Here is a 132689-nt window from a genome sequence, read left to right as displayed (position 1 = left end):
ATGATGATGATGATGATGATGATGATGATGATGATGATGATGATGATGATGATGATAGGGGTTCTGGGGGTTGGGGAAGGACACAGGACCCCAAGAATTGTACTACTCCCCAGAGGGGAGTTCCTTAAGCCACATGATCCCCCCCTCCAAGCTAGATGGACCTATTTGGCTGACACAGCATAACTCTGCTTCCTGTTGATACTTGAAAGAAAATTCTGAAAAACAAATTCTAGGATGCATATATATATATATATATATATATATATAGAAAACTTATTGAAACAAAACTGGATCTCCCTAACATTGTTCAAAACTGAACCACAGTTATGGGTAAATAAATATATGAATGCTTTTCTATTTTGCAGTCAGTTAAAACTATTTTGGGTCACAGAATTGCGTTTCTGGCATAAAACTTATTTTCATATGAATTATTAAAATGTCCTTGATTATAGTATTCAGTAACATTGCCTTAAATTCTGTACACTTTTTGAGAATAAAAACTGCTTGGCACTTAATCCTATTACATAAACGTAAAAACATGTTTGTTGGTGTTCGTTCTTGCACCTGTAATGGCCATAGTATAAGGTAGTGAAATACTTTGTGCAACAAGGTTTCATATTATTATGAGAAGCTAGCTCAAAGACAGGGTATTTTAATACAGAGCACAATCTCACAAATGTATTTATTTACCTGAAACAATCAAATATATCCATGAAAATAAAGGAGAAAACAACCACAATGCCAAGTAAAAATCAAACAGAGCGAAGAATTGTGTAGCTGTTTTCAAAAGGCCAGACACTAAAGACCAACCTCTCAAAGCTAGTGTTTCTATTTCTGTTTCTATATTATGGCTTTAGCTTTTATCCCCAGTTACAGAAACTGTAATTAACAGTTAATTCCAGACATATGGGCTAGTCCAAATGCCATGAGCTAGGAATACAATATAATTGTGTTTTTTAAAAAAACAAATTTAATTTAGACTGCATTTAAAAAAAACAAAATTAAAATGAGATTTTCTGCTGGTTTAATATTAAACAGTGTTCCCTTTGCAGGCAAAAATGGTTGTATAATTTCAAATAATGGCTGGAAGTTAGCCTTGTCTGCACTCAACACAACCATCCATTTGATTTCTTATGTGTATCACACTGTTAACTAGTACTATTTAGTTAGTAGAATACTAATTGCTGCTAATAATCCAGTTTGGCCCCACTTTAATGGGCATGGATCAATGCTATGGAATTGTGCCAATTCCATAGCATTCATATCACGGATTTGAGAGAAAGCTATAATTCTGAGGAAGTCTGCTAAAGGTATTTTGATTTTAGAATAAAGAATTGTATAAAGTTATATTTATCACAGAGTATTGTTTGTATTGATTTCCTTTTTACTTTTTGGGGATTTCCTAAAGCCACTTCATTAATTCCAGTGTTTTTCTGCTTGAAATGGCAGTTGTGTATGATTCTGCTCATTAATAACGTTTGCCCTCTTGTTGCCTCTCCTCACCTCTCTGACCCCATTGCTCAGCCATGTTTCCCAGTCTTCATCAGTGAAATGTTAGAGGGTATGCCCTTATCATCAGGCTAAATGTCCTCAAAGCACCAGATACTGTCTGATCGGAAGCTAAGCAGGGTCACCACTGGTCAGTGTTTGGATGGGTGACTACCAAGAATTTTCAAGTGCCCTGGGGTATATTTTGGAATTGGCATAACCACCTCTGAGTATTTCTTGCCTAAGGAAACCCTGTGAAATTTATGGGCTTGCCATAAGTGGACAGTTGGTTTGAAGACATATATATACACACACACACACACACACACCCTTATCCCTATTCTAAACCACTTCTTGCAGAGACATAATGTGACATAATATCACATTCTGTTTCAGCTTTTCCTGAATAACTTGACAGGACAAATTAAGCTTCTTTCTCCAAAGAGTTTCTTCTTTTAATTAAAAGAAGGTTCAGGAAGCTGTGGTTGAAAAGGGAATTGAGATCTAGCTTAACCCCTCATTTTCTGCCATTTCCTCCTGAGAATTGATCTCCAAAAATTTCAAGGAAATATTTAACACTGCTAAAATATTTAACATTTTAGCATTTCTAAACACATGTGAAACAGCTGTTTCAGCAAACCACTGTTACAATTCAGTATCTAACACAACAGTGCTGAGAGACACTGTGCAGCAACCATGGAACCAGACATCTCCATAGATAGCTTGATGATCTGACAATGCAAAATGAAAACAAGCAGCATTCAGCACAATGCTCCTGTAAAATGGAGTCATCATCTTGCAATAACTTGAGAAGTAAATTAATTACTGAATGACTATTCAAATATTACCTGAAGCAGCCACTTTTGTAATTAATAGATGAACGTAACTGAATAACTGCATGTATGGGACATCACTCTCAAGACTGGAAAGTAGAATACTAATAAAATAGCTGTAAATAGTTAGCTCTTCAGATAATGCCAACTGTTGAGGTTTTATTTTTCCCTCAACTTCCTGGGTGTTCAGCAAACAGGATCTCTAAAATTAATAACTACAGTGAAATAATCTTCTACACACACAGTATAAGCTCAACTGTTGAGCCATGATGATAGCACTATTGTACCATTCAGACAAATAATTTCACTAGAAATGTCCTAGAAAAGACACCATGTGATGGCTTTTTAAAGAATATGCATGAAAAAATGGGACTAAGTATCCACTTGTCTTCCAGTTTTGCCACACAGTCTGGTTGACTGTATCCACACTGCAGAAATAATCTCGTTTGACAGCCATGGCTCAATGTATGGGATTCTGGGAATTGTAGTTTGTTGCAGCACCAAAGGTTGCAGCACCAAACTACAATTCCCAGAATTCCATAGCATTGAGCCATGGCCACTAAAGTGGGATCAAAGTGAGTTATTTCTCCAGTGTGGATACAGCCATTGTTAGTCGCTGATTACTTTAAAGCCAAAGATCCAGTACAACATTTTGTAAGAAAATTAAAAAACTGTACTTCCTCTGCCCTAAAATTACCTCAGGATTCAGTACAACTGTTGTTCAGGCAATACTGTACAGGGTTCATACAGGCAAAGGCATTGCAAATTATTGCTTGCCACAACACTGCTACGCTATTTTCTTTCCTTTTACAGAAACCACAATTGTGAGAAAAATAGTACCTTCAGGAGCAGGAGGGGGGAGAAGATTTTTGTCAAGGTTGTATCATGAGGACTACTTACTTTGCAATATGTGCTGTTCAGAAGCCTCAATTGCTATTTTAAAATGAGAGCAGATATCTTAAATGCAGGCATCCAGTGATTTCCCCCGTTCTTCTTCCATGGTTGTTTTGTCCCAGTGTTTTCCATCCTGCTTCCTTCCATTTGAATAAATGTTTCTGCCCTAGCTATGTAGAAATTAGATTACCCACCAATGAAAACTGGTCTCTGTAAGAAGTAATAAAGCTATGCTTGCATCATGGCCTTTTTGTTGCAGCTACTCATACTCAAGTTTGATTTGGTTTGTCCCTGGCTGTCTTTCAGTCCTCTTTGCATGTTCTTATCCATATGTATTTTCTCTCCCTGAGACCTCGGATAATTTTATAAAAATTTTAATATGTCCTCCTCAGTAAGTCACTGATAAAAAAGGTGGGGCTAAAATCCTTCAGAGACAAGCACAAGGTGACTGTCATATGGCTCAGGTACTTTTAAAGATGAAAGGGATCCATCTGTACTTAGACAAAAGAGCAGGTATGCAGCAGATATTAATTAACGCTCTAAGGACAAAAATGATGGATCATTACAGAGTAGGTGTTTTAAGAACATGAGGACTAGCCATCTGTATGTGAGAACAGACACTGACCTTTTGGATGACATCAGTGATTTATCCAGACCAGCATTCCACAAACAGAACATAAGAGAAAAAGCACACCCTATTCTTCATCACTTGGTACTGAGAGGTGTAATGCCTCTGATACTGTAGTTTTCATGACTATAAGCATGGACAGCCTTATCTTTCATGCATTTATTTGTTTAAAGCAATTGGAAGTCATTGATGCAGCGTGTGGTAGCAAATTTCAGTTTGCCTATGAAGTATGTGAAGAAGGATTTTTGTCTGTCATTCCTGAATCTCTTATAATAACTTTTATTTATATTTATTTATAATGCCCCTTTTGCCACTCTTCTTACCATTCAGGTTCTTGGAATGACCATGGCGATGGGGTTAGTATGTTGTCTCCCTTTCCAATTGTTCCACACCATGCACAACACTGTAAATCTTTATCACAACATACATTGCCATTTTTTCCTGAGCTAAAAACCCTTGAACATTGCAATCTTTCCTCACAGAGCACTTGCACCCAGTCCATGGTCATTTGGGCTGGCTTTTTCTTTACCTTCTCCAACTCTTAAATCTGTAACTTCTGGTCACATGATACATCTAGAGTTATTATCACCCATCTTTTGTGGATTGCCAAGTATTTGCAGAAGGGTGGTAATAATAAACCCACTAAACTGCTGGAAGCCACAGATGGCAACCTGCCTCTCCATGCAGTTACAGCTGTCCCATGGCAAGTTTTAGATGGGTTATTAAAACATTACCAATAATCTGTGAACACTTTAATTTCTAGTGCCAGGATGGACATCTGAAGAAATATCCTGTTCTGTTGCTGCTTGCTGGCATGTGTGGTTGAAAAAAGGAATCTATAATGTCTCTTGCTACAGGAGTCCGTATCTACTTTTGAGTTTTGAGCATCATCGTTGCCTTCCTGCGTCAAAAGAGTTATTTGCTCCCTGAGTCAACAGAGCTATGTGCTAGGTTTTTATTACCACGGCAGTGAAAGATTACATACCCAGAGCAGCTGTTGGGAGAGCAATATGATCACTGTGAATTGTTTGCAAGTGCTTACGGTGTGCATTGTCTGTTGTACAGCCATACAAAAAGGCCCAGTATTTGCTTCAGAGATCAAGTGTTATATCTCCTTTCCTCTCGCTCAGACAATCTCATACACATAGTCAGTCCATCATATCTATGTCTTCTTTGTCCATGGATTCAACCATCCATGGCTGAAAATATGCAAAAAAACATAAATCCTAAAAAGCAAGGCTTGATTTTGCCATTTTATATAAGGGACACCATTTTACTATGCGTTTGTATTTAATGGGACTCGAGCATCCATGGATTTTAGTATCCTGGAACCAAATCCCAAGGGCTCATTGCACATACAGAAGCTTCTAAATAAAATTATCCTTTAGAATAGGATCAAACACAGGAGTATATGTGTCCTAAAAAACTTATGACAATTCCATTAAAGCTTAGTCAATTACATTTATTTTATTGTTAAAAGTATTTCCTGAGGTTTGGGGGCAGAAAAACTTAGCAAAAATCTTAAAGTTAGACACTTAGAAACAATGGTCAGGCCTCACCTGGAATACTGTGTCCTTTTGAGCAACACAATTCAAAAAGGATGCTGACAGGCTGAAGCGTGTCCAGAGGAGGACAGCCAAAAATGGTGAAAGGTCTGGAAAAATGGATGCAAGCTACAGAAGAAGAGCTTCCATCTAAACCAGGGGTTGGCAACCTCCGGCCCGTGGGCCGGATCCAGCCCCCGGAGGCCTTCCTTGCGGACCCCGGGGGTGGTTGTTGATGTTGCCACTGGCGCCAGGCAAAAAAATGACAGCACCCAGACCGGCAAAAAGCCACGCTGGGCGCCGCCATTTTTCGCCCAAAACGGCGCCGAAGTCTTGCGCGACCTTCTTTGAGGTCGCGAGAGACTTCGCCGCATTTTTTTGCCCAAAATGGCAGCGCCCAGAGCGAAGTCTCGCACAACCTCAAAGAAGGTTGCTGAGACTTCGGCCTCCAGGAGGCCCAATGCGGCCGTCGGAGCCCTATTCGAGGGCCCCGGCGGCCGCATCGGGCCTCTGGAGGCCCGATGCCGTCGCTGGCACCCTCCAACAGGGCTCCAGCGGCGGCAGCAGGCCTCTGGAAGGCCCAATGCCGCGTTGCAGCCCTATTTGAGGGCTGGCGGCGGGCACGGGTCCTGGAGGCCCGATGCCATCGGTGGCGCCCTCCAACAGGGGTCCAGCGGCGGCCACGAGCTCCAGGAGGCCCGGTGCCGTCGCTGGGGTCCTCCCAGAGGCTTTTTTGCCGCTCGACAGGCCTGTGGCCCGTCCGGGGCCTGCAAAATAGGAGGCCTGGCCCCCGGAGGGTGAAAGCTCCACCCCCGGCACGTGGCCCCGCCCCGGAGGGTGGAAGCTCCACCCCCGGCACGCGGCCCCTCCCCGGAGGGTGGAAGCTCCACCCCGGCATGCGGCCCCGCACCCGGAGGGTGGAAGCTCCACCCCCGGCTTCGGCCCCCCAGTCGCCTGAGGGACAGCAACCCGGCCCCCACCCAAAAAGGTTGCCTACCCCTGATCTAAACACTAGGAGGAACATCCTGATGTAAGGCTGTTTGACAGTGGAACATACTCCCTCAGAGACTGCTGGAGTCTCCTTCTTTGGAGGTCTTTAAACAGAGGCTGGATGGCTATCTGTCGGGGGTCTTTCATTGAGTATTCCTGCATGGCAATAGATTGGACTGGATGGCCCTTGTGGTCTCTTTCAACTCTATGATTCTAATGTTTTAGTGTTTCTTTCACCAATTATGTGTTTTGGTGTGAACAGTGAAAAAGGGGTGAGGAATGTTTTTGGCAAGTTGAAATTTCAGCAGTTTCTATCTCATCACTCTGTAGGTGATGACAGATTATGTTTCAGACTTACTAACATCTCAGGTACATCTTGGGAACATTAATGAGTTTGAAGGATGTGCCACTTGTTCATCTGGATGGCTTGGTACTTTCTTCGCACGCTGCTCATCAGAATACTCACAACTCGCCCCAAACTCTTCTAATAGGTGAACAGCAGTTTGTAGTATCATCCAGTTGTGCTTTTACGTGGCATGTTTGCCAAATACACCCATCCACCCATGCTTTCTGGGTTTGTATTCACATATGGACATATCTCTGTGCATCTTAGGAGTTCAGTTGCTCCACATGCCAGCACTAAGCGGGTCGTCATGCAAATGGATTTGAAATGTTCAAGGATACGAGTTTAAATGCTGGTCTATCCACACTGGTTATTCACACTACCAACAATCATTAAAAAACAACAAAACTTCAGAATGAAAGGCTATTGATTATCCCAGGCCAAGTGGTTGTTTTGGTGCCTCTGGGATGCTTGTGAACATGAGATTCAACCCAGATTCATCCTGGATTATTTTCACCATCTGAATAACCCCTGAGGCTGCATCTGCATAAATAACTGCTGTTTGATACCACTTTAACTGCCATAGCTCAATGCTATGGAATCTCTGTAGAATTTTTAGTTTGTGAGAATCGAGCCTTTTCTGTTAGAGGCACTGGGCCACAAACTCAAATCCTAGGATTCCACAGCACGGCCATGGCAGTTAAAGCAGTGCCAAACTGCATTATTCTACAATGATGCCGCTGAGGGCTTTGGGATTGATATAGACTAGGCTTGGAGTAAATACTGTCTGATCTTGGAAGTCCTGGTTAGTATTGGATGGGACACTGCAACAAATACCAGGTTCGTAGGCTATATTTCAGAGGAAGGAACTGTCAAAAGCTTCCCCACTGCTATTCCCTTCTCTTTTTGTGTCACTGTCTTTTTAGATTGTAAGTTTGGGGCAGGAACTGTCAAATTAACCACCTGTAAACTGCTCTGGAGCCTTTGTGAATGAAAGCGGGGCATAAATACAAAAAAATAAATAAATAAATAAACCACCACATCTGAATATTTCTTGCTTAAGCAATCCTATGAAATTCATGGGGATGCCATAAGATGACAGGCAACTTGAGGCACATATTCACATACATGGTTGGGAAGGAAAGAAGTTTGGGTTGGATGCTTGGTAAGGCCCTGGTTTAGTCTGAGACAACAGCTGTGGTGTTTCAAACGTTATTATAAATAATCTGCTGTTTTATGTTTAACTTTGTAAATAATTTTTGCTTTTGTTTTTTAATACCTTTAGCCTCACTTCATTCTGAGAGCTGGGTTTCAGACAAGTGCCTGTCTTAGCTTCATTAGAGATGGAAGGCAGTATACTAAACCTACACCTGGGTTTGCATCTACACTGTAGATATAATGCAATTTGACATCACTTTAACTGCCATGGCTCCATCCTATTGAATCCTAGGATTTGTAGTTTGGTGAGGCACCAGCGCTCTTTGGCAAAGAGGCTAAAGACCTTGTAAAACTGACATCCCAGGATTCTATGGGAGAGCCACCGCACTTAAAGTGGTGTCAAACTGCATTATTTCTACAGTGTAGATGCGCCCTTGGAAACGACCCCATCTTAGTGAGAAACCCCATTCCGGCAGATCACAAGAGGCGTTTTTTATCCACATACCTCTCTAGTTTTATGGCCTCTTCCCCCTCACACCTTGGCCCCAAGCTAGGTCTGGTTAGTTGTGCCTGGTCACAGTTTTGTGGCAATCAAATGGGTACAGTTCCATCAAAATTCCAGAGATGTAATGTTAATCAAGGGGAAAAACTGGAGAGAAATCTCTTTCACAGGGGACAAACTGAAACCGTAGAGCTGAGATCCCCAGGAGCCATCCAATCCAACCCTTTTCTTGCCATGCAGGAACTCACAATCAAAGCACCCTGACCGATGACCATCCAGCTTCTGTTTAAAGACCCCCAGACTTTGAGCTGGGGAAGTGCCCAGGCACTAGAAAGAATGCAGTTTGGGCCTCACTTTACCTCTTGTAGGAATCCTGGGGATCTGTAATTTTACAAGGTCTGTAGCCTTCTCTGAGGGCCCAGCATTGTGTAATGGCTTGAGGGCTGGGCTAGGAGACTGGGAGACCAGGCTTCAAATGCCCTTTTGCTCGGCCATGGAAACCCACTGGGTGACCTTGGGCAAGTCACACTCTCTCAGCCTCAGAGGATGGCAATGGCAAAGCCCCCCTCGAAGAAACTTGCCAAGAAAACCCTGTGTAGGGTCGCCATAAGCCAGAAATGACTTGAAGGCACACAGCAACAACAACAACCTGGTTCCTTTCTAACAAAAACGTAAATCCCCGGATTCTGTAGGATGGAAGCAGGCAGGGCGTTGGAGGTTTCAACCTGCATTATTTCTACAGTATAGTGCCTCCTCCAAACTCCAGGAATCCATAGGATGGGGCTACAGCCTTAATGAGTTGTCAAGCTGCCTATTTCTCACAGTGTAGGTGCAACAACTCTCTTCTCTATGGGATGTTCCCCCCTCTCTACTGTATGTGTGTGTGTGTGTGTTGTATGTGTGTGTATTATGTGTGTAGTATTTTGTTTGATGTGTCATGTATGTATGTTCTCTTCCTTGCCTCTTGGGGTCTTCCCTCCTTTTTCAAAGGGAGTTATATCCAGGGGTAGCCATGCTCAAAACACTTGGATAAACCTTACAGATCACATGCTATATCTTTGAATTCTACCACTATGGAAAGCACCAAATTTAAACCGAATGGAGTGGAAATCAATCACCCTCTTCAAGAACTTGCCCAGGTAAAGACATCTCTTTCTCAACAAATGCAAGCAACAGGTTGACATCCTCACATACCAAGGGCACATATCTGTCTGTCCCTGGCTTCCACTCCACAAAGCATCTGAGGAAGTAGCTGCTGGACGGAAGCTCATGCTGCCAAATTCTTTCTTTCAGTCAGTCTCAGAGGTGCTACAAGATCTCTCTACATACACGGTTTATATCTTTGAATTCTATCCCTTAGGATAAATGTCATGCCTGCTTCTTAGTGATACTCCAAATGGAGGACTTTTGGAATTCCTCCACAGACAGAAGGTTGAAATGGAGGACATGTCCTGGAAAAGTTCACCTCTGGGGACTTTTCCTTTAGCAATACAGGGTTAGAGCCAATGTGGCACAGTGGTTTGAGTGTTGGGACTTGGACACTGGAGACCAGGGTTCGAATTCCGGCTCGGTCATGGAAACCCCCTTGGGCAAGTCACACTCTCTCAGCCTCTGGAATGGCAAACCTCCTAGTGAACACATATTTCAAAAGAAAACCCCCTAGGGTTGCCACAAGTTGGGAAGGACATGAAGGCATGTAAATATCCCATATTGAACCACCTATCTTAATAGTAGCATTTCACTTGTTGCATTTTCCTTCCTCTTCTTAAATACGCGCCTGTCATGAGGAAAGAGAGGAGGGTTAAAGGAAAGTAGAGAGAGGTTAAAAATGTTGTTTTAATGTTTTTGATTTATATTGTGAGCGCCTTGGGTCCCTTTTTGAGGAAAGGTGAGATAAAAATAAAATAAGATAAATATTAAGAGGCTGAGGTTGAAAGAAAATGAAGACAGATGAAAGGAAAGGACAGAAGACAATAGGGGAAAGGGTTAGAGAAAGTTTAAAGTTTATTAGGTTAAAAAAGGGAATCTTAGGAAGAAAAAATATTCATGGTAATTGGAGACTGAAGGCTTGAAGAGATCAGGGTCCAAAACACACTGCAGAATAATCCAGATTGAGACCGCTTAACTCGCCCTGGTCCAGGATAGGGAATCCTGGAATTGTAGTTTATGGTGGCCCCAGAGCTCTCTGACAGAATAGGCTAGTACCTCACAAAACCACTCTCCCAGAGGTCCCTATCACTGAGCCAGGGCAATGAAATCGGTCCCAATCCGGATTAATTCTGCGAGTGTTTTGGACCTAAAATAGGGCACGGAGTCCACACCACCACTGCAGGAATCACCCAGATTGAGACAGATGTTAACTGCCCCTGGCTCAGTGCAAGGGAGGGACAGCAGGCTAGGAAGGAAGGAAGGAAAGAAAGAAAGAAAAGAAAAAAGACGGGAAAGTTTGTAGTTCCCTGTGGCCCCCGAGTTCTCGACACAGCGCCCCTTCCGAGGGGTCCCTAGGCTGGAGGAGGCCGGGGCGTGGAGAGCGGCCTGGAGGTGGCTGGTTCCTGCGGGGTGCCTTGGAGCAGGCTCCCCTTCTTCTTTCTTCCCTGGGGAGGAAGGGCGCACTCTCTGGGAGGAGCCGGGAAAACTTTGGCAGCAGCCGCCTCCTGCTGCTCTCCCTCCTCCAGCGTTGCCTTGGGGCTCCGCTCGGGGGCAGGAAGGCAGCCAGCAGCCCCCGGCCCCTCCGTCTTCGCCAGCAGCAGCAGGAGGAGGAGGAGGAGGAGGCAGGCAGGGGCTTGGCCAGAGACCCCCGCCGCCAATGAGGGGGAAGGAGTGGAGGAGGAGGAGGAGGCTCCAGCAGCCCAGGGAAGAAGGAGCGCCAGAGGCGTCGCCGCTTTCGGAAGAGGAGGACACAGAAGGCGCGGCCTCCTCCGGGAACCTCACCTCCCTTCAGACAGGTAAGGCTCCTGGGGGAGAGGAGAGAGAGAGAGAGGGAAGAGAGGGAAGGAGGAAGGAAAGGAAGAGCGGAAAGAAAGAAAGAAGGAAGGGAGGAAAGGAAGAAAGAAAAGAAGGGAGAAAGGAAAGAATGGAAGAAAGAAAGAAGGAAGGAAGGAAGGCCCCTCCCCCGCCCTCTGCCTGCCCTTCTCCTCCTCTATGTCCAGGTGAGCAGAGGTCCTCCCCGCCAAGGAGGACCCCAAGACTCCTGCTAGCGATGCCCAAGAGTGCTTCTGCTCCAACTGGAGGCCCTCCTGGGATTCCTCCTGGACAGAAGGAGGAGGGATGGAGGGGCAGCTCCTGGACAAAGAGAACCACCTCGGGCGATGCTCCAAATGGAGGACCTTTGGGGGTTCCTCCTGGATTGAAGGAGGTGGAAATGGAGGGACAGCTCCTGGAAAGGGAGTCACCCTCATTTAAAACCACCAATGTGTGTATCTAAATGCATGCTTCTGAGTGATGCTCCAAAGGGAGGACCTTTTGGGATCGCCCTGGACAGGAGGAGGTGGAAATGGAGGACCTGTGTCCCCGGGATTGGTCTGCCTTCCTTCTGGCAGCGCCGCGATCCTTGGGATTCCTTCCCAGCAGCTGGAAGGCGCCTCCACTCTTTGTTCTCCCTCTCTGCCTCTTCAGAAAGAGAGAGATATAGGGCACCGTCCTCTTGCGGGGAAAGAGGTTGGCATAGATGCCTCCTTCGGGGGAAGGCTGCTATCTTTCCTTCCCAGAGGACCCCTGGGCGCCTGGCTCTGGGTGCAGCTGCTACACCTTCTTTTGTCTGGGGCTGAAGTCCTCCTGGCTGCTGGGGGGATGGGAAGGGGAGAGAGAGGTGCCGGAAAGGTTGGGGTTCTCCTAGGGGTGGTTTCCGTCTGTTTTTAAAAGAAATCTGGCTATTTATATGGAGGGTTTACACTCACGCAGGCTGCATGCACAGAGCGGTTGCTTTGCTGGGTGTTTGTCTGGAAGGGACACACACACAGAGAGAGATGGAAACTATCAAAGGGGGAACCTCCTTTTCTCTCCCATCATAGGATTCTGGTCTTAAATCGCCTTTAGAACTGCAGCCGGGATTGTCAGTTAATCAGCCAGATGGCGAGAATAAGAACAGTGTCACACTCAAATGACCTGCGAAGGAAGAGCTCAGCGGCCCATAGTTAAGGTTTCCAAATGTCTGGGCACTTTCTGCAAAATCTGGTCCGTCTGTTGCTCTGCAGAAGTGAGTCCAAAGTGTGGAGGCTTTCCATAGTCAAGCATTGTATGTCAGTTATGGAGTTGCACCTCTATTGTGTTCCTATAGAAGAATCATTAGTTTTTATCTAGGGAGGTTAGATGTAAACGTTGTCATTTTGTGCCTTCAAATTACTTCAGACTTATGGCGACCCAAAGGTGAAGCTATCAGGAGAAGGCTTGGTAAGATTTGTAGAGAGGGTTTTCCTTTACTTTCTTCTGAGGCTAAGAGAGTGTGACTTGCCCAAGTGGGTTTCCACAGACAAACAGGGATCTTAACCCTGGTCTCTCAAACCATTACAACACACTGGCTTTCTGTACATAAACGATCCGTGATGAAATGGAGCCACAAGTGGTACTAAAAACGAAAGCCTCCAGATGGTAAAATCCTCACGCAAATAAAGTTCGTGGAAGTTCTGCAAGTTGTCAGAAGGGAGACCGGATTTGATCCACGTTCTTCAGTGTGTCTCTTTCTGTGCTATCTGCTGTTCTTTGCAATCCCACAACCAAATATAGCAGTGAACTTGTGCGTTCTAGTCCTATACGCCCACTGACTTCGCAGTTAATGGCCACACTCCATGTGCAGGATCATACCCTGGGAACTATTTGATGCAATTTATCCTGCTTACTAAAACTGTTTATCAAGAGAAGTGACATGTTTTGCAATTTACTTCAGTAATATAATGTTGCATGATATGATGTACGTAAAACATACCCGAGTCCAATTGTCTACAAAAGGTAAAGGAGGAATTTTCATCAAAAAATATCTGTTTTTAAATGTTGCCTTATTCATCGCTACTCAAGTATACTCAGGGGGAGTATATTCTTATTAAACGGAAGCATGAATAGTTGAATCATTTTGCAGTGGTGCCTCTTCTTATTTCTAAAATGGAGCACTTTTACATCCACACTGCACTGCTGATAACATTTCTTTTTTTCAGCAAAATACTTGTTAAAATGCAATTAAGAGGCAATTTGGATAATTTAATGCCTGGGTAATAATTAACTTTTTGTCCTGAACAGAAAGCTGTGTTCACATGGAGAGAATCTCAAATACAGCTCTAGTGATTTGGTGAAGGAATCGTATGTATTTTGTATTGTGTTGGCATAGAAACATATTTTACTTGTTGCTCCTTTGTTGGTATCAGTGTGATTCAGAGGGAACTGTATTGCAAGGAGAGAAGGGAAAAGAATCCTGCCATGAGGACTCACTCTTCTCACTTGTGGAGAGACCAAATAAGGAACCCACTCATCCACACCTTGGTGTTATAAAGAGTGTACAAACAAGAGTGCAATTTCAGGTCTCAAGAGTGCATGAATGTGGAGAGCTCTTCACACCAGTAAACCAGTTGCTACCAATAGTTCTCCTGTGTGAGCCTATACTTTCGTGTACACACTTGCCTGTCTCAGCTTTCCTCAGTCTGGTGCCCTTCCAAATGTACTGGATGACACATTGGACACACTGGTTAGTGACTATGGAGTGCAACACATCTGGTGGGCACCAGGTTAGCCCAGACAAGTCTGGAGATTTGAATTAGGGGACACTTATACTTTGCCTCATTCACTGCTGATAAAATACACTCTTATGTTGGTCATTCCCTCTTGCTCCCTTATCCAAGCTAATGGAGAACTAAACCCCTCATCAAGTTTATAGGATGCTTTTCAATATTTCCTGATGTGGATGGGAATTTCTGTTGGAAAATCCTTGTACTCTATAATTTGGAAAAGGCACTCTTTGAATTCTGTCTCCCAGAAAGCTCCAGCCAGCATGGCCAGTGCCCATGGTGGCTGGAGGATTCCAGATGATCTAGTCCAGAAACAGCTCTACACAGCTCTCCGTAAGTGAATCATGTCTCCACAGTGGGGCAGGTCAGTATATGGAAAAAGATCCCACTTACACATTATAAGAGAAGGCAATTATACCACTATTAAGGACATAGGACATGAAGAAAAACTGCAAATTTCTCATCCACCCCAAGAAAAGTCTTGACAGACTGTTTGTTCTGACATGTGAGATCAAAAAAAGCAAGTATTTCCTTTCCTGTTTAAGGAGAGTTCCTCCCCCAGTGCCTGAACTCTATATCAGAAATGCACAGAAACCTGCTTTATACTGAGTCACATCTCTGGTCCATTCAGGTAATTGCTGTCGACACTATAGGTTTTGTGGGGGGGGGGGGAGGAGCTTTCTGGGCTATGTGGCCATGTTCTAGAACATGGCCACACAGCCCGAAAAACCCACAACCCCCCCCCCCCCGAAAAACTATGGATCCAGCTGTCTACACTGACTGGAAGTGTCTTCCCAAGATTTCAGAGGGGGCGGGATCTTTCCCATCTTCCCTGGGGATACTGAGGACTTTGAATCATAGAATCATAGCATTGGAAGAGACCACAAGGGCCATCCAGTCCAACCTCCTGGAATGTACATCCATGCACATGCAAACATACTCAGTGTAGAAAACAATGTAAAATTAATCTTAGAAATCTGTCTTTATGCAAGTGGCAGTCTTTCACATCACTGACTGTGATTTAGTGATGACTGTAGTATTGGCTAGAAAATCCAGTTGTTTAGATTGGAAGGGATCACCAAACAGATTGCCATGATCCTGGCACACCCAATGTCCAACCAAAAATTATCCTTGAGGAAGCACTTTAAAGATATTGCTCTAAGACTACAGTCTAAAGCTTTTCCACTGAGAAAAGGGAGCTGTTTCAGGATTCAAAGGACACCAGACTGGCTAGGGGAAACGGGACATGAAATAATATTCTAAATATACACTAATCTCAAAAGCAAAAGAGGGGAAGGAAGAGATAAAAATCATATTATTTTGAAGTGATGAGTCCAGTGCTCAGAAGAAAAGTGTTCCTGAGACTTGTAGCCTTAATTCTTTGTCCTTAAGCATGCTGTAGGCTATATGTCTTTCAGAGGAAAGAACTGGCAAAACCACCTCTGAGTATTCCTTGCCTAAGAAACCCTATGAAATTCATGAGGTTGTGCTGGTCTATGGGTGTAATAAAGATCCATTCATTCTGAGGTTGCCATACGTTGACAGCCGCTTGAAGGCACATGTTGTGTGCATGATCACTGGTACATTTCCAAAGCAACATCCCTTGCAGTAGGTACTGGTAGAAAATCAGTAATATTTCTCGGGGAGGCAAAGACTATATGTGTTTCATCTTTAGCAGTAGGGCAAGTCATAATTGTGGGGCAGATGGTTCCTCAAGAACCCTTCACTGTGAACCTTCATGAACTTGAATTGTAGTTGGTGTAAACAACAGTCCTTTCTGGACATCATTTCATAATTTAATTATTTAATTATGCAATAATTTGTAGATTAATTTTAACAAAGATATACCACATGATAAGAAAGTGTGAAAATTTTTCAATATGTTTCATGTGGCCCAGAACTTTTCAATTAAACTTTGTGGCTGCCTTAAAGGGATTAATTAAAAATGATCAGAGTGGTAAAATAACAATCATCCTATAAACTAATTAAATTTGGCACAAGTTAATGAGTTTCTAGAAAGAACTACAGCCTATTTGCACTGTAGGTGAAGGACTTTCATGGAAGAAGATTACTTTCCTTTAGAAAATGTGTACTGTAATTTAAAGCCACCGCTCTGCTATTGAACATATAGTTGGATCTCTTATCTGAGATCTTTAATTTACACAGTTGCATGGAAGTTTTGTAGCCACAGAGAGCTAGTGCGGTGCAGTGGTTTGACCAGTGGGCTAGGATCCAGATTCGAATCCCCGCAAGACCATGGAAACCCACTTGTGACCATGGGAAAATCACTCTCTCAGCCTCAGAAGAAGGCAAAGGCAAACTTTCTCTGAACAATCTGGCCAAGAAAACCCTTTGCAAGGGGTTGCCATAAATCAAAAATGATGTGGAGGCACAAGTCCAGACTTGATCTGGAAACCATTCCCTACGAAAAATGGTTTAGGAAGCCAGGGATATTTGTCTTGATAAAGAGGAGACTGAGTGGTGATACAATAGCCATGTTTAAATATGTGAAGCAATGTCCCGTAAAGAAGGGGCAAGCTTGTTTTCTGCTGCTCCAGAGACTAGAAGACAAGCCACTGGATTCAAATTACAGGAAAAAGTAGTCCACCTAAAAATGATAAACAGCTTTGTAATGGCAAAAGCAATTCAACAGTGAAACAGACTTTTGGGAGAGTGCTGGACTCTTTCTTTGGAGGTCTTTTAGCAGAGATTGAATGGCCATCTTTCAGGAGTACTTTAGTTGTGTATTACATATTTAGTTATGCATACTGTATTGTGTATTTTAGTTATGACCCTTGTGGTTCCTTCCAACTCTGTATTTCTATGATTCTAATGCCCACTGTGATTAGTGGAGCAATCTCAGCCACATATGTATGTCAGAAGAGACTTATATAGAACCCTATTGTAAGTAATAGTTCTGTCCTGCCATGTTGGCATATTAGCACTGAATTTTTCTTCCAGAAATCATTTTATGCTGCAGATGTTATTGTTACGTAATAAACATGTTAATTTGTTTCATTGTGTTATTGTGTTGTTGTTGTTTCTTATCAGCATTTCTGACTTATGGCAACCCTAAGGAGAAACTATCATGGGAGTTTTCTGGGTAATATATGTTCAGAGGGGGTTTGCATTTGCCTTCCCCTGAGGTTGAGAGAATGTGACTTGCTCAAGGTCCCCCAAGCAGGGATTTGAACCAAGGTCTCCAGGGCCACAGTCCAGCACTCAAGCCAATACATGATGGCTCTCACTGAATTGTGTGTGTGTGTGCACGCGCGTGCGCGTATATAGTGAATTCAGTGTAAGGTATGACTTCCAGTGTTTTTTCCTGGCTTTCCTCATTTGCTTTTGCCACCTCTTAACATGTCAGTGAGAAAAGTTCCACTTGTTTAATTTCTGCATTTCATATGGCTTTTTAAAAGCATAACATAGGATAAAAAAAGAAATAGAAATCCTGCTGAAATTTATACCTGTTGGTAGGCGGGATATAAATGGAAAAATAAATGTTTAGTGGCCTTGTTCCATCCTGAGCTCTTAAATAATCTGACAAGTCTAGGGCTAAACCATTAGAACTATTTTTTTTCTCATTTTAAGCTAAGTGGATACATCTGAAAGCAGCAACTAGAAACTATATTCACACTTTCACATCCATACTGCCAGTAACTTGTACTTCACATAAGTTGATAATAAAGTGGTCCCTCCACATTTTCTGGGGTTAGGGGTGAAGAACCCCTGTGAATGTAGAAAAACCATGAATAAAAACAGAACACTATTCTTTGAATGGGGACACTCTCTAGGAATCTAAAGGTCTTTCAGTGCAACTTTATGGGCAACATCTGTCAGACGTTGATCACGAAATCATGCTGGAGGACCTACAAATCCTTCAAAAAGTGTTTTCTCTAGGAAACTCTAGGTTCTCTGGCACAACTCTGGTCAACTTCTGGCAGAGTTGGACTGGGGGACCTAGAAATTCCTAGAGAGGACATATAAAATGAAAACCATAAGTAAACCAACAAAAGTCAAAACTTCAGATGTGGAAGGACAACAGTAAACACTTGGTGAGGAAGAAAGGAAAACTGCCTTTAAAATTTAAAGCAACAATGAAGCAGGCATGGTACTTATGCATAGTTCCATAGCACACTTAAATCTTGTAGCTAATTATTAAAGTTTGAAAGGTTCCCCTCCTTAAAAATTCATATTTATAAGCAGAATTGGTGCTCACAGGCTGTAGGTGTTTAAAGGAATCTACTTGCTAGACTAGCACTGATATAGGTGTGACAAATGCTTCATGAAATGTGAACCCACTATTACTTGGTGACAAATTCCATTAAAATCATCAAAACATAATTTTAAAATGGAACTAAGGTGTTAGATGTGAGCCCTATGTCTTCGTTTTCTGTTAGCCGTAAAATCTGTTTCTTTGTTCAGTCAGTTTTATAGTTGCTTTCTGCATGTTTTCTCTAGTGTTCAGTATCTATAACCTTATTAGGATATTATCTCTGCAAAATACGTATGAGACATTTGCCCATACATACCTAAAATCAACTTAAAACTGTGAAAGCTTGGCTTGTCCTTAAGCTAGTCAACGTCAGTGTTTACTCCTTTCTTAGTGAGTCACTTCAGGCTGCGGAATTCTCTTCCACAGGAGGTTTGGCAGCCCCTACTTTCTTCTTCAGACAGTCTTTTGGCTCTTAACACATGTGAGAGAATGATTTTTTTTAATGTAATGTAATGTTCATCTTTTAACTTATATTTTAAATGCATTTCAAATTGTTTTAACTTTGTGCCTTTAATCACATAATCATAGAGTTGGAAGAGGCCGCATAAGCCATAGATGCCAACCCTCATATCCTGTGCTACAGTCAGCAAGTGACCAGAGAGTTCATATCCTGTGCTACAGTCAGCAAGTGACCAGAGAGTCAAGTGGTTGTACGGCAAAGAGCTGTAGGGTAGTCCATCAAGCCCAAGCCATTTGCAGGTTATCTAGCAAAAGGAAGAGAAGAACAAGAGCAAGCCAGTCCAGAAGACATTGCATCAAGCCACAGCATCATCAGTTGCAACATCAAGTGTACAGGAGTGCTGAGAGTGCTACCAGCCACCAAGAAAAGATTGATGCAATCAACAAAGGCCGAAAACAGACTGGCCACAAAAAGCAGCTTCTGGCTGTTTTGGGGACGTGGTGTTCAGATGACACATGCCCCCAAAGCAGTCAGAAGGCACTCCAAGACCATGAAAGGCGGCCTGAAGCCACCAGAAAAAGGAGCAGATTTAATTTTGTCCTGGCGGTGGCTGGTTTGGGATTGGGAGGTGGCCCACTTTGAGAGCAGGCCATATGGTCTGCGTAGTCCTGGGCCAATCGTGTCTGGAGCAGCCAGAGGATGCTTTTTGCTGCCCGTCTGCTTGGACCAAAGACACCAGGGAGGTGGCTGGGAGATTTATAGGCAGCTGTCTCTGGACATTAGGTGCTTAATTAGTCAGTGATTCCTATTTAACAAAGACTGGGACTTACAAAGCCTTTCCTTATCTCTTCTGTAATCTTCAAAGGAAGGAGGTGCATCTTTGACATCTGCCACATCCTGCTGGGGAGTGGACCCCCCCAGCTGTTTCAGCCCCCAATTCCTCAGACTGAGGGACCTGCCATTAGCTGAAACCATAAATGTCTGTCACTTTGACACCTCTGTGTCTGATTCTTCAGATTCTAGAGGGTAAATTATGATACCCCAGCTCAAAACAGTAACACCAGGTAGACTTGAGCATGCCCAGCAGGTCGCTGTCTAGCCTCTTTTTGAAGATGTCCAGAGAGAGAGAGACCCACCACTCATCTAGGTAATTGGTTCCATTGTCCAACTGCTCTTGCTGACATGAAATTTTAATAAAAATATACCCTCCCATACCTTAAAACCATTAGACCAGGTCCTATCCTCTGAGGCAGCAGAAAACAAATCTGCACCTTCTTCTCTGTGACAGCCCTTTAGATATTTAAAGAGTGTCATCCCTTAGTCTTCTCTACACCAAGCTGAACATGCCCACCTCCCTCAACTTTTTCTCATATGTTTGTTCTCTATAGTTCTTATCATACCTGTTGCCATTCTTTGAAGCTTCTATAATTTGTAAATATCCTCTTTAAAATGAAGCATCCAAAACTAACAGCAGTACTCCAGTTGAGTCCTGACTAGCATAGCATATAATAGGACTGCTAATTTCCTTGGCTTGGAAACTATGCTTCTGTTAATGCAGTCTAAAATGTTTGCCTTGGAGCATGGCTCATGTTCAGTTTATGATTAACAGTAATCCTAAAATGTTTTTCACATATACTACTGCTAAGCCAAATATCCCTCACCCTCTACCTGTGCATTTGGTTTTTGTGGCCTAACTGTAGAATTTTGCATTTGTCTCATGCTATTAGTACTGAGTATGCAATATAATTATTTATTTAATTTTAAAAAACCTTTGTATAATAAGATTTTAGCTGTACTTTGTTTTAATTTGTTGCAAGCTGCCTTGGGTCCTGTGTTTGAAGGAAGTTGGTATATTATTATAGATAGATAGATAGATAGATAGATAGATAGATAGATAGATAGATAGATGTTTGTACAGACCAGAAGAGTATGGGTAGAAAGTATTTCCTAACATAAATAATTAGAAATATGAGTAAATCTTTGTTTTTAAGTGCTCCACACGCACTTCTTCTCTAGAGTCGTTGGGAAATGAGGGAAACTGTTGGGTGATTTAAGTTTCCTAAGGCTTCAGCCTTTGTTAAGGAAACAAAAATATTTAAATATCAAAAACGTGAAAGCAAAGCCTGTTAGGGTCTAACTTTAACAGAGTAGCAGAACACGAGTAGCTTGTAGTTCAAACAAAAGTTTACTAATGGTTTTAATCTATATATACATGAAGGCTATATTCTAATCTAGCTAGTGAATAGTTCAGGTAAAAAGAAATCTTTGGCCCAGTACAGACGGGACTATTTGGGTGCCCTCGACATGTGCTAGGGGTTGGCCGAGGGTGCTCTGCCCACACGTGCCTCAACCCTAGCACATGATGAGGGTGTAACAATGGTGGTGCCCTGTACAGGTGGGTGCCGCCATTGTTATGTGCAGGATGCCTAGCGTCCACACGTCATTGTGCCATTATGACGTTGCGAGTGCACCATTGGCACACTGCAGCATCATAATCGCACTGCAAGAAGAACCCGCTTTTTGTGGGTTCTTTTTGTTCCGTGGGGAAGTCCCACGGTCTGCAGGCTGCGGATTCCCCGTGGAGCAAAACTAAGTGCTGGCAGATGGCCCTTTTGGGGTAGTCTGTACTGGGCCTTTATCTCACCAGCTTTCCAAAGAAAGTTGAGAGAGGAAGAAAATGGGAAAATGCAGTGCAGGAGAAAATCGTCAAGAAAATGTACGTTATCGAGTGTTAGCTCTTTTCTAAAAGGGGGAGTGACCTAAATCACATGGTTAGTTTAAATGAGAGGGGGGATTTATATGCAGGAAATCCCTATCTATCTAAAGAGGGGGAAAGAGAATACAAAAATCTTCCAACAAAACCCAGGATTTTGTTTCATATTACTTTTTTTGGCTTTTTGTTAGAAATCCTATTTATAATCACAATTTATACTGAAATATAAATCAAGCAAATTTGGTAAAAAGTTGACCTTAAAAACCAGGTTCAGTTTATGTATGTAGAGCGATGTTGGTTTTCTAACTGTTGAGGCTGCCTCATCCAGCTTGGGAGAGAAGGATGGAGGAAAGGCCCTAGAGTGCTCCAAGTTGGGAAGAATTCACTGGATTGGTTTTCAATGATTTTTGTTGTTAACTGCCCTTGAGTTGATTTCCATCCATGGTGACCCTGTGGCTGAGACATCTTCAAGACTTCTTGTCCTCCACTGCTCTGCTTAGTTCCTGCAAACTCATACCTGTGACCTCCCTAACAGAGTCCATCTATCTGCATGAAAACTTCCTCTTTTTCTGCTTCCTTCTACCTTTCCTAGCATTGTTGTTTTTTTCCAATGAGTTGTGCCTTCTTGTGATGTGTCCGAAGTACGACAGCCTGAGTTTTCAATGATCAACTCCCTCACTACACCCCCCAGTGACCTGATATGGTGTGACTATTCTGGATGGTTTTTCAGGGACCATCAGAGTGATTGCACCAGATCGGGGACCCAGGGGTGGGTTTGAGGGAGCTTTTGATGCTTGCAAATTACAAACAAGTTTCAGATGGTGCTAAGGCCTTCATTTAAACTAGTTTAATACTGCAATAAATCCAAGCACAGGCCTACAATCCATTACATTAATAATACAGGTTGTGTCTCCCTTATCTGAAATGCTTGGTACCAAAAGTGTTTTGGATTTTGGATTTTTTCAGATTCTGGAATACTTGCACATATATAATGACATATCTTGGAGATGGGACCAATTTCTAAACATGAAATTCATTTATGTTTCATATATAATTTGTAAACATACCCTGAAGGTAATTTTGTACATAATATTTTAAATAATTTTGTACATGAAACAGCTTGTGTACACTATACTGGAAGCAAATTTGCCACTCTCTTAGCAACCCATGTGGACAATTTTGCTTTTTGGAATATTTTTCGGATTTCAGAATTCCAAATAAGTGGTACTATGCCTGTATAGTACTTTAAAATAGAACAATTAGTTCTTGCTCTCTGCAAAATGGGCTTTGAAAAGAAAATGAGGGCTTCTTGCATGGCATTATTCAAACTAAAAGTTATTGAACATACAAAGATATCCAATGATTCTTTAGATGTGAGAGAATTTGGCTTCAATTAAAAAATTGTAAGAGACTGGAGAAAAAAAGAGATGCACTGCAAAAATCTGGATGTCAAGGAAAGTGCTGCATTGCAAACCTGTATGTTTTGATGAAATTACAAGAGAATCTGAATGGTCAGGTCACAGAATGCAGACAAAATGACAACATTGTGACTTGATCTAGCATTTGGATAAGGGTGCTTCAGCTGGCAAAATAACTAAAACATTCAGTGAACGAAGGCACTGCACAGTTCAAAGCATCAACTGCTTGCTGTATGCTGTTCCTGAACCTCTATGAATTGTCCCTTCACCAGCCAACAAAGATCTCACATAAGCTGCCTAATTGAATGAAAAGGTCATTCTGTACTATACATTTCTTATAAAGCAGAGAGAAAAGAATAACATTGATATTGCTAATGTTGGTAATATGGATGGAATCTCAATGACTTTTGATATGCCTGTTGATCAAACTGCAAGCACTGATGAAAAGACCGATTTCACAGTCATTCTATCTTGTCTGGCACATGGCACAAAGTTGAGCCCAGCAACAATATTTAAAAGAAAAACAATGTCAAAGAATTAAATAACTCCAGCAGGCATAACTGTTCATGTTCACCCTAATGGCTGGCTGGATGTGCAGTGTGTGGGGTAGGTGACCAGGCATGAGGCTAAGATCACAATTGTTCCTATTGGTGTGGGATATGTTCAATGCACATACCATTCAAGATGTCAAGGACCAAGCAAAGAAAATGGAGTGATTTATCATGAGCAGCAATTCCAGGTGGCATAACACTGAGGTTGCAGCTCTTGGATGTTTGTCTCAACAAGGCATTCAAGGACTGACTGTGCAATATATGGCAACAATGGATGTGTTCTGGTCAAACAGAGTTAACAAAAGCAGGTAACCTGATGAAACCAGATATTGATTTGGTAATGAAATGAGTAAAGGATTCTTGGGATTCAACACCAGAAATAGTGAAGAAGTCATTCCTGAAATGTGGCATTAACAATGCTATAGATGGCACAAAAGACAATCCCATCTATGAAGACAAACATGGATCGACCTTAGATAATGATTTAATGGATTGTGGATGGTACAGATGATGTTTATGCCAATGATGTCACCTAAGAACAGTTCCAATGTTTATTCAGTTATTCCAGCAAAGAGAAATCAGGCTTTTTTGGGGTTAAAATCAGGCAAAGTTACTATACTAAAGTTTAAGGCTGTAATCATTGCTAATCTAGCTGCCATTTTCTTTGTTTTGCCTTTCCATCCTTTTTGACATGTTTGTGTTTTCTTAGTTCCACTCATGCCTGGTCAACTCCCACACACATCACACAGCTATTATTGACCATAGTTCCCTCCTCATCCATCCAGCTTTTAGGGTGGGCACAGCTACAGTATGCCTGCCAGATTTTTGTAGGTTCTTTGGCATTGTTTTCCTTTGATTCATTTTTTACATCCTTTGTTACATGCTCCTAGGTTTTATCCTCAACTTATCCATGGGTCATATCAGAAGCCATAATTCTTGGCTCCAAAACCTGCCCTCAGTTTATACATGAGGTCATTTTATATATGAGTATATACTGTATGGTAACTATAGTCTGGATTGGTTTACTGGTTTGTTTAACAAACTATACCCTATTTTCAGCCACAATTACTGGCACATAAATACATGATAAGGATCTGCTAAGACAGAACTGAATCCTGCCTCTCTGAAGAATCCCCTTCTTTGATTATGTAGAGAGGGGACACAGGATAATGGATTTCACTCCTCATCACTTTGTACTGGCTCATTTTGCTCATTCCTATAATATAAGACAAGGTTTAATGTTTCATGGGAAAGCAACCTAAGATTAATTAGAGAGTTCTTGGTTTAATCATAGTTCACATGAAAGTTTTCAATGCAGAAGTAATTAAATGAGACATTAACCTGGCCATGATGTAAAAAAAGCACTCAGTTTGAAAGAGCAAAGTGTGGGACCATCAACCTATAGCCAATTGCTAGTGTCAACTGGAGTAGACCCATTGAATCAATTAGCAAATGGTAAATTACCCTGGTAAATCCCATTGATTCAGTGGATCTATTCTTGATGAGACTAGCAACTTGACATAAACCATACTCTGTTTTCACAACATACTATTAACCTGTCATATTAATATATTTCCTCCTTCAATGCACATACACACATAACACAACCACATTCTTTAATGTTTTGTTCTTATTGGCCCAAAGCAGGTGGGCCAAAAGGTACAGTTTCTGGCCACTTTGGGGGCACGGTGTGCAGATAACACATGCCCTCAGATCGAGTGGAAGCTACTCTGAGGCCACTTAAGGTGACCTGAAGCTGCTGGCAAAAGGATTGGAAAAAATTGCTACTGCTGGCAGCTCATTTGGGACCTTGGCGGCAGCCTGCATTCAGAGTGGGCCATCCAGTTGCTGCAGTCCCCAATCAATTGGAGAAGATTGGGGCTGGAGTGGCCAGAGGCCACTGCAATCTGCCAGTCTTCTTCAACCCATTGTTTTATTTACCTGTGTATATATTTTCTCATTTGCTAGCTTATGTGCTTCACCTCTGCAATGTTGACCATAGTATTCATTTGAAAATATAATGGGATTCTGAAGGGCCATAGCATATTTCTTGATCATACAGTAGGTCCTCCTTATCTGCAAAATTGCCACCCATAGATTTGAGAATCCGCAGATGGCAAGCTTGTATTGCAGCCAATGGTGGCACGGATGCAGCTGTGCCACCATTGGAGACAAAGGTCCCTTGCCTCCTCCACCTTCCCTCCCTCCACCTTCCTCCTTCCTCCCCTCCCTCCCTCCTTTTTTACCTGCTTCCCTCCTTCCTCTCCACCCCGGATGATAACTGAGCAAGATTTACAGGCTGGTCCACCATCACATAGGTCCATCATCACATCAGCAGTCATTTTGTGTTTCAGCATTTTAAGTTGGTATGGCTATTAAAAGTAATTTGTGTAGGGTTTATGCATACAGCTGATTTTAAAATTAACATTAGTATCAATTTACTTTGAAACTGAACTTGGACACTGGACAATCTTTCAAATAGAAGACACTCCTCTGTAAAGTAAGGTCGTGGCGGTCTCTTCCAACTCTATGATTCTGTGATTCTATGATTCAGCATGTGGAGAGGTTGTGGGGGGGGGGGATACCAAAGTTTACAGAAGTACAAAAAAACAAACAAAAAAAAAACCCAAACACTTTAGGTGAAAAAGAAATCCTAAGTTGATGACACCCTCAAAAGCTGCTCAGTGAGAACTGAGAATGCTCAGTGTCCACAGAATGGTAACTGCTGTGTTGGGTGGAGGTGGTAAATGACATGGCAGGGAATGGGATAGAATACTGAAAATCCATATTCTGTGTTGTGTTCATTCAGAAATGGCATATAATGCATGCTCACATATTCATACAAGGAACACTTATCTGATTTAGAAATCCCTTCAGCTTTGAATATTGCTGCACTATAGCTGGAGCATATGTCTGATGCAAATGCTCCATCAGGTTAGTTTTACGATGAGATAGAATGACTCACTGGCATGGGGTGGGGAGATGGCAAAGGTTTGGAAAATACAGCTTGTGTACTTTCCATTCCTAAAATAACCTGCTTTCTTCAAAGACAGTAGAGCTCAATTACCACTCTGCCAGTGTTGATGTTTCTGTGGTCAGTTCAATTAGCTTCCTTACATGGATGAAAGATGGCATATCTCCTTTGCCTGAGGCAGAAAAAATGTCTTGATATAGTTCAAGATGTAGTTGCCACATAGAAATCAATCTTAGCCTTATCCTTACCATATAGATTAAGATGTATGTCCTATAGAATTTTACAGAGTCTTACTTTATGTAAATAGTTTAAGACTGTATAGCTTAAATCAATGGTGTGAATTTATCTGCAACAGGCATGAGGAACCAATGGTGTGGAACAATGAGATCTGCAGTCAAACAACGTCTGGAAGGCCACATATTTCCCATCCTTGATCTACAAGGATTGCTTTATGTGGGTGTGTGTGCATACATGTGCATGCATACATACATACATACTGTAGGTACATACAGACACATTTTCCAAAGAATAGCTGACTTTTCTCTGTAGGTTCTTAAAAGAAAAGTGAGGGAAAGAGGCGGAGTAAATGTCTTATTCTCCTATTTACTAGCATACAAGAAATGCTGTACTGTGCTTATTGGGTCTTATGCTGAAGAAGGGTTTCCCTTTCTCACCCACTCAGCACTTCACTTTATAAAAGCAGCAATTATTACTTGGCAACTCTGTGAATGCAATGACTGTCGCTCTTTAGGGAGAAGTTGAACTTTTCCTGCCTTTGATCTTATTTGAAAGAAATGAAGGAAGCACATAGAAATTGTTCATTGTGTTGAGTAATGAGTGGAGGGGAGGAAATTCTTGTTAGTTTTCTAGAACCGGAATCCTGCAGGAGATTTCTTTAGAGAGGTAAACCTTTCTTGTCCCAGAATTAGGGACATAGACAAGGTGGTTTTTTACACTGTGATGACCAACTGATAACCACACATGCACCCAACCAAATATAACACAAAGCTATAGGATAGTATCTTTTTTAAAAAAAGTATTACTAACTTTAAAAAAAAGTATTACTATCAGAAAGGAGAGAAGATAAACACTTCCCTTGATAAAGACTGAAGAATTCCCAATGTCCTGTACAATAAGGATATGGTTAAGGCATTGCTACTTTATGGCATCTAATCACATTGAAGAGCCAATATGGCATAGTGGTTTGAGTGCTAAATTATGACTCTGGGAGACCAGGGTTTCAGTCCCTGCTCAGCCATGGAAATGACCATGGACATGTCATATTCTGAACTTTTCTAGAGCTTCCCTGATTGACAGCTCAAACTTTTGTCAAGGCCTTGGAAACACACAATATTACCTATAAAGAAAGGTAAGCTGAATGTCTGTTCTAAGATCTCTTGTTAGAGATGTGAAGCAAAATCTCCCACAATCAACCTCGCTGATTCACAACATGATCATAGGAATCTCCTTATACTGACTCAGGTCACTAGCCCATTATTGTTGGTTCTGATTGGCAGCAATGGCTCTTCAGGATTTCAGGCAGGATTCTTCCCTAGCCCTGTCTGGGGATCATTGGTATTCCCTGCTGGTAGTTTCCTATTCAAATATTAAGCAAACTCTACTGAGCCTACATAGTTTACTGGATCAGATAATAATGGGCATGTTCGGGGCATTATGATGGAATATGATACTACACTGGCTTTTGCAATAAATACTTTCTACCCATGGAATATATTTTTATTTTAAGCAACAATAAGTGAAAACACCTATACGCCCCACAGCATAATGTAAAGCATATGATGCAGTCACCTGAATGCAGAGCCAGACATTTTAAATTTGGGTGGCCCAAGTATGATGAGAGTGTCCAACACAGTTAATTTAAAACTAGGTGCATAGATAAAGTATGATGCTTGTAAGTATATATTTAAATGATGCCATCAGACCATCTGGTAGGAAATAAATATGCAGGAAGGCAAGTTCAGCCCAGTGAAGTCATTGATCTGTCCATCTTTGCTCAGGGAAGAAAGGTGTAGGGATTTTGAAGAAATGTGGGTGTCCATGCTGCCTCCCCTGTGGTTATAAGCTAGAAACCCATTCTTGGAATTAATCAAATTAGGATCTGGTCAATGGATAGATGGGAGAATACCCTGGAATGTGGTAGGCTCCACGAATAGAAGAAAATTGCAGTGTAAGTATGCCAAATAAGTGAATCAGTAGTGTTTTATCTGTACATGCAATTCATACTTTCTTCTTTTTTTTGGACCATCCTCTTCCTTGTTAGACTTTAAAAAAAAACCTTTAGCCAAAATGGATCCAAGCACCATTTAGTAAGGACTGTGATTCACAGTAACCTGGGATTAAGAGAGGGGTTAATTAAATAGTGAAATTTAATAAGGTACTGTTGAATCAGGATAACAGTCCTGAAAAATCAACTTCAATTGTTTAGCCCAGGGAGTGTAACAAAGCTGAGTCAAGTGGAATATATGTCTTATTTGCTGAATTACAGTAGCTTCATGCCGGTCTGGATTCATTAGGCAATGTTTTATGGTGTGATGGAGGAGTCTTTGTTTGTCATTGTTACTACTGTCTTGAAGTCTAACACTAGGAACCAATTTGTTAAGTTCACCAGTTAAATGGTCTTGTTATTTGAGATAGTTTGACTCCTTCCTGTTTTTATGTAAGGTAATAAGATGGTGATATTACTTCCCAAAAGCAGAGCCTGGAATATTATTCTTAATAAATTAGTATTAGTCGATACTTAATTTTTTTTGTTACTTCTTACTTTGCAGATAGCACGTTTCTGACAGAGAATAATAGAATTGTAGAGTTGGAGTACAAGGGCCATCCAGTCCAACCCTTTGCCATGCAGGAATATACAGTTAAAACACTCCTGACAGATGGCTATCCAGCCTCTTTTTTAAAACCTGCAAAGGAGGAGACTCCACCACACTCTGAGGCAGTTATTCCACTGTCCAACAGCTCATACTATCAGAAAGTTCTTAGTGTTTATAGAAACTTTTTCTATAGTTTGAACACATTGCTTTAGTCTCTGGAGCAGCAGAAAACAACCTTGCTCTATCCTCAATATGACGTCTTTTCAAATATTTAAACATTAAACATTGCTATCATGTCATCTCTTAACATCCTCATCCTCATGTTAAACATACTCTTAGCCACTCCTCATAGGGCATGGATTTCATGATTTTTAAGTTGTTTTTTAAAATTAAAATGTACATAAAAATAGAAAGATGGCAAAAATATATATCCTTTCAAGTAATTGCTCCCAAACCAATATTACAGAAGTTGTGGGTAAAAGTTGCTCATTACCCTAATAGCTCATGATTTTAAAAAAGTAAACATTTTTTGAGCTATAGCTATAATTGTTATGTAGGGGTTCCCTAAGGATTATTTCAAGGATTCCTCTGAGTAAAAAAGGTTGAGAAAGACTGATTAAGACTGATCTTTGATTTTTCTCCTTGTCTATGTGAAAGTGTAGTCATGGAGTCTAGTAAGCAAGGTTCACTGTACTGGTAACTGAGGTTTTTTTCTTGTTTGTTTTTCAGAAAAATGCTATTATATTTCTCCTTTGGAAGTTATGTTTTGTTTTTTGGCTATTCTGCTAACAATAGAGTTTGAGGGACAGATTGTCATTTGCTGAATGATACTGTTGTTTGTTTGTTTTGTTAAACAAAGTCACCCCAATCAAGCATCTGGTAAATCACAGTATTTGGTGGGTGTGATGTGTTTGGGCTTAATGGAGCAAGGGTTGGGAATGGTCAACATAGGCTATTGGTGAGCTGCTCCTCCTCCTCCCTCTATCCTTTTGCCTCAAAACTGACTCAGTAGAGCTTAACAAAAATTAAAATGAATACGTATAAAAACACATACAAACACATAAGTAAAAATGTACTCTTGGTAAAATGCAGTTAAGCTATCTGTAAAATTAAAACCATTGGCAACAAATCCATTAACAAGTCCACAACACACAGTTAAAGCACCTCACAGTTACAGTCGGCCCTTCTTATACACAGATTTTTTATACACGGATTCAAGCATACATGGTTTGAAAATGTTCAAAAAAAGTATACATTTCAAATATTAAACCTTGATTTTCCATTTTTTTATAAGGGACACCATTTTTCTATGTCATTATATTTAATGGGACTTGAGCATACATGGATTTTGTTATACACGGGGGATCTTGGAACCAAACCCCATTGCATAACAAGGGTCCACTGTATTTCCTAAAAGCTTCTTGGAAATTTTTGTATTTCTTCACGCAAGGGTAGCAAGGAAGGACCCATCCTAGACTTCCTAGGGAAGCAGTTCCAAAGTTCCAAGGCCACCAAGAATGCAGAGAAGGAATATGTTGAATTACTACAAAATTCTAAGCCCTGCATACACATTTGGAGGGCCACATACCTGTAACTACTGTTGTAAAATAACATATTACCATGTAGCATTGAAAAAGACTGAATTTATCACCCAGTCTCTCCCAATTTGACATCCTCCATACATGTTAGACTACAATGGCAATAAACCCCAACTATGGCCATTCTTTGCACGATGGCTGTTGCTGTCCAACAAATTTAGAAGATTTTGGATTAGGGGAAACTGTTATGGTCAAATCTGGATTTAAAAGATTTAATAAATCTCTCTCTTCTCACTCTACAACAGGAGGAGGAATCGATACACCTACCACTGCACCCCAGATTGTACAGTCCAACCAAGCATATTTCTACATCGTTGTCCAATTTATTTTGATGGGAAAGTTCCCCCAAAAGTTAGAACTGCTGCTCTTTGATGATTCTAGAAGTAATAATTCTCTAAAGCAAGGCGTGCCTGCCATATACTGTAGTAGAAACTCTACCACCACCTTTTAAAAACAGAAGTAGTTTTATGAAACCAGAATTTTTTTCTGGTCACTTCCAGTTTCACATGAAACCAAGAAAAGGATTTGGGGTGGGGTGGATGAGAAATAGGATTGTTAAAAATTCATAAAAGAGAGTAAGAAAGGGTGAGGAAATATGTGGCATCTTTAAGACTGGTTTTTATTTTAGAAAGAGCTTTTTTATATATATAAACTCAATTCTTCAAATACAGCACAAAGTGGTATTAAGGCCACACATACAAATCATATTTATACAGTTGTGGGAGTGAGATAGAATGTAATAGGATCCCCAAAGATGAAAATCATTTCCCTTGCCTTAAATTTTCAAAGGCCTGGGTAAAGAGATACAAGGGATCTTACAGTGCTCAATTGGTGTTGATGTGTGAAAGCAATAAATCTTGTTACCAAAAGTCAGTTTCCCTGGGTTCAAAACTATATGAGAAGATTCCTTTTGTTTCATGTGCAGTAGTGAGGACTCTTGTAACAGTACATGCAGTGTGCCATGAAGCCATTGTCTTTTATCATACCTCTGTTAATGGATTGGAATTTGTGAATATAAATTCATTAAATTCAATTCAGCTGTTTCTTTCTAGTCTTCCTCTGTAATTTCCTTGTGCAAGGACTGTGACCTGTAAATGCCTTTCTGGATTTACCTCCAGGAAGGTTGAAATGTTCTGTAACTGGTTTTTGAGTACTTGCATTTCTAATTTCTAATTTGTGTGCGTTAATTCTCCTGCATATAGACTGGTCCTGTCTGCCCAACACAGAGTGTAGAGAGATGGCATATATCACATTGGAGGAAGAACAAGTAAATACACCTCCCAGAGTAGATGTGGGGACAGAGTTGGCATCGGGGTTTCTGGTAGGATCTTTTCCCTCTATTACCATCCTTGTTACGTCTCCTGTTGTAAATGAGTAGTGATATAAAATTTGTAGGCTGTATTAATCCAACAATGCACTGTCTCCCAGAGCTTGTGATAGGGCTGTGTTATCCAGAATTGATTGTAGCATGTTGATTTGAGTAGTCTCTCAGCTGAGGACTGCAGTTCACCACTTGGATGTTCTGTCATTTTGTCATTTTCTGTCTTGTAGAGATGTTTCCTGGATATTAATCTTGCCTTGTGGATTTGTTTCTTCACCTCCTTAGGTGGGTATTGTTTGAGAAATACCTGTTGTAAATCCTTCAGTTTTGAGTCTCTGTTTTGTGGGTCTGAGTAGAAGTGGTTGTATCAGAAGCCTTGGCTGTAAACAACAGATTGGTATTGTGTTCTGAGTGGAAACAGGAGGCATGTAAATAAATGTGCAGTGATCATTGGGTTTTCATTAAGAGTGTGGTGCTTGGAGGTCAATTCCACAGTTTCACAGTTGTGTCAAGAAAGTGAATTTGTTGTGTGGATTGTTCCAGCTGAGGTTAATGGTAGGGTGGAAGGTGTTGAAATCCTGGTGGAACTTTTTATTGCTTTCCATGTGGCCAAGAAATTCATGTAGCTGTTTCCTTCTTTACCTAGCTCAAGACAGAGACAAAAAGACTGGTGGAACTAGGGATGCCATATCCCGCCTGGGGGCGGGACTTTCCCGGTTTGGGGTGGGTCCGCACGGTCCCGCCCCGGTTTGGCCCCGCCCCCGGGACAGCCCTCCCTGCGACGGACGCCAGGCAGGGAAAGGAGCCTCGCATGAGCGAGGCCCATTCCCTGCTTGGCCTCCTCCGCCGAGGGAGGCGGCCTGGCTCTGCTCCCTCTTTCCTGGCCTCTGTGAAGGCCAAGCCTCCACAGAGGCCGGGAAAGGGAGGGGGGCCGCCCGCGATCGCGCGATGGTGGGCGCTCTCCTCCCTCTTTCCAGGCTCTGTGAAGCAAAGCCTCCACAAGAGGCTGGGAAAGGAGCGATTCCTTCCCGCTTGGGCTCCGTGAATGAGCCCAAGCAGAGAAGGACCTCGCTGAGCGGAGGATTCTTTTCCCCTTGGGCTCCATTGGCAAAAACGGAGCCCAAGGGGAAAAGAATGCTCCCTGGGGGCAGATTCCTTCTCCGCTTGGGCTCCGTAAACGGAGCCTAAGTGCAGAAGGAATCCTCTCCTCAGCGAGGCTCTTTTTCAAATGTAGACCCCCCAAAAAGGTCCTACATTGAAAATTTTGTCCTACATTGTCCCGTTTTTTTGGAGGTCCTGACTAATGGCAACTAGGTGGAACTAAAAAAGCCCCACCCCAAAAGGTGCCAGAGCAGCTGAACTAGTGACTGGATTGCTGCTTCAGGGTGCTATTTCATCCTCTCTGGTCCTCATTTCTTGAGGCAGTAAGATTATACAATGTACCTGTAGTCTAATAGCTAGGCGTTCTAGTATCTAGTGGCAAGTGATTTGGCTGATGTCTGCATTTATCATTCCCAAACAATGCCACTGAGATCCCAAAGCAGTGTTATTCTTGACTGAGGCTTTGATGGGAAATCAAAATGGTGGATGCAAGCAGCAGTACTTGGTGGCAACTAATGAAGCAGACAGGCACAATACGCCAGCTTGGGGGCAGCATGGAGACATGGCTTTTAGATGACGTACATCCCAACACCACCCCGAAGCCAGCGTTATGCCACTCTGCTGCCCACATGGGGGCAGCTTTTTGGTGCTCCAGCAGCATGGCATTTAGACGCCACATGCTGCTGGAGCGCCAAAAAGATGCTGCGGTGGTGGGGAAAGCAGCGTCTTTCCAGCACAAAAAGGAGTGGCATTTTTCTGCTTCTTTTTGTGCTGGAAAAAAAAACAGTTTGGAGCTGCAGCATGTGGTTGCTGCAGCCCCGACCCAGAAATCAAAGGGGCAGTGTCAAGCCGTCCCTTTAGGGCCATCTGTTTCGGCCCCTACTAGCTTTTTGCCACCTCTAGCAGGGATGTGCTGCTCAAAGGTAAGGGGAAGCAATAGGAGATAGGAAAGCAGGCCTTCTAGTGTTGGGCCTATTGCCTACTTAGGACAGCAACTGTGAAATTAAAGATTTCGTCTGGGTTCTTTCTTCTTCTTATTATTATTATTATTAACCTTTATTTATGAAGTGCTGTAAATTTACACAGCGCTGTACATACAATCTTTTAGTTAGACGATTCCCTGCCCTCGGGCTTACAATCTAAAAAGACATGACACAGAAGGAGAAGGGAGTGGTGGAGGGAAAGGGTAAGAGGTCTAGCAGTTCCTCTCTACCTCCGAGGCCTGGACCAAGGCAGATGGACTGGAGGGAGGGCGAGGCTTCATAATGGAAGGTTAATCATTTTCCAGGGAAAATACATACTCTCAAGTAGGATAATACATATACAGTACATAGCAATACAGGAAATGGTTCAATAAACAGGCACCACAAGAACATCAAATAGTAAGCGACAATTATGCAATGCCTGGGAAGGCTTCTCTGAACAGGATGGTTTTCAACTCCATTTTGAAGCTGGTTAAAGAAGTGATGGCTCTTGCTTGTGGGGGAAGAAGGTTCCAGGAGTGAGGGGCAGCAAGTGAAAAGGGGCAAATCCGAGATGGGGCAGAGGAAATCCTGGGCTGAGACAGCAGACCTTGACTACCAGAATGGAAGGCCCGGGTGGAAAGGTGAGGAGAAAGAAGGTCTGATAAGTAGGGAGGGGCCAGTCCATGGAGGGCTTTAAACGTGGACAGCAGGAGCTTATACTGAATGCGGAAAGGGAGGGGGAGCCAGTGAAGGGATGCCAACACAGGAGAGATGTGGTCAGAGCGGTGGGTGGAAGTGATAATGCATGCAGCTGAATACTGAACAGAGATTAAAGGACGGAGGTGAGAAAGAGGAAGCCCAGCCAGGAGGACGTTACAGTAATCAAGTCGTGAGATTACTAGGGCATGGACCAGGATCTTGGCAGTAGAGGCGGAGAGATATGGTCGGATTTTGGCAATACTGTATTGTACAAAAAGAATCTACAAGCCTTGGCTGTGGTCTGGATCTGAGGGATCCAGACCACAAAACATCAGGAATAAATTCATCCAGAACACGGCCACATAGCCAGAAAAACCCACAAAAACTATCACACAAGTTGGTTGTGTAGTCAGGAGTCTCAGATAATAAACCTAAGGTTCTTGGCAATTTAAATAATGAGACCTGTAGCTTTACTGAATAAAAAAAAGTAATAAAAGTTTTTTTGTACCTAAAAAAGCACAATACCAATGTCTTGAAAGCTAGTCTTTACTTAGAAGGAACTTCTGCCGAATTCAGTGGATTTGACTGCTATTACTAGTGTGTAGAGGACTGCAGCTTAAATAAACAGAATCTGGACAATAATTACTGTAATATGTGGTATCATATTTATTATGCTTAGGCTCAAAAGCTACATTTATGTTGGTGGTGTGTTTTTAAATAGAAAAGCAGAATTCAGCTCCACGTGTTTAACAGATGGATTGAAGTTTTTTAATGTAGACTTGAATAGTGTTTGTTATTTGATTACACAAACACACGTGCACAAAAAAAAATTAAAATTGGGTTAATTTTATCATCATTTAGTATAATTAAAATTTTAAAACTTCAGTAAGATAAATAAATTATTGGTGTTTATCCACACTTGACCTATTTTTAAAAACTCCCCATGATGTTTATGGTTTATATGGTGCCAAAATTTTGAGTGCACTTGCTTAGAAACAAGCAACGGTAACATTGGTGAAATTTATTGCCAAGTAACTGTGAGAAGCACAGCACTGGACTTTTATTACTTTTTTTTATTCAGTAAAGCAGGGGTAGGCAACCTTTTTGAGCCGGGGGCCGGGTTGCTGTCCCTCAGACAACTGGGGGGCCAAAGCCAAAAAAGAAATAATTAAATGATTTTTTAAAAAATTGAAATAAATAAATAAACCGGGACAAATGTAGGACAAAATTTTCAAATGGAGGGCACTTTTTTAAAAAATGGAGGACACACAAAAAATTTTGCTGATTTTTTAAAAAATGTTAATATAAATGCATATTTCTGAGGCTTCTATAGACAATTGCCCCCCTTGCCCGCCTCCTCCTGATAGGCCAAAGGCCCCACACCCTCACGCGAGAGGCCAAAGGCTCCAGCAGCAGGACCGGGCGGGGGCCGGTCCCAAGGCCTTGCCGGGCCGCATCCAGCCCGCAGGCCGCAGGTTGCCTACCCCTGCAGTAAAGCTACAGGTCTCATTATTTAAATTGCCAAGAACCTTAGGTTTATTATCTGAGACTCCTGACTACACAACCAACTTGTGTGATAGTTTTTGTGGGTTTTTCTGGCTATGTGGCCGTGTTCTGGACGAATTTATTCCTGATGTTTTGCCATCATCTGTGGCTGGCATCTTCAGAGGATGCTGGCATGGAAGTGAGTGGGGTATATATACTGTGTGACCCTTAGTTGGGAGGAAGTGGTTTACATGTTAATCTGTGTGTTGGTCTGTTATTGAACAGCAAAGCTTCAGGATGGGAGGATATGTGAGGGGAATTTGTGTCTATTTAACCAGTTTAGAAGGAGGTTGGGAAGAACTAATTAAACGTGAATTTGGAATGCTTAATGAACATCTCTGTAGTGGTATTGTGATGGCTATTCTTTTAGGCCCCATTAAAGTCCCCAACATTAGTCAACTCAAAAAGACAGGCAAAGTATTATGAGTCCCAGTTTAACTTTATAGGTGCTGATTGAAGTTCAGCAGAATTTTTATTTTATTTTTTACTGTTTATTGTTCATAATACGTTAAATAAATCTTATATTTAAAAAATATAAAGTAGGTTTGGCTGCAGAGCCTTCATTTTGAACAGTTTTTTTTTTTGTTTGTTTTTTTGAGGAGTCAGTTGGGAGGCAACTTCATTAAGGAGCCATTCTAGTTTGCTGGTTTTACATTACAGTCGCCCCTCCATTGCATGCACATAACAACATACAGCCATTCAAGCCAATGGAGCTTAAATATATTCAAGTTTCTGTTTTGGCAGGAGGGTCCGGAATGGATCCCCCACAAAATTGGAGGGGCGACTATACATGTATTTAAAAGCTAATACCTTCAACAGTTAATCTTATTCAAGTTTTACATTTGTGCATACCAACTTGAATACCCTAAACTAAAGAAGAGATGTTCACTGATTTTTTTATGTAATTAGAAAATTCACTGTATTAACTGTAAGACTATAATGAAAAGGAAAATCATTTATTCTTAGACCATACAGCATGGATTTTGAATTTAGCTTAATGGTAGTTGTTCTCAGGGACATGGGTTTTCTATAAATAATGGCATTATTGCAAAGGATTAGTGTACATGATTTGTTTCTGGCAAAAATCTAATAATGTGATGTCCAGGTTATGTATTTAGCAATTTGTTTGTCCCAGTCCAGAGTTCAGTTTACTATTTATGCTCCAACCTTTAAATTAGGCAGGTTTTTGCATTTTTTTACTACTTGGCTACAGGTAAAGGTAAAGGTATTCCCCTTTGACAAGGTTGTCAAGTCTCGTGAGACTTTAGGGGGCGGTGTTTATCTCTGTTAGGAAGCCGAAGAGCCAGCCTTGTCAAACACAACTGTATGATCACGTGGCCAGCATGATTGCACAGAACACTGTTTGGCTTCAGGAATTATTTTGTCATTTTAAAAAAATGGGCATTTAACATTTGAGTGGCAGAGTTGACAGAAATGCTGAGTATCTTTGCATGAACTTGTTGAACTCTTCTGCAGTTAGTTGTTAGATACAGCACCCCACAAGGAATAACATAGATGTCCTAGATTGTTTCCCATAATTACTACTTGTGCAGCTTCTGAAACACCAAACCCAACACTACCTGCCAGCTGCATATTTTATCCTGCCTAGCATTTGATATACTGTAGCTCTTGTCTTTTTGCTGTCTGGAATCTCAAAAATGGTACATTGCTGTCTCAAGCATACATTAGGCAACAATAAGTGGCTGGTGGGCTACAATTGCTATGATAAATTCCCAAGTTTTAAAGGTCTGAGATAGCATAGTCTGAAAAAGGTACATTTTAGACTAGTTTACAGAAACAGGCAGATAGCATGACCATACAGCATGAGGATTCTAGGAGTTGTAATCCAAAAACAACTTCCTCTAGTTGTGTGAGATGATAAGTAATATCTATGAGTTGAAGCAAACAACTTTCTGAATTCACACTACATTTTTCAATACATCATTATTCTTAAATAAACTTCAGTTCTATTGGCCTGAAATCCATATAATTAAAATTTTTAAACAAAGAAATGGCTGCTTTTATACTGTACTAAGGAAAATCACTTAGGTTATAAGCTGGAATTATTGCAAAATTTCCTTGACATTTGTAGCAGGCTCAGGTTGCGTTGGCCTTAAGTCCATTAAGTTTGGGACTTTGTCTAGCCTGAGCACAAACAGAATTTCTGTTGCTGTGATCCATCAGACTTATTATAACATCTTACATGGAGTTCAGAACAAGTAGTTGTTTATGAAACAACATCAAGACTGTTTTGTTCTTCTTGTGGACTCTTTGTACTGTGAAGCTAATTGGTTCACATTATGTCTCTTAATGGGGCTTGTATAGATAAATGGTGGCTATTACAGCATGGTTGTTTTTCCAAATGAAAGAAAACTTAGACCTTGCTGCTAATAACATTCCAATTAATACACTGTACCAACCACATAAGGGCAACTTCAAAGAGCCCCTGGCAGTGTGATACAAAAGTAATTGTTTACAGTGGTCAAAAAATTGTTAAGATGATCAAATTCTGCATCTATAACAGTGGTATATATGCTTCATGTGTGTAAATTAGGTGCTTGCACTTTCATTTCCACCAACCCATGGCTAGCTTGATACAGGAATTATTAGTCAAAAAAGTAGCACTAGTGGGAGTGCTGATCCCAAGGAGACAGAAATCCATATTTCTTTTATGTATTGCTTTCTATTTTCTCTTGTTAATAGCTCAGGGTGTTAGGTAGTACATCAGAGAGGTACCGTAACAGGCACCTGGACTAGAGATGATGGCTGTTAAGCTTACATTCTTCATTAGACAACTTCAAACTGAGGCACAAGGTTTGACAGTGAAGATTAGAGAAAATACAGCTGCAGTATTTTCTCCAAGAGAACAAGAGCCACCTGCAATTAAGCAAGTATTGATTTATTTTATTCAGAGAGATCTAAACAGTTGTTCAGCTCACCTTTTGAAAGCAAAAGCACAAGAGAATTAATTATATGTAAAATGTTTCTCAGTGAAAATAGTGCAATTCAGTGACTTTGACTGGATTGTGCATAGGACACAATCCATCAGTACCACAATCCTGGCACAGAAGCTCATCTCACTTGACATAACTCTGGTACAGAAATATGTATTACTATAACGTACTGTATATACTCATGTATAAGTCTAGAAATTTAGGTAAAAAATTGACCCCAAAAACCTAAGTCAACTTATCCATGGGTCAATGTAAGTATTGTATCTTAGCTCTTATTTAAAAGAAGGAACCATCTCATGATGAAAAGCAAGAATATAATATGTGAAGCTCCCGACCTCCTTTACTCTCTCATCCATGCAGTCTTAAGACTAAGCACAAAGAGTTATGTCTGCTGGACTTTTGTAAGTTCTTTGACATTGTTTTGCTTTACTTCGTCTTTTAGATCCTTTGCTATATGCCCCTAAATTTTATCCTCAACTTATCCACGGGTCATGGCAAAATCCATAATTTTGGTCCCAAAACCTGTCCTCGACTTATACATGAGGTCAACTTATAGTCGAGTATATACGGTAATACCTTCCTCCCATCTTGTCCCCTTAAATAGACCAATCTTTTTTTTTTAAAGATACAGATTTATTCAGCATTCTGTTAGCCTTTTAAAAGTATCAACCTTCTTCTTGTGTGAGTGTTTAATAATGGAAAATAGCTATATTAGTCTGGAAAGACTACATAGCACAAACATAAAGAAATCTTTTGTGCTCCAGTGCCTGTTTGCTTGGCATTTTTTCAGATGGCAATAGAAGACATGTCTGCATGAACAGTTCATGTGCTCTTCCTCTTTTTATTTCAGATTATTGGGGAAAGTGTGTGTGTTTGCAAAGTTTATGATCTTATTTGATATTATATCAATAATGTTAATCAAAACCATTATTGCGTAGGGGGATTTTCAAGTGAGCAGTAAGGTGAATATAGTAATGGGCAATGAGGAGATGGAACACACTATCCACCAAGTGGATATTTTAATTAAATTTTAATCAGAACTCTTTAAGAAGTTGTCTGCTCTGATGAAGTTGTCATAAATAATATATTTGCACATTTCAGCATTAATAAAGCAATAAATCTTTGCTAGGGTTATTAGCATAACTGAATGTCCTTAAAATAAACCTGCAATTATTATTGTTCATCAAGGAATCAATAGTCAAACACTAGGACAGTGCTAACTGGGCCTCTGTGCATGTGATTGTCCATGTGTGCATGCATGCACCTGCATGTGCAGAAAGTGATAGATTCCCCCCCCCCCCCCCCAATATAAAAAGACTGGGAAACTCACATCAAGCAGGGCAGGGGTCCACCTGATTTTCACAAAGAAATATTTCTGAATATGCCAGCCACAGATGCTAGCAAAACGTCAGGAATAAACTCTTCTAGAACATGGCCACATATCCTGAAAAACCTAAAAAACCCTAATTTCTTTCCTATTGAAAACAATTGATCAGGTTAGGCCCAGGCTCAGGAGAATGATGAGGTGTTTGAGTCAGTGATCCAAATCTGTCTCCATCCTACTGATGGAATAACTCATTTGGGAATCTACGTTCAGTGGTCCATTTCATAGACAAGGGGCTGGAAGGGACCTTTTAGTACAACCCCCTCCCTTGATCATGGGGTTATCTTTGTGTCTAATTTAGACCTCTGGAGCACATATGACACTCCCTCAACAGACACACACCAATAGATCCTCTCCCTGCTGTATCCTACCATACTCAGATGACCATCAAAAGGATTAGAATTGCGCCCTCAGCTTTGTAGGCTAAATCTTAATTCAGAATTAAGCCCCAGAGTTTTGTTCAATGTTATTACTTCTGATTAATTGCATAGAACTATAAACTATTTCTTTTTTGGAGGGATGCTACTTTTTTAATTACAACATTCTGAAAATATTGTAATATTTTTAAAATGAAGATTTTGGAACAGTACCTTAAAATCATACAGATAATTGTTACAAGATATGGAATAGGAGAAGAGACAGCATGATGTTGTGGTTTGAGTGTTGAACTACAACTCTGGAAATTAGGGTTAGATTCCCTGCTTGAGCATAAAAACCCACAGGATGACCTTGATTAAGTCACTCTCTCTCAGCCTCAAAGAATGGCAGAGCCCCTCTAAAGAAATTTGCTAAGAAAATCCAATTATAGGTTCATCTTAGGGTTGCCATAAGTCAAAAATGACTTGGAAGCATACAACAATTGAGTCAGGCACATTATATAAAAATACTGGACAAAGACAAATGCTTCTAAATTATAAACTGATTCAAGTTAAGACTGGCTAAACACACACTCACGGCTTCAGAAATCATATTAAATGAAGCCACTACAGGATTTTATCTTTTGATTTCTTTATAATATACTGCAGCAGTGGGGAACACCTTTCAGCCCATGGTTTGAATTTGGAAACTATCTAGTGTAACAACTTTCAGGCTTGCAAAACTTCCTAATCTACAAACAAGAGCACCTGTTCCATGCAAAACTTTCCAAGGCTAAAAACTCTAAAGCTTCCCAAGACTTTAAATGGGTCCTTAGTCTCTGGTCAGAGATAATCATTGGTCAGAGATAACCCATGTCACTGCAAGAACAACAAACAAATAATGCGATTATCTGTAGTTAACACATTTATTCTATAAATAAAAGGGCTTGTGGAAAAAGTGATGTAATAACATTTAAATGTTGTAAAGAAAGAACAAATATATACTGTATTGAGGTAATTTAATTTGTACTACTAACATGGTAGAGCGTAATGCAATAGAGGTATAGTTAATTGTTTAGTGTGACAAACTTTATAGAAGTGGTTTATTATTATTATTATTAGTAGTAGTACTAGTACTAGTACTAGATGTTTGTTTGTTCTTTGAAGAAGAGATTCATCTGTACCTGAAGGGAAGATATATCTGTATTTGATTCATAGAAAGCACTGTATTTATGGTAAGTTCCAAGGAATAACATCAATAAAAATATTTTTTTTAAAAAAAATAACAATTGCTGGTCAGAGATAAGGGCAGAAGGAACTATGCCGGCTGCTTGGGGAATTCTCTCTAGTTGAGTGAGACCTTGGAAGATCTTCTTCCTTGCTATAAGTGATCTCTTTATTGGCTTAATAAACATTTTTGAATTCATTTTAATAGTTATCCAGTTTTGTTCTCTCTGGGATTCAAACTTTAGTCCCCCAAATATATAAAATTATGTCATTATATTAGAGAAAGCTCTCCTACTAAAAACGTGTCTGAAAGATGGATAGATATAATTGGGCTCCATATCTGTTCTGCAAAACTCACATGGAAATTAAATTTAGTCCTAAATGGTTCCTACTTGCATTGTTCCAAGCATAAGTCCTGTTGGAAAAAAAATATGTGGGAGTTCTGCTCTTTAGTATAGGTGGAGGCTCAAAATTATTTGTTTGCTAATTGTACATTGTTATAAATGCATAAAACACCTGCTCTGCATTAACTCATAATGAACATATCCATCTGTCTTTGGATATTTCACAGGTTACAGTAGTCATGTTGATGGCTACCTTAATCACACCATATGGCAGCTTCTACCATATGTTTGTGTGAAACCTACATGAATTTTGCAGTTTTTTTGTACACCACTAACAAACTTTTAAGTCAGGGAGTAAGATACTTTGGACAGTCCAGGGGTAATTACCCTCCGTTGGACACACCACAGACTGCTGCCACCCCATGCTGCTGAAAGCAGATATTCCTGAAATTCTGTCCACGTATATCAGGTTTGGGCAAAGTGCAGCTCGCCATATGTTACTAGAGTATGCTCTAGCTGGAATAGCCAAAGGTGAGGATTTCTGGGAAATACAATCTGATGACATCTGGAGGGGTTGATGGGCTCTGGAGCCCAGCAAAAAGGGGGTACACATGCAGCTTATGGGCCATGCATTGCCCATGTATGCTTTAAGATCAATTGGTCTTAGCCAGGTTGCTTGAACCACACAACAAACCATGGCATACAAGCTACTTTGCTCTCATCTTGGTAATAACCACTAAACGGGGCCGCTACCAAGGGTGCCATGGTAATATTTAACAGTTTCCCTTACACATTTAAATCAAGAATGTACAGGAGTGGAGAAAAAGGGCAACAGTAAAAGTTGGTATGATGTTCTGAAGTTGTTGGGGCTTATGACAAAAGGACTAAGGTTTATAAAATGTGCTTAAATAAAAATTAAAGTTTTATTTATTAACATATATAAGCGAAGACTCGAGCCACCATTATTTTATTATCATACTGTTTTTAGACTTTATCATTTGTAATTTTAATGCATAGAATTGTTTAATCCTTTTTAAGGGGGGAATTGTATTTATTCTATTTTTTTAAAAGGTTGTACACCGCTTTGATTGTGGTAACAAAAAGCGGGATATAAATTAATGTTTTATTTATATTTTATTTATGCTGTGGCTTGTCACTATTGCTTTGCTTCAATAGGGATATCACTGCCACTTTTATACATGGGTGTATGTGAGAGCATCTTCACCAAAGCATGGGGCAAGTGTGATACTTTGTTATCATTGGGAATATGCTACAAGGTCTTTTCTGAAAAACTAGAAGCCACACAGTCCATTCGTTAAAAGAGAAACACAATTTCTGTAGAGGTTTTGTCTCAAAATGCATCCCTCCCCACTTAAAGAATGTCCATCAGGCTGCATCAGTAGGTGTATTTCATCTGAGCCATCCAGCCTTCCTATGTGAGGGAGGGGGGACTTGCCAGGAAGAGAGAGACAGAAAGAAAAGGGGTTGGATAATGAATTAAAAATGGGAGATATCTCAGGAAAATATATTCAAGAAGTCTCAGTAGGAAGCATTTAAGCTTGGGGAGAAAATGACCCATTAAGGTAACTATTGCCTCCATTATGCCATACATAAAAGCACAAGGTGCATGCTGTCTAGTTTCCTTTAGGGAAATGGCAGGGATTTCATTTCTTTTCACTGTCTTTTTTTCAAACAGTGCAAAAGGTCCCTAAGTAGAACATATCTCTCTTCTGGCAGAGTGTTAACAATGGTTATAATATTAGCTTAAAATGCTTAAGGCACAGCGGCTACAGTTTTTATGAAGCAGGACAATACGTATCCTTGATCTGATATCCTCTGGAAAATTCACCAGGTTTCTTTATAATTAAAAAAAAACCTGGCAACAATATTTTTAATAAAAGTACTTATAAAAATAGCAGATAGCAAACACAGACACAGCTACTCAGGAATGCCTCATCTAAGGTCATATTTCATGTGTGTAACTTAGGGCCTGAACAGACAGGACAAAATAAAGCTGCTTCGGGTCACTTTGGAAGCATGCTGTTTAAATGACTCACACATCTTAAGACGCCAGAAGCTGTGCCAAAGCTGTACTCTAGTCCTTAGGACTGGAGTGTGGATTTAGCGTGGCTTCTGGCCTCTTAGGATGCATGCATCATTAAACAGCATACCTTCAGTGTGACCTGAAGCTACTTTATTTTGGCCTGTCTGTTTGGGCCCTTAGTTGTTGTTATCTGCCCTTGAGTAGACCTCGACTCATGGTGACCCTGTGGGTGAGACTTCTCCAAGACTCCCTCTTTTCTACTGCTCTGTTTAAGTTCTGCAGACTCATGCCCACAACCTCCCTACTTAAATCTAGTCATCTGGTATATAGTCTTCCTCTTTTTCTTCTACCCTAGAACTTTCCCAGCATTATTTCTTTTCTAATGAGTCATGCCTTCTCATGATGTGGCCAAAGTACTATAGTCTCAGTTTGATCACCTTAGCATCTAGGAGTGTATGTGGTCATAATTAATAAATAAATAAATATGCTTCCTGCTTTACAACTATTGTTCTTACCAATATGTGCATTTATTGGCTCAGTTAATGAGTTAATAACACTCACATAGTGGTCAGTTTCATTAACCATAATTTAGCATGTTGTGATTGAGCTGTGAACCTATTAGGAGCCTTCCATTCCCATCAGTTTTATAGAGTGTGTGAGCAGTGATAGAACATGATAAAGAGTTGCGGTTCAAGGACATCTGGGAAAGTCACAGGTCCACCATCACTATTTGATGACAGTAATAAGTTTGGCCAGTTAAAACAAGCATTTAAAGCTAAGAGCCATCAACAGGTCTTATGGCAGTGAATTCTTTCGATAATGTATTGTGAGATTTGGATAATTCCAAATTCAAGCATTATGAGAGAGGGAGGGAGGAATGGCCTAATTCACAGAACAATCATCACTAATTCTGCAAAAGGAAGTCTGCCTTACCAAACTTTTGGAGTGATTTGAGACTCTGGCATGCTATTTGGCTGATTTCAAATATCATGCTAAATAGAGGTGGACAACTATGATGGTCCAAGGGCCAATTTTCTGCCCCCTGGAAACGCTAGGAGCTCACAAGCCACTAATAATTCCAACAAATAAATAAGCAAATAGATCTAGTTTTGAAAAAATAGGGCACTGTAACCTTTTAAAAATCCTGAAGAGGAGTTTCATCCTTTTTTTAATGGCCAAAAAATGGGTTCAAGGACTTGTGAGAGACTGAAAACCACAAAAACAGACCTACAAGGCTGCTTGTTGCATCAGAGTCAGACTTTGCCTACCTGTACCAGATCACTATTGTGTATTGTAGTCAGTATTGGTTGTGGCTGGTTTCACAGTAAACTATGGCTTATTGTTATTATTAAGCCCTATTCCAAATCTCAGTTGTTGACTGTGGTTAATATTTGCTGTTTCAAGAGAAGAAACCATAAGTGAACTTTGTCAGGTCGGGGGAAGGGGAATGCCAGACCCGCAATTATGTAAAAACTGAAATGAAGACTTTTAAACTCTACCTTATATCCACTCTTGAAGAGAAGAGGGAGCATATGAGCTCAAATGTCTTTGCAATTTGTCCTGTCTCTTTCACACCATGCTAAACTATAGCTTAGCAAAAATGGCCATTGTATACTTGGTGCACTCAACAGCTTCTGACAGAGTCTTTCACCAAAGGCTCCTCAAATATTTAACAATCACAGGATACGAAAACAGCATATCATCCAACATTGCACAGATGAAAACTGGGACATGTGTGTCCAAGAAACAGAGAGTAGTCAAGACAGCAAAAGTTATTAATGAGGAAGAACAGACAGGCTAGGAAAGACTGTAACAGGTTGCTTTTGCCTGAGCCTGCAAGGAAGGATAGGATCCCTTTTTTTCCTTGATACCCTGTCCAGTTAACTTTGAACTCACTTTGAACCTCTTCAAGCAAGCTGAAGACAAAGTGGCAGGAAGAAAGAGAAACTGGGACTTTTTAAAAGCTGCTGAAAAAGTGGGAGGATTAATTGGGACTGACTTTCTTTGTCAAACTGGGATGTTGGAGGAAGAGCTTCTTATTATCTGGCAGCTGGCTAAAGCAAGAAGTGTCACTGCTACTGAAATAACAGCCTTCAAAGCTGAGCTCCTTACAGTCAATCTGGATGCTTTATTGTGGGGATGAAGAAATAAACACTTAGCAGTAGGAGGTTTAGCTTTTACAGGACATGCTGTGTGCACTCATCAAGGATCCCTCATCTTCCTACTATTATCTGTTTTTGTATTTACAGTAATACTATGTAATACTGTTTTTGATTTATAGGAGGAGAGATTACAAACAAAAATTAGCCGCAAGTAGCACAATGCTAGATTCCTGTCCTCAGCTCAAGAATGTTAGTAGGCTCACTCCTTTATCTTTTTTTTAAAAAAAATGTACATATATTATGTTTGCACAATTAACATGGTAGTTATTTTGGATGGTTTAGAGACTGACAAGAATGGGGCAGATTCATCTAGGGTGATCAGAGACAATCACAGACCAGTCCTCTCCAACATAGTGCCCTGCAAATGTTTTGATTGACAACTCCCATCATCCTTGACTATTGGTCCCACTGGTTGAAGCTGATGGGACTAGAAGTCCAAAGCCTCTGGATTGCACCAGGTTGGATAAAGACACTGCAAGAGAATGTACATGGTACATTTTAGGCAGTGAGTTTTCTGTATTAATAGAATAGTCAGGGCTAAATGAGGTACTTTTGAGGTGCCATGAAGTACAAAATTGCTCTGTGTTGATTTTTGTTTTCTTTGGAAACACTTTCCTCTTAAGTGTGGACTGGCTGTTTCCCCAGCTCTGGCAGAGACGCTGGAAAAATACAATAGTTAATTTGGCTATTTTCCCCCAGGGAGACTAAAAGTTTCCTTTGTATTTCTGTTCACTGGAGACCAGTGAACAGTGCTACAAGCAAAAGGCAAGTTTATTTTGGAAGGTATCTGCCTAGCATCCAAGGAAAGGATTCTGAACCTTTGTCTTTTGCAAATAAACAAGATATTCTAGCATTTTAACAGATATATATCATGTAAATAGTGAAAGTCAATATGAAAAAAACATGTTCCTGAATGAATCCAAGATAGCCAGATGAAGGGTTTTTTTGTTTGTTTTTTTAACACCCTCCCCCCCAAAGTCTTAATTAAATATATGAGAGTGCTACAATTCCTCCTTATCTTACTGAACCACCCTCCCAACTTACTGGCTGTGACCAATAGTATATTAATGCCTTTGTAAAAGTGGCACAAGGAGCTTATCGCTTTAACAAATAAGCCAGTTTACCTCTTCCAGCTTGAATTCAGGATCCAGCATGCCCCCGGAAGTTATCATACCTAAATCGCTGCCGGTCTAGTCAGGATGCCACCTCCCGGATGCATCCCAGGTTGAAGCCTTGCTCAGCCAACACTTTTTCTAAGTCGGACAGCTTCCAACTTCAAAAACTGGCTGGCTGAGCAAGGCTTTGACCCGGGATGCATCCAGACAGCGGCATCCCAGCTAGATCGGCAATGATTTAGGTATTATATCATCCAGGGGCTTCCCGGATCGTGAATTCAAGCTGGAAGAGGTAAGATGGCTCATTTGTTAATGCAATAAGCTCCATATAATGCAACCAGTTGTTCTGTTAGACACTACGAAGTGTCCATACCCAACTGTAGATTTTGGGTGTCTTGAAAGGGCAGCAGAGTGTTCATTGTTAGATTTATTATGATTATATTTTTACTACTGAGCCAGTGTGTTGTAGTAATCACAACACTTGAGATGAGGGTTTGAATCCCTACTCAGCCATGAAAACCAACTAGGTGACTTTGGGCAAGTCACAGTCTCTTAGCCTCAAGAGGGAGGCAAAGGCAAACCTCCTCTGAGCAAATCTTGCCAAGGGAACCCCATGATGGGGTCAGCATGAGTTGGAAAATGACTTGAAGGTGCATAACAATAAACAAACAAAATTTTATTACCATAAAAAGGAAGAGGCAGTTGTGAGATTTTCTGTCTTGGCTTCTAAACTCTAGTTGCCTAATGTACTATGCACCTTCGCTTTGAAAATGTAAATCTCTCTGTGTGTGAGCACGTGTGTGTGACCATGCCATTTGTTTCAGACAAACAAATACTTTGGACAGTCCCTGTACCTTGATACCCGGATGGCGTATTTTCAACCCACTTGTGACTTTCATTGCTTTACTGTGGCCTGTTACAGACTGCCAAAATAAAGCTGCTTCAGGTCTCTTTGGAGGTATGCTATTTAAATGATGCATGCATCCTAAGAATCTGGAAGCTGCACCAAAGCTGCACTCCAGTACTTAGGAATGGAGTGTGGCTTTGGCGTGACCTCCGGACTCGTAGGACCCATCCATCATTTAAACAGCATACCTCCAAAGAGACCCAAAGCAGCTTTATTTTGGCAGTCTGTAACAGGCCTGTGTGTCTGCATGGTCTACATAAACTGTTTTGCATTATTACCAGATTATGTTTCCATAAGTAAAAAGAATAAGTTGTTTTATCATTCTATCTGTCTTCAGGAATTCTGTGTCCTTCCAGATATTGGTTGACTTCACGTCCCAACATTTTTCACCATGAGGTATGGTAGTTAAGGTGACTGGGAATTGCAGTTCAACATTTGGAAGGCCCTTTGATAATTGCCCTACAGAGAGATAAAGTGAAAGCAGAACCTATTGGGACATGGAGGAATGAATATGTACACGAATCCAAAACTAACAGGGGAAGAGGAGTATTGCATCAACAGTTAACAGCTGTTCCTGCCTGCTACACTGGAATTCTGCCCATGAAAGTTACAACTTTTGAACACAATCTCAGTTTAGGCTGAAGGCTGTTGGGGATGAGAGACCGAGGAGTCACAAAGGGGGCTATACATTTTTAAAGGAGCCCTACTTGTTAATGCTTTATGTTGCTTGAGTTGATTATGATATGATTGATATGCTCTTCCATGCTGTCATCCCTTGGCATGGGTTGCTTTGAATTGCTCCTACTTTCCTTTCCTCCTCCCTGGCTCACCAGAATTACTAAATGAATGGTATACTGTTCTTCAGATTTTTATACTCTGGTTTTTAATAGATTTGTTTAATTCCATGTTATTATTTAATGGTATTTTAACAATAACTTTTTTATGTTTTTACTTCTCCCTTTGTAAATGTTTTAACTGTATTTCTTCTATTTTTTGTAAATTGTATTGAATCCCAGTACTGACTGTTTTGGCATTACAGATCTTTTTAAAAGGAAAACATTCAGGGCTTTTGTTTGTTTGTTTATTTTATGGAATTTTAGACCATACAGAAAACTTACGGCTATAATTACATAAAACTCTACATAGCCTGGACCCAAGCTGTGTAGGGCTTTATAGGTCAATACCAGCACTTTGAATTTTGCCTGGATACGGATTGGCAGCCATTGGAACTATTGCAACAACAGAGTTGTATGCTCTCTGTAGCCAGCTCTGGTTAATAGCCTGACTGCAGCTCTTTGGACCAACTGACATTGCTGAGGACCTTTCAAAGGCAGCCCCACATTACAGTAATCCAGTCGGGATGTAATCAAGGCATATATCGCTTGCATTTATTTACAACACAAGTACTATGTCTAGAGTTTTGTACATTCAAGAATAGCTGCTCTGAAATTTCCTCTTATAGAAGATATGAGAGAAGCCATGTCACCTTCTGCATCTGTCACTCTACCTCTTGCCCTTTAAGTTGTCATAGAGTTTAATAGAACTCAGATTCAACTTGCAAACATGTGAATTAATAGTGGTCTCTGGCAGTGGAAAATGAAGACATTGGTGGGTTACAGACCGCCTGTTTGGTGCGGCGTGCACCCGCCTCTTACCCCGCTGTATCGGGGCCTCAGCTGCCAGACCGGCAGCCTCCGAGGCCCCGATCCGCCGCTTTCCAGGCTGCGGAAAAGTTGAAAAAGGCCACTTCCTCGTGGCCTGGAAAGGAGTGTCCTTGGGGCTTCAAGCCCCAAGGACACCCGGCGATGGCAGGGAGGAGGAGAAAGGGGCCGCTTGGCCCCTTTCTCCTCTGCGTCGCTGGCACAGCCGTCTGAAGGCTGCGCCCAGTGACACAAACCCAGAAGGAGCTCCAAAATGGAGCTCCTTCTGGGGTCGCGGAAAGGGTGCCCTAGGCGCCCTGGCGCAGCCCCAATACGTCACAACCGCGCCGCCTCATTTGGAGGCGGCATGGTTGTGATGTAGTGATGGTGGTGGCCATGTGGAACGGCCGCTGCCATTTTCTACATGTGGAACGCGTATTAGGAAGCACCGCCCCTTCCTAACCCTAGTACGCGCTCGTCGTGTACTTTCTGGCGGTCTGTAACCTGCCCTAGACTCCTAAATATGAATTCTGCTCTCCCTGCTCCCCAAATGAAATTTCCCTTCAGTTCCCAAATTTCTAGCATTACAAAAAGAGAGACACTGAAAATCATTTATACCTGGAATGCATATATTTTCTGTGTTCATGTTCTCTTGGTAACTTTGCCTGCCCCTTTTCTTTGGAAGCCCAAGCTGTATTTCTAAATGCTAAAGTTTTAAATTACAGTATTTCAATGCTAAATATTTGGAGATTGAGAGAGACAGATTTATTGTGTGTGTGTTGTGTGCCTTCAAGTCATTTATGACTTATGGAAACCCTAAGGCAAACCTATCTTGACAAGATTTGTTCAGAGAGAGTTTGCCTTTTCCTTCCGCTGAGGCTGAGAATGTGTGACTTGACCAAGGTCATCCAGTCAGTTTCTATGTCTAAGCGGGGACTTGAACTCTGTTCTCCAGTTATAGCCCAATGCTCAAACCACTACACTTCACATTCCTTCCTTTCCTGCACTCCAGGTGAAACATCCCTGTTGAGTATTATTTCAGTACCTTGTTACTCAGAAAGGAAGGGTACTCACTTTTTCATGGGCCCAAAGAGGCTCAGCACCAAAGTAGTTTCCAATATATTTTCTGTTAAGGCAGGTGCAGTAAAGCAAATAGCTAATTAACCTTCACTTCACTTTCATTACTTTCTCTATGACAGCCTCAGGATAAAGAGGTAAACACAAGGATACAGTCACTCCTCTGAGAAAGAAAAATCAAACATAAAGAAGTAAGCATCTTGCCTTGGCCATTATCTTAATTTACTAGGTCTTCATCTGTGAGAGGAAAGTAGGAAAAAGAAAAACAGCAGAATATTTTAAAACAAATCAGATACTTCTCATGTGAAAATTCCAGCCCAGTGATTGCTAAGAGTTTAATCAGGATTGAACTGACCATGTCTGTAGTGTTTATTATTACTTTAAGACTAAACTAGGCATAGGCAACCAGGTTTCCTCCAGATGTTGTTAAACTGCCATGAGCCAATACCCAATGGTTAAGGATTATGAGGACTGTCATCCAAAATATCTGAAGAGCACCACTTTGTTTACCTCTAGCCTAGATAAACGTCCAGCAGTTAACATAAAATCAGGAAGTTTGACGTTTGAAATGTTGCCTTTGGATACAAAACCACCAGAACCGCCTCCCAACCAATGGTATGCACATGGAAGGCAATTCTGGGAATTGTGGTTCAAAAGAGTAACTTTCCCATGCTTCAGTTTCACCTGTTACTAATCAACTGTAGTAACCAGGCAACTAGTGAGTGACTCCTAAGTGACAACTTTGTGCTAAAGACAAACAGAGGCACCAGGCTGCCACCTGTAAGGAACAGTAAGGACTAGTTGGGAGTTTGACTTGATTCAGCAGAGTGTTGCACAAGGTGGCCTAAAAGGATCCTCAACATCTCTGTGGTGCAGTTGTTACTCAGCGATCAAAGCCATTACCACTTGTCTGCCCTGCATGCACCGAAAGTATTTTTTTTCTTTACAAATGCATTCCACAAAAACATCCAAACCATTTTGTTAGTAGGAATTAATTTCCTCCACAATTATTTTTCATTCAGAGTCATGCTTTCAAAAATGTATCAGCTCTTTCCCAAAAGCAGCATCTCAATTTATTTTCTTATACAAAATATTAATTTCCCTCTAGATTCGACAGTTGCTTTCTCTCTTTTCCTCCCCCTTTCTCTTAATAAAAAAGAGAAATCTATTTTTCCTCTCAGTCATGCCCCCAATCTCTCTTATCCCTCTTGGTTCTTAGGTCTGATTCCAAATCAAAGGGGCAAAAGCTCAGTGCAGAGACATTTTAAAAATGCATAGCTGTTTCCTAATCAGCACCCACCATGTTGTGCCCTTCAGTTTCCACCTAGCTCCCACCTCTGCAATCCATGCCACAGCTTTCCAATTACTGATGTATTGTTGAAGCACCATTGATAAGACACAAGCAGGGACTAAACCCATTTGTATGCACCAGCACCTAGATTACTTTTTTTTTTAATTTCAGCACCCCAAACAAAAGTTGTTCCATATTTCAGAAGAGAATTTTAAATACTTATCTAGTTTCTGTGCATGCATTGATTAAGAAAAATCAGGGTAGCATGTGGTCTGAAGAAGAGGCTTAATAAGAAGAAAATCTAGTTTGCTGAAATCCAGAGGACCAGAAGTAGTAGTTGTTTATCTGCTTCTTTTTGAGCAAGCAATTAATGAGCATGGACAACTGTGGCAATATGATGGACAGGATATGTTTTGTGCTGAATGGAAAGCCTAGTGAGGGGAAATGATTAGATATGGTTGCTTGTTGTGCATCTCCTTCAGAGCAAAAATTGCCTGTCCATATCCACAAGATTGCCTACAGCAAAATAGATGCTGCCTGTTTTAATGAAGGATTGTATAAGATAGACATCCCGGAGAAGAAATGACCAAAAGTTCTTACCCAGAAAATGATGGATCCCAGAGAGGGCCATTGTTCGCTTCGGAGTTTGTAGTTCCATAAAATGATCCGGACTTCAGGGAAGAATTGCCTTTCAGACACATTTAGTTGCTAGGTGATAGGTAGAGAGAGGATAACACCTAGACCCATTGGGGCACTACGTCTTCTGAACCCATATCAAATTAGCCATCAGGTAACTGGGAGAGCCTGTTCCTGTTACAAAGGCAGAAGGGGATACTCCAACTGATTCCAGTTATTCCTTACATCTTACTTTAACAGGCTCAGAGCCTGTACCATAATCTGTACTGTAATCTGCTGTACCAAAGGTAGCAGACAGGTAGCTAGATGTGAATGTTTTTCCTCCTCAGAAGAAAGGCTATGCATGGTTCATGACTGTGTGCATGGTGGGAAGGTCTAAAACATTAGCAAGATTCTCAGCATGCTGCAAAATTCACCATTTTACTCTTTTTCAAGCATGCATACACAAATATTACCCACTGTCATTTCAGTGCACTTATTTCCCCATCTACTTTACTTTCAAAAAAAGGTTAAGGGCCCAATTGAACCTGTTTTGGTTATGGTTGATAAGTTCATAAGGCATAAAGAAGCTAATGGGATTTTTCACATTCACAGGAGCACTTTGAAGTGCCAAAATAATTTAACTGTGTGGGGTGCCCATAATGTTCAGTGGTACAGGACTGATATTGCAGGATATGCTATACAATGGGTAGGAATAGTATCAAAACTTTGCACACACCTCCAACACATCAATCCCCTTTATATGGGGATGCTTTGGAAACATCTCTTTGCACAAAACAATAGGGCGATTATCACACCCCAGTTTACTATGGTGAAAACGCCGATTAAATGCTCCAGAAGCATGAAGGTGTGGTAGCAGGTTGCACATCTGAAGCGTCACTGAAGTGTGCCCTCTCCTCTCTTGTTGTCAAAGTGTTTGTGGAGCAGCCATTTCTTCGTAACGGGAACTTGTATTATGAAGAAATGGCTGCTCCGTGAATGCTTTTGCTGGTGGGAGAGGAGAGGGGACACTTCAGTGATACTTCAGAAATACCTTCACGCTTCTGGAGCATTTTAAGTGTTTTAACCATGATAAAGTCGAGTGTGATAATCTTCTGTGTCCTGCACTCTGATGGGATGGCTTGTCAAAATCCAATATAGTCGCATCAGCATACACTGATTTTTCCTTGCATTCAGAATTCAATTGAAAATACTGATAATTGTAAATGCCTAGATTATCACCAAGAGAATTTACACCACTATATTTCTTCTATGTCTTGATTAGTCTCAAACTCATTCTCAGGTATTCCTGCTATGTCTTAGTTCAAGCACAAAAGTGCCAAGAGAGTAATTCTTAAGATTTTTGAGTTCTTGTCTTTTGGACTCAAATGGAAACAAATGCTTCAGATGCTTCTAGAAGCAGTTTGAATCATTTTTATTTAAACTGCCTTTGATGGTCAGAAAGAGGGAAGGATAGGAGCATGTTTTATTTATGGTTATTCACACATGGGATGGTGCATAGCAGGGGAAGAGGGCTAGTTACATAGCAAGATCAATTTAAAAAGTTGATGTGGAGTTGGAACTAAACCAAACAGAGCTTCTGCTTCCACAGTACAGTTGCAGTGTACCGTCTCTCTCTCTCTTTTTTTTATGCAGAGGAAATACAGAATTGATCCTTGGTGCAAACTAGTCTTACCATTCCCTGAAAACAGGATTCCAATTGTTCTTTGGCAATTGTTGCAAAACAACAACAACAACAAAACAGCCCTCCCCAAACAAAAACAAAAAAAGAAACTATGCAGCTGCACATATTATTAATGTCTTATCTCTTTTTAAAATCTTTATCACGGAAAGTACTTTATAAGAGAGCATTTGGTTCCTTATTTGGATTGCTATTCTTTCCTCATTTAGAGCAGATGTTCAGACAGAATGGATATGGCCTGTAATGAGGCAAGAGATTTCAAGCCAAATGGTTTGCAGATGTGCTCAGTTTACATTCATCCTTGAATGTTATCACTTTGATAAGGATAAATAACTTTTAGTTGTTGGAAGGGGCAAATTGCTGTGCTGTTAGTGTTTACACACACCCATACACTTTTCTGATTACCTGTCTTGAATATTGAAAAGTATTGAAAGTAATACATGTGTTCTGTTTTAATCACCAGTATAAATAAACCTGATTCATACATTCAAACATTAACTTTCGCCCCTTGGAAAATATATATCAATCAACTGACAGCTCAGAAGCATAAAATGTTCCCTAGCAGTTGAGTAAGGGTCTGTAATTGAAATGACTATTAAACATTTCTGTCATTTTTTCCATTTGTTGTAATTTTAGGAGTGCAACATAAAGCTAGACTCTGTTTTCCTGATTAATGAAAGGTAATATAAAATGAGTTTTGTGACACTTCAAAGGTTTTCTTGTGTGGTAAAATTACTCACCCCTCTGTGGCTTTGTCAGAAATTTACATAGTTTGTTTCTGTTCCAATCAGTTCTTTAGAAACTTGAGACATAATTATGTCAAAATTCAGAAAGTGTGGCAAGAGCTTATAGAAACAATAGGTCCAGATAGTTTAAGCAAGCCAAACCAAATTCTTTAGAGGAATCCCAAAAGTGACCAGTATTGCCAAGATTTTCTGGAGACCAGTAACTCCCCAGTGATAATAACCAGCCCAAATTCCACTGGGTACTTCAAGAGGCATGTATAATATTTCTGTGTACACTATTTTTTTCCCACTACCACATGGTACTTATAGTAAAAAAAATGCTTGCTTGTATTCAGAATACCTTGACTTGGCTAAGGGTGCATCTACTCTGTAGAAATAATGTATTTTGATACTACTTTAAGTGCTGTAGATGCATCCTATGGAATCGGTGTTTTTACAAGGTCTTCAGACTTTACTGCCAAAGAGTGCTGGTGCTTCACAAAACTACAAATAAATGTATGCATGTATGTCTGGATGTAATATTTAGTATATGTCAATAAAGTCTATCCCCCTCAACCCTCCCTACAAATCCAAGAGTTTTGTAGGATGGAGCCATGACAGTTAAAGTGTTGTCAAACTGCATTAGCCCTACAGTGTACATGCACCCTAAGTTTCAGTAAGGCTTTCAGGTTTCCCTTATTATGACCCTCCTGGAGTTAAGTCTTTATACAGTGGATTAGGTTTTTGTAGTCTATTTCAGACATTGCTACAGAAGCAGAGACACAATAAGCAGTTTTATGTACTAAACTTCTAACTTCATTGTACTGTCACTTCTGAACTGGCTTGAGCTAGATTAACACAATGTTAAATGGAAGTAATAATGCCACAGAGATTTGAACTGAGTCTTTACATTCTTTCATAAAATTCATTCCTTCTGTTTTTTCCTCGGTCCTCATATGTACTTTTGACCCCAATTTTATGTAAAGTAATGAAGGATTATGAGGGAAATATAAGAAGCAGGGAAAAAAAGGAGCTATGGGGTCTGAAGATTTGCAGAAAATGTGGCTGTACGACTCACCATGCAGACATTTTGTAATATGGGAGTGGGGAATAATGGCAATAGGTTTCCTCCGGACCCCAGCATCCTCTTCCCATCAGGAAGTGTGACAGTGTGCTGCTCAGCCTGCTGGAGGAACTATCAGGCAATGAGCAGGAGCCTCCTCCTGCTCATTGACTGAAGTACCCAGTAGGAGGAAGCTGTGGTAGGCTTCCCTCCACTCGGGTATCAGGGTAATTAAGCCAGCTGGGTGCTGCTCTGCTCTTGCTCCTGCCAGGATCTTTGTCCCACCCTCCCACCTTCTTTGCATATGCAGGTGGGATGTTTTTCCTCAGATATTGAGCTTCTCAGTTTTGGGAGTGTCTTTTGTCACAACTGTGGTCTGGCACTGGTCCAGAGGGGGGTTCATTGATCAACAATTGGGTTGGTTGATGTCTGGGTGCTTTTGGCATGGGGCCGATTTTAGGGCTCGTTAGGGCTGGGCGTCCATACACTCTCAGTCCTAATAGCGGTGCCTGTGTGCCACCTTGCCGCAGCCCCACCCATACGGGGCATGCGATGATGATGCAAATGGCATCATCAAGGCGCGCAAGTGCCATTATGACACTCCTAAAAAGCCATTCTAGGCGGCTTCTTTTTAGGGAGTGTGTCAGTGCCACACGGTGCTGTCTGCGCAGCACAGACGAGGGGTAAAAACAGGTGGCATGGAGCCACTCATCATCCTCTTTTTTTTTTTTTTTTGCTTCAGCTGTAAACAATAAAGTTGTGGCCTTTTCTCTTCCACCTGGTTGTTATATGTGGTTTTCCTAAAAGGAACCAAGAAAGAGTGTAGAACACTGCCCACTGCTTCTGGCCTGAGAAAACACAGCCAGAGAGAAGACATGCATTTCCATGTGAGTGCTTAATGAAAGCCAAGCCCAAAAGACTGCCTGGCAGAATTGTTAGGGAGCACTTTAAGCCCTTCCCCACTTTAAGCCCAGTTAAGAAAGAAGCAAGCAAAAAGCTGGGATAAAAATTGTCACTTAGGACCGGTATACACAGGCAGGAAGCGGCATGGCGATGCCAATTCTAGGGTTCCAGAGCATGCAGCAACCACATGCTCCAGAACCCTAGAATGTGCTGCCACTACCATCATGTCGGCCTCCCGTCCACATGGCGGCCACCATAATATAGTACACAATGCACAGTGTCCACACATTGTGCACATGAAGCAGCATCATAAGGCTGCATCACAGCCCTTATGACGCTGCAGGGAAGAAACTTGGTTTGGCTGCTCCAGGAATGATACACAGCAAAGAGGAGCGGCGTTTCGCCATTCGTATGTACAGCCCCTAAATAATCAATTGGGTTTTGCCATTGGAATATTTTTGTTTCCCGGTCAATGTTAGAATGTCACATACTGGGACAAATCTGTCTGTTGCTTTTCTGAAAATCATGGTGAGAAATGGGAGGGAAAAACTGTCAGATTCCCCCCCCCTCCCCCAGGTCCATTGGAATTCTCAGTGTTTTCAGGAAATGCAAGAATACATGTAAAATTTTACCAATGATACTAATCATAAAGAAATTATATATCTTAACCATAACCCTACTGCTAATCCTGAATATGCTGGAATTACAGTGGAGTCAGAAAATATCTCATAGGTCAAGCATTGCAATTTGTTTTTTAATCCTGATGCCTAGGGGTTTAAAAGTGCCATTGGTTGTTCTTATGTATCTGCTGTGTAATGTCTTATTTGGCCTACAGCATTTATTCTGAACAGAGCTTGGCAACTTCTCTTCACAACTGTGAAGTTAGCCAAAATAATGATTGCAAACATAACGTCTATGTTCATGGAAATACTGCCTTTGGAAAGTGCACTGAGAATGAAGAAGAAACAGATTGCTATCTTAGTCAGGCACAACACTAGACTTTGTAGAAAACACTGGCAAAATTTATTTTTACATCATCTGATTTTGAAATTGTTAAAGACCAATTTCTGATCTGATGAGGGCAAGAGATTGTTGCTAATACACAATGTTGGAGCTTATCAGATGAACTTTAAAATCATCTCAAGCTTTCCAGGCTGCAGCTGGGATGTAGGATGAAGGTGAAGATTATCGCATGCTAAATCGCCACCTAATCACCACCCCCATCAGCCCGGGTCCCAGCTGCGCTCTGCCAGCACTTTTTTTGAAGCCAGAAACTTCAGAAAAGTGCTGGTGGAGCATGGCTGGGACCCGGCTTGGACCCGGGCTAATGGTGGGTGGCAGTTAGGCAGCGATTTAGCATGCAATAATCCCTGCCTCCATCCCATGTCCCGGCTGCAGCCCAGGATGCTTGAGCCGGTTTTAATGTTCATCTGATTAGCTCAGTTGTTTTAATCTCTCCTCCTGGAACAGCAACAAAATTGACTTGATTAATTATCTGTTTCATAACAGGATGCCAAAGCCAGTGGAAATAGTTGCATGATGTCTCTCACTTAATACAGTTCTGTAAAACTGTGACGTTCTGAACTGTGTGTTTACTTGGAAGAAAATCCCATTGAGTGCATCTAGGTACACATCACCATTCATAATGTGACAATATGCCTCCATTTTAAAGGCTGGTCTTAGATTTAATTCTGGTTGTTGGTCTGGCAAAATCTTTTCTCATTCATGGATGTACTGAGTGGAGTGGCATTGGGCAAGGTGCTCTCTCTATCTTGTCTCCAGCTATAAAATATGAACAACAATGACTGGCCCCATTGAGATTTAATTTTCTCCCTGCTCTTCTTCCACTTTGCATGCACCCCTTCTTTATTTCTCTTAGAGTGGTAAGTCTGTCCATTCCTATCTGCTTCTGTCTTGAATCTTCTCCTAAATCTTGCTGATCTACAAACATATTTTGAAGCTGAATGGGGCCATGGATCACGTTGCCAGTGACTACTGGATTTCCTACAAAAATGGCTTCCCCTGGTGGTAGAATTCTGAAATATCTGTGTACAAATAAAATAGCAAAATGGTGTCACCACCTTCTTTTAGTAAATAAACTTTAGTTTATGTAAATTACTTAAAACAACATTGATACAATAATAATACAGCATAAAATTTGAATACAAATTGCAGGCAATTGCTAAGCCCGTGGATCTTCTTATGCCTCCTGTCTTGAGCTCAGAGTTGGAAGTGGTTGAACTAGCAAAATCCACAGCTGTTATACCATTGCTGGAGGACTTATTCTTTCTCCCAACTCTTCCTCTTCTAGAAACTTATTCTTATGTTTTCAAGCCAAAAGGAAGGAGGATGACACAGCTAAGATCGCAACTGTTGTACCTAAGGACCTAGATAAGGTTTCTGCAAACTGATAGGTGTCTCTGGAAGCCAAACCACGACCCTTGGAGATGTATTCCCCTAAGCTTGTTTCACCTGAGGAGTCATGTACCCCCCACTCTTCCACTCCGACCCAGTGGCACAGAGAGCATACCAGTTGGAAGTCCACTGTAAGGAAGGGAAGCCCTCATTTCAGGCTTCAAGTTGGCCCTTTAATGAGTCATATTCCTCAGGTGTGGGGTGCAGAGGGCTCAGATAAGACAAACACCCTTATCATATGATAAAAGAAAGCTGAGATGCAATGAAAAGAAGTGGCTTTCTCCTTGCCTTTCTGCATGCAATCAAAGCACTTATGTTCTCTTTCTGAGGGAGATGGTAATAAGTGTCTTTTGTCATGCTGGAAAAAATCATAAAAAGGGAAGCTTTTACAACCATCTCCCTCTGGAAAAAGAACAGAAGTGCTATGACAGCATGTGGAGAGGCGAGGAGAAAGCCGCTTCTCTCTCACTGCATCTTGGCTTTCTTTTGTCATGTAATACAGCTCAGTCTGGATGGTAATTCACCTTCAGCCATGGGTAGAGCATGTTACTCACTTGGCAATTGCCAGGGTACTGTAACTAGTGAGATGCCTTGCCTAATGAGTAATTGCTGTGGATATTTCTTTTCTTTCAGTGTATGTGCTGTATGGTCAGTTGCAGCTATCATACAGAGCAGCTGAACAATGGGAGATCCATGCGAAATAAAAATTCTTCACGCAGTGCATAATTCACATTATGGAATTTGCTACCTCAAGATGTCAACTTCAGTGGTTTTAATATGTTGAACTAGGCCTTTGCTCTGATCCACCACTGCTTCTCTTATTTTCTCATGGTTTGGACAAGTACATATCATGTTTCATAATACCAGAAGGAATGTAAAAGCCTCAAGAGGCACCGGATGTTGCTTGGCTCAAACACTGAAAAGTTTATCTTTGCTGCATTTGAAGCCTAACAGAATTTACATTCTTCACAAAATTCTCTTCCAGACTTGGAGGAGAAATGCCAGCTCTGTCCTCAAGACTAGAAAGACCACATTTTCTTTTAATGATTTAAACCATTTAAGGTTTATAGTGTAAAGTGAAGTTCTGTATGCTATCTCATGTACAGCATGATATGATACGTTTTATTCAAGAAAATAATTTTTAAATGCTTCTCTAAAAAATCACCCAGGATTCATGTTGGCAATTGATATAGGAAAGAAAAATACTTATTCCAAACACCCCCACCACTGTCATTTCACTCAGTCTCTTGCCTCCTTTCTCTGCATGGAGATAAATTATGTAAGTACACTTTCATTTCACTGGTCCAAGAAGCAGACAAAGCCGGTGCCTTGTCACTTTGAAGTGTTTGTACAGATTCATTTTGACTTTAGTTTATACCACAAAAGTAGAAATAGTGGGCAGGACTGAGAAGAGAGTGGTTGGAATCTAGCAATCCAGCCATTTTCTTTCCCCATCAGCCCCCTCTGCATGGGATATGCTGTGGTATATGGGAGCTGAGAATTTGCCCTCATCCTCTAGAATTCCTCTCTCACAGAAAGTATATTTGGTTCCCTTTGTGGCTATTTTAAAGCAAGGATATATATAGTGTGTAGCTTGGGTGTCATGTTATGCTAGTACTATGTTTTTAAAAAATTATTTTACACCCTTATTACCTTGAGAGGATGTTTAGCACTGAAAGACAGAAAAAATATACACATAAATGATATAAAATAATGCAAGGTCATCTTATTTCCCACTCACAGAAGATGGTTCTGACCATTTCCCCATGGATATCCTTTGTCAACCATGCTAAAGGTCACCTTATTCATCAGTCTTGCTAGATAGGGGGTATGTTCAGGGTCTCCAAAGACTGGCAGGGAGAAGAGGAGGCAGCTCAATACAGCGAGGCCTTGGTGTCTGGTTCCTGGACCCTCTGTGGATTAGGGACGTAGCCCGGGGGGGGGGGGTCCTTGGGGTCCGGACCCCCCCTTCCATTAGAAAAATGAATGGTGTGTGCTGCTGTGCTGCCGCACCCAAACCCCATTATAATGGTGGCACTTATTCTGCCCCCCTCCCCTTACTAAAATCCTGGCTACGTTCCTGTGTGGATGCCAAAATCCGTGGATGTTCAAGACTAAATACAATGGCATAGTAAAATGGTGTCCCTTACATAAAATGGCAGAATCAAGGCTTGCTTTTTGGATGTATATATTTTAAATATACTTTCAAGCTGTGGATAGTTGAATATATGGATAAAGAATCTATGGATACAAAGAGCGGGCTGTAAGCTTCAAACTTCCTCTTCTGTGGATAGGTCTCCAGATCCAATTCAAGGCCCCAGCTGTTGTTAAAAAGAAAAAAAACAATTGTTGTTATAAAATTGTTCTCATTTCATTTTTAAGAACTGGATCTACACATATAGCAGAATGAAATAAAGATGGCAAAATAGATTGAATTGCTTTGCTTTGCAAAGTGCCTCCATCATCCTCAAGCAGGGACAGATCCACCCTCAGATATTTCACAGAAAGTGCCCCAAAACTTTGTCACTATAAATTAAAGGAAATGATACATTTGGTCCCCAGGCAAGGGTGTCAGAGTAAAACAGTTGTTAGAACAGAGTTAAAATGCCTTCTGAATATCTGGTAAAGTAATAGGCTGTTTACTGCACCTCATTTGTAGCAAACACAAAACAGCATGGTTCTGTATCAGTCAGAGGCCATGCTATGATTTTGATGTCCTTGGTTGAACCATTATTTAGCATACATTTGCTATGATACTTAATATTCTTTGGACATTTATTCTGTGATTATACTCATTAGCAGTATCTTTGCAAATGTTTGAATAATGGCTGCAACAGAGTCATCCAATGAAGCTGGTAGGGCCCTTTTGCATTCTGCCCCATGTGAGCAGTATATAAACCACTGTTGTGAAGAGTTTGCACAGCACTTTGCAGTTAAAAATGCTTGGATCCACTTCAATTTGGATGTTGTAGTTGATACAGATATGGTGGATGTAACCTTGGCCCCTGTTTGTCCACTGTTATTGGACATGTTTCAGTTTGTGCATTCTGAGGTTATACTGTATACAGAATCTTTGGAGAGGTGAGAGCTACCATATGCATACTGGACCCATGCCCATCTTGGCTGTTGAAAGAGCCCGAAGAGGACTGGATGATTAGGTAATGGGAGGAGTGAATGCTTCACTACAGCAAGGCAGATTTTCAGTTTGTCTGAGAGGTTGTGGTGAAGGCACTACTGAAAAAAATCTTCCCTAGATCCCACCAAATTGAAAAATGCCAAATATACCCTTTTTAGGCAATTTATTGGAGTGTGTGTGGTGACTTCCCAGCCTCAGGAATTCCTGGATGAAACTGCTTATCTAGATCCATTTCATTTTGGCTTCAGGACTGGCTATGGAACAGGCGCAGGTCTGTTCATCTTGACGGATGACCTACACAGGGTACTGGACAGGAGGAATGTTTCCTTGTTGGTTCCACTGGGCTTTTTAGCGTCTTTTGATACCATCGACCATGACATCCTTCTGGATCACCTCTTTGGGATGGGCCATGGTGGGGGCACTATTTTATAGCTGTTCCAGGTGGTGCTAGGGGACATTTGTTTGACACCCTGGTCAGTAGCGTGTGGTGTCCCTCAGGGCTTCGTTATAGTCCCCATGCTGTTTAATATCTACATGAAACCACTGGGAGAGGTCATCTAGAGTTTTGCGTTTCAGTGTCATCAGTATGCTGATAACACCCAATTCTTTCTATCCTATTCATCTGACTCCAAGGAAGCTGTTTCTGTACTAAACTAGTGCCTGCTATCAGTAGGGTGAAAAAATTGAAACTTAATCCAGATAAGACAGAGGTGACGTGGTCAGGCAGAAGGCAGATCAGAGAATTCAGCCTGTGTTGGGGTTATGTTCCCCCAGAAATCTCAGGTTCGCAGCTTGGGCGTGCTCCTGGACTCAGATCTGAGCCTGGATGCCCAGGTTTCAGCTGTGCCCAGGAGTGCATTTGCACAGTTAAAACTAGTGTGGCAGCTGCACCCATTGCTTGAGAAGTCGGATCTTGCTACGGTGACACATGTCTTTATTACATCTCATTTAGACTACTGCTCTGTATGTAGGGCTGCCTTTTGAAACTGTTTGGAAACTTCAGTGGGTGCAAATTGCTGTGGCCAGGCTCTTGACTGGGGTTGACTACAGGGATCATGTGAAACAGTTGCACTGGCCACCAATCCATTTCCAGGCAGAATTCAAAGTGCTGGTTTTGATCTTTAAAGCCCTAAATGGCTTAGGTCCAGACTATCTGAAGGACTTTATCTCCCTATACAAAGGTGGTGGGACTGAGCAAAAGCCCTCCCCAGTGTTAGTATTTGCTGGGGAGGGCTTTTTCTCAGTCTCACCACCTTTGCAGATGTAGTTGGTGAGGACTTGGGAGAGAAGCTTTTCCATGGCTGCTCCCAGACTTTGGAACACCCTTACACGAGAGGTCAGCTTGGCCCTCTCCCTGCTCTGTTTCCGCCGGCAGCTGAAAACATTTTTATTTAGGCAGGGGTTTGGTGGATGAATTTTTATTTATGAAGTGTGCTGTGCTATATTAATGTTTTAATGATTTTTACTTTTTAAAAAATGGTTTAGCTATGCTGTTTTTAAACTTATGTTTTAATATTAGTATTACAGTCAGCCCTCCTTATCCATGTATTTTTTACCCACAGATTCAAGCATCCATGGCTTGAAAATATTGAAAAAAATAATATAAATTCTAAATAGCAAACGAAGGCGCGTTACACATGCACCTGTAGTACGTCCCCAGGATGTACTAGGGTTAGAAAACGGCGTCACTTCCTGACACCCCTAACCCTAGTACGGACTGGGTCCGTTCAAAATGGCGGTGCCCGTTCCACAAGGGTGCCACCATTGCTATGTCACCACCACGCCACCTCCAAACGAGGCGGCGCAGAAGTGACGTACTCGCGCTGCATGAGAGCACCTGGGGCGCTCTTTTGGCGGCGCAGGAAGGAGCTCTGTTTCCGAGCTCCTTCCAGTATTTGCATTGCTGGTGCAGCCTCTACACGGCTGCGCCAGCGATGCAAATGAGAAAGGGGCCGAGCGGCCCCTTTCTCTTGGTCCCCGCTGCCATCGGGTGTCCATGGGACATGAAGCCCCAAGGACACCCCTTTCCAGGCTTCAGGAAAGCGGCCGTTTGCCACTTCCCTGCAGCCTGGAAAGCGGTGGATCGGGGCCTCAGAGGGGGGGAAAGGGCCAGATACAGGCCGCCCCAAACGGGTGGTCTGTAATGTGCCTTAGATTTTCTATTTTATATAAGGGACACCAATTCAGTATGCCATTGTATTTAATGGGAGTTGAACATCCAAGGATTTTGTTATCCATGGGGGATCCTGGAACCAAACCCCAGCAGATACCAAGGACCCACTGTATTTAGTTTTTTTAAAAAAATGTTTAATGCTTTAGTTTTATCCTTTTAAATTATTGTAAGCCACCTTGAACCCCATTTTGGGAGAAAGACAGGATATAAATCCCATAAGCAAATAAAATAAGAACAAACTAAAAAGCAGCTAAACCATAATAATAATAATGTTGGAAAGTACAACACCCTTCAGCAATCAAAGGCCTACCTGCCAATGGAAAGAGTGAAGGGGACAATATAGCCTCATGAGGTAGGAAATTCCACAGCCTGGGGAAAGCAACAAAGAACACTCTCTCACTTCTTCACCAAATGCACCTGTAATGGTGATAGGACACCCTTTCGTAAGAATCTTAAACTTGACAATGGGAGAAAAAGTCCAAAGGAAATTTTAAGATTCTCAGAGAAGGGTTAACTTTCAGTCCCTTTACCATTACAGTTGCATCTAGGACTCAGAAAGCTTAAAAGTAAGTTCTGAGATAAATGATATAATAAACTCAGCCAAAATAATGGGAGGGGTGTGGAGGGTACCGTGGGTAGGAATTTAAGGATATTAACTCTATTCAGCATTTTATGTGCAGTAGAACAGAAGTACCTTGAAGAGATGTGGAGAATAATTTAACTTTGTTTTATCAAATATGTTTGCTATTAAATCTCTGAGATGTTTAATAACAAAAAATAACCTCTGCTTTGTACTGAAACTCTGTAAGTATTAACATCCTATGATGAAGGAGGATGGTTTAGATTGAAATTCCTTCAGGCAGCACCTGTCGTTTATTGAGACCTTTACAGAATACTGCTTTCTGCCAGAATTTATCTGCTTTTGTAGCAGGGTTTAGGAGTTAATGTCCTCAGCACTTTAAGACACTTGTGTAATGGAGTACAGCAAAGTGAAAAAAGACACAATGGCCCTGTACAGATGGGCCCTTTGTGGTGCGCCCATGACGTGCTAGGATTGCCTTGGGGTGGTGCGTGCACACGCCCCACAACCCTAGCACGTGATGAGGGCGTCGCAGCTGTGCAGCATCCAAACAGTGCTGCGCAGCTGCAACGCCATCGGGACATCTTTGTAGGTTTGCAGCAGTGTAACTGCGCCACAAAAAGGAGCCACTTTTTAATGCTCCTTTGTTGCTGCGCAGCAGCATCACACAGTTTGGTTGTTGCAGCTCTGCTGCGGAGCAAAGAGAGGTGCCTCCCCGGCGCCTCTTTCTGACAGTCTGTACCCCGCCAATGGTTTTACTGTCAGTCTTCAAAAGAGTAGTCATTTCAGTCAGTTGCCCCCAAAACAATAAAGAATCTTGTAACAAACTAACACCAGTGTAAACTCAGAATCCTCAAAACCCAATGCCGCAATAATTTTGTTAGAGCCTTATCACATGAGGGGTTTTGCAGCTCTGTTTCGACGCGACTGGGGGTCCAACCATGCGGATTCATGCTAAAACATGATGTATTATCTCATGTGATTGCTTTCTATGGGGGGTTGTTACGAGTCGCTTCCACACTCAATCCAAAGTGACTTCTGCTTTTGGTGAATTCGGTAACAAGCGAATTAACAAAAATTGCTTCTAAGCTCACTTTGATTTCACTCCAAATTGGTCTGGTGTAGAATGAAACTTTGCATCCTTCCTGGTTTACACCCCCCCCCAAACCTCCAAGGTCCCACATTTCCATGATGCTGTGCTGCAATTTTGCCCCATTTGCTTCCGGTGCTTGGAAGGGTAGATTTGATGTAAATGACAGGGGACCTTATCATACCCACCCCCACCCCACCCCGTTATGGCATGGGAAGGGGCCTCTCAGCATTCAGTGCTGCAGTGCGTCATTTTTTTCAGTCGGAAGTCTCCAACCAAAGCAAGGATGCACTTCAGGACTGCATGGGAATGGTTTGGCACCAGGCAACGGGATGGGGCCATTTTGAGGACACTTGAAGGTGTGGTAAATGCTTTTTTCTCAGACTTGCATGGCCCCAAGCAGCCCCTTCCTGTGCCTATAACAGGGGGAAATGGATCCAATAAGGTTCATAGTTTGGATCCCTATATTTTGAAAACTTGAGTTGTTTTATTGTGGATGTGGTTCTGCACACACTATTTCTAGAAATTTAATAATGGGCCAAAGCAGGCCTTTACAAAAAAGTTATTAGAGAAAAAAATCTCAAAATCTCCTGGACGCCATTTTGGATGGGGAAGCAGACAACATCTCATGGAAATGAATAGCATTAGGACTCTTCTAGATGATGAATGCACCTAAACTATGTTGGTGGCTCCATTCTGTAACTGTTACGGCTCAATTCTGTAGACTTCGGGTTTGTTTTTCAATAAGATACTTAGAATACCTTGTTAGACATTTCCCCTTGACAATGGCATTAGAACTCTTTATCAGAAAAACCCAGAGACGGCAGCACAGCATCTAATCAAATTCAACAGCTACAATTCTCAGATTCTGTAGCCTACAGTCATGGAAATTAAAGTGATATCACGCTTACTGTGCAAGGCCTGTTACAGCCAAAATAAAGCTGCTTCGAGTCACCAGTGGGGTATGGTGTTCAATGATGCATGCGTCCTAAGAGTCCAGAAGTCGCACCAAAGCCACGCTCCAGTCCTTAGGGCTGGAGCATGACTTTGGTGCGACTTGGACTCTTAAGACGCATGCCTCATGAACCCATATCTCCACTGTGACTCGAAGCAGCTTTTTTGGCTGTCCTGTAACAGGCCATAGATTCATTTCTAGGATTTTTGGTCTCAGTGATGAAGCATACAAAATTAGGCATAGGTAGATGTTCTGTCTAAGGATGGTTTCTGGTCATGCCCAGGAGAAAAGCAGTGGTTTGTAAACACTATGGCAAGGACATAGAACGGATCTGCTCCTTTATCTTATGCCATCTATAATAACACTTCTGCTAGGGACTGTAAGCTGACAGGTTTAATGCAGTTTTCTTACATGACCAAAACTGTTTATTTTGGATAGATATGAGCAAAAGCTGATGGAGGAGTCTATTCTGCAGTTCCATTTCCCTTTCTTGAGCAGCAGATTCTGACAGAAATCTGGCTGTCATGAATTTCAGTAGGTCCTGATGTGCATCAAGTCACCCAATACAATCAATTTCACTTCAAGGAAATTGTAGATTTCATTTGCAGCACAATATCAACTGTAGTTTTGTAGTTTTGAAATTGAACAAAAAGCACTCTTATGTATGTGCCTAATTTGCTTGGCAGGGCAAAAGGATCTGGGCAATGATAGGCTAAAATGCATTATAGGGGGTGAAACGCGGGGGTGGAAGGGGTGGCTTCCAAAGATGGATTGTGGCCATGGTGAAACACACACTGCAGCCCCACTCCACCTTGAAGCCAGCTGAAAAAGGAGCAGCAAAGACCCGTTCCTTTTTTTATTTGTTTATTTTTAATTAATATCTTTATTTTACAAAGCTTGCGTTTTTACAAGATAAATTTTTACAAGACCGTTTTACAACAGGATAAATAAAACATATATCAAACCTATATCAACAAGCTATACATCTGTTATATATTAGGTTTACACCTGATAACTTTCCACAAGAAACTGTATAATTTATCTTTTAATACAAAAATTTATTCCCCTATCTCTAACCATGAATAAAAAAGTTTTTTTCTTGTACTTCTCCTTACTGAGCAGCCATTAGTATAGTCTTACAGCTTCTCAATCCTTTCCCATTTAGCCATATCTTTCTTATTTATCAATGCTGTTAATCTATCTAGTCTTTCAATTCCCGTATTTCATTTTGCCAATCTCTATTTGGGGTTTTAGGTAATTTCCAGTTCTTGCTATTATCTTTCTTCAGCTGAAATTAAATATAATAATATTTTCCAATGTTCCTTTTCCTCTGGGTCTAATAATGAGGTGTGTTTCAGATATATTTCTGGTCCAAACTGAAAATCAATTTTATATTAATTTATTCCAAATGAATCTTTACCCAAAAAGACTTATATATGTGCTGCCATCACATATGCCAATATGTACCTTTTCTTGTGAAGACCTGTTCCTTTTTCATCCGGGGAAAGGCAGCTTTTCTCACCTAGCCACAGTCCACTGGCACTCTTCAAGACCCTCTGGCAGTTGCAGTGTGTAAACACCCCCCCCTTCCAAACCTTGAGCCCCCCTCACTGGACAGCTGCCCAAACATCCGGCAGTGTGGGAGCACACAGCATATAAACATCACACTTGAAAGCTGCCTGGACAGTGGCTTTAAAGGATTGTCTATTCTGGCTCATAGTAAGCCAATATAACACTCTTTCTGTAAGTCTAGCTTGAAAGTAGATTGTATGGTGGATTTTTGAAAAAGTCACCTGAGTTATTTGGATAAAAATTTAGACATGATGAAATTGCAGTGCAGGCATCCTTCAGTTAACAAAGAACCTGGTTATTATATACAGACTATTTGGTACCACAGGTAAGCAATAACATGGAAATAATAAGCATAAGTTCCCATACTACAAAAAAGACAAGATGTTCAATATATTTAAATTTGCTTTTTCATTCAAAACTAACAATATGCACATGTGAAATGAAACAACTAGATCAGTTTACTTGCATAAAACAAAAATATGAAGTCGAAGGCTTTCATGGCCGGCATCCATAGTTTTTTGCAGGTTTTTGGGGCTATGAGGCCATGTTCTATAAGAATTTATTCCTGACATTTCGCCAGCATCTGTGGATGGCACCTTCAGAGAATGTTGGCATAGAAGAAAGCTGGAGACACATACACACACACACACAATGGCCTGTTACAGACTGCCAAAATAAAGCTGCTTATGGTCTCTTTGGAGGTATGCTGTTTAAATGATGCATGCATCCTAAGAATCCGGAAGCTGCACCAAAGCCGCACTCCAGTGCTTAGAAATGGAGTGTGGCTTTGGCGTGACCTCCAGACTCTTAGGACCCATGCATCATTTAAATAGCATACCTCCAAAGAGACCCGAAGCAGCTTTATTTTGGCAGTCTGTAACAGGCCTATGTGACCCTGGGTAGGCAGGAATGATTTCCATGTTAATCTGTGTATTGTTCTGTTGTTGATGCCAGGGCCTCCAGATGGGAGAATATGCAAAGGAGGATTAGTGACTGCTAATTGGTGATCATTATCTGCTGAGAAAGCCCCTGATCCTGGGTGATTTCCCTTTTGCATTTGCTGAGTCCTCATTTTGCTATTCTTCAGGACTGGTAGCTAAACTTTGTTCACTTTAAGAGTTTCTTCTTTCCAGTTGAAATTATCCAGATGTTTATGGATTTCAATGGCTTCCCTGTGCATTCTGACCTGATAGTTGTTGGCAATGGCACGGTCCAGGATTTCAGTGTTATCAAACAGTATTTTATGCCCAGGATGGTTTATAACATGTTATAAACCATCCTGGGCATAAAATACTGCTTGATAACATTGAAATTCTGGACAGTGCCACAACTATCAGGTCAGAATGCATAGGGAAGCCATTGAAATCCATAAACATCTGGATAATTTCAACTGAAAAGAAGAAACCCTGAAAGTGAACAAAGTTTGGTTGAGCTAAATCAATTCCTCCATTGAGGCAAATTATGGGTGCCCTCCTAGGAACCTAGTATTTTGGGTAACAATTCCCCACCAGGCTAGATGTACCTGTATTCTGGCTCCTTCTGTTTCCAGTTTATATTGCAACACCTGCCTATGTAATGGCTGCAAAGCCATTTTGAGTAGCTGTTTATAGATTGCACTGTTTTCATGCCCTCTTTGAAGAAGAATTTAGGCAACCAGACAAAACCCACCTATCAGTGTGTTTATTTCTGTAAAGTTGTAATTATTGCTTTACAGTAGTTGCTTTTGTAAATGGGTTCTTAAAAGGAATTGTAAGGAGAAATCTTGGAAGCAAGTTAAGTATCAAGAAGATCGAGAGTACACTGGTACCATTGTTGCTGAGGTATATTCTGTGATTGAACCAGTTCTTTTTATTTTGGCACAATACTATTTGCATCCAGATTACTGAAAATGTTAATAATATAAATGGTATGTCTTCTGGCATAGCTGCTCCTTCTTAGAAAAACGCTATTATCATTGCCCTTTATGCCACTGTATTCTTCTACTTGCCCTTTCCTCCTCTGCTGATTAGCTGCCAATACAGTTCTTGAATTTTGAAGTGTTTTGTGAGTTCCCATTTTTAGAATAAGAATAAAGGATTCATCTCATAGCAATTTCCCTCTTAGCGAAAGAAAACAAAACCAAAAAAGTCCAGGTGCATCTCCCCACCTCCCACCCCTTTGCAGACACTTCTTCTGAGATGAGGGCAAATGTTTTCTAGTTTATCTGTGTAAAAACATCACTAATGAAAAGGGATTTGTAACCCTGTGAAATGTTTCCACCATAACCACAATAATTTCTAAACAAATCTTTCTTGTGAGGTTTAGAGGCAAGAGCAAACCCCAGACAGATTGGGATATGAAAATCTGGATTGAAAAACCAAAGATTATGTCCCAAAATAGAAAGAAGTGATTTAAAGCGCTTAGGGCAACCCACAGCAGAGCATGTACTTCTTATGACATGGTGTTCTTTTGTTTTTATCTCTCTTTCATATACAGATAGTGGCTGGATGTTGTTTTTTTTAAATCAGCATTTTATGTGTGACAAGAAGTGATGGAAGCTACAGATATGACTGAAGAAAAGCTTTGTTTGAAGGAACAGTTTTAATAGTTACTGTATGCAGGTAGGTATATCAAGAATAGAGACAGAAAAGTTACTGAAAAGGGTTAATGTATGTAGTTAATCATTACTAAGTTTTTAAAAAACCTAATTCAGTTTTATTGACATTGAAAAGGTGAAATATTAACTATGAAATTCACATTAAATTGTAAATTAGTTACTTATTTACTTACCCATGATTGAAAAATAAATGAACTGGTAACTAAGAGCTTGTCAAGGCCTATAAAATCCTATATAGTTTAGCTCCAGGTTGTCTGAAAGAACATATCTCCCTATACAAACCTGTTGGTTTGGGGTTTTTTCATCAGTCTGTTGCAAATCTCTGGCTGTGGTACAAAACACATTTAAGTAGTGAGACCACACAAATCGTGTAATTCTAGAAGAAATTAAAACAGAGTTCTGTTACACTGCAAAATGAGTGAAGTAATATCTTGTCAGGTTAAAATTGCAATATAAGCAGAACTTTGAAAATTATCATTTTAGATTACATCTCACAGAATCCTCTATGACATGATCAGTTTTAACTATTTTCCAAGTTCTGGATATACCTTAGTTATGTTGTAGTTTGTGAAACAGAATTAATTATAAGTGACTTGTTACTTCCAAAATATGGAATTGGGTAACATTTGCTGAGACTTTGGGGAACAGGAATTTCCTCACTTTCATATCTTGCATGCTTTGTTTTGTGGTTATTCATTGAAAGGTAAACATAAGATTAATTAGCAGCTCTAATTTCTGAGGCTTGTATCTCTAAAGAAATCCCATTTGAGAGAGAAAATGGGTTAATCATAGGGAATACATATTGCCTTTAATGTCTACTCTGATCTTCAGAGCAGTTCAGAAGAGAGCTACTTGAGACAGCTACTTGAAAGCCAAACACTGGCAGAATTCAGGGTTTATTATGGAAAGCTATTTGAAAGTGGAAAAATAATGGTACCTGAAGGACTACTGGAGTGTGTTTAGAATTGCTCTTTAAGAGACCTTATCTTGTTGGTTAATACTTCCTTAAGAAACATCTAGTATTAAAGGGCAATAGGTGGACCGCAAGTGTGTTAGGATCACACAGGTTACATCACTGGACAAAGAGCCAAGTTTTTAACAGCCAGTCCTCCAGACGATGCCTTTTCATATTCTGCCTTATTCATGGAATGAGGGGGAGGTATTATCTGTGCAACATTGTCTTTCACTTGTAGCACTTCAATGCTTCTCCATTGCTTCTCCAGTTTTTTGGGTTTGTTTTTTTATCTTAATACACAAAATAGATTAAGGAGGAGGATGGAAGAGTTGTATAGTGCCTTCTAATAGGAGTTCCCTGTCTGGAAGCATACAGTATGTAGTTTTTGAGGACTAGCAGCTCCTTATAGAACTTATTGGTACAGCAGTGAGATTTGTGATGTCACACTGGGTGTAAAACAAGGGTGATGTGATGGTTCAATTTGTTGGATCTACAAATGCAGTTCCTATTTGTACTGAATAGCTGGGGGCAGAGGAGGTTCCACTAGTGGTTCGTGTTGCTTTGAATAGATGTTGCTATCATGTGTGTCAAAGGGGACAGTGGCATTGCATTGAGGTTAACTCAAAACCAGCACTAGTTTCTCTGCACAGATATAAAACAGTGGGTTTAGCTGAGAAATTGCAGTTTATATAATGCCTATAAAAACAGCCCTGGGATCAAAAAAGTTACTGTCCAGCATCCTCATCCCACAGTGGCCAACAAACTACCTCTGGTATGCTCATAACCAAGACCTGAGGATAGGAGCATGTTCCCTATACCTGTTTTTAGTATGTTGGTCATCAACCATTTGCTGTATTTAATAATATATCTTTGCAGTTCTTCTTAGACTATTTTTTCTTGGTCATGTAATATGTTTCCCTGCTGGTCATAGAACATGCCCACACTTGACTTAAATTCTCCCTTGATTTCTTGGATTTTGCTGAAGAGGTCATCAGCCATAGCAAAGCATAATCTGCACAGAATACTTTTGGTGATTACAAAGTTCCTTTATCAATTACAGTTGCCCCTCCATTTTCTTGGACTTGAAGTCTGCGGTCTTGATTATTTACGGACGGGTGAGCTCCACTGGCTAAAATGGTGCGTGTGCAGGAGCATGCAGTCATTCAAGCCAATGGGGGGGGGAGTGTCCTGAAATAGATCCCCCGTGAAAATGGAGGGGAGAGTGTAATATGTACCACAAATTTGAAGCTTTGGTTCCATAGTGTGTTCATTTTACATATTAATTCCTGGAGAAGACAGAACATGAAGGCTCCATCCCCACAAATGAGCTGGATCAAGAATTTATTCATTTTATTTAGAAGCTTCACTTTTTATAAAGATATTTGCATGTTTTTCACAATACAAGCAGAAATTGTTAGATAGAGACAGGTACCTCCAGACTAGGGAATCAAATCTTGGGTTATTTCATACTCCCAGGTAAAAACAAATGGTTTCTATATTTTCTCTCTGCTGAATGAAATTATGAGAATTTCAATGTAATTTTGATGCACTATTTGGTTGTTGGTATTTTTTGTGGGAAAATTTATTTGTACAAAAATAGACATGAGCAATATTTTGTTCAAGAAACAGAGTATTTTGCACAGAATATACAATTTTATGTGCATATGTATTGCTTTTTGCATAGAAAATAAGTTTTCTGCACAAGAATAACATTTTCTATGTAAAAAAGCAAATATATTTGAGCACATTAATTCTCCAGAAAAGAGTGCAAACAATCTTGTTCCTTGTTTTTTCACCAGGTTGTTGAATGTCACAACTTTCTTTTTTCATCAAGGATTTGAATGTTGATGAAGCAAATGGGTAATCTTTAGAGCCCTAAGCCAAACATACAAGGAATACACTGTTGTTGTTTCCATACCACAAAGAACACAAAAAGCAGAAAGTAATAAAAGCAGGACTCAAGTTCTTATCACAAAGAGCTTAGAAATGACATTCAGCCAGGAAAAGTCTAATGGAGGTAAGCAACAGAGATAAAGAAAAAGAGGCAAGAGTAAGAGATCACTTTCAACAAACCTTATACATAGTAAGGTTTTGTTTAAAATAGGCATGAGGATTAATAGTGTGACTAAACAACAGAAGAGGTGTGTACCTCCAGCTGAATAATAATAATAATAATAATAATAATAATAATAATAATTATTATTATTATTATTATTATTATTATTATTATTATTATTATTTCTATTTATTTATATTTCCCACCTCTCCCAATGAAAGCAGCGGTCACCCTCTCTCTCTTTTTCTTTCTTCTTTCCTTTGGAACCATTGCACAACACAATAAGTATGACATGACGTGATCCAAATTTCCCTTGCTGAGCTCCACCATGTTGCTTACAGAAGAGGAGAAGACCTCAGTTTGGTGATGCCATACTTTTTTGTATTTCAAGCCTTTAGTGGAGGAGAAAAAAACACAGGGCTTCTAATTTCAGTGGCATCAGCTGTAACATTGTCCCTAAAGCCTTCTTTGGGCATAAGGGTATAAGATAAGCTACAACAGAGTTGCAGTCCCTATGTGACTTTAAGGCATGTCCCTCTTACATATCTTGATGGTTTGGGAACACACTTCTCACCTACACATCGTGCAACATCACTTTACTGTGATGCACTGTAATAGGGGAAGTGCCTGAATACATGCAGTGCTAGTCATATCTGTGGCAGCCTTTATTTTAATTCTGTTTTTAGTCTTGCAGTAAATATGCAACAGATAAACCAAGTGTTGGTTCTGTGCACCTGCTGCGAGACTGGCCCTGCAGCAGTGTGCTTGTTCTTATGCGACTGCTGTCATGGCAACATGCGCACCAACACTTCTATTGAGAGGTCTGTAGGCTCAGTGTTGGTACTTTCCTGTTGCTAAGCATCTGCGGTACTTGCTCAAGTCAGGAATAGCTGTTTTTGGAGATACATGAGATGAGGAACAACATACTCTCTACTTCATCAAAACCAGTCTTTTTTATGAGCACACAAATATTCTTTCTTTAGCGTGTGGGTTAGTGTATTTTTCTCTGTGTTGATGTATATTTTTCTAGTGTGTGTACAAGACGAAGAGGCTTGCATTTTGTATTTATGAATGTCAAAAATATGTCTTACTGACTTTCATAAACTTTTTATAAAAGTTTCCTCAGCTAAGGAGTTTATTTAAAGACTGTGAGACCATTGAAATGGAGGTCTTTTTATTCCCTCTTCCTCTTTTGCAGATTGGAATGTTTCTATTTTTATATTTCAGTGTCTTTCAGTATAAAACATGTAAGCATAACTTTAGTGGAATCTACCAGTTCAGTCCCTCACCATTATTTGACTCCTGATGTTTTATGGCTAAAATTCCTCTACAGTTCTAAATGATTGTATTTAGATTTTTGTCTACAGTTAATAATACTAATACTAATACTAATAATAATAATAATAATAAATTTTATTTATATACCGCTTTTCCAAAAGATCAAAGCAGTTTACACAGAATCAAAACCAGTTACAAACACATCATAAAAATAGATAAACCCAGTAACACAATACTGTATACACTATACAAATCTAAAACAGTCATTCAGTAGGATGAGGCAGAGAGTCGATGGGATCAAAATACACAACTTCATTTTCCAGAGGGAAGACTTGACAGAAGAGGAAGGTTTTAAGCCTCTTTTTAAATGTTTCCAGGGGGGTGATAAGGCGGAGCTCCTCGGGAAGACTGTTCCATATTTGTGGGGCCGCTACTGAGAATGTAGTACTGGGATGTAGTAACATATTTAGAAGGTGGAATTTCCAGCAAGTTATTCCCGGTTGTTCTGAGTGTGCGGGGCGGATTATATGGGGAGATGCGGTCCCTCAAGTAACCCGGGCCCAAGCTATGTTGTCTACATTACTCATTTTCAACCAGATCAGTTGTTTTTTTAGTTTTTTGAGAGAATGTAGACATCATCATTGCACTCCAGTCTTTCATACTGTGTCTAAATTAGATGTAGACTTTGAAAATTTTGCTTTTTGTGGACTACAATATGCAGAATCCCCTAGCTGTCTGTGCTGATTTGGGGATTGTGAGTGCTGTGATCCAAATGAGATGTTCCAGCCTCTCTTTAAAATGTAGTTGCAGTGCCACTGTGATAAAGGCGTTTTGGCATCTTCTTCCAGTTGTCTTTTTAATTAGAAAATTCCTTCTTACCTCTTCTTTTCAGAAAGCATCTGCCTTTTGGCGTCTGCCATTTGAATTGCCAAATGTTCACTTTTAAATGATTTTCAGTTCCTGAACTGGCTCTGGTCCTTGCTATAGGTAAAGGGTTAAATACTGGATTCTTCTTTGCAACACTTGCACAGTTGCCTCTTAAAAATAAAAGGATTCAAAAAGAAGGGCAGAAATTAAAGACATTTACCACCACTACACAATAGAGAAAGGGAATTGATTATTTATGATTTGATACAGGAAATTGAAATATTTTGAACTGTGGATGTTTGCATCTGTAGATAAAAAAAAATTGTAGATATGGAGGCCCGACTCTATACTGTATCTGTTCAGCAGGAGATACTGGATTTCACAAACCACATAAGGGTGATAGAGGAAGAGATGGACATTTTGACTCATTTGACAGATTTGGAGACAAATCTGTCGGCACAATTCAACAGTAACTTTTGTGTAGCCTCCCATTAAAACCAGCAGTCCTTGAACAAGAATACATTTTAATGAGGGTTACACAGGACCCTTACATTAACTGTTGTAGGACATGAGAGGTACTTCTTGATTTTTAGGTTCCAAAGTGTCCTATGTGGCCATGTACAGAAATACACTCCATTAATTTAGGGGAAATATGTATAGATGCAAGTAGTCCTATATAACTGTGACACAATAGTATGATTGTTCAGACTGGCTAATACAGTTGTATAATCTATGTGAGAACCAGTGGGTATAGTGGTTTGTGTGCTAAACTATGATTCTGGAGACCAGGATTTGAATACCCACTCTGCCATGTATACTGTATGTAATCAGCTATAAGTCAACCTCATGTATAAGTCGAGGGCAAGTTTTGGGGCCAAAATTATGGATTTTGCAATGAACCATAGATAAGTTGAGGGTAAAACATAGGGCATATAGCAAAAGATCTAAAGGATGACGCAAAGTAAAACAAGGTCAAACAACTTAAAAATTCCAGCAGACATAATTCTTGTGCTTACTCTTAACACTGGATGGATGAGAGAGTAGTTCAGTGATTCTAGGACAGATTGTACTCTTGCTTTTCACCAGGGAATGGTTCCTTCTTTTAAATAAGAGTTAAGATACAGTACTTACATTGACCCATGAATAAATCAACTCAGGTTGTTTGGGACAATTTTTTGACTTAAATTTCTAGACTTAACTCTGGCTTTGCTTCGCGAACGAAGATTCAGGAAGGACACATCCTGCGCTTTGTACAAGCGCGTTGGTGACTAAAAAGGCCAATCGGGGACAAACAGGTTCAGTTGCAGAATGCACAGCGGAAAGTCTCCTTGGGTGATGTTTCCAGGTTGTGGTTCTTTCTGCGTTGTTGTTTCTCTTCGAGACTTGTTCGCCATGAGCTTTCGAATAAGACTGCAGCATCGTGGATAGTGCGTCTACGTGCCTCCCAATGCGAGGCCAGGGCAGACCATTGTTGGTGATCAATTTGGCCAAGCCTGAGATGTTGTTTCAGGGAGTCCTTGTATCTCTTCTTTGGGGCGCCCCTCTTACGCTGACCCGTGGCGAGTTCACCATAGAATACTATTTTTGGGAGGCGATGGTCCTTCATCCTAGAAACGTGTCCTGCCCAGCGCAGCTGCATCCTCAGTAGCATGGCCTCAATGCTGGTGATCCCTGCTTGCTCAAGGACAGCAACATTTGTCACATAGTCAGTCCAGTGTATATTTAGAATTGTGCGTAAACAGCGCTGATGAAAGCGCTCAAGGAGTCGTAGGTGTTGGCGATAGGTGACCCATGTTTCAGACCCGTAGAGGAGAATAGACAGTACAATGGCTCTATACACACTGATTTTTGTGCTTTGCCTCAAGTGTTTGTTACTCCAGACTCTTTTGTGAAGCCTTCCAAATGCACTATATGCCTTTGCCAATCTGTGATCGATCTCTTTATCAATCTTGGCGTCTGATGAGATGATGCTTCTCAGGTAGGTGAACTGCTGGACGGACTTAAGCACAGATGTGCCTACAGTGATGTAGGGATGGTAGTGTTCTTCCTGAGGTTCCTAGACTTATACATGAGTATATACAGTACATGAACATCATCAGTTGGATCCCAGCTCTGCCTCCTGTAGATAGAAGGGGTCCTTCAATCTCTGGAATGCTTCTGATTTAGGAAAGGTATTATGGTGCTGGAATGAGGTAGAAGACCATTTTTGGTGATTCTTCCTCCTCCTACATCTGTCCCCCCTCCCAACCTGTGTATGTGGAACCATGTAGGAGGGTTAGGGCATGCCATAAGAGGGAAGTCACAATAGGAAGACACAGATTAATGGAACAGCTATGAGGAAATGGCTCTGTACAGAGTTAGAGTAGAAAGTTGTTGTTTTAAAGCTTGTTTATATAATATTCTTTGCTGTATATAACTCCTGCTTGATTCTTAAGGGTAACTACCACCACTTGATGCTAATGCTTAAAAGTAGAATCTAGTTGAAGCAGTGTAACTAAGAAAGAGAGAACTGAAATACCCTAATACCAACAGAATTTAACTAATCTAGCCCAGTCATGGAGGCACAGGAAGAAGAGTTTGAACAGTTTTGAGGCCATTTGTTGGGATTTAGAGACCCCATTGAGCCCAGGAGGAGCACTCCCCTCTGCCACCCAACGCCCTTAAAAATTGCACTAACACGTCCACCATTGATTGTATGGAGCATTGGGTCCAATTTTGCCATGTTTTACATGCTCCCTAGACTATTTTAAGTCCAAGAGGGCCCTTTTTTTATACCAAAAGTAAGTGATTAAGAGCTCAGTGTCCAGATCACTTCCTGTTTAAACAAAAAGCCTCTTGGGGCCTAAAACAGGAAAAAGCATGGTAAAAGTGCCCCCATTCCTCCTGGATGGTGTTTGGAAAGCAGTGTAGATTCCCTCATCCTAAATCTTAATTTCAGGGATTGATTGCCATTTTGTCAGTTACCGTGTATTTATCTGGAGTTCCCAATAGTCAACCTTCTGGTCACCTGAGATTCCAGGTAGTGAACAATGTTATTTTCCAAAGAGGTAACCTAACATTAACACTTTCCTTAAGAACTGGACTTCAGGGTATTTAAGATGAGGATATAAGCAGGTAGGTTGGTAATCTTTTAAGCTATTTAATAAGATTTTCAACTCAGATCTTGTCTGATACTGGAAGCTAAGCAGGGTCAGCTTTGGTCAGTACTTTTTTAGGAGACTGCCCACAAATAACAGGTGCTGTACGCCGTATTTCAGAGGAAGGAACTGCCAAAACAACCTCATGAGCATTCGTTGCCTGAGAAAACACTATTATGAAATTCCCGAGTTCACCATTAGATGACAGGCAATGTAAAGGTACATAGTGAATTATCCACTCTCTCTGGGGAGGATTATTACATAGTATATGAGAGCCAGCATGGTGTAGCAGTTTGATATTTGGAGTGTGGCTCTGGTGAGCGACGTTTGAATCCCTGCTTGGCCATGTAAATCCACTGGGTGACCTTGGGAAAAGTCTCAGTCTATCAGCCTCAGAGGATGACAATGGCAAACACCCTCTGAAGGAACTTTCCAAGAAAACCCTGTGATAGATTTTAGGTTCACAAAAAGTTGGAAATGACTTGAAGACAAGCAAGACACACATTACATAATATAGAGATCCTCATTGTCTAGGCACCTTGTTATTTATAGACATATTAACTTTTGAGTTAGCAACACTTATATTATTTTGTTCTCACGAGGAACATGCTACTTACAGTACTGAGTACAATACAACACTCTCCATACATGAGAGAGATTGTAAAACAATGCAGAGATTGGAAAATTATAATGGCTTTATATTGTCTAGCGCCAGTGGCGTCACTAGGATAGGTGTCATCCAGTGCGGTAACTGATAGTGTCACACATCCCCATTAATCCTCCCATACCACACCATACAGAATCCTTAGTAATCTTCTTTGTACTAATGTTACTCATAAATCATAATTCCTATATCACTGAATATAATAATAATAATAATTTTTATTTATATATTCCGCCTCTCCCTATGGATTGAGGTGGGAGAACAGCACATATATAAAGTTACACATAGTTAAAATACATTCTCATTATACAAAGCTAACAGTTGTGATATAAACAACTAGCAAAATTAGAATTACACCTTTAAATTGCAGCATTACATGCACAGTCTAAAAATATTTACATATACATAGTTTTATGTGGTTAAAGTGAAAACATGGTAAAACACAATGTTTTTAAATATATATATTTTTAAAAATAAAAATTTAAAATTTTACATTTTTGAATTTTGAAATTTAATTTTTTTAAAATCCTGAGGCCTCACCTTTTTCCTCCTACTGAATCTTACTTCCTCCTACTGAATCTCTATAGCATTTTAAAGGGACACAGACAAATGCCAAAAAGCAAGTATTTGAGGAGCAGTGGTGTCACACACACACCCTTAGGGTGTCACCTGGTGCAGACCCCAATAAGATGGAATTCTGAGTTCTGCAAGTCTGGGTATCTGCCATCATGCATGACTCAGGCAGTTGTAAGGCCAAATTGCACCTAGCCAGCTGTCTGGTTTTTCTGTTTCTACATTACTGGGTTCTTCATAATTTATAGGTATGCTAGCTAGACCCACAGACTGAATTATCAACTATTTTAAAGTCAGGAATAAACCTTTTAAAAACCATTACTGCACTCTGCATCACCCAGTATCCAATTTCTTTCATTAACATTCAAAGGCATAGCCATGTTAATCTGGAAAATCAGTATGCAAAGGGATCTTGTAATACCTTTGAGACTAACTGAAAGAAGCTAGTAGCATGAGCTTTCGCAGATTGGGTAAACTTCCCCAGATGCATGGAGGAAGTAGATTAAAGTCAACAAATGCTCATGCTACTAGCTTCTTTCTTTTAGTTAGTCTCAAAGTTGCAAGAAGATCCCATTTTGCATACTGACTTTAATTAATATTTTCTATTAGCCCACTTCAGGGCTTGAGTTTGGCAAAACATATAATGAAAAATAGGGTCTAGTCTATAATGTGAACAAAACATTGAGGATGGGGGGGGTCCCTGGGAACAGCCCCGGGAGCTGCATGCTACCCACAGGCTGCACTTTCCCCAACCCTGACCTTGGAACACTGCATCCAACCTGCTCTGGTGATTTGTAGCACCTGGCACAAAAGTGCAGGAAGACAAAATGGTTAACATTCATCTTTACCTTTCCAATAATGAGTTCTCTGCATTAGAATTTGCTTCAGAAATGCTACTGGTGATGGAAGCTAACTCCATATCTATTGTGCCAAGTAGGATGCTGATTTTTCTTCTGACTACTTAGCAAGATTAGAAACAAACATAGATGTATTTGGTATCATATTTATTACAGATCAGTGGGAATTTTTTCAGTATAAATGTTCTTTGAACTTGAAAGGTTGTGCAAATTCAGTATCTCTTAAGATTTTAATTAGTTGTCAACAAACAGGTTTTGGTTTTTTTATTTTTTATTTTTTAGTTTGGTTAGGACAGATTGATTAGAAGCTCAAGCAATGCCTCCACATGGACATTTAATTAATTTCTTACATTAATTGGAGGCTTTTTTTTTGTGAGACAAGTGTTTGTATAGGATGAAGACCCCATTAAGAATGGTACAATTTGCCCATTTACTTCATTTGCTAATGTCAAACTGTTTCTCATTGCCACTTTGTATCTGTGAAAATAAATAAATAAATAAATAATAAAAAATATTGCTGTTAGATAAAAGGAAATACCATACAGCTGCCACAGCCCTGTTCTTTAAAACCTGTATTTACATATAGGAGGAGGGAGATAATAATAATAATAAAAAAGTAAAAATAAAATTTAAAAATCTTTATTTTTTAAAAAGGCAATTCAAAACTATAACAAATTAAAGTGAAAGTTGGAGTAGGCTCTGAATTGGATGTAGTTTGACATAGGAGAAAGACTCATAATGGAAACAAAACTACAAAAATCAAAATTCCATAACGTCAGTGGCATCCCACACTTGGATGTCACCCAATGCAGGGGGGGGGGGCTTTGGGGTGGGGCCACCAGGGCTCTCGCCCAACTACCCGTGCCTCTCCCTCCCTGTACTGCATGGCTTTACTTGCAAGTATAGGAGCACAGTGCAGGGACAGAGGGGACGCCAGGCACTCTGCCTCCCTGACAGTACTGTGGCACGCGTCAGGGAGGAGGGGTGCTCACCAGGCGTCACCCCCCCTTGTGGGGTGTCACCGAATACAATCCACACACGCTGCACGCCCTTAATGATGCCACTGTGTACCATCACACCATGGCAGTTAAAGTGGTGTCAAACTGGATTATTTCTGCAGTGCAGATGCAACCTAGATTGGATTTATACCATCATAACTCACCAAAAGGATGCTAGTGTTCACTTTTTTATATAATCATAGTAACTGCCTGATCAGTAAATACAGAAGCAGTTTTCAGCTGGGACAGCTTCCTCACAGCACCCTTACGAGAGAACTAAAGGTCCTGCAGGAAAAGTATGAATGGCCTAGAGATGTTATATTAACCATGAACCCAAACACAAGAATGCCCTTTCTCTTTCATTTTTTGGCCTGTTAATAGGTTTTCTTTTGTTTTTAATTAGGATGTATAGGACCTTTGCCAGAAATGAGAGGGAAGTCCATTTTTGCTGTTCTTTGCCGAAACCAGGAAGAAGCCCTCCCTTTCCACAAAGCTGTGCTTCTGAATAACCTGCATTTTTATGCAGTCTTCATTTTCTTGTTTAGTTTTAAAGTATCTTTTAGACCCACTCAGAAATGTTGATTCTTCTTCCTTTAGACTGATTTAAAAACATAAGAACAGCAATGCTGGATGAGACTGAGGAATTACATAGTCCAATATTCTGTTCACACAGTGACCAGCCTGTCTTCTGTCTCCAGTAACTGATACCCGGGGGCATATTGTCTCGGAGACTAGAGGTGACCTATAGGCACACATTTAACTTGGGTTTGCTTGTTTTTGTGATTTGCTTTCATGCTGGTGGTTGTGCATTTATAATAAACTTAGTACTACAATAGGAAGAATCCACTTTCACCCTGGGACACTTTTCTGATAACGCCTTACAAATTGGATACCTGACAGTCAAATGTCCAGATCCAGCAAGTGCAGTGTGCATGAACCAAGAGTCCATTAGAGTAACAGATGTGGATCCAACTTGTCATCCTGAACCTATATATGCCCAGGTGGTGATATCTTTCCCCAAAGTTGGATGAGGGCTGCAGACTCAGGTCTCAGTTTCCACTTGTTTTGTGTGCTTCAGATTTTTGATCTAAAGATGATTGTTATTACCTACAAAGATCCACTTCGTTGATGTAGAAAAAAGCTGTGTTTATCATTTTCTTGCCTCACAAAAAAAAAAAAGGGGGGGACCCTCTGCAGGATAAAAGCAGAGAAATGACAAGCTGATATAAATATACTTGCTTCCATTGTTAGTCAGTTTTTAAATCAAAATAAAGTTATAAGTAGTTACTGAAAATGCCACAGGAAATAGGGGAATAGGCACTTCACAGAGGAGTTTTCTGACATTTCTTTAAAAAAAACCAGACATACCGTAATCCAATATCTGATAGGACTGATAGCTGTAAATTGTTTCAGCAAATTATTAGACTGATCCCCCCAACACATAGACAGAGATACCTGTATAACTCATTAATAAAATGATGGGTAGGTCAAAGAGCCCTGGCATGAGCTGTTATAGATCAGAAGATAATGGTTATACAGTACATGCCTTTCTAGCTAAAATAAAACAGTCTTTCTGCAGAAACATAAATTGCAGAAGGGCAGTACCAGTTGAGGGAATGAAAACCCACATCTAGCACCTGGTACATATGCATAAATCATTTTGGAGTGTGGTGTGGTTGGAGTTGCAGTTATTGAATCTAGGTGCCCCTTTCCTACTTCACATGTTAGGTGACTTAACAGTTCTAACCATCTGTTAGGCAGAGGAGATCCTTGTGTGAAGCAGTGTCTGTGATGTGTCTTGCTGTGTACCAGGACTTCTGTATTCTGTTGCTCAGTTCTTATAGCCTGGCAAGCAATTAAGAAAGGACTGGCTTCACAATTCTTTGGAAGAATTGTAGCATCAAAGGATGCTGATCAAAGGATACAAATTCAAAAGATGCACAGTTTTTGGTTCTTTTTCTCTCTAGATCAGATGCTTTACTTCTGTCTTCCGTAACATTCCAGCAGCTTGTTTACTACATTAGAAATTTGCAGCCTGGAAGACATTTTGTAATAACATGAAATCACACACACACACACACACACACACACACACACACACTATTTTACAGATATTGTGAACACTGAGTACCAGATTTGTATTCACATAAGCATTCTTAGAGATGTGATTTTTGCAGATTACCAGCCACTGAAATGGTTTTAGTTTACATGTATTTAATTGTGTTTTAACATGTGTTGTCTTTCAACGCTGATTTGGATACCTTGGAAGGTTAAGAGGTTTATAAATATATTAAATAAATAAATGTTTAAATAAGAGACAGCCTATAAATATAGGCATAAATCCAATGGTTAGTCATAAATAGTGCATAGGTGTTGCCTTGGCAAATTGAGTTAGAACTAACAATCTGATACATTTTTTAAAAACATAAGATACTGACTGTTTCTTAGTATGTGTTTATTATACATTTGTTCTATCTTGTTTTCAAATCTAGGTTGAAGTGAGAAATTATGATTGCAACTGGGGGAGTCATAACAGGACTGGCTGCCTTAAAGCGGCAGGACTCTGCCAGATCCCAGCATCATCTGAACCTGACATCATCACCAGCTGCTGAAGAGCAAAAGCCAGTGAAGCGTCGCCCTCGGGCAGATGTTGTTGTGGTCCGTGGCAAAATTCGACTGTATTCCCCATCAGGATTCTTCCTTGTTCTAGGAGTGCTCATTTCATTCCTAGGGATTGGTATGGCCATTCTTGGGTATTGGCCCCAAAAAGATCTTCTTCTTGCATCTGAAGATGGCTTGTCACTCAATGAGACCCAAGGCATAGAAAAAGAAAATGGCATTATAATTCGTTTCCTTGAACAGCATTTACATTCTGATAAGATGAAAATGTTGGGGCCTTTCACTATGGGCATTGGAATCTTTATCTTTATTTGTGCAAATGCAATGCTCCATGAAAATCGTGACAAAGAGACAAAGATCATACACATGAGAGACATCTATTCCACTGTCATTGACATACATACTCTGAGGATCAATGAACAAAAGCAGCTGAATGGTGCCTACACTGGCTTCGTGGGAGAGAATGAACCTAAGCACAGTGGAAGTTCTTGTGCATCGCGCCTAGCTGCAAATACAATTGCACCTTTCTCAGGCTTTGCAAGCAACTTACATGTGGATTGCAGTGTTGAAGAGGATGACATATCTGTAAACGATAGCAAACATTCCACTAGTCTTTTTCCACCTTTGCTGACTGAGCGCTCTGGTTCAGTCTTTGGCCTTTACCCTCACTCTGGGAAAGCAAAGGATGACAGAAGTAGCGGCTCTCTAAAATGTGAAACAAAATCAATTGTCTCATCCTCCATTAATGCTTTCACATTACCTGTAATTAAACTAAATAACTGTGTTATTGATGAGCCAAGTATAGACAACATCACGGAAGATTCTGTGAGTACTAGGGGTAGGCCTAAAAATTTGTCCATGGATTCTTTAGCTGTCCCATTGACTGATGCCAATGACAGCTACAAACCTGCTGGTGCACTGATACCAAGAAATAATTTATATGGAGATTCTACATCCAATCAGTTCAAATCATCTATGACTCTAGGACCCATTGCTGGAAAGCTTTTATCACCTGGTGCAGCCAGAAAACAGTTTGGGTCTAACACCTCATTGCATCTTTTGTCTGCACATTCAAAATCCCTAGATTTAGATAGGGGCCCTTCTACTCTCACTGTACAAGTTGAACAAAGAAAACATCCAAGTTGGCCAAGACTAGACCGTAGCAATAGTAAAGGTTATATGAAACTAGAAAACAAAGAAGACCCAATGGACAGGCTCCTTGTGCCATCTGCCACAGTCAAAAAGGATTTTACTAATAAAGAAAAGCTTCTTATGATTTCCAGATCTCATAATAATTTGAGCTTTGAACATGATGAGTTTTTGAGTAACAATCTAAAGCGTGGAACCTCTGAGACAAGGTTTTAACAGTTAGGTGACTACAGTCAATGTATTTGCCAGTTTTTTTTTTTTTTTTAATCAAAATGAAATCATTTTGACATAATTTTAGCCAGGTGTCCTTTGTTTATGTTTCTTGCTTTGTTTCCAATATAAGTCTGTTTTTTAAAAACACCAAATATTTCCATCAGATGAAAATTGATTTGTGTTAGCAATGGTTATTTTTCACCTTTGCCAACTGTTTAATGTCAAGAAGCTTGTTCACCAAAACACTGTATGGGCAGAATGCTGATTGGATGGTGTTTGTGCTAGATGGGAACAGGATGGTGGATTGAGAATGGACTTCTTAATTTACAACTGCAATACTGTGCATTATCATTGCTTGGCATATTTAGGTGCCTCACATCAATTTCTTACCAGCCATTGCTCTTTTGTTTCTATATAAGCATGCTGTCTTTCATTGCTAAGAGTAAAGAGCTGACTGAATAAAGATGAAAATTCAAATCCATCAGTAATGGCCACATTTTAACATTGGTGTATTTAAGTATTTAACTAAAGATGAAGATGAATGCAGAGTTTGTAGTAGAGCCAAATTTAGCCCCTAGGTTGAAGCAGCTGTTTGGCTGTTTTTCATTTTGAAAGAAAGATCCACTCTTCTATTTTTTTTAAAAAAAAAAAATCTGCTCTCAAACTTCTTATTAGTTTGAAAAGAAAATTTCCATGTGGCCTGGGGTTTGCTCTTTGACCAACAGAAGTCCAGATCTATCTTGGACATGTGGAAAGAGCTGCATAGCTCTTTAAGCTCAGGTTGTAAAGTAGGTAACGGACACAGTTCACAGGAATTATTCACATACTCATGCAGTGACATCTCCCAGTTATTTCCCCCAGGCTTGCTTAAAGGATATTTCCAGTAGGGTGTGCCCATTTCTTTTGCATATAATGGTAATTTAGAAATAAACTGAATAATATTTAGTAAAACTGTTACCATATTAGATAGAATTTGGGAGCAAGAAAAATGTGCAAATTAATAATCATTTCAACTTGCTATTATAAACCTGACATCACTGTCATGTCTAAAAGCTGATACATCATAATAATACAACAACAAGGGAATACATTAAGCTAGACATCCAGGACAGTGATTCTCAGTCTTGGATTCCCAGATGTTGTTGGACTACAGTTCCCATTCCTGCCCACTCACCAGTTTGGATGGGGTGATGGAAGCTGTTGAGGCCCAAATAACTGATATGTGGAGAACAGATGTTCCTTGGTACAGCTTAACTTTTTTCTGGATATGGTGTGAATCGAAATGCAAATGTTGCAGTTCATAAATCATGACAACATGAAATATGAAACTTCTGTTGACCATATGTTCAACTGCCCTGTTTAAGTGTCCTATAAGCAAAGATAATAAACTCATGAAATGTTGACGTGTGCTATTCCCCTTCCCCCTGTCTTCATTTCCATTCCTGCTCATGTGGAAAGCAGTTTCTGATAAGGAGAGCCTCTTCTATCTATGAATGCTCTGCATATAATTCCAAATTCTGGAAAATAACTGTTCTGATTCATGCAGATCAGCTACATGTCTAAAGGAGGCTCTTTGCTTCAGTAAGCCAATCTCCACATGAGACCAACAGAAGCAGGAATATACTGGGTGGGGTGAGCACATTTCCTTCATGTTTATGATCCATTCTTATAGAATATGGGAACTAGAGTTAGAACTATAATGTCACTCAGTGCCATGGTAAATTTTATTGGAAATTGCCACAAAGATGGTCATTTTTCTGGGAAGCGTTTTATCTTCTCCAGCTGGATCACCATTGATGCTGAATCTTATTGCTAAATGAGTTAGTGATGTGAATGTAAAAAATTCCCTATATTGCACTGAAGGAATTCAATCTTAATCTTGCTGACTGGTCTGTTGTGGTCCAGTCTACTCCCGTGGTTTGGCCAACAGCATGACAATGTTAATCGGTCATCTTAGCAGATGTTTCATATTTTCACTTAGTCTAAATAACTCAGGAATTATTAAAATAGTTTCTCCCAAAACAGTTATGTCAAAATGTTGTACTTCAGTTGACTGAAAAGACAAAAGACAGAAATTTTCTATTATTGTCCAGCTCCATACTCTAACAATGTGAAGTTTCTGTGACAGAAGCATTACTTGCCCAGTGAATTGAGGCATAAGTGTTAACATGTTAGAATCTCAAGTCTATATATTGTAACAGAGTTGGCTAAATATTTTGCTATGAAGCTTTTAATAACTTTCTGGTCAGTGTTCTTAATACGTTTGCTATTTTTTTAAGTAAAAAACAAAAAGTATATAATATCTCTGTGTAGTAAATGGCTGTTTTCCTGGTATTTCACAATTCTGCTGTTACAACGAAAGAAGGCAAGTTTCCCTTATCGACCCCCTGGGATATATGCTCTAGGATTTTTCTCCATAATGTGGTACCTTTTTGGACAGTAACTCTAAGAATCTCCATGTATGGCTATTGATTTGGAGCTGTAGTCCAAAGAAGTAACTTTTCCATGTTGTTTTGATGAAGCAATACGTAGGGTGTGCCCAGAAAGCCCTGCTTCATTCTTCATGTCTTCACTATGATCTACTCTAATGAACAAAACTATCACCCTACATTCTGGAGAGGTGTTAACAGTAAAATTGTACATGAGGGTTTTTATTGTTGTTGTTTTGCAATTTCCTTTTGTCTGTCAGTACATTTTTGTTGCTTTTTAAAATCACTTCTGCACAGTGAGCAGATGGTCCAGAAACACGGAAAAAACTCTTTTGAATTACAATGCACTATATTTTTATTTTTATTTTACACATTCATTCATTGATTCTGGGTGGGTGGGGGTGTTTGGGGGTTTTATTTTGTTTTTCAACTGCCCCAAGAATGAAAGCACTCTGGACAATTCACAAGATAAAACCATACTACTGTATATGCTTTCAAACACACACATACAATAACACATAAAATGTTTTCAAAAACCTTACAAGATGAAACCATTTTTTTCTTTAAAAAAAAAGCAGCAGTAGAGATGCAAGGAACTTCAAACATGTTTTAGAAATAACATATGTTCACCATCATGTACTCTTTCCAAGTTTAGCAACTTCTTTTGAATAATACTGTCATGTTTTCAGAATATTTCCGCAACTAATGTATCAGAGAAGAACACAGTGTACATTTTGGATACCAATTGACCCTGAGAGGGAATGTAATGGGGGGGGGGGGGGGGAATACATGCTCCTGTCAAGGTTTCATTATCATTTTAATAGAGAGATCACACTGATATATTGCAAGATAATAATGTTCTCACAAGTCATGTAGCATCTTTATCAGAATATGAAAGGGTCTTAGATAAAGAGCTCCTGTGATGAATGTGCAGATGGTGTTACAAAATGAGAAGACTTACTGAAGGATATTGTTCCAAGGGACAAAACAAGGTACAAATAAAACTGCGCATTCAGCCTTGCAATGGAGAGCCTGTTGAATAGCTCATTAAACTACTTTTCTTTGGATCAGTTGAGTATTAACTTGGAGGAGTCAAGCCACAGTTCTGTAGATCCTTGTTATTTAGCAAAGATAAAGATCATTACAAAACTTTCAGTATTCAAAAACAGTCCATTCACTATAGAAAAAAAGTATATAATTAGGTCATATGTTGTTGATGAAACCCAGTTGTGTAAACAATAGACAGCATAGTGAAATATACTAGCCACAACACAATGCAAAGTGAATAGCTCTTCAGCACATGCATTTTTTGACATTCCCTTAAAACCTCCTTCATTTTTCATATCACAGCCAATTTCACTAAACTTACACCACTTACTTCTGCTATGTCAAATACTGACATAGCAGAAGATCACAGTTTCGTTCTTTGGACTACAAAAAAATCCACTGTAGGGAAGAGGTTAATGTGAAACTCTTAAAAGTATATACTGTAGTAGATTGCCAAGACACAGTATAGTATCTGTGAAAATGTTTCTTACCATCAGATTTCAAAAGCAAGGGTTTTCTGTGTTTACTGGAAAGGGAATATATTACATAGAGTTGTTTTAAATAAGAAATGGGAGACTGTTGGGGTTAAGGGGGGGGCACATTGTATCACAGGAATCCTAGAAGGACCACAGACTCATCCACCAGGTGGCGTATGGGACAGTTTCGCCAAGATTTCAGCCCCCTTTGAGATATGTTTTTCAACAGAACGTAACCTGAAGATGTGGCAAAATCCCTTGCACTATACGGTGCTGGGGGCATTCAAGGAAAATATTTTTAAAATGGAGACCAGGAAACCATAAAATGGTCTTGGTGGAGTCACATGCAGCCAAAGGCACACACTTTCCCCACTGCTTAATTGTGTGTTGCTTTGGGCATGACGAGAAGTGCTATGGATACAGACATATTTGAAAAGTTAGATTTTTCTTTGAGGCCTTTTTCTGTTGACCTCTGATGGATGGTTGACAGATTCAATGGTCTGTACAAAAGCTGCACTTAGTGCAAGAAAAAGGCTGCCAGATTGTGTGGCTCTATTCTGCCACTCCTTGTTTCTTCTTCTTCTTCCAGACTTTCGGACCACAGCTATGGTCTTCTGTGACCTACCACATATCGGGTTGTTTTGCTCTTCTCTCCATCCTTTACTAAAAGTACACAGGGGGATGTCTGAGACTAATGATAGACAAATTACTCTCTCTCAGCATTTCCAATCCTAATGACTCGGGACATGAACCAGATAATTAGCTGGGTACTTCAAATAAATGAATAATAATTCTTCATTTACTGCAGGAGAAAAGGGGCAGATTGCTTTCTACTCAGGATCCAGATTTATTTGCATGTTTTTGCTGTATTTAGCCTGTGTGCTTAGCCTGTCGCTGAATAACCTCTTTTTGTTCTACAGACTAAAAAAAAAATCAGGTTGTTTCCTTGGGTCAGGTTCTGTGAGATTTCTTTCTTTCTTTCTTTCTTTCTTTCTTTCTTTCTTTCTCCTTTTTGCAAGGACATAAATATATTAAAAGCTTTGTGCGTAATCATAACACTTTTTTGAAAACCCTTGAATGGTGATAATCTGCTGCCTTCAGACTCTGGCTATGTACTAAGACAATACACCAAGTTGCCACTGAGAGGTCATTCCTCTAGAACTGATCTTATGATATGTGAAAGCAGAGGATATAGAGCAAAATGATGATCAGATGGTGAGTGGGAGGACATTTGACATCTCCTCCCACTGCCCTTAGAACATAGTGCACATCATAAAAATAGATCTGGACACTTCTAAGTCAGCGTAGAGGTCACACAGTCCACAAAGAATGGAATTCTACCTACTTGCCATTTCATTTAGGGGGAAAAAACATCCTATGAGTCAAACTGTGAGTTTTCTCACCAATGGTGTCCTTAAGTGAGAGTGGGAAAGTTTTCTTTTTATATGGTGTCAATGTTGTCCCAAGTGTTGTAAGAGTTGCCTTAAAAGTATCTCTAGGAGGCCAACACATCACAGAGATTGATGCCCCTATGGAAAATGTAACATCTGTGGTTTTTCTGAGACTGTTTGAAGTATCTTTTTATGGAGTTTTGGGGCTATGTGGCCGTATTCTAGAAGAGTTTATTGCTGATGTTGCCAGCATCTGTGGCTGGCATCTTCAGAGAAGTTTGAAGTAAGTTTAGACATATGTAAAAAAAAGAACTAAACTGTATTAAAAACTGAAGCAACAGTAATTCAAAAATCCTTTGTTTTTTGCTAGAAAAGTAATCTTAGCCATGGGCAACTGGGAATGATGTTGCAGGGCAAGGGTGAATATACAGTGGATCTTTGTTATACGCTGGGGTTTGGTTCCAAGATCTCCCGTGTATGCTCAAGTCCCATTAAGTATAATGACATAGCAAAATGGTGTCCCTAATAAAAAATGGAACATCAAGGTAAATTTATACTTTTTTGGAACATTTTCAAACTGTGTATGCTTAAATCCGTGTATAAAAAATCCGTGTATAAGAAGGACCGACTGTAATCCTTTTCTCTCCCATCATTTATATCATTCAGAATTACAACTGAAGAAACCTTCCTCTCCAGGCTTCAAAAGTGGAGGGAGAAAGGGAGCGGAACTTAAGTTGATGCAAGATTAAACTTCCTCAGCTATGTGTGTATATTTGGAATTAACTGAACAGTTAGTTCAGTTTGGGCTATGCAAAGAAATACAGGACAGCTCACATGTGCAATCCTAAACATTCAGAAGTGATTCCTACTGAATAAGTTTGGTTGTGTAAATTAGCTTCTTGAAGTCTCTTATAACTCAGTGACATAGATGAATACTCGAGGAATTTCTTAAGAGGAAAAATAGATTCATCTAGATATTTGAGATTATCGCACTGCCCTTTCCTTCCTTCTGCACTGACCTTGGTGTGGGACGAAAACCTTTAAGCACAGATTTTATTACATGCCTTTGTGCCCAGGTCAGAGGCATCCTGTACATGATCCTGACATCTCATACTCAATCCAGACTTCTACGGCACTTTCCCATTCTTTGCAAAGTATGGGAGAAGTCCAGATTGGGTATGGGATGCCATGACTGTGTAGGAGATGCAATATAATCCATTCTTAAAAGTTTTCATCCTGCACTGAGGTTGGAATGGAAGGACAGAAAAGGGCAGTATGATAATCTCCATTGTCTGGACATGTCCTATCTCAAAAGAAGATCATCAGCTTATCTGAAACTTTTTGTAAATGGGTCAGAAAGGGTGGGGTAATGAATCAGAGCTCAGCTAAGTCTACCTCTTTTTCCAAGTTTCCCTAGAAAACTGATGGGGAGCACTATATGTTGGAGTTAATGTTGTGATACCCCATCTTATGCTCAACCTGTATATTAATGTTGTTGTTGTGTGCCTTCAAATGGCTTCCAATTTATGGCAACTCTAAAGCAAATCTATCAGGGTTTTCTGGGGCTGAGAGAGTATGACTCACCCAAGGTCACCCAGAGGGTTTCCATAGCCAAAAGGGGAACTGAACCCTGATCTCCAGAGTCATAGTCCCAGACTCAAACCAGTACACCATACTGCCTCTCATATATGAATGTAGGTAAACCTATCACAAGAAGCCATAAATCCCAGTGACTCAATTTCAGAGAAGTTAAGCCAGGATGAAAAGACATGTGCCCCTGAGTTCTCATTGCCTGGAGGAATGAAGTGCAGAAAGACTTATCCATATAACGGTGCTCTGCTGTTCCTTGAAGTCTATGAAGTGGCTATATGTCAGGGATGGACAATATGCAGCCCTCTGATATTTTTGGACAGCGGTTCCAGCAAACGTGGCCAGCATAGCCAATGTTGTGAATGCTGGGAATTGTAGTTCATCAACATCTGGAGGGCCACACTTTGACCATTTCTGATCTACCTGCTGAAGTGCCTAAACACAAGGTCGCCCCCATGTGATTTTCCACAGGCAGCTATTATCCTGGAGAACAATATGTAGCTAGTGATGGGGCCACCACAAGACACCAAGGACAAGACTGTGCTTCAGTTGACATATCAACGCCCACCATCCTGTCACTTGTATCTTACTTCAACAAAGGTGAGAGGATAGTACCCTGCACACCACTTGAGGGCGGCGGGCTAGCTGAGAAGATACATGCAGTTCTGCCCAACTTGCACAACTGTCCTGCCAGCGCTCTAGGTCCCCTACTGTCTGCCCCACAGCTGTAGTCTCACTCTGTCATGGTAGGACAAGCCCTGTTTAGTTGCCCATGCAAGACTGAATGTGCTCACAATTAGATGTCTGCATTCACTTTATTATTCATTCATTCATCTCATTTATTAACTTTGAAGGAGAAATACAGTACAGATTATTGAATTCTTTGTGGCACACACAGCGCATCTTCATTGAAGTGAATAGAAATGTCTTTCCTGTCAAGGAAGAGCTACATGAATGTTGCACTTTCTGTATCTACAACTAGCAATAGAGGTCATGGGATGGCACCTTCTTTTGTAATTTACCACTTCTGCTGGACAAAATTTAGTTCCTCCCCAAGCATCTGGCATAAGAACTTTGTGGTTTATAACAAACAATCTATGAAACAAATTGCATACATTCCAACTGTATCAATTTGGAAGAGATTCTCAGTTAATTCTCTGTCATCCCACTTTTTCAGCTGCGTTTAAAATGCCCAGTTTCTCTCTCTTTCTTCCTCCCCCCCCCCTTTGTCCAATGGAAGCATATTTCCATTACTGAAAACTGAGTTTAAGGGGCAAGATTAGTACTCATTAAACAAACGCAGATGGAAGGAGAGGAGTGGAGGGGCAGAATTCTGCTCTTCCCAGTAGATCAAGGCAAAAGCAAATTACTGCAGCCTGTCCTAGCTTGTGTTTTCTTTCTTGTTAATAACTTTTGCCATGCTAACCACATTCTTGATGTATCTCAGTTTTATCTGTAAAAAGTTGCAGGATATGAAATTATATTTTTTCTTATTCTCAATATATTTCTGAAAATGTCTTTAAAATGCTCATACTTTTTTTTTTTTTTTTTTTAGAAAAGTGTGTACAGTGATATCTCTTTTAATCTGAGATCCTAAAAGGAGATTAACTGTTGGCACTGCCTTGCTGAAATGTATTGTCTAGCAACACATGGGCCACGACGGATTCAAGATCAAATGGCATATACTGGTTGAACCAAGCAAATATAGGGGAAGTAGTAGTAATATTTTTGAGTAAATTTTAGAAGAAGCTTCTTCTTTTAAGCAGATCTATTGCCTAAAAGCTTTACAGTGTTTTTACTAAAATCAGTCTGGAATACTTAATTAATAAATACATTGGGCCATCCACAGGAATGGATGAAAAAAATGCAGGAGCTCAAGCCCATTTAGTCAATGGACAGTGATAGACAGTGATAGACAATATGGGGTGGAACTATCTGCAGGAGCTCCAATCAGTGGATTGCTAGCCTGCTGACACCGGGCCCACTATACCTATCATTTAAGTTCTGAATACTGAAGTATTCAATATTAAAAACTGAACACCTAAGACAAAACAGAGGATTCAAGACAACCTTGGTAGAAAACCAAAGCATTGACGGGGAGATGATTTCTTGGAGCCATACTGAAATGCAGTCACTTCCCATTTCTCTTAATGGGTCAAAGAACCTACATCAACCCTTGACTATCAAATATTTTTAAAAGAAACATCAAAAGCATCAGTCAATCAAGCAGTGAACCCTTGTTAGCCCTTGATTATCAAATGTTTTATTTACAAGCTCAGTCAGTTAGATACTGAGTCACTGGCAGCCTTCAAAATTGTTTAACATTTTTAAAAGGCATGTCTTTAAATATAATACTGTTCCTTTTATGCATATGCATTAATTTAAATTATGCTTTATTTGTGCTGACATTTTTCTTTTCAGTGATTAAAATACAGCTTGCTAGCTTGTTATACAGGACTTGATTTTGTTTATTTAATTTACATAGTTTATTTTGTGTCCATAATTAAAATCAGATTGTTTCAGAATGTTGACTTTCCTAGCCAATAGGAAGAAAAGTCAGCAAGTCCCATGGTTTAATATGAGACAATAAGGAAAGGGAGATAAATACAGAGGAACTGAGAAAAATCAAAATATTAAATGGGCATTTACTGGCAAAAAGAATAGGTTCTCATCAGATTCCTCTTTCCCAAAAGGTTCCTGTTTCCTGTTCCATATTATTTCAGACTACTTATGTCTTGATGTCATAGCACTTTGTGTCCTTACTTCACTCTGGCTTAGAGTTACTATACTGAAAACTAGGGAGGGTTCCTATACCTTTAATGGTTTTGATTTTCAGCATGTTTTGCACATCATGCAACCCGGTCACAAGCAACATCTCTAGAAATCTCCTTTTCTGCCCAGCCCTCTTCTCTTTTCACTCTGGCTCTAACCATCAGCAGAACTGAGGAAAACGTGTAACACTGTGACCAGAAAACATAGCAAAGAGTCAAAGCAAATGTTAAGGGGAGCAGGTATTATCTGCGATAAATCTGCTTCCCCCAAACCCCACAAGGGGATTTTTCAGAGATGCATGCCTTGGAAACCAGACTTAAAAGTTAAATCTGTGTTTACCTTGCAGTGACCAGTTACAAAATAAAGCATGCTAAATCCAATATGGACATTAGGGCAATCACATGCAATGGCTGTCAATTGCCTTTCTAAAAACATTCTAGAGATATAATCTAGCTTGGGCCTAGGTTGTTCTGGATGCTATGAAAACTGTGGAGAAATGAAGTGAGCCTCTGTGCTTTGAGCGGCAGCTTCCCAATGTGCGTTGCTCCAGCAGATGGAAAATACTTCCTCCTCTACATAAGCCATAGTAATTTAAGTGGGACAATACAAGTTTGGAGCACTGGAGGCATCATGACAATTGCATATTGGAACGTTTCATTTTAAAATGTCTTATAATGCTAGTAATGGAGCAGAATTAAAACCGCATGGGTTGTGTTTTTCATAATTTAATTGTTAACCTCCCCCAAGTATTTCATTGTTTACAAAGATTTGTTATGCTAAATTCTACAGTATGGCTTTGCTTTTTCTCACCAGAGACCAGAAATTAGAATCATATGGCTTTCCAGATGTTGTTGGACATCAGCTTGCCACAGCCTGGCTGACATAGTCAACAGAGCTGACTGCTGGTTATTGCAGTCCAACATCTTCAGGACCCTTTCTACATACAATGGAGAAAACCTTCTTCTGTAGTCTACCATTGCTCAGGTACTCAGAAAACCAAGCTTGAATCTGAGGTACCATGTAGACCACAAGCAATGTGACCTCAAATACATCCAAAGGAAAATATTATGCATTTTTGCCTTCCTAACATGTGAAACCATTCAATGTATTATCACCAAATCTAGTGCTGCCTTTTTGCCAGAAGCAAATAAACGACAGATGTTGTCACTTTTCAGACAATTGCATCAAAAAAGCTGAGCACAGTATTTTTTGTGATGAATGCACAAAACTATAAGGCTGTGAAAATGCATTGGGAAATCAGCACTAAGGGACCTCTTTCTGATTTGTAGGCAGAAGTGATTATTTGTACCACCAGGACAGTATTATTCAGAGGTTTTTTCTTTCTGATAATTAACATACAACACATTCCCCTAGAGTTCGCTGGAGTACACATAGCACTACCCTCCCTTTGGGGTGAGGGAATGTGCATTGCAAATGAAGATCACACAGCCACTGCAAAGAGAATCTTGGCAATTTCCAGAGGGACAAGTGAACTGATGTTTCCTTCATTCCCCATTTCTAGAGAAGATTAAAAAACATGGGAAGAAATCATCTGGTTACAATGAGATTCTCCTTATGCACAATATGTAGCAAAAGAGTAGAGATCTTCCTTTTCTTGGGTCAGGGGAAACATAGATCAGGCTGTGGACCCTTAGACCATTTTGAGAACCCAAAGGACTCACAATGCTCCCCCTGAAAATAAAGTTCAGGGACAATTGTGCTGCGTCTCCTCATCCAGTTTGCTTAGTATGTGGTCAGTTTCCTATATTTCTTGCACCTATCTGTGCAGCCACATTCCTCATAAACAGAACATGCTTTTAACTGAAGCCAGATTCCAGATTGAGAGGGTGAACTTTCCCTCTGTGGGCCACTTCTTGTACTGGACCCTTGGTGAGCTGACCTGATGGCACTGGCTGGAGCAACAAAGCCAAGATCACTACCAGGAGCTCTTTTACATGGCACAGTTGCAGCACTATGAATCCACTTTAACTGCCATAGCTCCATCTTGTGAAATCCATCGTTTAGTGAGACACTGAAGCTCTCTGGCTAAGAATTCTAAATACCATTCCATAAACTACAAGTCTCAGGATTCCAAAGGATGGTAGCATGCCAGTTAAAGTGGAATCATATTGCTATAATCGTGCAATGTGAAAGGGCTCCAGGCAGCCACCATTTTAATTCCTGAGACTGTGGATGATGCTAGGATGACAGTAAACTTTTAAAATGGCCCAATGCTATGGAATTTTGGCATTTGTAGTTTTGCCAGATGGTTAGCCTTCTCTGTCAGAGAGATCTGGGGAGCAATTGCGATCACCATCCTGGCCATTTTCCTGTTCCAGAGATCAGATATTTACAGGATCACCTGCCTAGGCAACAGGAAATTTCCCAAGACCCATCAGGAATCCATTTGGATCCATTGTCCCCTACAAAAGCTCTGAGTCCCAGTGAGCTGAAATCCCACCAGGTGGTGATCTGTCCATGACAATGGAACTATAAAAAGTTCCTCCATATCTCACCATCATCCTACCCAGCAAAGAAAACCAGATCCAGAATATGTTCTGCATTGTGGGTGGCCCCAAATATTATTTGGAACAGAGCCATAGTCATCATGGAGGTCTGCTCCCAATAGAGTGGTCTCAGCAATGATTTGTTCCCTGCAAAGTGGTCTTTGCATGGATGTTAAAGTGCCCTAGTACAAACAACCTCTAGCACCACTGCAAAGACCGATCAGGCAGCTCAGGAAGGGAGACTTGATAGCTCAAATAGGTGGGTGATACACCAGCATAATCTCTATTTTGTTCCAGCCACCCAACTTCAGATACAAACATTCAGACCTAATAGAGGGGGTATGGGGCATATGGTGTGGGAAATGGAATCATAATAATCTGCTACAAGTTTGCCTGCCCACCTTCCAGGCCTTGCCTGCTGCTACCCTGAGAACTGTAGTAGACAAAACTAGGAGAAGTTAAACCCCACTCCCTCCCCCATTTCATCCAGATTGGCATGGTCATCCAGAATCAAGTCCTGGATCAGAGGTATTTTTCCTTTCACTGATCTGGCTTTAAGCAGTAGCATTTTCAGCCCAGGGAGCCTGTCGCCAAATTTATCCACTAGGTTATCTCTTCTAGGTTTGAGTGTTCATATGTGAAGTTGGATGGCTGGGACAGAATAGAGATTAGGGACTTTATTACATGCATGGCAAAACATGGTCGAAACGTCATCCAAACGTTGTGGAAGTGTAGGGTTGCCATAAGTGAGGACCTCCAAACCGGGACAAATGTGGGACAAATGTAGGGCAACATTTTCAAATGTAGGACACATTTTTATAAAAATATTGCAAAAATGTGAGTTTTTTTTTTTAAAATGTTAATATAAATGCATGTTTTTAGGCATGATCAAAATAAGGACATTTTGGCACTATTCTAGACAGTGGCAAAATGGACTTCCCTCAGGTTCAACTTACTTCCAGAAGTGGTGTACTGGGTCAAGGGACTGTGGTTTTTCTTCACTGCGCATGATTTTGTAAAAACACAGCGATTAAATTGGCCGTGCCTCAGAGGCTTGTTGATATCAATATCACCATCATCAACCATCATCATCATCATCATCTCATCATCATCATCACCACCACCACCACCACTATAATTTGGCCAAGAAAGGCAGACTGGTTGCAATTCAAAGCACCATAAATACAACAAAAAATGCACTTGCATATATTTAAATAATAAAAATAAAATGAAAATATAATAAAAAACAGCAGGTGTTATATATTTGATAATAAAAATCTAATGTAATAAAAAAAAAACAATCAAATAAAAAATTAATGTAATAAAATAAAAACAGCACTAAAAAATTAATGAAATAAACAAAAACAAGCAATATAATTAATAAATAAAACCACCACGACAACCTAATAAAAATTAATAAATAAACCAAAACAAGCATAATAAAATTATGTAATAAACAAAAACAGCAATAAATTAATGTAATAAACAAAACACAATAATAAATTTGTTCAACAGCAATATAAAAGTCCTAAGTGACAACAAACAAGCAATAATAAAATTAATGTAATAAAAAAAAAACAAGCAATAATAAAATTAATAAAATAAAAAGCATAATAAATTAAAATTAAATTAATAAGAATAGTTTATTTTTTTAAAAATAATTTAAAAACCCCAAAAAACCAAGGCAGACCTAATGGACACTGACTCTAGCTTTCCCTCCCCCCTCTCCTCCTTCTGGCCAATTCTGCTCTGGCCCTGGCTTCAGGCAGCACCTTCCTCCTCGGCTCCTTCCTCCTCTTCCTCCTCCTCTCCCCCTCCTCCTCCTCCTATGGCTGGTGCGGGGGAAGGACACAGGTCAGGGCGCGCGTGCGCGCGGAGGGAATCGGGGCAGGCGCGCGCCGGGGGAGGGAACTGGGGTAGGTGTGCGCACTGCCACTGGCCCCTGCTGAGGCCTGGGTGGCGCGTAAGCCCTCCCCGTGGGGGCCCAGTGGCAGCAGCGCTTCTGCCGCCGAGGAGAGGAGGAGGCGGAGCCGGAGAGGAGTTGGGTTGTTGCCGCAGCAGCTGGCGTTCCTCAGCGCGGCAATCCGGAGACGGGGCCCACCCAACCGGGACAAGGCACGGGTGGGGGCCAACCACCGTCCTGTACGGGGCTCCCCGAAACTGTGTTGGCACGGGGCTGCCTTGTTGGCAACCCTGGAATGTTCAGGTCTATTGTGCCAGGTGCTTCTAATTAATTGAGCTTTCCACTACGTCCCGTCATGGAATCATTCGCAGGGAGCCATTTCTCCCTAACCTGTATCTTGTTTTCAGAAATGACTCCTTCGGCTTCTTCTGCGAATGATTCCATGATTCCCATAGTGGACGCCTCAATACAATTTAGAAGCACCAGGCATGATCATTCCCTGCCCTTCTGCAACATTTGGATGACGTTTCGACCACATTTTTGCCCTGAACGTGTGATAAGGTCCTATGTTTGGTGGGGGACATTATGGGGGCAACCAACAGCCTGTGGCTCTCCCATGGTGTCTCCCCACTTCATTGCTCTCTCTACACAATTACTAATCTATAAATGGACTGACCTCTGATCCTGACACTGATAAGATTTCAGGTTTCCACAGAAATCTTTAGTAACGGGCCATGTAATGTTCAAATGTACATTTCCTACTAGATCTTCCATCTGTTTGACATTACAGTGATATGCTGCTATTGACCTTTGCATAAATGGTCTGATGTTTTACCAAAATACTTATTGGCAGGGAGTGCTGCTTCCATTAAACAGCAGGGATTGTTTCTTTCTATTTTAGACAGAAAGAGTTTGGTGTAATTAGAGATGTAATTAAACATGAGCCAGTCCTAATTACCTGCTACCCTTCTTCTGTTCTGAGAGCCTTTGGAGCAAGAATCATATTTGACAGTTACATCTACGCCTCCATTCCAAATGAGGAGATTCAGTCACAAAATGGCTCCTAATTCCTTTCTAACAAGTAGGAAAACTAGATTTACAAGGAGGAAAACCCACCAGGCTTTTCAGAATGCTATTATTTCAGGATTTTGTGAGGCAATTTCCTGCTGTAGAGATGCAAAAATGTCTGTTAGCTTACCGAAATGTCATCTGTTTCATGTACAGTGGCCAGATGTAAAGACACTTTAATTTCTCCTGTTACTTTGCACATTAGTTGGAAGAGGGAATTGAAGTAGGTGTGTGCAAGTTTCATCTTGTCTCACTGCTGTCTCGCAGTGAATGTGCCATTGGCGTTTGAAGCTCAACATATCCAAGACAGAGCTTCTTGTCTTTCCACCTAAGTCCACCCTTCAACACTCCTTTTTTGTTTCTGTTGACGGCATCTCTATTCAACTGGTCCAGGAAGCCCACAGTCTTGGCTTCCTTTTTGATTCTTCTCTGTCATGTATCCCCCAGATCCAGGCCACAGCCAAGGCCTGTCGATTCTTTCTCTACAATATTGCTAAAATCCGTCCATTTCTCTCAGCCTCTACTGCCAAGACTCTGATCCACGCTCTGGTAGGGTTGACATAAGTCAGGAGCTCCAAAACGGGACAAATGTAGGACAAAATTTTCAAATGTAGGACACAATTTTTTTGTGCCCTACATTTGAATAGGAGCCTCGCTGAGGGGAGGCTTTCCCTCCCGGCCTGGGCTCTGGAGTCGCTGCGGTGGCAGCAGAGCCGAAGCAGGCAGGGAATCCTCCCCTCAGCCTGGGGGTGGGGGAAATCCCAGGGGTGGGGCCAAACCGGGGCGGGACCGTGCGGACCTGCCCCAAACTGGGAAAGTCCCGCGAGATATGGCAACCCTACGCTCTGGTCGTCTTGCAACTAGATTGTTGTAACCTCCTTCTGGCCAGGCTTCCTGTCTCTCACCTCCATTCTTTAATTTCAGTCCAGCATTCAGCTGCACAAATTATTACATCTGCTCGTGCTCTCTGACCATGCTTCTCCTCTATTATCATCCTTTCATTGGCTGCCCTTTCCCTTCTGTATTCAGTATAAGGTTCTGTTGTTAACTTTTAAAGCTCTGCATGGGCTGGCCCCTCCTTATTTAGCTGAACTTCTTTCTTCTCACATCCCCACTTGTACCCTCAGTTCTGTCTCAGCCTAGAATCTCCACTGCCCCATCCCAGATTCCTCCCTTTTCACTTGCTGCCCCTCACTCCTGGAACCTCCTTCCCCCACAAGCAAGGGTCATCGCTTCTTTAACCAGTTTCAAAACTGAGTTGAAGACTATATTGTTCAAGGAAGCATTCCCAGGCATTGTGTAGCTGTTTATCTGATTGTTATCCGATATTTTATTTTATTTGATACTTGCTGTTTGTAATCTGTTGCCTCCTTATTTTATCTAATTCTATCTCGTATTATTATCTATTACTTTATATGTATTTTGTAGAATGTACACCATTGGCAGGTTTCATTTTTTATCGATTTTATTGTCTGTATGTACAGCGCTGTGTAAATCTACAATGCAATATAAATAAAGTTTAATAATAATAATAATAATGTATATGTCTGTGTGTATACATGCCAAACTATTTCTTTTGAATGACACCTGTTTTCCACAGAGGTGGTGTACTTGAAACCCTGACAACCTTGGTACTTAAGAAAGAATTCAAATGGTCAGACTCAGCAAAAGTATCTCATCAGATTTTTGGACTGCCTAGTTACCTTTTCAAGTTTGGCTTCCTTGTTTGTATCCCTTATCCAGAACCATTATAAGAAATGAAAGACTGGACTAAAAGAGAGGAACCATATCCTCCCAGAAAGGGAAGCACACCATGAAAAACAAACCCACTGGCAGAAAGACAGCAGGGAAGAAGCTAACCAGACCCCCAGAGAAGGGAGTTCCATCACATGGGAACAGCCACTGAGAAGGCTCCATTTCCATCAATTTACTTGTCTTTTGTTTTGTCTCCACTGCAAAAAGCTAATGTGTCCATTGAGCAGAATATAAATTAAATAAACTAAATTTAAAAAGAAAATGAAGCTAAACAATATTTCTACACTTACTAATAATAGGGATATTGCTAGAACACAGCACAACTTCTTTCAGGATTAAACTATATTTTATTTATGGTATTTGTACCCTGCCCTTCAGTCCTAAAGGTTATATGTCAACAGAAATGCATATGCCCTGCAGTAAACCTCGGATTTCCTTACAGATAAACACAAATTAATCCTGTTATTTACCTTTCAATGAACAATAATGAAAGAAAGCACAGAAAATACAAAGTATGTATGTGAAGACAATAACTTGGCTATGACAAATAGCAGTCTTCCACTACTTGAGGGAACACTTCTTTTTAGTAACGTGATAAATGTATCATCAAGTTTGGCCCTCTGCCAAATGGAACTGATTTTTCCTTCTTGTACTAACCCACCCTTTGTAATCTTGGAATATTGGAAAATTCTGGTGACCTGGTTTTGAGCATCTCCTTTAACTCTTGGTAACAGGGATGTTTACTAGCCACCTTCCAAACTAATACCAGTATCAATGATTGCATGCAATCAGGGTCATTATTTTAACTTTTTAGGTATCTTTTAGGAACCTCTTACTCTGTCTTCATTTTTCAAATATGAGCCGTAGGCCATAAAACTGTGGTATTAGCTGGATTTTGAAATTTAGTAGTTTGAATTATTATTTCAAGATCAGCTTCATGTTCCAGAATGTTGTGCCATAATAATGATCTTCACAATGCATTTAAAAATAATAATGTTCACAACAAGCTCTCTTTGTATTTCTTAAAAATATACATCTGGAAAACAGTATCTAGGAGTTTCCTTCAACGGCTCTTTTGTTTCGCATAAAACAATGTGGGAGGGAAAGATGGATGGAGGAAACAGAGGTAACTTTATGGTTTTCTAAGACTAGATAAATTGCCACTATGTTCTAATTGAAACTATGATTGATACAGAAGTGTATTATGGCTTAAAGTAACTACAGCCAATGCTCCACATGGTCATAAAGTAATGACAATTGTCTATTCAGTGAACAACAGAAACAATCTGGTGCAGATATTGTACAAGGCTGTTGATGCCAGTGAACTAAATAATTTGACTGTTCCCACATATGCCACGCTCTGGTTGAGATGTCTATGACTATTGTCTTCAGCTGCAGAGGACATCTATTATCTTAAATAGCTCCTTATACCTTTATCCTCTTTTCCTTCTCTCTATGACTTGCCCTTCAGCTCTTTCCCAAAACCTCTATAAAGTGTCATCTCCCTCCTTTTCTGCCTTTCCCTCTTCCTTCAAGCTCCTTCAGAAATAGACCAGACTCAGCTTTTAAACAGATCACATCACATCACACCACACAAACCGACCTTTCAAGTAATTTACCCTAAACTATCTAGCCTTGTGTGCTTCCTCAAGGAACAGGAGCTGATTCACCTTTCATCATTATTCATCTGCTGCCCCTCTTTATTATTAATGAGGAAGGATATCCTCTTAAATGAGTCTTGAAAATCTCAGACAATCTTCCTGAATACCAGCTATATATAAAGCATAGCTAAGTGATCATAGGGAGTAACCCAAATTTTTCCTTGTTAATGTGTGACATTTTGTACTACATCCTGATAATGAGTTTCTCCCCTTTTGAATTTTTTTTACTTTGATTTATGGCATGATCAGTGTGACAACGAATGCTAATTAAGTCTGACTTGATTTCATCTACATGAGTGACTCACACATAGCTCCCACATTTCAAGCTACTTCAATCCCATTGTGAGAATCATGTTGGCAATGCATTGGAGCAAACCTTTGGCATTTCTCTGAGGTACGCAACCACAGCTCAGTTGAACCAGGACAGAAATGATCACTTGATTTTTAAAGAAATATGTTGTATAGACCCTAAATCAAACATTTTGAAAAACTTAATTCAAAATGTGCACCTTTCAAGTCACGTATTACATTCAAGAAATTAAATTGACTTAATGGAACAAATAAACAGAACAAAAGAGAGTCAACAAAAAGCAAAGGCATTGTCCTGATGTGTCTAAATGGCAGAGGTGTTTGAAAATGTTAATAGTCCATATAGTGGAAGCTTGAAATTTAATGTCATAGGGGAGCCCAGTCTTTCACAGTAAGTATCAACAGCACAGTGTATCATTTTAATCAGTGTCAAAATGTACGTAATGTTATTCCTACCTTCTGAAAAGCAAACATCAGTTGGCCACTTTTATTATGAAGGAAAAGTAGCCATATTGACTCCAGTCCTCCAATAGCTATATTGGTTCAGTCTTCCCTATCACATTTTTCACTGGAAATCCCACTTCTCGACTCTTTGACTGAGTAGATGGTCTTCATTGCAAACACCACATTCAAGGGCAGGAGTAGATGGGAGGGAGGTTTTCAATAGAAAATCTGTACAGGGCTCCATACAGGAACCCCACATTTTTTTTGTTTGTTTGTTTGTTTGTTTGTTTGTTTGTTTTTACTGGTGTGGCTTCAAGCGACATGGTGCCTTGACTTAATGGCCAAGATCCTGGGTGGTCCAGTATATTTCTACATGCATATAGCTTACCTGTCACCACCTCCAGAAGTCATCATTATGTTGTGAATGCACCCTGGGGCCATTCCATGGGGTGGCTGAGATCAGGCATGATCAGAGAAACCTCTAGCTATATCTCCCATAGCCAGATGTAGAGTAATTGTATCTTCCATTGAAATCTACTGGGATCCTTCAGAGGTCTCAATGGATTATGACTTCCCTTCTACTTGCCACCAGCAACTGAATGGCAACTTACTTTCCAGAAAGTAAGTGAAGCTGCAGCAAGGTTGGAAACATCATCCTCTTTGTGTCCAATTAGAAGCCGAACAGACCTCCTTTACCCAATCCAGCAACTGGCTCTTAAGGTGGTTTGAGGCAGCATTTACGTATAAAACTATGTAGTTTTACTAAATACAGAACAGAATTTAAAGATATAGCTATGTTAGCCTAGATCAGTATGCAAAAGGATATTATAGCAAAGGGGTGTTGTGGCTCCTTTGAAACACAAGCTTCTTTCTTTTGATAGCACTGGCTTTCATTCTCAGATGCATCTGAGGTGCTGCAATATCCCTTTGCTACAATATTGAATACGGAGCAGTTACAGATATAACTTCATAACACAATGTTATAAATCCTCATCTCAAGTGTACAATATCAAACGTCTACCAATAACACCAACAAGATGTAGAATTGCCAGAATTACTGATTGATCAGAGGACATGATACATATTTTGTCTATCTTTCTAGCATAATGTTTCTATCATATCTAGCATAACATTATTTAATAATTATTCTAATTAAATGATAGACTGAGTCTGATGTAATGAAAAATTAATGATGGAGACTTAGCATTTTTAATCAGTTGGATTACTTTCTGAAGATTCTGAATGTTGAAGACCAACTGGCATAGAGTATACAAGCAAACATACCCATTACCATGGAAACACAGATCATCTTGGAAATTAATCATATCACTGCTGGCTGGGAGGTGGATCTGAAGAGTTCTAATTGTGATTTAGCATAATATAAACCAACATTTTGGTGTCAAGATACTAGAGGATTTTCTACAAGAAAAATAAATTCTCTGATTGTATTTCAGCTTGCATGAGTAGAAAAAAATGAAATAGATTACTTTTGTTGTTGTTATCCATCCTTGAGTCAATCTCGACCCATGCCGACCCTCTAGATGAGACATCTCCAAGGCTCCCTGTCCTCCACTGCTCTGCTCAGTTTGTGAGAAGACCTCTTTTATAGAATCCATCCATCTAGCATGCAGCCTTCTTCTCTTTCCACTTCCCCCCGATTTTTCCTAGCATTATTGTTTTTCCAACTAATTGTGCCTTCTCATAATGTGGCCAAAGTACAAAGTACAACAGCCCTAGTTTAGTCATCTTGGCTTCCAAGCTTCCAGAGAGATTTCTGGTTTGATATGTTCTAGGACACATTTCTTTGACTTCTTGGCTGTACAGGATATTCTCAGCACTCTTTTCCAGCACCACATTTTGAATGGATTGATTTTCTTTCTATCTGCTATTTTAACTGTCCAGCTGTCACATATGTACATAGTAATAGGCAATACAGTGACTTCTACAATTCTAACTTTCGTGCTAACTTGCCATAATCCTCTGCATCATGTAAACAAACCCAGAGAAGATTTTTTCTCTCTGAACAGATGTACAGTATCTTAATTCATGGAAAGTTTCACCTTTACAAACGATGTGTACATTACGAAATATAGACTTTCACTGTTGCACTTCAAATGCTTTTGTAGAATCGTAGAATCACAGAGTTGGAAGAGACCACAAGGGCCATCCAGTCCAGCCCCCTGCCATGCAGGAACTCTCACTCAAAGCATCCCCAACAGATGGCCATCCAGCCTCTGCTTAAAGACCTCCAAAGAAGGAGACTCTACCACTCGCGGAGGGAGTGTGTTCCACTCTCAAACAGCTCTTATTGTCAGGAAGTTCCTCCTAATGTTGAGGTGGAATCTCTTTTCCTTTAGCTTGCATCCATTGTTCCGGGTCCTATTCTCTGGGACAGTAGAAAACAAGCTTCCTCCATCCTCAGTATGATGCCCCTTCAAATATTTAAACAGGGCTATCATATCACCTCTTAACCATCTCTTCTTCAGGCTAAACATCCCCAGCTTTCTTAGTCTCTCCTCATAAGGCCTAGTTTCCAGACCCTTCACCATTCTGGTTGCCCTCCTCAGGACACGCTTCAGTTTGTCAACATCCTTTTTGAATTGTGGTGCCCAGAAATTGACACAGTATTCCAGGTGAGGCCTGACCAAAGCAGAATACATTACTTCCCTTGATCTAGACCAGTGGTAGCGAACCTATGGCATGCGTGCCAGATCCCTCTATGTGGGCACATGTGCCATCGCCCCAGCCAGAGTTTGTTACTAGAAAGCCAGAGGGACATGGCACTTTGCAATAAATAAGTGGGTTTTGGGTTGCAGTTTGGGCACTCAGCCCTTAAAAGGTTAACCATCACTGATCTAGATACTATTGATGCAGCCTAGAATTAGTTGTCACATCATACTGTTGACTCATGTTCAACTTATGGTGTACTAGGACTATTAGATCCTTTTCACATGTACTGCTGTCAAGCCAGGTGTTCTCCATTCTATATCTATGCATTTCACTTTTCCACTCTAAATACAGTACCTTACATTTCTCTGTGTTAAAATTAATTTTGTTAGCTTTGGCCCAGCTTTCTAATCTATTAAGGGCATTGTGAATTTTCATCCTCTCTCTGAGGTATTAGCTATTCCTCCTAATTTGCTGTCATTTGTAAATTTGATAAGCATGCCCCCTATTATTTCATCCAAGTCATTGATAAAGATGTTGAATAGCACTGGGCCCAGGACAGAACACTCTGGCACCCCACTGGTCACGCCTCTCCAAGATGAAGAGGGACCATTTCTGAGCACCCTTTGTGTTGTGCTAATATGCATAGGCTCAAAGCAATACAAGACCAATTGGAACAGGAGCTGAAAAGGAGCATTTTTGCAGATTTAATTTATTTCAGAAGGTTTTAGTCAAGGGAACGCTCCAGTCACTTGTGGTCCATATTGAAATATAAAATATAGTGAAGAAATGTTGATGTGTTGTCTTTTATGTTATGTGTTGTTATTGTCTTTTAATATAATAAAAAATAAAATTAAAAAAAAGAAAATATAACATGAACTACTTCGCCAACACAGAAGAAACCATGATAATTTTATTTTTAGGAAAAGTGAAAAAAGTTTATTCATGGACTAACTACCTGTTTCACATTAAATTATAGTTTTAACAGCAAAACAACAAGAACTTCCTAATCCCAAAGTTTGTGGTTCAATAGTTGTTCCAAATCCACAAGTCAAGATCTATTCACTGTTTCCTCATGCTGCTAAGTGAAATGTCACAGCAGCCAGTTTATTCATTCTACCACAGATTATGTTGCCTTTAAGTGGAGCTGTCCACATTTAGGAGTTTATCACATTCACTTTTGCCCCCGATCCGGGCACAGGCAGGGGACACCCGTGACTGAGTAAAAACGCAATTTATTGCACACTATACTGTCCTCAAGACCATGCCATTGCCCAACCCTAACCCGTCCCCAATCTAGTCTCAAGCACATGATTTTGCTCAGCCAGAAAGCTTCCATCCTTCAAAATTTATATGCCTGAGCCCAGCTCGGGGACAGGTTAGGGTTGGGCAATGGCATGGGGATGCCTTGGGGACAGTATAGTATGTGATCAAATACATTTTCACTTAGTCACGCATATCCCCTGCCTGTGCCCGGATTCGGGGCAAAAGTGAGTATGATAAACTCCTTTGTCTGATGTCAACTGACAAGATTTTTTTGTAGGGGTAGGCTATATTTCAAAGGAAAGTGCCTCTCAGCATTCCTTGCATAAGAAAACCCTATGAAATTCATGGGGTTGCCATAAGTTGACAGGAGAAATTAAAACACACACAGAGGCCCCAGGTGTAAACAAGTTTGTGACTTTCTGCTGTGTGTTTACACTTGCCAGAATACTCTGGGCAGACTCTGGAGTATTGTGGCATCAAATTCTCCCCTCACCACCACCACCAAATTCATCCCTTACCTGCTCTCTTTTGCTGTGGGTTTTCAACTCTTGCAGCAAATGATGGGCAGTTGCCTTCCCATGCAGCTCCTGTTCATTGCCGCTGCCGCTGCTGAGGTCAATTCAAGCCATCCAGCATCACTATTGATGCTGGGCACCACCTCGTTCTGACCTCAGAGTGACTTGCAGCCACACTGGCAGTGCCAGGTGGCTTGCAGGGACTGCCAGTAAAAATGTAGCACCTGCTGCCACTGCTGCAAAAAAAAAAGGGGGGGGGGGGAAGGAAAAGGTGAGTTATTTAAATGCAGGTTGGGGGAGGAAGCCCTGAATTGGGTGCAGGCTTTTTTGAAGATAGTCCAGACCAGATTTGAGTTTCTGGCCCTACATCATTAAAACAAGCAGCAAGCCCAAGGGAAATTTAGGGGAAATCAGCCAAATAGACAATGCCCTAGTTACTGCAGCTGTCAATGAACATCCCACAGTGTCCCAAAGGGCTCATGAGCTAAGGGAGAGTATCAGGCTGCCCTGGATAGGAGGAACCGCTAAAACTTTGGTTCCTCACCTTGATTTTCCCCCCACTAATGAAAAGGCAGTAGTAGATATGACCCTTACTCACTTTAGCTGTATCAACAGCAAAATTGAGTAAATATATGAATTGCTGAAAGGAAAAAATGCATCCAATTGGCCCTCTGTAACCACAGATTCTGCATCCATGCATTCAACCATCCACAACTTGAATATCTCTCTCTCTCATCTATCTATCTTTCAGTTCCAAAAAGAAAACCTTATCTTTGCCATTTCCTATAAAGAACACCATTGTATTACACTATTCTATATAATGGGGCTTGAATATCCATGGATGCCAAATCCCAACAGATACCAAGGGCCCACTAATTATGATTATTGAGGCCAATTGTGGTGTAGTTGATAGATTGCCAGACTAGGAATAGAAAGACTTTGGTTTAAATGTCAATTCAATTATTAAGTATGCTGAGTGATGTTAGGCCACTGACAGTGTTAGTCAATTTCAGACTAATTTATCTAGCAGGGTTGTTGGGTAGATCAAATGTGGGAGAAGATTTTGAGTTGTTTTGAGGGAAAGAGGTGATGAGAAAGGATGGATGGGTGAATGAATGAATGAATGGGCATCTTTCAGGCATTCAGGCATATTTCCAATAATAAAGCTGTAAAGTTGATCAAGCTTTCAGTCTTCATTAATCTGACAGGCAGGCAAAAATTAAAGTACTACAGTTTCACCCATTGACAGAAAAGCTGATATGTCTCCTGTGGGATATTCTGTTTTCTTTTAGATTCATTATGCTAACTAAGGTATCTGAAATAGGAAAAAACAGAAGCTCATTTGTAGTTCCCTGACAGTTCTTGGAGGATAACGAGACAGCACTCTGCTGACAGTAATCCATGCTGTAGCACAAATGTAATACAATATTTTCTTTTACGAGCAAGCTTTCCTAATATTTAAAAACCTTTTAATTAATTTTTTAAGCTTTTCAGTCTGCTTTGGAATCAAGACCTTTATGCAAACTAGCTAAAGGAATAATTATCATGAATGTAATGTGCTTTTAAAATTTGCTTTAGAAGGGCAATCCCTGGAAAATTGGCAAAGAGCAAATAACCAAATAATGGAACAAACAAACAAGAATAAACTTCTGTGATGATATGAAGGGATGAGAAACACAGGCATTTTTGGTCATTTCTGAGATTGGAATACTGTACCAACTGCACAACCAAAATTACCTACTAAACCCATTTTTTCAGTGTGATGGCCACCTCTTGCCTAAGATAGCTGTTTCCAGGTTGGTGGCGAATATGTGGAACAGCAGAAATACATCCAGCTGTTTTTCTAGCTGGCTGCACCTCTAACAACTACCATTCAGGATATTGAACCGTGTCTGACAACATGTGGAGGGCTATAAGTTTCCCAGTTTCCTATAGGACAATTTGATCTGAGATACTGCTTTAACCTGCTTTTTGCAAATAGGCTTTTCCTGAAAACAGTTTATTGTATTTTACATTCTCAAGTAGTTCTTGCTGTTTCTTTGAAGTTTTCAAATTACATAAAACTAATTTTAAAGTATGAAAACATAGAAGTTTATTTCCTGTTAATATGGATAAATGTTGCTGCCTTTGATACTTTGTCAAAAGGAATAAAAAACACAGGAAGGCATCAGGATAACAAGAATCTAATGAGCTTTTTGAAACAGAAGATGTGCATTTAACAAGACTAGTGCCAATGGTTTAGTCCATTTAATATAGAATTATTATTATAAAATATATGCATTATTTTTATGTAGAAAGCTATACACCAAGCTTCTCTCTTGTAGTCTATAAAAATAATAAAACACCTCTGTCAGTTTCCAGCCCTGGACTTCCGGTGGGGTTTCCGGGGCGGGGAGTACCTCACTGGGCCAAGGAGGCCCCAAAAGCCTATGCACAGGTCCAGGAGGCCCCCCAAAAACCCACTCTGGGCCCAGGAGGGCACCAAAAGCCCCAGCTGTGCCCAGGAGCCCCCCCAAAAAAACCCTCATTGGGCCCAGGAGTGACCGCACAGGCCAAAACAGTGCCCACAGGTGGTGGGGATCCAACCTGGTGTCCCCTTCTTTGGTGTCATCTGGTGTGGTCCGCACCCCTCCCCCATGACACTACTGACCCAGGTGGGCATCTCATTCTGTATTTTTATGTTATGTTTTCTAGGACTTGGTCTCTAATTCAATAACATTTAATTTTTTAAAATGAAAAGTTGCAATTGCTCTACAATGTAGAACAGTCAACTTTTGATTGACTTCCTGACTGAAAAAAGGCCTCTCTTAGCGGGAGGTGAATGAGGCCAAGCAGGTGGTGATGGGGAGAATATTTATCATCAGTTTTAAAAATAAAACATTTTTCTAAAATGTGTGGGTTTTAAGCAACTTTGAGGAGTTTATAAAAGGAAGCACATGTAACCTTGTGCAGTCATGTTCTACATCAACAAAAGAAAGAGCATTTTCACAGATAAGGCTTAAAGCAGTTCTTGCTTTGGTTCTGGCAGTAAGGAGTGAATATATGACACTTAAAAAGAGCCACCATGGTGTAGTGGTCTGAGCATTGGATTATGAGTCTGGAGACCAGGGTTCAAATCTTGGCTTGGCCATGTAAACCCATTGAGTGACCTTGGGCAAGTCACACACTCTCAGCCTCAGAGGATGGCAGTGGCAAATCCCCTCTAAAGAAACTTGCCAAGAAAACACCACGATAGGTTCCCTTTTGGATCACCATAAATTGGAAGCGACTTGAAGACACACAAGAACAAACAACAAATGTGACACTTACATTGACCAGCATTCAAAAGAATCTTGTAGCACCTTTGAGGCTAAGTGGGAGAGAGAGATTTGTAGCATAAGCTTCCATAGACTCAACCTGCTTCATCAGATTGCCAGGAAACATACCTACAGTATAACTGCCTAATTTCTATTTATCTATTTTATCCTCCATATCTACTCAAAGGGAAGATGTGCTCTGTTAAATGGCAATTACTTCCAGATAAATCTGATGGGATGACAGAAAAATAGAGCAACTTATGGAAATTGTGTACAGGTCAAGGGAACTAGTAGTAGAAGATTTACTAGCCACTGCAAAACTGTTTCTTTCTACTTCCACCCCAACAGGATCTATATGACATAGATTCCAGCAGATTTCTGACTTTACTACATTTAAAACCATACACTTTTTTGGTTATTTTTACTCCAAGCAAGATAACATTCCAGCATTCCCTTATGCTGTCTGTGTAGTTTGTTTATCTATCAATTCTGAAAGCAGTTACAGACTGGAAGTATATCATGCATGGGACCTTTGGACTGTGGAAAAGGAGAAAATTAATTCCACAGGGTAACATGAACATTACAGAACAACAAGGCTACAACAAATAGAGATAAATGACTGGTGCATTACAAACTCTGAGTGTAAACCCCCCTAGGATGAGCACATGCAGCAGACTGAATAGTGTTCTTTTTTCAGCTCTAACAGAAAAGTTTGAAATAGGAAGAATGACTGGAACCTGAAACAAATGGTTGCAATGTGTAGTACTCTTACTGAGAAATCCAGGCAACCCTCTTCTAGGCGTTCCTCTTATTTAACCCTCTTTCTGGTCTTCTCTTCCTACTAATTCCACAAACACCCAGTACTCTTTAGTCACTCAAAGGTCTCTGTTTTTGTTGACTTTTTCTGCAATCACCAAGATTCTCCAAAACCAGGAATGAGAATGCTCTGGTCGTATATGGGATGATTTCCTACCTCCTGGGTCCATTAGATGACACACTGTCAGACCCCTGAAAAAATGGGGTGGGGATGAAAAAGAGAACAAAACTGGAAGCCTACTTTTGGTTTTGTGAGAATGGTCTATTTTTACTCTTAAAAGATATGCATAAGTGTCACTTGAAAGGAGACTCACCACTTCTGGATGCCACTGGAAACAACAATTTCCCTTTTCTCATTTATTATTGGGGACAGGGGAGGGGGTAGTCCAGGGAAACAAGGGTTTTGTAGGCTGCCTGTGTGCATGTGTGGTGTAGTGGTTTTGGTGCTGGACTAACGCTCCAGAGACCAGGGCTCAAATCCCCACTGGGCCATGGAAACCTACTGGGTGACCTTGGGCAAGTCTCATTCTCTCAGCCTCAGAGGGAGGCAAAGGCAAACTCCCCTCTGAACGAACCCTGTCAAGAAAACCATGTGACAGGGAACTTTATCACATTGGCCCTGGAACGGGCCTGTAGCGTCCCAAAACAGAATGTTCTGGGGATGGGAGGTGGCGGGAAACGCATTTTACTGCACAGCAAGAACTCTGCTGCCGCCGCCAACCATTCCCATCCTGTTCCATATCCTGTTCCAGAGGGGCCAATTTTTGGGAATGCTTGGGATGCATTCCCAGAAATCGCCTCCTGGGGAACACATCCGGAACGGGATGGGGATACTTGGAAGTGGCGGCAGCGTTCTTGCTGTACAGTAAATTATGTTCCCTGCTGCCTCCTGTCCCCAGAACGTTCCATTTTGGAACGCTACAATCCCGTTCCAGGGCCAATGCAATAAAGTTCAGAGTTGCCTTAGAGTCACCATAAGTTGGAACTGACTGGAAGATACACAAGAACAATGTGTACCATCAGCCATGTGTTTCCCATCTCTTTCCATAAACCTTGGGATTACTGTAGGAGTACTCTAATTTTCATGTGGAGTTTTTTTTTACAGGCAATTTATATTAAGAAAAAGAAGATTGAATGGTGCCAGAGCACAGACATCAAGTCAACCACCATTTGGCCTTGTGTGCGTGATAGATGAATTGTTCATTCTGTCTTAGGCTAACACAATTTTTTCCAGTTCTGAATTCGATAATGACTTCCAGCAAAACGTCTTTAAGCGCTCTTTCTTTTTAATCGTTCCTTTTTCATTTTGGCAACCTTCACAATAAAGTCCTGAAAGAAGAAAAAAGAATTGCATTGACCTAGAGTCACTCATTTTCAGCAGAAATGCTGGCTTTAAAGAAAACAACCCTCTTGAATTCTCCATTCAGTCCTAACTGGTATGCCTTGAGGCTCTTGAGATGCAAATGCTGTTCAAATGTCATTTAAAAAGAGAAAGGCAGGGAGAGAGCTTGAGAAAGGGAGAGACCTTGATATTCACAGAAATTTGGCTGCTGACAATATGTATTATTTTTGCCATCCTGCATGAAGGCCATTGTATAGCTAATGTTTTATGATATATTTTTTCAAAACCTTCCAACCATCTTCTCACTTACAGACCAACAGTAGCATTTCACACTCTGTGCCTTGCAGGGTGGAAATTCCATCTATCCTACTTTTTACCCAGGAGAATTGATACTATTGTCATTAAAAAGCTTCATATTATCCTCTCCTGTGATTTTTCAGTTCATTCGGTAGTGTTTGGGAGATGGTGGCCTAGATGACACTCAAAAGTTTCTTCCCTTCCTTGTCTCTGCACCAAAAGAAGAAAAGAAAAAAAGAGAGAAGAATTTCTTCATGACAGAAATACACTGTCTCGGTCATAGGAAGAGCACTGCTCTTCCAGAGACTGGTGTTGGTACATCCACAAAACGCAAGCCCTTATCATAACTGGAACTAATTGGCAGCTTAGCTGGAAGCAGCAGCGAGAGACCAAAGACTAAGCAGACAATCGAAACACCCACTCATCCCCAGAGGGGGTCCTTTTGCAGGGCAGGACTGAGGCAATTTGTCACAGCTATTGAAGGGTGCTTGCAGTGCAGCATGGGGGCTAATTAGAAAATGTCAGTCTCCAGAATAGTTATTCGGCAACCTTCTAAAGATGCTAAAGCCAACAGAAAAGCACTACTATGTTTACGAAGAGTAATTATTACACTAGCATGACTCTTAAGAGCCTGTAGCTACATTTTCTAGATATGCATGAATGTATATTTTTTTCTTGACCTTTTCGGTATTCGTTTTTCTCTCCCAATAGCCTGAACGATAGTGCTTTGTTTTGCTATGCCATTTTCTTTGATGCATGTGACCCTCTGCGTGTGGTTTTCATAGGTCAAAACTTTAGTCAACTTTCCATTAGCTTTAACAACTGCAAAAAAGGAGGAAAATAACAAAGGGATTTTTTCCGTGTCATTCAAAATCTTGTCATTTCTTTAAACCTCAAAAAGCAAACCCCCCATTAAACAAAAAGCATGTCTGCTCAGAAAGTACCATCTTTTCAAGGTCTAAAAGTGAAAAATGAGGACAAAACGTTATGGCATAGCTCTTCTAATTCCTCACATCTAAACACTGGAATATTCAATTGTTAGTGATATTAAAGTAGATGCTTTTGTTCCACTTATGCATTGGAATAGTATGTTACGTACTGGGAGAGGGCTGTAATCCACAAAAGAGACTGAAAAGAAAACAAGATGAGGGCTCATCCAGACTGGCAAACAGAGCTGATTCATCCAGCTCCATTAAATGCTGCTGCTTTGTATTTCCACATAAACACACTTTAAAAAAAAAATCAAAATCCATGGTCTCCATTTCCTTATTAATCATTGTACTGACTGAATTACCCACCCATTCATATAACAAGAGAGTCTCAAACTGGACTGAATCCTATGATTTCTTCCCTCAACCCCTTTTCTTCTTTCAACAACCTTTCTCCTCTGCTCTGCCCAGGTTTGCAAAACATGGGGAGAGACAGGGACAGTCTCTTCCATAATCCTCTTTTCCTCTCTCCTCTGACTATGTAGGTGTGTGTAGGCACATGCACATCCACCCACCTGTAGCATTTCAATTCCAATTTACAGTGTTCAGAAGAGAGCTACAGAGATAAATGGCAAATCAGGAAGTATAAAGTTTAAAAAATACACAGACAAACCTGGATAGTAGGAATAAACAGACTTGGGGAGAGCCTGGAGTTTCCTGGAATTACCAATGTATCCTCTGGATCACAGAAACAGAAGGGGTAATAACATGTTACCCTGATATATATTGCTCATCTGGTTGAGTCTCATTGTGCCTTTTTACTGATAAACTGAGGACCCTATAACAAGGGGTTAAAAGAGCAGTTTAACTTTCTCTAATTCAGTGTTAATTTGGGAGGCAACTGGTTCCTATCACACATAAATCACCACTGAATCACTGCCCGGGTCCATCCCGAACTCAGCCAGCATTGTCTAAGCTGCTTTCATGGCCATTTTTAGAAGTCAGAAGGCTCTCTGCCTCATGCCGTCCCAGCAAGCCTTTAAAAAAAAAACCTCTCTTTAACCCATGCAGTTCTGAAGCTCTTCTACAGTAATTGCAGGGTTTTTTTATATAATAAAAAAGGTTTTAAAACATAATAAAAGAGGGAAGGGGTAATTGGGCTGCTTGGCAATAGGGAGGGGGAGGGGAAAGGGGGAGAAGAGGGGACACTGACTGGTAATGATGCGACTGCTCCAGTAGTGACTTTTTGCACCTGGGCACTTGTGCTATTGACAACTAATTGAAGGGTTTCCCCCCCATCAGTGAAAAGGAATGCCCTGAACGTGATTGGAAGATGCAGCAGATTGGGGGATGCAGATGTCAGAGGGAGCAGCATGTCATAAGTATGGCCAAAACAGCTTTTTTTCCAGGTATAATCACAGATTAAAAGCCACATGTAGTAATCTCCTAAATCCCTGAAAAGTCTGTTTTCCCTTTTGTGAGAACACACACACTTAGGTTCAGAGCTAGTTAACAATCCAGTGTTGCACACCTTTTTTCCCCATTAACATCATGTGATAAATACAGACATATAACTCATATTTACTTTAAAGACTCATTTAATTCAGGGGTTCAAGTGTCTGAGTAAACGGTTTGATAGACCACATCATAAAGCAAAAACAAAGACATGTGGAATTAGCTCTTCCCAAAGAACTTTGTTTATTATTTTAAATTACAAGAAATCCAGAAACCACAGGAAACATTTTCCCTTCCCCAACGAGCATCTACTTATCTATCTATCTATCTATCTATCTATCCTCTAGTTAGCTTTCTCTCTCCTCCTTTCCACCTGGGGCATCCAGTTCAACTCTCAAAAAGCCTGGGGAAAATACAATAGAGCTTACTTTTTTCTTTCTTTCTGGAATCATGAAAGGATTGCCACATCTTTGTCCTATCTGCTGTTATGCTTATAGCTTTGTAAAACAAAACAAAACAAAAGTTCTGCTCTTTCCAGCCAAATCAAGGTCTCCCCGCCCCAAGACTAGAGGGGGCTTTCCTTTTCTGAAGTCTGTTTCTGCTACCTGATAAGCTAGAGACTTGTTGTTTTTTTTAATGAAATCTTAGAATCTGGATCAGCTAACAATTTTAGGAGGTACTGGGTACAATGCCTAGAATCTGCATTTCATTTGACTAACCTGGTCACATGGGAATTTTACTATATCAGCCTTTGCTACTCCCTGCCCCCATAATTATGGAAAATCCCACTGGAGTCACCAATTCTGTGGAGAAGAAAAGGCACAGAAGAAGATAAATCATAAGTCACATTTGAGGACAAATGCCAAGATAAGAGAGATGGGGGAAGAATCTACAGCCCCTTTCAGTCTAGCTGATTTGTATCTTATCATGAGCTTTTGTAGATATCCATCCACTTTCTCAGTCATGTGCATCTGAGCAAGTGGCTTGATATCACAAATGTCCATACTAAAATATAAATCAATTAGAGACATATCACATTAAAAACAAACCTGGCAAGCAAACAGAGAGAAGTGCATTTATCTTTCTATCTCTGCATGACATCGAAGCACTTTTATTCTCTTCCGACAGTAAAAACATGGAAGAGGGTAGTAAAAACATCCCTTTTGCCAAACAGATTTTTCCAGCTCAGCAAAAGGGACACTCTTATGACACTTTTATGACCCTCTCCCATGCTTTTATGACTGGAAGGGAACTAAAGTGTTTCAGTGTCATGCAGAGACAGAAAAATAAATGTGCTTTTTTCCACTTGCCTACTGTTATAATGTGATACGGCTCTTAGTCTTAAAAGGGCTGCTAGATTTCTTTTTGTCCTCCCCCACTTCTCTTTTTCTTTCTGCAGCAACAGACTAATAGAGCTACTTTTTTTGAGGACAAAAGGTCCCATTTTTAAAAGGTATCTACCATTGTCCCACCTCCACTCCTCCCTCTTTTTCTGCCTTACTCAAGAAAGTTCCAAGGGGATGGGTGCAGGAGATAGGCTTGATTTAATGCAGGTTGGCAGTATCTTCTGCCCAATTCATGTTTCTGGCAGCCAATACCTGCTCCTTTTTTCCTGGCACCTCAGGGGTGTGGGTGTGGGTGGGGGGTGAGAAGCCAACATTGCCCCCCTCTATTTTGTGACCTGAGGGCAGAAAGCCTCTGTCTCCCCACTGGGATACTATTTCCATGGTGGACTAAGCACCCCAGGAGAGAGAAGAAGCATATATCCTGCTACGTGTTCTCCAGCAGCCTTGCCATGTGAATAAAGCAGACTTCGGTTGCTCATCCTCCACTTAAATAAATATAGGAAACCCCTACCAGCCTCACCAAAACTGTAAGATTCCAGTTCCTCCCTTCTGATTCTAAGCTGGCAAAGAAAACCCTTTCTTCCAAATGAGCGAAACATTCCAGTTTCTTCTTTCTTCTTATGCTCTCCCTTCTAAGAAGCAATGTCAAGACTGCAGTTGCTTCCTCCCATTCCCCACTCCTCAACCTGGATAGGTAAAAGTAAAGAAAACATTTCCAGCTTTGGTGATGCCTAGCTTGGCCTATATCACTCAATCACAGGGTGGGAATTATGCAGCCCTTTTGAACTGCAATTCTCAGCATCCTTCATCATTGATTATCCCAGCTTGCACAGTTTAACAACATCTAGAGATCCACATGATTTCTACGGAGTATATCACACAGAGCTTTTGGGAGATTTTCCGGCTCAGTTCCGATGTGATTGCACTTTCAATGATGCACATTCACGTTGTAATGTGAATGTGTTTTCAGACGCCATTCGTTTCTATGGGAGCTCCTTGCACAGCATCACAGAATTCACATATAAGCTCACTTCGATTGCACTGCGGATTGGTCTGGTGTGGAATGCCACTTTGCTTGTGCTCTAGTACACCATCGCAAAACCCCTGTGTTACAAATTTCCCATGATGCTGTGCTGCAATTTTGCCCATTTGCTTCCGGTACTCCCCCCTGAATGAATGCATTCACATTTTAACATGGACAGGAGACATGCCAGTGAGGAGGGAGGGAGAGAGAGAAAGGGAAAAGAGGGGGACAAAGAGAGAGAGTGGGGTTAGTAAAGTTTCTAAAGGACTCTTTGGGGGTGGGGAGCAGGACATCCTCCAAAGTGGGGCCAAGGTGGAGGCAGGATTTACTTCCAAGTAGAACTACAGTTTCTACACTGTTATTATTATTATTAACCTTTATTTATAAAGCGCTGTAAATTTACACAGAGCTGTACATACAGTCTTTTTAATTGGACGGTTCCCTGCCCTCAGGCTTACAATCTAAAAAGACACGACACAAAGGGAGTGGTGGTGGGGAAGGGGTCTCTCTATTCTATAAATTCTTTCACTGCATAATAACAACAACAACAACAACAACAATTTTGCCGGTGGGTGATACATTCGGATGAAGCAGAGGGCATTTAGAGATTGGTGACATTCCCTATCATTCACGTGAGGCTAGGGGGGTAGATCCAGATGGCAGGTGTGAAGGAAATGAAACAGGAGGCTGGAGGGAGAGATGGAACTCCCAGAATTCCATAGCCTCAAGCCAAGGACCCCACAACAAACTCCAACTCCAATAATAATAATAATAATAATAATAATTTAAGCTATTAGTTTGTTGAGGCAACAGAGCTCTCTGGTAGAGAAGGCTCAATATCTCAGGACACTACAGTTCCCAGAATTCCATAGCACTGAGTCAGGACACTTAAAGTGGAGTTAAACCAGATTATCTCTCCAGTGTGGATGCAACTTAAGAGAAGGTAACTGTTACAAAGAGAAGGAGAGATATAGATGAAATAGATGAGGAGAATGACAGGAGGATAGATGTAGATGTGGATGAAATGGATGGAGGCTCTGACACGGAGGACCCCTTTGAATTTGGCTGCCAGGGATGGGAAAATAGAAGGGAGAAAGAAAGGTGAAGCTTTCATTCACATGAAAGTGGAACCAGGCTCCCTTCTTCACCCCAGAAGTGCAAAGGTTCAGGATGCCTTCAGAGCCCCACTGAGCATGCGCAAGGGTCCCAATTTGAACCACTGAATCCGCGTGGTATACCCCGGTGTGGTAATACAATTTGCACTCACTCTGTTTGCTTGAATCCGCATCACGTGACTTACTTGGAATCGAACTGACTCTGCTTCCCCCTCCATTTGGAAAGGCAACGGATAGGCAACCAGGTGTGGTAAAACATAATGTTTTAATGTGAATTCGCATTGCTAGACAGGAGTGACTCTGGATCTGGTGTGAAAAAACATCACTTTTCGTGTTTTTAGAACAGGAGTGACTGCAGATCTGAACTGCAAACCCCCCACATGTGATAAGGTCCTACCCTAGCTCTGACAGATAGCAGAAACAATATTGTTCTGGGAATGAATTATAAGGAGATGGCCATGACAAAAGATTCACAAACAAAATATATAGGGCTGATTTCAACCATCTGTTTCATAAGAATAGCAATTGAGCACTTTTTTTATTCTCTAGATTAGCACAGGACATCCACAAGCAGCACTTCATTCGTTCCAGTGCTTCTAAAGCAGTGAGGAAGTTGTGTCCTCAGCAATAGAAAATTTTAACCATTTGAAAAAAAAATCTTTCAAAAATGATGGCTCCATCTCACATGCTCTGTCCCTCAGATATCTGAATCAAATAGAATCGAGCCAATTTAATAATAAAAATAAATAAAAATTTTATTTGTATCCCGCCTCACTATCAAAGATAATCGAGGCGGCTGAGTTTTGTTTAGGCTCAGTGTATCCCAAAAGACTTCAGTCCACTGTTTCACCAAACAGATCTAAGTACCAAGTGGAATGTTTCTGAGCAGCTGCTCTTTAGATTTGAGTTATTCAGAATGTGGGTTGAGTTTCAGATGTGTTAGGAGTCCACAGTAAGAAACAATTTGGTTTCATTATTTCATCCCTTTCCAACCACTTTAACTCGGTTTCTTTTCAGGCTTTTGCTTTCTTTCTTTAATCAAAGCCGTGACTATTGTGGCAGTAGACTCAAATATACAGGATAATGACTATCGTAGACTGAGAAAACTAGTGATTTTATTCAATACTCAGAAGGATATTTTTAAAAAAAGAAAAAAGAAAAAAACAGCATCCCTTATTGGTTCTAAAAGCATCCTAGAAAATGTGGCAAAAAACAAAAGACAGAAGTGTCTAAATGGTGAAAATCCATATGGCAGAACCAAAGAGTAATGAATCCCATGACAGAGGCAGCTAAAAGTCATTTCTGGCTCTCTCACCTCCATGGCTTAGATGGGCAATTCTTGAAGAGATAATAATAATAATAATAATAATAATAATAATAATAATAATAATAATAATAATTTATTTATATTTCCCCGCCTCTCCCTGCAGATCGAGGCAGGGTTACAACCCAATAAAAACCACATATAATTACAATCAATAAAATGCAGTAAATCCAATACAATATATCACTTCAACAATAATAATGTCAGATAAAGCTAACTTATCATACTACAACAGTTTTGTAACAGTAGAATTGCACAGAATCATTGTCAAGGATTAATGGATGGATATCCTAAACAGGGTCGGATGGATAGGCCCACCAGACGAGCTTCATCTTGATTGCCTTCTTAAAAGTGGTAATAAGACAGATCTCTTCCAGCAGGCCATTCCACTATTTAGGAACAGTGACAATAAAAGTTCTTTGGGAAGTCATAGCCAATCTGGTCCTTTGTATTTCTAATAAGTTCTTCCAAGATGTTCTGAAAGTGCGGGGCGGATTATGTAGGGAGAGGTGTTCCCACAAGTAACTCAGTCCCAAGCCATGTAGGGCTTTAAAGGTAATAACCAACACTTTGTATTGTGCCCAGAAGCTGATCGGCAACCAGTGAAGTGATTTTAATACAGGTGTTATATGGCCAGACCTGGAAGTACCAGTGACCAGTCTGGCTGCCATATTTTGAACCAACTGAAGCTTCTGAACTTGGCACAAGGATAGCCCCATGTAGAGCGCATTACAGAAACCAAGACAAGAGGTTACCAGTGCATATACCACTGCTTCAAGGTCCCTTCGGTCCAGGTAAGGTCGCAGCTGGCGTATCAACTGAAGTTGATAGCAAGCACTCCTGGCCGTCACATCCACTTGAGATGACAACTGTAAGGACGAGTCCAAGAATATTCCCAAGCTGCAAACTTTATCCTTTAGGGGAAATGTGACCCCGTCCAGGACAGGTTGACAAATTTCCTTCCTTGGACCTGGGGTTCCTATCGCGAGTACCTCTGTTTTCTCTGGATTCAGCCTGAGTTTGTTTTCCATTATCCAGCCCATTACCAACCCAAGGCAGGCATTCAGAGGAGAGATGCCACCCTTAGTCACTGCAGCAGTCAGAGACATGGAGAACCATATTTTGGTGTCATCAGCATACCGATAACACTGCGCCCCATGTCTCCGATTTTTTTTCACACAGTGGCTTCATGTAAATATTAAACAGCATGGGGGACAGGATGGCGCCTTGAGGGACACCAGATGTCAGCTCTCTTTTAGAAGAGCAGCTGTCCCCCAGCATCACCATTTGGAATCTGCCCAAGAGGTAGGAATGGAGCCACTGAAGCACAGTGTCTCCAATTCCCAAGTCCCTCAGGCGTTCCAGAAGGATACCATGGTAGATGGTATTGAAGGCTGCTGAGATGTCCAAAAACACCAACAAGGTCACACTTCCTCTGTCAATGTCCAGACATGATCATTGACTAAGGTGACCAAGGCAAGAGATGGGATGAAGAAACTATGGGGCCAAAAGAGGAGTGTTTCCAAGAGCAGACCAAAGCATCAAATTCCTTGAGAGGAACAGATGGATTCATCGAGAGATCTCACCAGTTGAACCACTAGTAAAGCATTTTCTTGTGATCTCCCTGCTCCCTGAATCCCAATAGTTGGCTAGCTGATAGAGTAAAACAAAAATACCCTCTCCTTGAGTGACCTGTTATTTGATTATCATATATTTTAGTAAAATATGAATAGATTTAGGATGCATCTACACTGTGGAAATAATACTTCTGACACCACTTTAACTGCCATAGCTCCATCTGACAGAAACTTGGGGTTTGTTCTGAGAAGCACTAGCACTCTTTGGCAGAAAAGGCTAAAATCCTTGAATAACTACAAATCCTTGGATTCCATTGAATGGAGCTACAGCAGTTTAAGTAGTGTCAAACTGCACTATTTCTACAGCATAGAGACATCCACGGCAGACTGGTGCTCTGGTAGAAAATGCCAGTTCTGAAGTAGCATGACCTGCCAAAAATGAGCAGTGAACAACTTTTTTTTTTAATGGATTTTAGAAAACAGAACAGTACATTTGTGTGTCCTTAGCATTTATTAAAAAACACCCTTGAGTTGCCTGTCTAGGTTAATCCCATTGTTCAATTAGGTTAGGTTAAGCCCATTTAGGTTAATCCCATTAACCCTTTAGGAGTTACAGTGTCACCAAACTTTATGGAGGGTGTGAAAAAATATAGCCATCTCTCTTCTCCCAATGTACGTCAATTGGGGAGGGGGGGCTGGCAACCAACATTCCTGACAGTCAATTTGGATTTGGGATCCATCTTGGATCAAACTGGGTCCAGATCTGAATGATCAAATCAGGCTTTAAACTAAATTGGGGTTCCCATGAACAGCTCTAGTTTTGTTCTTTGTGGAGAAATGAGAACAGTAATTCCTATTCTTGATATACTTCTTTACAGAAAAGGCAAAAGCCAGAGTACAGCATACCACTACAGTAAAAAGTAAAGATCAAAGGAAAAGATCAGTAAACCAGCTACCAACTGTGGAGTTATATCCTCACTGTCATTTTTTTAAAATCTTCCCATACAGTTCCACTTGAATGTTTCCTCCTCCTCTAGCCCAGTGCCTTTTGTCCTGTTTCTCACAAAATAAATTTAATTGGTTTCTAGCTATATTCCCTTCACAGAAGCTTTTATGTTAAAAGCCCCCATGAGAACCAAATGGAATGGAGACCAAAGAAAACACATCCCACATTCCAGTACTTTAGAAAGATTTATTTGCTGCAACTTTGGTGTCTCCCCCCCCCCCAAATATCTGCTACCATTGAATGATGTGCTGAACTGAGGCTTGGAGTGGGACTAAATTTTACATGCTTGACTGGGATGGGAAACTTGATAGCACCACAGCAAGTGTTTCTAGATGCTGTGAAGAAAGAGGATAGTGACGCAGAAGTACTATTAACAGTTACCACTCATTATTAAGGGTGGTTTGATATGGTTTTAACAGGAAGATTTGATTATGGTGGTAGTGATGATGATGATGATGATGATGATGATGATGATGTATTTTTACTGTGCTTCAAAAGCTGGTGCATAAATTTGGTATTAAATCAATACATAATATAATATTTAAATCTCAGAAACAAGAAGACAGAACCTGTGGACCAAGGTATTTTGCTGTTTAAGACGAAGGGCATGATAGTACCTCTCTTTTCCTTATAGAAAAGCAAACCTAACTGGCAGTGGACTCTTAATGACAACATCACCCACCCATCCTTTCTGTACAATAGGGTAGCCCTAAGCTTCAGGCCCTAAGCTGCAGGGCAAGCCTGGGGGGAAACCCCAACACTGTTGTACACCATCACCTCATTGCTCCCTCTGCCAGGAACTGTCTCTTGAGATGGCTACCTCATTCTGCTAATGGCAGGGTGAGCCCTCTTCATTGTATTCACACTGGAGTTAGGATCTGCTTGCTGTAACATCCTGTTGATGGAGGTAAGATAGAAAACTGGAAACAAATGCACTAATTTTAATTTTTTTAAAAATCCAAACAGAATGCTATCTGGGCATTTTAGAAAATTTGTCTTCTTACAACAGTGCATATATAAATTTATTTACAATTAACATCATCCATTTAATGAGACAGATCCCAGTCTTTCCTCCTATTTAATTTTTCTGAACCCTTCAGGGCTGCATGGATTGGGCAACCCTACCCCCATGGTGCAGCTAGAAATCTATGTCTGGTTTTTCTTTTTGTTTTTTGGGGGGTGGGGGTAGGGTTGTTTGGGGTTTTTTTTTTAATGGGAGGTTGCTGCATCCTCTTTAAGAGGAAAATTGCTGCTTCTGGAGGTTTCCAGGACAGGTAATTCATCCCTTTTTAGAGGCCTGAAAAGGAACAGTGTGGAACATCTGTGAGGGCCTAAAGACATAACAATAACATTGGGGCAGCATATGGCTCTAGAGGTCTGTTTTGTTCATCCCTGATTAGACCCTGGACAGTTCCTTTGAGTATGGAACCTTCTCACTTGCCTTACTCTCTAATAGGGTTCTGTTTGGTTGGTTTTATAAATCTTTAGAATCCCTGGAAACTGGGTTTGGATGATCCTTTATCTGTTTTTGCTACCTGGCATGGAGTTACTGGCTCTGATTCTGGACAGCCTGAAACTTCTGCAGAAACCTACCCATCTACAAACAGGTCAGATACTCATAGGAGCATTCTGAGCTACTTCATACAAATTACTGTCTTGGAATGGACAGATTTTGGCCCCAAAAGTAAGCAACAGTTGGAGTTGTGCATTTATCAGTGAACTCTGAAATACCAGGGACGTAGCCAAGGGGGGGGGGAAATCTTGGGGTCCGGACCCCCCCTTCCATTAGAAAAATGAGTGGTGTGTGCTGCTGCGCCGCCGCACCCAAGCCCCGTTATAATGGTGGCACTTAGTCTGGACCCCCCCCTTCCTAAAATCCTGGCTATGTCCCTGGAAATACCTTAAAAATAAAATTAGGAGCAACAGTCTGTTGCAGACCTAATGATAAGAAGTGCTATTTTTAACCAGCCAAGGAAAACAGAAGACGATGCACATGGACTGGAACATTCATAACAATTAGTTATCGTTTCTCCTGTTAGGTGCTCCTTATTTCCTCAAACAATGAGTAATCTAGAGGCCATGTAGGCTCAGTTCTTTTTGGATGGATCATCATTAAATAATCTCAGTGTATCTTTAATGGACAGATCCATTGTCATCATGAAATCTGTTCAATTCAGAGCTCAGACATTACATACTATGAGTAATGATGTAATATGTAACTCATTTTACTGCAGCCAGAAAATTAAAAACTGTAAGAACCTAAGAATCAATATGGCCAGATCAGATCAAAGGTCTGGGCTGCATCTGATCCAAGTCCTATCTAGTCCAGTATTCTATTCCCACAGGGAGTAACCCAATACCTATAGGAATCCCACAAGCAGGATATGAACACAATAGCATTCTCCCACTCATGTTCCCCAGTAGCTGATACTGAAAGGAATATTACTTTTAAACCTATACATAATTATTCCAGCTCTGCAGAATAATTTGTGTTTACATTGTTTGAACGCATGATGTTCTTCTGGTTTCAAAGTGAAAGCGCTTCTTTTAGACACCTGAGGGTTTTAATATGATTTTTTAAAAAAACATTTTTTACTCTGCAGATTCTAGGAAAAACCAGATTTTTAAAATATGTACCCTGTGCCCCAAATTGGGATTGGGGTAGAATTAAGGGATCAGGTGGTTGGAGGGCAGGACAGGATGTGGATGATTATCTAGATCTGGCAAGCATAGTGTTGATGTGTTTTTGGGTTTTTGTTAGTGCTTAGTGTATGTATGGGTGGGAGGGGGGCAAAGTTCACAGTGGGAAAGGTCACAAAAGGGTTTACCTTGGCATTCATATTCAGTAAGTGTGGTGTCCATGTTATTTTTAGTTCAAGGTATGTATGTGTGCAGATAGCTGCATACATATATACGCTGAACTTTAAAAATGTCAGCACCACACTTGCCAGATGTAGATGCCAAGGTAACCCCTTTTGGAACCCTTCCAGCATGAACTTTGTCCAACTTCAACCCATATGTACACAAAACATCAAAGAAAGTCAATACCATGCTTACTGCATGTAGATGCCTAGGTAAACCCCTTTAGAAGTCTTCCCGCCATGAATTTTGCCCACCTCTCACCTGCCAGGCTCAAGCTGTGAACAATCAAGGACTAAGCTCCATCCCCATCTGAGGGACCCTCTAAGCACCTTTGACAACACTTCCTCCCTACCAGTTATTAAAAATGCAATTTTATACACAAAGTCCAATTAAGTTCTGTGGGACTTATTGCCAGGTAAGAGGGCAGAGGATTACAGCCTTATTGGAGAATAAATTCCTTTGGACCCTGCAGGAAATAGATGCAAAGAAAAATGAGGCGGGCCAGGCTGTAATTTTTGCTGTAATAGGGCCAATAGGTTTATAAAATAATTGCATCTTTCTGAAGTTTTTTTTTTTAAATTCTTGAGGGAAGATCATGTGAAGAACTTTAAATGTTCTGGCCTAAACTATTGAGGAGGTATTTAATTCTCCTGACACACATACTCACACATTTATAGGCTCATAACCTCATTGCCTCTCCTTGGCATCATTCAAAGGCCCCCTCCGCTGGACCTACGTAGCATCTGCCATCTCATTGGACTGAAGGTGATTACTACAACAACAACAAGAAGAAGTCCCTTTTTGGACAGTGTTTCATGATCCCAGCTTCTGGGAAGCAGAGTTATTGACTCCCATGTGCACAAGTCCTTTTAATTTAATTTAATTTAATTTAATCTAATCTCTTTCTCAACCAGGTGAAGCAGGGAATTATAAAGCACTGTCCAAAGAGGGATTTGTGCATATGGAAGTTAATAACTCTGTTCCCTAGAAGTAGAGATCATGAAGCACCATCCAAAAAGAAATCTGTGCACATGAAAGTTAATAATTCTGCTACCCAGAAGCAGGTATCTTGATGTACTGTCCAAAAAGGGACTTGTGCACATGAAAGTCAATAACTATACTCCCCTTGCAGCTCCCTCCAGCTCTTGCTCATGTATTCAGGACTGGCACTCACATATTTAGGGCTGGAGTATATTCTGTTTTAAAAGATACCTTGCAATAGTATGGCTAGATATTCCTTAGTACCTTTAAAAAAAATCTCATGCATTTCCTTATCTTGTTTGTGAGCAGCAGAACTCTTCTAGAAAATCTATTGGAACTCTGTACCTGCAAAATTGCATCTGGCATAACCTCATTAGTTTACAGTACACAAACAATTTCCATTATTTCAGGGAGTGGTCTGCTCTTTCCATAGGCAAGCCCTGGAACTGATGAAAGAGTGGGCTTCTCATCGAATTAATGGAACTTGTCAGTAATTTGCAAGGGTCAAAAGAGTGGAACATCCACACACAAAAAAGAGGCATCAAAAGGCAGGGGAAGCTTATACAAGCCATTAACAGGAGTGAAAGAATGACAGAAAAACAGAAAAGGCTATTAGTTTATATGGATGTGTGAATTTGCATATATTTGCATGCATTTCTAGAAGAGAAGGGGGAAAAAACCAGCTGCTCTGGTGGTATGACCTAATATAATCTGAAACAGTGGAGGTGTTCCCACTTCGCAGATAAAACGGATTATATTGGCGCGATTCTGATTCGGATTATGTTCCGGGAATAATTCGAATTTTTTCCATAGTTTCCATTACCAAAACGGGCAAATTACCTCGATTCATTTAGACCCTGTTTTCATTCCCATTTATTTTAAATCGCCTTATTTTAAAGCGGATTAACTTACTCCCCGTTCCCATTTGTGTCCACAAGCTGTCAATCAAGCACGTAGGCTTCAGACGTTACAAGTCTAGGGTTTTTTTTTTTAAAATTTTAGGGCAGCCAATGAAAATTGGCTGCATCCAAGGCTCTTCTGTTGTGTCTCCCCAGACTAGAAGGAGGCTTGGCAAATCGGATCAAGGAGGAGAAGGCAGCAGGCTTCATTACTGGGGAAAGAATCTTTGGGTAAGAGAGAAGATAAGGCTCGATCCCCCCCCTTCAGATCCCTGGGCATCCAGGCTCTCCATTCCCCAAAATTGCTTTGCCTCCCCCATTGCTCCCTGGGCTGTCTGGGGGGCGATCAAGCAGGGATGTCCTGCAAAGCCCATCCCATAGTTCCTCTGGAAGGAGCCTCCTTTCCCTAAAATCGCTTTGCCTCCCCCATTGCTCCCTGGGCTGGCCGGGGGGAAATGAAGCAGGCATGTACTGCAAAGCCCATCTGCTGCTCAGGCGCTCAGGCAGAGGCGAAAAAATAAAAAAGAATAGTTTAAAATGGTGTTCAATGGCTCTTCTCACACATCGGTCTATGAATGAGGAGCAGAGGGCAGGTTGCAATCCACCAGGGGAAATTCTATGCGAATTGAAGAAAATGGTGCTGGCGATGCAGAAAGAGACCAAAGAGGGTGACACCCCCCAGGCCAGCCCCTTGAGCGCTGCTCCTCCCATCTCCAGGTTCCCGCATCAGACACCCCTGTCG

General features: G+C 40.6%; 1 protein-coding gene and 1 pseudogene across 3 annotated transcripts; both read left to right on the top strand.

The window, feature by feature from the left end:
- The first annotated feature begins 11121 nt into the window (after positions 1 to 11121).
- On the top strand, positions 11122 to 88513 carry TMEM200A (transmembrane protein 200A). Of its 3 annotated transcripts, XM_042446945.1 has the most exons (4): positions 11122 to 11325; positions 72392 to 72516; positions 75267 to 75484; positions 86390 to 88513. In XM_042446945.1, the coding sequence occupies exon 4, from the start codon at positions 86406 to 86408 to the stop codon at positions 87879 to 87881; it is 1476 nt and encodes a 491-aa protein (XP_042302879.1). In that variant the 5' UTR covers positions 11122 to 11325; positions 72392 to 72516; positions 75267 to 75484; positions 86390 to 86405; the 3' UTR covers positions 87882 to 88513. The 3 variants fall into 3 exon arrangements, with proteins under 3 accessions (XP_042302879.1, XP_042302878.1, XP_042302880.1); XM_042446944.1 differs by lacking the exon at positions 75267 to 75484; XM_042446946.1 differs by lacking the exons at positions 72392 to 72516; positions 75267 to 75484.
- Positions 27485 to 27603, top strand: LOC121920154 (annotated as a pseudogene).
- Positions 88514 to 132689: the final 44176 nt, after the last annotated feature.

Source organism: Sceloporus undulatus, chromosome 1 (assembly GCF_019175285.1).
Source record: "Sceloporus undulatus isolate JIND9_A2432 ecotype Alabama chromosome 1, SceUnd_v1.1, whole genome shotgun sequence".
NCBI lineage: Eukaryota > Metazoa > Chordata > Lepidosauria > Squamata > Phrynosomatidae > Sceloporus > Sceloporus undulatus.
The sequence above is the reverse complement of the archived record's forward strand: the minus strand, read 5'-3'. Positions and strand labels throughout refer to the sequence as shown.

What these genes read in the sequence shown, in the direction of transcription:
- TMEM200A (XM_042446946.1), top strand. Translation starts at nt 86,406, where the DNA reads ATGATTGCAACTGGGGGAGTCATAACAGGACTGGCTGCCTTAAAGCGG.